Source organism: Hippopotamus amphibius, chromosome 17 (genome assembly GCF_030028045.1).
Source record: "Hippopotamus amphibius kiboko isolate mHipAmp2 chromosome 17, mHipAmp2.hap2, whole genome shotgun sequence".
NCBI classification, from domain to species: domain Eukaryota; kingdom Metazoa; phylum Chordata; class Mammalia; order Artiodactyla; family Hippopotamidae; genus Hippopotamus; species Hippopotamus amphibius.
In genome coordinates this window covers 44,432,482-44,550,738 of record NC_080202.1, presented here as the reverse complement: position 1 = coordinate 44,550,738, position 118,257 = coordinate 44,432,482, and the positions used below count along the sequence as shown (strand labels likewise).

Genomic DNA, 118,257 nt, shown 5'->3' with positions numbered 1-118,257 from the left:
TACATCTTGACTTTTCACTAACCTTTAAGTAACATTTATCTTTTCGTTATGAGTAGTGTTCGCAGTGGCGTGACTGTTATTAATTAAAAATCACAGACACTAGCATTTCAAGTTATCACCGATAGCTTGAAATACTGTGTACGCACCTCACTACTTGGAAAATCATTAGTTATTAGATCAGCCACTAGATTTGTTATTTAAAGTGCTAATAAAAAAAGCACATTTATTACAGTATTACACAGTTTTAAATATTTTGATAACCACTTCAATATTACTGGTTTCCTTTTAAGCATGTGTATTTTATTTTATATGTTTAAAAGCCCATTATCCTGAGACGTGGTGCATAAGCTTCACCAGACTGCCAAGTGGTCAATGGTATAGAGGTTAGGGGGCCCAGAGGCAGCGCCCACTGTCGTTCCTCCCCATCGCAGTACCGCCCTCGGCCACGGGGCGGCGGTGCAGGCCGGGGTGAGGGAAGCCGTCGGGCTAGCCTGAGCCGGGTACCTGGAGCCAACTGCAGGCCACGCAGGAAGGCAGGGCTCTTCTGGAGCGTGGAGTTGTCTTGGATTTTAAAAAGTCAATTAGCGGCTTCCCACCACTGAACCGAATCCTTCTCGAGAGGAACAAAACATACACGCACACTAGAGGGAGGCCTGACATATCGTTTTTCCAAAAGAGCTCTGTTGGTTGTTTTTTCTGATTGCAAAGGTCATATGGTTGCAAGCAAAATTTTACACAAAGCAGAAATGTTTAAAAAAAAAGTATGGTAACGTTTCCTGTTATTCTCCTTCTCTCTTAGAAAACCACTGTTAATATTTTGGCATATATACTTCCATATGTACAGGTGGAATTTTTACCCATTTGCTGGGCTAATATTTGAAGCATTAACTCAGTGGTTCTGGGAGGGGAGAGAGAGAGAGAGAGAGAGAGAGAGTGTGTGTGTGTGTGTGTGTGTGTGTGTGTGTGTGTGCGCGCGCGCGCGTGAGAGAGAGAGGTAGAGAGATGTGGGAGATACTTTTTTCTTAAACAAATGAATTTATTTATTTATTGGCTGTGTTGGGTCTTTGTTGCTGCAGCCGTACTTTCTCCAGTTGTGGAGAGCGGGGGCTGCTCTTCGTTGCTGTGCAAGAGCTTCTCATTGCAGTGGCTTCTTTTGTTGCGGAGCACAGGCTCTAGGCACACGGGCTCAGTAGTTGTGGCTCACGGGCTCTAGAGCACAGGCCGGTAGTTGTGACACTTGGGCTTAGTTGCTCCGCAGCATGTAGGATCTTCCCCGACCAGGGTTCGAACCACCTGTGTCCCCTGCATTGGCAGGCAGATTCTTAACCTCTGCACCAGCAGGGAAGCCCAGGAGATATGTCTTAATTTCACAATGCTGAGGGGCATTTAATGGGCGGGGACAGGGGTTCACATGGGTGAAAACTCTGCTATGATCTCAGATGACAAAAGGTAATCACAGTTTTAAAAACAGATTAAAATAATATTTACTTTAGTGTCTAGTAGTATATTTCTGCTCTTTTATTTTTTGGTCTTTATACAGAATCATTTCTGATCTTCTTGCTTTTTTAAAATCCTAACTTATTTGTTATAAGCAGGGGCAAGCACCTGACACTTCATTGTGTTTTCTAGTGTCATGGGGCCTCAGCATCGACACTTTGAAATATGTGTTATTTGGTTACAAATCGTTTTCCTTTGGTTTTTTTCCCTTCTATTACAGCTCAGGCTGTATATTGTGATTTTTAAAAATTAAGTGTGTGAGAAGGCATAGTATTTATGATTGCCATTTCGGGAGAGTAAAAGAAGTGTTACCAACCTTTTAATTGGTATGAAGAGGGAGTGGGGTCTCCTGTGCATCAGCCCTGTTCCCTTCATGTGTGCTGTGAGGTCCTTCTCCTCCACCCCACCAGCCCCACGCCTAGCCAGGAGCAAGGTTCGAAGACTCCGTTAGAAATAGATCCTCCAGGCCCAGAAGTGGTGGAAGAGCTGGGGAGGAAGCCCTGGAGTGAGGCACTGGTCTGAGCCCTGTACCTGGTCCTGCCCCATGGTGTATGGGGGACAATGGATAGAAACCCACCTGCCTCCCATACACGGTAGGTTTGGGGATCTGAGAGGAGAGGACACTTGTGTCCTGCTTCCTACCTGGAGCCCTGAGAGGTTCCCTGCCATGGTAGGATGGGCGAGTGGGGGGGGGGGTGCAAAAGGGTTCCTGGACCAGTGGGCTTGTGGCAGCCTCACTACATCCTCATGATGTCCATAAGCCCAAGAATGACTTGGCCGTGACTGATGGCACGATGGCTGGTGGCACCATGGCTGGGACGAGGGGATGGAGTAGCCGACATGGGGAGGAGGAACAGCCGTACTGGAGCCCACAGGAAATCGGAGAGTCCAGTGATGCTAGCTCGGGCAGACAATGAGGAAGGCTAGCCCCTAGGGCTCTAGGCCCTGATGGTGTAAGTAAAGACCTCCAGGACTTAGAGTCCCTTAGGGCAGGGCTGCCCAACCGTTTTGGCACCAGGGACCAGTTTGTGGAAGACAATTTCCATTTCCGTGGACGGGAATGGGGGTGGGGATGGTTCAGGTGGTAATGCAAGCAATGGCGAGCAATGGGGAGCGGCAGATAAAGCTTGGCTCGCTGGCACGTCACTCACCTCCTGCTGTGCGGCGGGGTTCCTAACAGACTGTAGATGGATAGCAGTCCACAGCCCTGGGCTTGGGGATCCCTGCCTTAGGGAGAAGGAGGGAGCAGAGAGAACCCTAAAGAGACTGAGTTTACCCTGAGTCAGCTGAGAAAACCTGGGTTGAAATGTAAGTCCCAGCTGCTGGGCAGGGTTTCGAAAGGCCTGTGGGCAGGGCAGACAAAAGCTAGGCTTGATGGGTGCCACTTTGTCACCCACATCCGTTCCCCTCTGGTTTGGACTTGCTTGGACTAAGTCACTTCTGCTGATCTAAGATGGTCATTTGTTCCACTTAGATCAGGGTTTCTCAATATCAGCACTACTGACATTTGGAGACAGATAATTCTTTGTTGTGGGGGCTTGTCCTGTGTGTAGCAGCATTTCTGGCCACTACCCACTAGATGCTGTCAGTCTCTTCCCTGTCCTCCAAGTACAGGCAATCAAACATCTCTCTAGACATTGTCAAATGTCTCCCTGGGAGGCAAAATTACTCTGGGTTGAGAAACACTGCCTTGCATGATGCATGAATGTTTGGGGGAAAAAATGTAGGTTGTGTTTACATAGGTGCAGTAACCAGGTTTTGGATGTAGGAGAGAGGGCTTTCTGCTCCTGAACCTCAGAGTTAGGCAGACTCTATGCAGTCACGTGCAGTGCAGAACACACACTCTCTGCAGGCGAGCCAGCTCCCAGGAGGAAGGGAAGAAAAGAGGGCTGGGTGACACATGCCTTGTTCCTCCTTCCAGTTCATCAATCAAATAAGCAAAGGTGTGGAGAGAGACCAAGGGCGTTACATCCAACAAAGATGGGTGAGCCACAGGCTGGAAAGAGCCTGGATCCCTGAGTCACCACTTGGAAGAGAGCTGACTCTCTTCCAAGCCAGCAGCAGACTTGGTGTGAGCAAGAGATAGACTTTTATGTGTTTAGCCATGAGATTTTGCAGTTTGTTTCTGGGGTGTAGGCTGAGCCAACACAAAGTTTTTTGTTTTCTCACATACGTTTCTTCCTCCATTCCACTTACAGCTCCCCCATCCGCAGCCAGTGGCAAACTCAATTTTTCAGCTTCCTCCACTATACAAATCTGAAAACTGCTTTTGAGATTTTTGTGTTGACTCCTTAAAGGATTTTTTAAAAAAAATTTCTAGGAATGCCAGTGAAACAATGGGGAAGGGCAGCAATGTAAAAGGAGGTAATTAGGATCAGCTCCCTCAGAAGCTGGATGAAATAGACATATATTTTAAAATGCTCTCAAAAGCATTGAAGGCTAACTGCCATGTGGTGTCTTGGATTGGATCCCGGAACAGAGAAAGGATATTAGAAAAACTAGCGAAATACTAAGAAAGTCTGGAGTTTAGTTAACAGTAATATACCAATGTTAATTTCTTAGATGTGACCAATGCACATGGTTATGTAAGATGTTAACATTAGGGGAAACAGACAGAGTGAAGGGTATTCAGGGACTTTCTGTCCTAACTTTGCAACTCTTCTGTAAATCTAAAACTATTCCCCAACATAAAGCTTAATTTTAAAAGAGCAGTGAAGGACTTCCCTGGTGGCGCAGTGGCTGGGAATCCGCCTGCCAATGCAGGGGACACGGGTTGGATCTCTGGTCTGGGAAGATCCCACATGCTGGGGAGTAACTAAGCCCATGTGCCATAACTACTGAGCCTGCACTCTAGAGCTGTGCACTGTAAGGAAGACTAGCCCTCACTCGCCACAACTAGAGAAAGCCCACACACAGCAACGAAGACCCAGTGCAGTCAAAAAATAATAAATAAATAAATAAATAAATAAAAGTTCTTTAACAAAAAATGAGCAGAAGACCTAAATAGACATTTCTCCAAAGAAGACCTACAGGTGGCCAGTAGGCACATGAAAAGATACTCAACATCTAATTATTAGAGAAATGCAAATCAAAACTACAGAGGTACCACCTCACACTGGTCAGAATGGCCATCCTTAAAAAGTCTGCAAATAACAAATGCTGGAGAGGGTGTGGAGAAAAGGAAACCCTCCTACATTGTTGGTGGGAATGCAAGTTGGTGCAGCCACTATGGAAAACAGTATAGAGGTTACTCAGAAAGCTAAAAATAGAATTATCATATGATCCAGCAGTCCCACTCCTGGGCATATACCTGGACAAAACTATAATTCAAAAAGATACATGCATCCCTATGTTCCTAGCAGCACTATCCACAATAGCCTAAACACAGAAACAACCTAAATGTCCATCAACAGATGAATCGCTAAAGAAGATGCAGTATGTACATACAATGGAATACTACTCAGCCATTAAAAAAGTACAAAATAATGCCACTTGCAGCAACATAGATGTAACTAGAGACTATCATACTAAGTGAAGTAAGTCAGAAAGAGAAAGACAAACACCATATGATATCACTTATATGTGGAATCTAAAATATGGCACAAATGAACCTGTCTACAAAACAGGAAGACTCACAGGCATAGAGATCAGACTTGTGGTTGCTAAGGGAAAGGGGGGAGGGGGAGGGATGAACTGGGAGCTTGGGGTTGGTAGAGGCAAAGTATTACATTTAGAATGGCTGAACAACAAGGTCCTACGGTTGCACAGGGAACTATATCCAATCTCCTGGAATAAACCATAATGGAAAAGAATATTAAAAAAGAATATATGTGCGTATAACTGAGTCACTGTTGTACAGCAAAAATTGGTACAACATTGTAAATCAACTATACTTCAATAGAAAATAAATTAATTAAAAAATAATAAAATGATCCTGGTCTGGTAACACTGTGCCGACCCCTACCTCCAGGTATCATAAAGATACCAATGAAAAATCTTTTCTGGAGGAAAGTAGGATCATATCTAAGCTTCCAATTCTTCTAAAAATTGTTTTTTTTCAAACAAAATCCAATATGCAATCAAAGATAACCAGATGTATAAGGAGACAAGACTCTACAGCAAGAGTGTGCAGAGACAGCTGACAACAGAAACAGACCTCTGGAGAGTCCAGATATTGAAACAGCAGGAACAGCCTTAACACAACTATTCTTACTATGTACAAGGAGGTAAAAGTCAGGCTGGAAAGTTTTGGCAGGGAACTGGAAAGTATAAAAACTGACATAGCAGATTTGAAAAAGAACAGCATAAAATCCTAGAACTGAAAAAATACATTCATTAAAACTAAGAATCCAACGGATGAGTTTCAGATTAGACACAGTTGAAACGATGAGTGAACTGAAAGATGTTTATCAGAAGAAGCCATTCAGGATGAAGCCCAGAGAAACAAAAGGATGAGAAATAGAGAAACGAGGGTGAGAGAAATGGGGAGTCAATATATTTTACTGGAGACACAGAATGAAAGGGAACAGAAGATGTGACACCAGCAGTAATGTTCCAAATGTGAAGAAACACACTCTGTGGTTTTTAACACATTTGTGTGTGTGTTTATAGTATGTGGGATGCTAAAGCCTATGGCCTGGACATGACCCATCTTCCTTGGGTCCCAGGGAGGTACAGTATGGACACTGGGTGGATGACAAAGGTGGCACAGGAGAGTAGTGGGGGAAAGGCGTTCATTTCAATAAGTAGTGTCGGGACGATTAGGTATCCACATAGAGAAAATACAAGACTTGTTCCCTGCCTCCCATCTTGCACAAACATCAATTTTAGGTAGATTACACAACTAAATGGAAAAGGCAAAATGATAAAACTTTTCAAAGATAAGAGAGCATATCTTTATGGCCTCGGGATAGGGGAAGAGTTCTAAAACCAGACACAGAAAGCACAGACCACAGAGGAAAAGACTGATAAATCAGACCATGTTAAAATGAAAAAGTGTTCATCAAAAGATGCTATGAAGAGTGAAGAGACACACCCACAGAGTGGGAGAAAATATCAGCAACGCATATAACAGACAACATGGATAAATCATAAAAAAAAGATAACGCTGAGTGAAAGGAGCCAGGCATATACAAGACTGATTCCATTTAGATGAAATTTAAAAACAGACCCTAGGAAATGCCACTGTATTGTGATATATTTACTTAGATGATAAAACCAGAAAGCAGAAGTGATTCCTATAAAAGTCAGGGTAGCGGTTGTCTTTGTGGGAAGATGTTGTTATTTTGGGGGTCACGTGGGGGCTTCGGGGGCTGGAGGGTTTATTTCTTCATTGGGGTGGTGGCTACTCAGGTGTTCATTTTTTATTAATTCGTGACGTTGTCTTGTTTATGCTCTTTCCTGTGAGCATATTTTATATCACAAATCTAAACTTTCTTTTTGAGATGGAGTAACAAAAACAACAAATAGGAAGTTATCAGAAATCTTCAAAACAAAGCAAAACAAAAACAAAAACCCAAGGTTACAGTACTTTCCCTAGTTTTCGCTGAGATATAAATAGGCTGAGCCCACCCTTTCTTCAGACCCTCTGACTCACTCTCTTGGTCTGGGAAAGAGCCCATTTCTCCTCTTGGAATTATTTCCTGTTCCCTTCAGTGTCTGGGCTGGATGGCAAACCAAACGATGCAGACCTGCAACCGGAAATAGATTTTTTCTGTCACCTCTGGAAGGATCAAGGGCCACCGACAGTCTATCCTTTCCAGAGCATGTTTCCTATACTTTCTCTCCCTGCAAAGATGGACCCCCAAGTCATTCATTCCTCTGGCATCAAGCTGATCTTCCTGTTCCATCTGTGGCTGCCCTGGCTGGAGCACCTTGACCAAGCCCTGGGTAGGTGAGGCGACCCTGCCTGGGCTTCCAGCCATCTTGGCCAACACTGCCCCGAGTCACCTTCTCTGTCCTGGGGTTGAGCCCTCTCCTCAGCTCTCCAGCTCTAAACTCTCATTCACCCAAACTTCTAACACTATGTTAATTTCAGGTGCCCAGCATAAGGATTCGATATTTCCATACATTGCAAAATGATCACCACCATGAGTCTAGTTACCATCTGTCACCATAGAAAGTTACTACAATATTATTAATGTTTTCCCCACGCTGCACATTTCATCTTCCTGACTCATTTATTTTTGTACCTGGAAGTTTGTACCTCTTAATCTCCCTCACCTATTTCATTCATTTCCCCACACTCTCCCCTCTGGTAAGCACCTGTTTGTTTTCTGTATCTATGAGTCTTTTTCTGTCTTAGATTTGTTTGTTTCTTTGGTTTTTTAGATTCCACATTCAAGTGAAATCATATAGTATTCGTCTTTGTCTGTCTGACTTATTTAACTTAGCATAATACCCCCTAGGTCTATCCGTATTGTTGCAAATAGCAAGATTTCATTGTCTTTTATGGCTGAGTAGTATTCCATTGTGTATATATGCCACATCTTCTTTATTCATTCATCTACCGATGGACACCTAGATTGCTTCTATATCTTGACTGTTGTAAATCATGTTGCATTGAATGTGTAGTGTTGCATTCAGTGAAGGTAATATCTTTTTGAATTAGTGTCTTCTTTCTTCTTCTTCTTCAGAAAAATACCCAGAAGTAGAGTTTCTGGATTGTATGGTAGTTCTATTTTTAATTTTTTGAGGAACCTCCATACTGTTTTCCATAGTGGCTGCACCAATTTTCATTCTCACTAACAGTGCATGAAGGTTCCCTTTTCTCTACATCCTTGCCAACACTTTTTATTTGTTGTATTTTTGATAATAGCCATTCTCACAGGTGTGAGGTGATATCTCACTGTGGTTTGATTTTCATTTCCCTGATGATCAGTGATGCTGAGCCTGTTTTCTTGTGCCTGTTGGTTGTCTATATGTCTTCTTTGGAAAAATGTCCATTCCAGTCCTCTGCCCATTTTTCAGTTGGGTTGTTTGTTTTTTTTGATGTTGAGTTGTATGAGTTTTTTGGTATATTTTGGATATTAACCCCTTATCAGATGTATCATTTGCAAATATTGTCTCCCGTTCAGTAGGCAGCCTTTTTATTAAAGGTAGTTTCTTCCACTGTGCAAAAGCTTTTTAGTTTGATGTAGTCCCATTTGTTTATTTTTGCCTTTGTTTCCCTTGCCTGGGGAGACATATCCAAAAAAGATTGCTAAGACCAATGTCAAAGAGTACGCTGCCTCTGTTTTCTCCTGGGAGTTTTATGGATTCATTCTGGTCTAACGTTTGTCTTTAATCCATTTTGAGTTAATTTTTGTATGTGGTGTGAAAAAGTAGTCCAGTTTGATTCTTTTGCATGTAGTCTCACTGTCTTTTTTTAGTAATGTCTCCCCCCAACTTATTTATAATGTCATCTTTCTTAAAAGTTAAATTACCATATACATGAGGAATATTTCTGTACTTTCTATTCTCTTCTATTTGTCTAGCCGTTGATGGTTTCTTCTGCACAAGACTTTTAAAAAATTGTTTTTGTATCAGAAATATTTTACATCTGATAAGGCTAATGCCTCCCCACCCCCCAATCTGGACCATAACTTTTTCAGAATTTTCCTGTTATTCACCAGTGCTTATTTTTCCTGATGAATTTTTGTACCATTTAATAATTGCCCTCTGCAAATCCTCTTTATATTTTAATCGGGATTGCACTGGGTTTGGGGATTACTTTTGAATGAATTCACATATTTACAGTATCAAACTGTCCTTTTCCCTGAGTTAGTTTGCTGTATATGTCCTTTACCAGTGTTTTAAAGGTTCCCCCTCCCCCAATACATCAATAGGTCCTTTACTTTTCCTTGGTATTTAATCTTTTGGTTGGTATTGTAGTTTGGAATTTTTTTCTTTCGTTATGCTTTATAACTATTTTTGTTCATAGGAAAGTCATTGAACTTTAATATCAGTTGGGTACTCTGCGAGCTTATTTAATTTTCTCATTTCTATTTCTATTTTTAGTCAATTCCCTTGGGTTTCTAGGTACACCATGTGTCATCTGGGCTGCCTCTATCTTTCTAGTATTTATACCTCTTATTTCTTTTTCTCATCTACCCATATTTGTCAACACACCCGGAGTAACGTTAAATGACTCTGGGGTTGGTAGGCACATTGAGATTTGATTATTACAATCATACACATTTAGGGGATATGTTTTCTTGATTAACTGGTCCCTCGTAATTATGAAATATCCCCCTTTATCCCTGGCAATAGTCCTTGTTTTGAGATCTACTTTCCCTTATATTAATGTAGTTGCTTCAGCTTTCTTAATTAGTATTTCCATGGTAAGTCTTTTATCATTCATTTTCTTTTAACATGTATGTCTCTGTGTTTAAAGTGAGTTTCTTCTAGCTAGCACATAGTTAAGTCTTTCTTTTTAAATCTGTCTATCCTGACAATCTTTTTTTTTTTTTTTTTGGAGGATTTAGACCATTTACTTTTTACAAAAAGAACTTTGAGATACAATTTACATATCATAAATTTCATGCATTTAAAGTGTACAATTCATTGGTTTTTAGGATATTCACAGAGTTGTAAAACCATCACTATAATCTAATTTTAGAACATTCTTATTATCTTAGTAAGAAATCTCATGCCCACTAGCAATGACTCCCAACCTCCATCCCCCACAGCTTAGGCAGCGACTCACTAATCTACTTTCTGCCTCCATAGATTTGCCCATTCTGGGTTTTTCATATTAATGAAATCATACAATATGTGGTCTTTTGTGACAGGCTTCTTTCACTTTGCATAATATTTTGAGGTTTTTCCACGTTGTGGCACATATCAGTACTTCATTTCTTTTTACTGCTAAATAATATTCCGTTGTAAGGTTATACCCCATTTTTTTTACCCCATTTTATTTATCCCTTTATCAATTGATGGACCTTTGGATTTTGTACACCTTTCACTATTATAAATAATACTGCTTCAACATTCTTCTATAAGTTTTTATGTTTTCATTTTCATTTCTACTAAATATATATATATGTGAGAGGATGTAAATGATAATTCTATGTTTTACCTTTTGTCCACCTTCATTTTTGAAAGATGTTTTTGAAAAATCATATATGAATGCCTTTTCAGCATATGTGGACACCAGAATATGAAAATTTCACTTTTTATTCTATTAATCGATTACCTTATATGTAGTTACAGTAACAGGTTTCCTGATATTAAACCATTTAATTTCCAAATATTAAAATTAGAATACACTCTACTTGATCATTTGTATTATTCTTCTGGTGTTCTGGTGACATTGTCAGTTAATATAGTTTTTAGGATTTTTTAATAAGTGAGATTGGTTTGTAGGGTTGGGGTGTGTGTGTGTGTGTGTGTGTGTTGCTTTCTTTGACAAGTTTTGTTATCAATGCTATATTCACTTCATGAGAATTTTGATGATTTCCTTCTATTTCTATGTTCTAGAAGAGTTCAAGATAACTGTTTCTTAAATGTTTGGTAGAATCTTCTGCAGAACTATCTGGTGCTTCTTGAAGGGAGCAATTCTTTGACATCTCTACGCTATTAAAATCAGTCTGCCACGACATGGAAGCAACCTAAATGTCCATCGACAGATGAATGGATAGAGAAGATATGGCACATATATACAATGGAATATTACTCAGCCATAAAAAGGAATGAAATTGAGTTATTTGTAGTGAGGTGGATGGCCCTAAAGTCTGTCATACAGAGTGAAGTAAGCCAGAAAGAGAAAAACAAATACTGTATGCTAATGCGTATATATGGAATCTAGAAAAATGGTACTGATGAACCTAGTGTCAGGGCAGGAATAGAGATCCAGATGTAGAGAACGGACTTGAGGACATGGGGTGGGGTGGTGGGGAGGCTGGGACAAAGTGATAGAGTAGCACTGACATATATACACTACCAAATGTAAAATAGATAGCTAGTGGGAAGCTGCTGCATAGCACATGGAGAATAGTTCGGTTCTTTGTGATGACCTAGAGGGGTGGGATAGGGAGGGTGTGAGAGAGGCTTAAGAGGTAGGGGTTATGGGGATATATGTATATATATAGCTGATTCACTTTGTTGTACAGCATAAACTAACACAACATTGTAAAGCGATTATAGTCCAATAAAGATGAAAAAAATAAAATCAGTCTGTTAATATTTCTCTTCTGGGATAACTTTGGTAATTTGTATAATAGTAATAAACTGGGTTTCTGGACCAGCCAAGTCAAGGCCTCTGGGTGCAGTGACAGCATCAAGATCACAAGCCCCCAAGAATCACACAGTATGTATTTTTCGTGTCTTCCTTCTTTCATTCAGTATAATATGTTTTGACATTCACCCATGTTATTGCACAGTGGGGATAATCTTTGAATAGTAGTTTTTTTTCACTGATGACTCAATGTACCACAATTTATTTATCCATTCACTTGCTGAGGGACATCTGGATTGTTTCCTTTCTTTGGCTATTATGAATAAAGAAGCACTGAATATTCTAGCACAGGTGTTGTGGACAGATGTTTATTTCTTTCAGATAAATGCCTCGAAGTGGAATTGCTGGAGCATAGGATAGATGTATGTTTAACTTTTAAAAGAATCTGCCAGTTTTCCGAGGTCATTATACCATGGCAGTTTGAGAGTTTTCAGTTTCAAATCCTCATGTGTTATTCATTCTAAGCCTCTAGTGTATGCAGATGGGTACCTGCTTGTGGATTTACTTTGCATTTCCCTGATGACAAATAATGTTGGATAAGCACTTTCTCATATGCTTGCTTATTGGCTATTTATGTATCATCTTTTGTGAAGCTTGTGTTTACATCTTTTGCTTGATTTTTGGTTGGATTGTTTGTCTTTTTATTACTGAGTTGCAGCCGTTCTTTATTCTGGATACAGATAAATCATATGTATATAAAAAGAACTGCTGCTTGCCTATTAATTTTCTCGACAGTGTTTTTTGATGAGTAGAAATTTTAAATTTTGATGAAATCAGTTTTCTTTTGGTTTTTGTTTTTTTAGAGTCCATGCTTTTTATATCTTTTCTAGGAAATCTTTGGCTTCCAAAAGATTGAGAAGATATTCTCCTATGTTTTCTTCTAGAAGCTCTCTCAATTTAGTTTATGTTTATGCCTATGGTCTCTCTTAAATTGAACTTTGTATGTGGTGTGAGGTAGGGATTGACTCCCCCACCCCAGAATATCTAGTTTTTTCCAGCATATTTGTTGGAGTCCTTGTCAAAGTCATCTGACCCTCTATCCGTTGGCTCTTGATACCACTCTAACTCTAAGCTCCCTTGGTAAAAATGTCTCATGAGTTCTTTGCCTACTCAAAGTGAGGTCCTAAGACAAGAAGCATCACATCACCTGGGAGCTTGTTAGAAATGCAGAATCTGGCACCACTCCAGCCCTATTCCCCGCCCCCCCCCCCCCCAGATGATTCATAATCACATTACATTTTGAGAAGCACTGGGGTAGATAATATTTGAGGAAGGAGGGGAAATGTGATCATCACATATTCAGCTGCTGACAGCCTCCCGATGCACTACAGGCTGTGGGGGCCTATGGATCCACTTCCTCTCCTTGACGCTAGACGTACTCCCATACTTAATCCCTGGGTCCGCGCTCCCGCTACGTGCTGTGTGCTGGGGGCGAGGGGAGGGGACTCACTGGCCCACTCCTCATCCTCGAATACCCACAACTACCCGCTCACTCATCCAGCGGCTCCTGCCCTCTCCTCCATACACATCCTTCCCCATGAGCCTCAGTTTCCTCTGTTACAGAGCAGAGATAATAATGGTCTCTATCTCAGGAGTTAATGCGATGCGAAGTGATCTGAGGAGTACCTCGGCATAGAAACAGCACAATAAAAGTCAGTGATCGTCACGGCTATTTCAGAGCCGGTCCCCCGGGAGAAGCCCCTGCACACAAGCCGCCGTTTCCCCGGGCAGATCCACCCCCGCCTGCTACTGCAGGGCAGAATTGAGCCTTGCATTCTTCGCGACTCGACTTCTCCTCTCTCCCTTCTCCGCTCCCCCAGGGCCCCGTGCACAGATAAATCTTTCCCAGCACCGTTGCATTGTTACAGCGAGTTGCCCTGGCGTCTGACCGGTCCCCCGGCCCAGCCTGGGACTCCCTCAAATCCAGGATCCCTGCGTTGGTGGTCTCAGAACCCCCAGCTCCTGGCACAATGCCTGGCACTTGGAGGGCAAGCAATATATGCTTGCAAAATCGAAATCTGTGTTAAGCAAGCGTCCACCTTTCAGCACGCGGTGGTGGTGGTAGTGGTGGTGGTGGTGGTGGGGGGTGGTCCGCGCGGGCGATGGGGACGGAGGGATGGCTGGCTGTGTGCCCGGCTGGGGGACACAAGGCAGGGAGCTCCTGGAGGCGGGGGTGGGAGGACACTGAAGAGGGGGTACGACGCAGGAGCGCGGAGCCCGGGCCGGCTGAGGGCTGGCGGTGCCAGATGCCGCGGGCGCCCTCCGCTCCTCCCCCTCCTCCCCGCGCGCCCCCTTCCCCCTCCTCCTCCCCGCGCCTCGCCTCCTCCCGTTCCGTCACCCCCGCCCGCGCGGCCGCGGCAGGGAGGGGCCGGGAAGGCGGAGCCAGCGGCGGCCGAGGCTCCCGGCACCCGCGCTGCTCCCGGTCTGGAGCTGAGATCCCGGCGCGCCCAGGTAGGAACCCGCGCGGGGGACGGACCCGGGACCCTGAGCCTCAGGGGCCCGGCAGGAGGGGAGGATGGGCTGAGATCCGCCTCTCTTGCACAGGCAGCCTCTCGGCCCTCGGAGCCCCCAGCTTCGGGGCGGGGGGGCCTCAGTCCCCGCCCCTCGGCCCCTGGCCTCCTCTCCGCACCCACCCCCTCCTCCGTGCGTCCCGCTCCTTTCCTGCAGCTCCGCATCCTCCCAGACCGCCCCAAGCGTCCCTCAGGTCTCGCCTCGCCTTCGCCCAGCCGCGCTCCTTTTCGGTCCCACAGGTTCCTTCCTAAAGCGATCTGGAGTCTGTGCTTGGCTGCCTGGAGGAGAGGGGGGCACAGCTGGAAGGAGCCAGAGGGTGAGTCTGGCGCAGGGGGGCGGGGCGGTGGCTGGAGGGCCGGGGACGATTCTTATGCATCTTGGTGTCGGCGGGGCTCGGGCGGTCGCTGTGGGGCTGGCTCCATGTTTGAGGAATGAATGAATCATTACTCTCCTTATCTGCTTCTGGAGGAGGACTTTTTGAGGTCCACGTGCTGCAGAACACGTTGGGGGCCCGCTGAGATAGGGCTCCCCCCGCCGGCATAGTAGACACCGACTCTCATCTCTCCACCTCCTCTCTATGCTCTGTTTTGCGGGCCGACTTCCTTTCAGCTTGGGCTTGGGGGTGGTGGGGAAGGAGGGGCTTGTAGGCCCAGCCAGGTACTTGTTGACAGTTGAGGGACTTGACCGAGGCCCCTTAGAAGGGAACAGGGGAGGGGGGGCGCTGTGGAGGCGAGCACCCACTGTCAGGCAGGGACCACTTGTCACCCCCGAGACCTGCCTGGAAGGGCCAATCAAGTATGGATTCTGACCTACAATTTACTGAATCCTCCAACCCTCTGTTTGTTCATCAGTAAAATGGGAATATTAATGTCCATTTCTCCGGGCTTTGAACAGATTAAGAAACATGTCATGAAATTGCCTAGGACAATGCTTGACACACTGGGAGCACTCAGCAAATCTTTGTTTTCTTTCCTTCCTCTCTGAAAAAACTGAGCAGAGCGTTATTTGTTTGCATCCTCTCTGTCCCCAAATTGGTCACAGACAGACACAGTACATGAGTAATCACTGTTTGTTGAATGAATATACCTGATAGAGTTTCATCCCCCCCACCTCCTGTTTTTCCTCCCAGAATCCACAGGCAGAGATCCGACCAGTACAGACATGCCGGTGCTGTCCGAGGACTCTGGTAAGTGTTTCCCGGGGCTGGACCTGCCACAGTCTTGAAGACAAGAGCCTGCCCAGCAGCCTGGGGCAGCAAAGAAAGCAGCTGCCTGAGCCCTGGGAATGAGAGCCGGGGGAGAAAATATGCACACAGCAGGGCTGAAGTGTTGTTGGAGGGTCCACTGGGGGTCCCACGGAGAAAAACTTACCCCCTGCATTGGCTATACTGTGTTTTTCTTACTCTCTCCTCAGGTTTGCATGAAACCCTGGCACTACTGACCTCTCAGCTCAGACCTGACTCCAACCACAAGGAGGAGATGGGCTTCCTGAGGGATGTGTTCAGTGAAAAAAGCCTCAGTTATTTAATGAAGGTAAAGTCCCCCCCCTGCCTCGAGAAGGTCTTCACTGACCCACTGTGCAGGGATTTCTCTTGTGCTGTGCCCTGAATGACCCAGTCTGCAGCCCCAGGCGTCCCCACAGCTGTGGGCGGGGTGTGTGCTATCCAGGGTAAACCTGGGCAGCTGGCTTGGGAGGCCCCAGCCTGGGACTGGCTGTCTTCGCAGATTCACGAGAAGCTTCGCTATTACGAGAGGCAAAGTCCAACCCCCGTCCTGCACAGCGCTGTGGCCCTCGCCGAGGATGTAAGCTCCAAGTGTCTCCTTACCTCCTCAGCCCCCCTCCCACCCGTAGCTCCTTCATGTGGCCTGCATGCCATTGCTTAGCAAGGGGACATCAGGACTTGAGAACCCCAAGGTGAAGAGCATCTTTTCCCCTCCTCCTCCCTAGGCCTCATAACAGGCAGGGAGAAACTGGTGAGCCTTGGACAGGATCAGGGGACATGGTGATGCCCACTTACTGTGTGTTCCCGAGAAAGTCTGTTTCCCCAGCTGTGAGATGAGAGCAGTTCCCAAATTGTTGAGAACTGGTGACAAGAACAGGTCAAACACGCACATTGCGTATCTGTGCTTTGCTGAGGCCCAGTGTGAAGTCCTGGTTCGAGCAACTTGCAGCCTCTTGTTTTGTTTTGTTTTGTCTTTTTTTTTTTTTTGGCTGCACCTGTGCAGCTTGCAAGATTGACCAGGGATTGAACTGGGTCCCCTGGCAGTGAAAGTGCTGAGTCCTAACCACTGTACCTCCAGGGAATTCCCAAGCTTCTTGTTCTTTAAAGGAATCCTTCCTCATTTCTTGTGGACCTGTCTGCTGTGTTGCATGGTTGGAAAAGCTGTCCAGGTTAATTACTAAGGCTGGCTTCTGAAGAAACTCACATCACCCCAGGAGATGGCCTAGTGAGGGACGGGGACAGACCCCCTGCCTTTCTTGGCTGTGGAATGCCATTAGGAGCGGGTTAGGTTTCCAGGCTCCCAGGCTCAGTGCTGCCTCTACTACTAGCTTTGTGACCTTAAACAAATCACTCAACCTCTCTGAGCCCCAATTTCCTCATCTGGAAAATGTGGTGAGGGCACAGACAATAGAGCCAGATAAGCCCAGGTTCAAGACCTGCCTGTGCCACTTGTCAGCTTTGCGACCTTGGGCAAGATATATAATCTCTCTCATTTACTTCTCACTTCTGAAATGCCAAAATAATAGTACCTGTGCCATCTAGTTTGTTGTGAGAGTTAATCCACATAAGGCAGACAGCACCCAGGAAGGGTTTAATAAATTAGCGCCATTAGGATTAGTCTGTAGAGGCTACTCAGGGTCTCCGATCGCTGGTGCGATTTCCCTGGGCGTGTCACTCCTGGCATGGCTGAGGGTCCGATGCCCCCTGGTGCTGTAGTAGTGGCTGGGAGGGCCTTGGGTCTGAGGCCCAGGGAGCAGGGTTTCCCCTGGGCGACTGCCAGCAAGCTCACAGTACCCACAGCCATCTGTGATCTCCTCTCTCCTTTCCCCCCAGGTGATGGAGGAGCTGCAGGCCACCTCCGTGCGCAGCGATGAGAGAGAGCTGCTTCAGCTGCTGTCCACTCCCCACCTCAGGGTAGTCACGCCGCAGTCCCTGGCCACCCATGCATCTGTATCTCCTGGGATGAGGGCAGGAGGGAAAGCTTGGCCATGAGACTGAGGAAAGGAGATTTCTGAGTGAGGGCCCCTCAAGGCCAGTGTCTGGGGTGGTTGTTTCTCTGGCATGAGATCCGAGACTCCCAAACCACTGCTCGGCCAGGTGCCCCAGACCCCTGTGAGCTCTGGGGCCAGCCCTTCTTTTCTCTTGCTCTCCTAATAGGCCATGCTCATGGTACATGACACGGTTGCCCAGAAGAATTTCGACCCTGTTCTCCCCCCTCTGCCTGATAATATCGACGAGGATTTTGATGAAGAATCAGTGAAGATTGTCCGCTTGGTGAAAAACAAGGAGCCCCTGGTATGTGGCCCCCACCTCTCTTCCCCACCCTCTCCCTGTTTCCCACCCCCACCCATCCAGAAACCCCCAAAGGGACCCTCCCGATGTCTTCGGAGTGAGTGATGGTAGCTTTGTCAGGGCCGCCACTAGTCCCTGTGATACCTTTGTGTACCCCTTTCTCTGGTGGATACAGCCTCCCTCCACTGTGGCCAAGCTCCTCTGTGCAGTCAAGAACGTGCACAGCTGTGCAGGGCAACCCTGATCATCAAGCCCTGAACCAGAGGTTGCCAAACTACCGTCCAAGGGCCAAACCCCACCCACTGTCAGTGTTTGTAAATAAAGTTTTATTGGCGCTTGGCCATCTCGTTCATTTACATATTGCCTAGGGCCCTGCCTTTACTTGGCAATGGCGGATTCAACTGAAACTGTGTTGCCTGCAAAGCCTAAAATATTTACATTTGGCCCTTTCCAGAAAAAGTTGGCCAACCCTTGTTCTGAATTCTGGGGAAGCAGAGGGCAGCAGCCATTCTTCTCCCCAGCTGACAGATTGGTATCACTTTGGTCCTTGTTCAGCACTGATTTACCGAGCAAAGGAACAGAGTTGTTTATTAGATGGAAAGAAACAGTGGCAGTCCAGAGAACTGAGGGCTTGCCCTGCAGAATACCACAGCTGGTCCTCTTCATCGTCAACTTTCACCAAGTGTCCTCAGATGAGGCACGTCTGCAAATGGACCAGGGTTCTCCTCTGCCTCTGTTTCCTTACCTTCAAAATGGGGGCAGTCAGCCATCTACTTGGCAAGCAAATCCTGACCCCCTTCTGTGTGCCAGGTGCTGTGTTAGGTGCGGGCAGGATTGAGACTTAGTCCTTGCCTTGTAGACGTTCACAGGAGGTAGTGACTGCAGGTTTCCTGGAAGAGGTGATGCTCATGCTGAATTAAACAAAAAAAAAGGGAACAAGAGTTTTCCAGAAGGAAGAGGGAGAAGAAGGGCATTCTATCTGTAGAACTACACAAGCAAAGCCATGGGAATGTAAACGGCCTGGTATATTCAGGGAGCTTGCCAAGTTGGAGGTAATGTGTGACAGAGGTGAGGCCAGATCAGCAGGAGAGCGTAAGGCCCAGATGGTCACACGTAGTTGCTTGGCTGGATCCTGAAGGCAGTGGGGAGCCGTTGAAGGGTTGTAAGTAAGAAATGAAATGGCCAGATTTGCAGTTAGAAAGACCATCTTGGCTACGAAGTCAAAAGTGGCCTGGAGGGTGAGCCCAGAAGCAGAGGGCCAATTTGAGGGTAGGAGCCAAATACATGAGGTTCAGAAACAAGGCTTGACCTCAGTTTGTGGGAAGAGGGAAGAGAAATCCGAGAAATAGTTCAGAAATAAAATTAATGTCACTTTGTGACTGCCCCAGTTTGGGCCTGAGTCTCGGAGGCATCTTGGATAAGGCCCAGGTGTCCCCCTGGGATAACTGGGTGGTTCATGGGGCCATGATTCAAGTGGGGGGGGGTGGTGGAATAAGGAGGAACTTAGGATCCATTGAATTCAAGAGGTCCATGTGCCGGCGAGTGGAAATTTCCAGGAGGTGAAAGCTTATGTGTGTGGAGATACAGACTTGACAGCTGCCAGAACCCAGGAGGGGTTACAACCCCATCTGAGAGGTTGAGACCACCTGGGTAAAGTGTATACAGAGTGAGACCAGAAGAGGACAAGGGCCAAACCCTGGCCCTTTAATCAACATTTAAAAGGCGGATAGAGGAGGACTCAGCAAAGGAGGACGGATTGTCACTGAGAAGCACTGGGAGAAAGGTGTCACCAGGGCCCAGGCTAAGAGATCATTCCATGGGGAGGGCGAATCAGACAGGAGATCAGAGAGAAAAGACAGGGTGGTGACTGAGCTGGCAGCTGGCAGGTCATCGGTGCTTTTGCTCGTGCATTTGAGGCAGGTGGGGAGTGAGTCAGAGGGCAGGAAGCAGAGAGAGCAGATGCACGCTGCCTCTTTGAGACTCTTGCTCCAAAGGAACGGAGACTGGTCACCGCTGGATGGGGTTGCTGGCTTTTTAATGATGGGAGAGACTGGATAATATTTTTAGGACCAGGAGAAGGAGCAGTGGGGAGGGGGCATTGAGAATGCAGGAGAGGGAGGGAGGGGATAGAGGGACCAGTCTAGCCAGGAGGAGCCCCTCCCCTGAAATGGGGGAAAGGATGAAAGGATGGACAGAGATGCTGGCGAGTTTGAAAGTCTAGGGGGCAGGAAGCCGTAGGGTTTTTAGCGGCTGGTCTCTCTTTCCAGCAATATTTATCTTACGGACTTCACATTAAGTTAACAGTAAGTGTGCCAGTGTGTTTGCACTTACAGCCAATAAGTGGTTAGCATTTATTGGGCGCTTACTGGGTGCTAAGTGTCTTGTATGCGTTACCTGATGTCAACCTTGCAACAACCCTGTGAATTAAATGCTTTCCCACATGCCAGAGGAAACAGTTGCAGAGAAGATAAGGGGCTTCCTTGCTAAGGCCACGTGCTCTTAGTACATGGCAGAGTGGATTCAAACCCAGGGCCATCCAGCTCCTGACTGCTACCCTGCCCCACCTAAGTCCAGCCTGCTAGCTCCTTTCTCATCCTAGACAGCATCTCTGCCATGCTTCGTGGGCCAAGTCCTGGACCCGAAGCTCTGGCTGGGGCGTAATTGGTTCCCGTTGGCAACAACAGAAGCCCCGGTAACCCTGTGACTGGTTAGAGGCAGGTTAAGAATTTGCTGACACATATTCCCCTCATTATCAAATGTCTTTGCAAGAGGCAAGGACTGTGACATGATAGAGAAAGCACTGGATTTGGCATCACAGAAAGCTGGGTGACCTTGAAGTTGCTTCCCTTCTCTGTGGCCCAGTCCCTCATCTCTCAAATGCGATTGTGACAGCGTTATTGTGCTTTGTTTAAACCCTAAGGTGCTGTGCTATGCTAAGTTGAGATGCTGGTTTTATTTCATCCTCAGCATTGGAAAGGTGTCTGCCGATCTGTCCCCTGGGGTGGCAGAGGGAGGAGCGGGGCCGCGGGGGAGGCTCTGCCGGGTCCAGAGAGTCGGGGTCTGAAGTTCAGGCTGCTTCTCAGGAGGCTGCCTGCTCTGTCTCTGATGCAGGGGGCCACCATCCGGCGGGATGAGCACTCAGGGGCAGTCGTGGTGGCCAGGATCATGCGCGGGGGCGCAGCAGACCGGAGTGGTGAGTGGCATCCGCGCTGGCCTGGCCAAAGTGGTGGCCGTGGTCCCCCAGCCTTCCCCCTTGGGCCACGGGTCTCCTTTCCCTCTCCTGTCTGCTCACCTGTTTGGGATATGCTTTGCTTTCTGGGAGTGGGGCTGGAATTCTCTTTTCCTTCCTAAGCCCAGTAGAATATTTAGTACTCTCAGGCATGGAGTACTTTGAGGGTGATCAGAAGGGTTTGTGCATTGGCTTAGCCTGGGGACTATGGTAGTTAAGCGTGGTGGGTAAATCCTAACTGGGAGGCAGGGACACCCTTCCCCGACACCCCAGTGGCCTTAGCAAGCCACAGTTACTGAGGGGAGGGTGTTCATGTCCCAGATTTGTTTGGGTGGAAAACAGGTTAAGAATCGTGGTGTGAAACAGACTTGCAGACTTAGAGAACGAACTTATGGTTACCAGAGGGGATGGGTGGGGGGAGGAATAGTTAGGAAGTTTGGGATTGACGTGTACACACTGCTATATTTCAAATGGATGACCAACAAGGACCTACTGTATAGCACAGGGAACTCTACTCAATACTCTGTAATAACCTAAATGGGAAAAGAATTTGAAAAAAATAGATACATGTGTATATATATAACTGAATCACTTTGCGGTACACCGGAAACTAACACAACATTGTTAATCAGCTATACTCCGATACAAAATTAAAAGTTAAGAAAAAAAAATATCGCTGGTGTGTGGAGGAACTAAATTGGGAGGCGTATCTCTTGATGGGGGAGTGTTGCCCCAGAAGTCTGGGGGTCATTGTGGTGGGACTCCTAGACCAGTTCTTCCCAATATTAACAAGCATGGAAATGGCCCGAGAGTCTTGTTAAAATGCAGATTCTGGTTCGGCAGGTCTTGGGTGGGCCCAAAACTCTGCACCCCTTACTGCCTCCTGGGTGATGCTGCTGCTTCTGGGCCAGTTTCCACACTGAATGGCACATAGGGCCCGATATGCAGAGACGCTTGTCATTAAAGCAGAGGCCAACAGACAGGTGTGTCTAACGCTCCTGATGTCACCATCCCTGGTTTTCTTAAGTTTTCGTGTCAAATTTGAGAAGGACATTCTTAGAGTTATGTCTGTACACCCAGGAAAGGGAAGAGTTCATGATATTTTTAAAGAAACAGAGGTAAAAGAAGAAAGAACACAGACTTTCCATGGCAAAGTAACTGCGTCTGCACGCTGGCTCCATTATTTCTTAGCAGTGTGGCCTTGGGCAAGCTGCATCGTTTTTCTGGATCTCGGCTGCCTGTTTGTAAACCAGGGATTACACCAGGTGGTTGTGAGGCTGTGATGCCCGGTGAGGCACCTGGCACCCCGTGGGGACTCAGTTCATCCCAGGCCCGTCCACTGTCTTTTAAACATTGCATCTCCCTTGCATTGGGTTCCGTAGGCGGGTACCAGGGATACCCAGAACTCCTCGCTCTGGGGATCTCGGCCCCCTTCCCGTGCTGACGGTCAGCCTCTGTCTCCTAGGCCTGGTCCACGTTGGAGACGAGCTCCGGGAAGTGAACGGGATCACAGTCCTGCACAAGCGGCCGGACGAGATTAGCCAGATTCTGGTCTGTGCTGTGTGGGTGCTGGGGGTGCAGTGGTTCTTCAGAGATCCAGAGCGGGATGCTTCCTGGAGCCAGGGCTGATCTGGCCCAGCCTCCCTGTTTTCACGAGAGGCCAAGTGGCCTTAACAGTGTGCACTGCACGGGGGGTGGGGAGGGACAGGAGGAGGGGAGCACCCAGACCACCTGCCTTTCTCAGACCCCCTTTGCAGCACAGCCATCCTCCCTACCCCCAACCTTCTTTCCTGAGGACCCTTATGGAAGACCCTCTCAAAAAGGTCCCCTCTTCCAAAGGGCTGAGGAATATGGAGTAAAAACCAGAAGCACGGGAGAGCAAGGGCTTTGGGGTCAACTGGTCCTGGGTTCGAATCTTGCCTCCATCACTTTCCAGCTGTGCAACCTTGAACAAGTCATCAAATCAGTCTTCCTGTACAACAGGGATAGGGCTGGTTTCTCAACCAACGCGTGGTTATGATTAGGATGTAAACATCTGGAAGAGGATATAGCACTTCACAACTGCAAGGAGATTCCAGGGGACCAAATGCTGGGATGGAAACAACCGTCTCAGTCCATTCTGGGAGCTCAAGTCAAAAGTGAAATTATAAAAAGCCCCATCATAGCTCTATCCTCTTTACTCTCAGGCATCCTCTGCTGACACGACACCCTTTGCTAACTTCTGATGGTTTGGAGGGGCAGAAGCGGGATGAGATCTGAAGCTCAGAGCCCTGCTCTTTAAGGCCCCTGCTGTATGGGGCCCTGGCTGTAGGCAGACCCTTCAGTCTTCCTGCCCCCACTCCCCTGTCCCTGGTTCTGGGCACTGACTTTTTCGTGTTCCAGAGTGATGCGGGGCCAGGGACAGCACTGGGCGAGATGTGCTCTCATGCGCTGACAGCGTGCTTCCTTGTGGGCCTCCCCCTCCCAAATGGGGTAGAGGGTCTCTCTTCCATAGAGGGGAGGGGAACCCCTGAGAAGGTAGGAGTAGCCTGAGATGGGGGAAGATGCAAGGAAAGAGGAAAGTACTGATTGGGAACCAGCCCCAAATCAGGCAGGGAGGAGGAAAATGAAACTGAATTGGTTATTAAAATAACCCAAGAGAAAAGAAAGAAGGGCAGCCCTTTGGGGCACTAGAGGTCAGGAGGGCCAGAGAGCTGTATTTGATGTGTGCATTGTCCTCAGGTTCTCATTGAAAATCTTCTGACCCTTTGTCCCATGAAAATGCTTTCGTTAATCCAGCCGGGTACCACCATAGAAAGGTGGGTCGTAGGGGAGGCAGTGCATCCCACTTTCTTTCTGAACATGAGTTTCCAGATCTGGGAAGTAAGACATGACGTCATGGAGGGTTAGACCTGGTAGATGATGTGGCTGTGTGCTCTCTCCTTTCAGGCGCAGTCCCAGGGATCCATCACCCTGAAAATCATCCCAGCCACCCAGGAGGAGGACCGTTTGAAGGACAGCAAGGTATCGGGGAGCTGGAGGCGGGGGTGGGGGGTGGGCTCCAGGCCAGCCTTTGAAACAGTCATCCGGGAAGAGATCATCCGTCTGGTCCTCAGAGCAAGTGCTCAGTAGAGACTGTAATTCAGTCACAAAGTGATTCATTTGTTTGTACCCGGCCTCTTCTAAACAGGATTTGACGTAGCTTGCTAATAAAAGACAAGGTTCTTCTAATTGAAGTCGAAAAGCAGGGCCGTGAAGAGGAGGAGAAGGTACCAAATGTTCCGGCTTCAGGACCAATTAAGTAACTGCCATTTGTTCAATTCCTTGTGGCGCCTACCTGTGGTGGGCCCCTCGTCTGTGCCAGGCGCTCTGCCAGGCGCTGGAGACAGGGATGATTAGTAGCTTCCAGGATTCCTGGGTCAGAAGGGGAGGCCGGGGAGCCAGTCTCTGCTTGCTATGTGATAAGTGCTGCGGAAAGATTCGGTACAGAGATGTAGGCACTTTGGAAGGTGTCATGTAATAGGAGTGTTGGAAGTGAGGCTTGAGGAAGATGGAGATGAGGAGGACTTCCCTGGTGAAGAGGAGGTGGAGGGAAGGGCGGGCGGAAGGGTCTGCACATGCGGGATCTCAAAGATGTGGCAGAGACGAGTATGGGGGTCCATGAGAAAGCGCACTGTGGTGGGGCTGCAGGGGGAGGGTGGGGAGTGTGCTGAGGAGGGGGGTTAAGGCTACCTCCTGAATGGCCTTGAATGCTTTGTTAAGGGTTTTGGCATAATCCCTGCTTAGTTTAGGGTCTCAGAAGCCAACTCCATTACAGGGATTCAAGTATAAATAGTTTATTTGGAGATGACCCCGGGAAACACCAGTACAGGAGTGGGGAAAGGAAGGCATTGCAACAAACGGTGTGTTCTCAGCAAGTTACCACCGGGGCAGCTGGAGCTTAATCCTGCTCCAGAGCTCAGCATCCCCTAGACCATCCCTCTGTCATCCCTCCCAAAAGCTGGGAGCTCTGGGCGGAATCTGTACACCAGCTCCTGCCAGGCTACACCGCAGGGGTTAATTCCCAACAATTCCTGCCTGCTGGATTAGGTGAGAGCAGATCCCAGTGGCTGGAGAAAGCCCTTAAGTAGTCAGCCTGGGGGCGGGGGTGGGGGGGTGGGTGATATGGGAGCAATCCCCCCCCCCCCCCACAGACAGTGAGAAGCTCTTAAAGATATCTTTTTTTTTTTAAAGAGGAAAATGATGCAACCACATTTGTGTTTTAGAGAGCTCCCTGGGGCAGTGAGTGGAAGAGGGTGTAGTAGATGGAGACTGGGGCCAGAGCATCTGGTAGGAGTCTATTGTGAAAGCCCAGGTGAGAGATTGTCAAGCCCTGAGCTGAAGTGGTAGGGAGGATGGAAGAGGGCATTACTTTGATTTCCCAGTAAATTTGAATCTGAACTTTCTGGCAGTCAAGGCAAAAAGGAGAACGTAATGAATTACAATAATGAACGTAATTCATCAGAGGATGGAAAGAAGCATGCCAATTTTTCAAGACAGCTAATTCCCAGCCCCCGCCTCCCAGGACTGGAAGCATGAAAGATGGGACATTACAGCACTTGGCACAGAGTAGCTGTCAATAAATGTTTTGATGAATGGCAATTAATAGTGGACAATGTCTTTGGCAGTTTTTTACAGCAAATGAAGAAATCAGCGTTATATGACTTTCTTATTTGCGCCTTCAGTTGAATCACAGAGCACACATAATACCCTATGGAAAGTGCTTCTTCCTGAGACAAGCTAATATGGTCTCCATCTGCAGCTTTTCCAGGTTCTAACTTGATACAGGGAGAGGACTTGGTTTTCCTGGAGGACAAAATGGATAGCCTGTCTCTTAGTCCATCCTTTCCAAATATTTTTCTTCAAGCTAGGTGCTTGATCAGGGCTGGCCATTTAAGATTATGCTGTCTTCTGAGTGCCTGGGACCCTGGTAACATCTGTGGCTAAATGAGGGTATCTGTCCTCATAATATATGGCCAGAAAGTTCTTATTGTTGTCTGACTGAATCTTTTCTGCTTGGCACAAAAGGAATATGATTTGAATTTGTCTAAGGAAACCCTCTGACCTTTTTTTTTTCCTATTTGCTGTTAAAGTAATTGGGCTGTAACAATCTGGAAATAGAAATAAATAAAATAAATAAATGCCACTGAATTATGGAAGAGAACGAAGAAGTGTGACAAAATGCTGTATCTTCCCATCCTCTTCTCTAGAGAGATGACTTCAGGGTAAAGGGGAGAATTGGGGGTTGGCCAAGTATGTGACAAATGAGACAGGATTGAGCCGTCAAAGATGTGGCTGTCAATTACCCACTGAAAAGTGATGATGAGGAATCGGTAACAGTAGCTTTGTTGATGTTTGTGTTCTTATCAAAACATCTAGATTACTTATTTGACAGATGACTGCTGACATCATTAGGGGCAGTTAGCACATCAGAAATAATTTTTGAGTTAAAAATTGTGCTTGCCTTTACTTTTTTGCTCTCAAGACTAATAGTTGCTTTGTTTAGGCTGAGAGGCTGTTGTAAGGACAGCAGGTCAGGTCAGTAAGGGAAAGGGAAATTCATGGCGCCCATCGATTCGTTTTCTGATTCTTGATGGATTTCCCAACTGGAATATATTTTTTTAATGTGTATGTATGTATGTATGTATTTACATACATTTATTTACATGCGTTGTATCTTTGTTGCTATGCGTGGACTTTCTCTAGTTGCAGCGAGCAGGGGCTGCTCTTCATTGCGGTGTGTGGGCTTCTCAGTGCGGTGGCTTCTTTTGTTGTGGAGCACGGGCTCTAGGCGCTCAGGCTTCAGTAATTGTGGTGCACAGGCATGTGGGATCTTCCCAGACCAGGGATCAAATCCATGTCCCCTACATTGGCAGGTGGTTTCTTAACCACTGCACCACCAGGGAAGCCCCCAGCTGGGATATTGAAAATGGTTGAAGAACAGTAAGAAAATTGGTGTGATGGGTTTCTGATTAGCTTTCTATTCTTGAGGCTGCCTGTTCTTCCTAAATGTGAATGGAGGTTGTCCTTTGGCTTTCCATGTGACATAGACACATCTGTGCTTACACGGTGAAGGGTCGTCTCACTGAGCCCCTCCCCTGCAGGTGTTCATGCGGGCCCTCTTCCACTACAACCCTCGGGAGGACCGGGCCATCCCCTGCCAGGAGGCAGGTCTGCCCTTCCAGCGCAGGCAGGTCCTGGAGGTGGTGAGCCAGGACGACCCCACGTGGTGGCAGGCCAAGCGAGTGGGGGACACCAACCTTCGAGCTGGCCTCATCCCCTCCAAACAGTTCCAGGAAAGGTGGGTCTGGGGTGTGTTGTAAGGGGGTGGTTCTGCTGTGGCCAGAGGCATAAATACATGACAAAGCCCCAAATCTCTGCCAGCACAGCCAGAGGGGCACACAGGGTGTCCTCCTCCAAGCAAAGTACCAGTTGTGCTTGTGTTGGCTCTTCTTCTCCCATCATCGGGGGTGATGGCTGTTTGAGATTTCAGTAAATATATGGAAATCTATGTTATTAAATTAATGTATATTTTATAATGCATACTTAGGGCAAGTTGAGAAATAAAATATAAACATACGGAAGAAGAAGATGAGGAAAAGAAAATTACCCAAAGTCTCACCACTGTCTAAACAACATAATTTATTTCCTTCCTGTGCCTGTTATGTGAGTGGTGCGTATAGAATTTGAGGTCTTGCTTTTTTTTTTTTTTGTAGCTTAACATTTCGAAATGAGCATTTCCAACATTACTATAGAATAATAGTATTCTATACTATTAATTAATGGTAATATATTAATTATAATATAATATTTCATCAGGATATGTACTGTTCATTCACAGGCAGTAACTATGGTTTCTTCCCTGAAAGAGCTTACAGTTTAGCTGAAAAGTCACACATGGTTCAGACAAACACTATATAAATGTGATGGGTGTGAAGGAGGAGGACACTGGGCCCTGTCAGGTCCTAGCTGAAGGATTGGCCCTCGTTTGGGCGGGCATGGAAGGCTTCATTGAGGAAGAGTTGTACCTAAGTGACATCACTTCTTCTCTGTGGCTGTGCTTTGACACTCTCTCTAATGTTTCACCACTACAAGGCTGCAATGGTTATCTTGCACATGGACTATTCCGCATATTTTGGGTTTCCTTAGGATGAATTTCCAGAAGTGTAAACCCTAGGTCAGAGGGTGTGGCACTTATGCCTGCAAGCCTCTCCTGGGGTTTGTAGCTCTCTTCCATCTTTTGGGGTATGGAATGATGCTATAGCGATAGACCTCAGGGTTCATCCATTTCAGTGGCCCTCCTGGTATAGTCCCCAGGCCAGGCATATCAGCATCCCTTAGGAACTTTTTAAAAAATATATTTATTTATTTATTTGGTTGCCCAGGGTGTTGGTTGCGGCAGGTGGGCTCCTTAGCTGTGGCGTGCATGTGGGATCCAGTTCCCTGAGAAGGGATCGCACCAGGGCCCCTGCATTGGGAGCTCTGAGTCTTAACCACTGTGCCACCAGGGACATCCCCAGCATCCTTTAGGAACTTGTTAGAAATGCCAGTCCCTGCCTGGGCCCTGCCCCAGGCCTGCTGAATCAGAGACTCCAGGGGCAGACCCTGAGCTCTGTGTTCTAGCAGATATTCCAGGTGATTCTGAGGAGCTGAAGTTTGAGAACTGCTGCTCTGTTTTCTCAGGAGAGCCTCAGACCCATCTGCATCTTTGGCTTCACAGGTCTTGGGGGAAGGCTCTTTAGCTGCATTTAAATGTGGAAATCTAGACACCTCTAGGAGCCCTGGGCATTTTCTCAGCTGAGAGAGAAGCCTTGGAGGCTGCTTCTCCATGGAGGGCCACATTGAATAATGTGCTAGGCTGAGCTTTCCGTTGGGCTGGGGCAGGGGTGGGGGTGGGGTGGGGGGGTGGGGAGGGCATTAAATAAAGGTCACTTTCACCCTTGGCTTCTCCTGTGAGTTGTTCTGCTGTTTCCAGCTTCCTCAGAGAGGGGGATGCAGGGTGACTATGGAGAAGGGGCCTTCTTTCCTTGAGAATCAGTCATGGGAAAGTAACGACCAACTGCTGACCACAGGCACTGGGCCCTGGGCTGTACCCCTGTGTGTGACCATCATGGGCTGGGCAAGCTTCTCCCAGAGCAAGAAACTCAGTTTCTGCCTCGTGAACCAGTGAGCACTCGTGAAAATGTCCTTCTTCACTGGAACTCAGGTGGAGCAGGAAGGCCCTTGGAGTGCCAGGCTGTCCCCACCTGTAGGATCCAGGCCTCGGTTTCCCTGAGTTTTCCAGAAGCTTCTCCCTGACTGGTTCTCTTGTCCAGCTCATGGGCCTGCCTGTCCCCTTGTGTCCCCACAGGCGACTAACCTACCGGAGAGCCACGGGCACCCTGCCGAGCCCCCAGAGCCTCAAGAAGCCTCCCTGTGAGTTGATGGGTGGGATGGCACTTCAGGGAAGCCGTTCAGGAAGGGGCTGGGATTAGGACTCGGGGACTTTGTGAGGGAAAGAAGCAAGCACTGGGCTGGAGGGGGCTCCAGGGGCCTGTCTGAGCTCTCAGGCCTCCTGAGGGAGGAGGGGATGGGGAGAGGGATGAGGAGGAGAAATGGGGGTAGGTTGCGGGGAGCTATTCCCTGGAGGGGAGCTACTGTATTTGGGGCCCATAGAGGACACTGAGGGGGCATGGTAACACCGCTCCCAAAATTGTGTGCAAACTCTGTGTGTGTGTGTGCCTGTGAATCTGTGTCTGGGAGAGATTCCATAGCTTTCCTTAGATCCCCAAGAGGCTCTCTGACCCTGACAATTTAAGAACCACTGATGCTGGAAGGGCATGGAGATGGCTGTGAGTGACCCCGTGCCTCTGTGTTAACAGCCAAATTTGGGCTAGTAAAAATAAAGGACTCCCAGTTAAATTCGAATTTCAGATAAACGATGAGTAGGTTTTTAGTATAAGTATATCCCATGCAATATTTGGGACATACTTATGCTAAAAAATTACTTGTTTATCTGAAATTCACATTTAACTGAGTGTCTTGTATTTTTTCCGGCAGCCCTACTCTGTGCAGCACTTACCTTTTAGAAAACACACTCATCCACCTTCTTGCCTTTAATCATCACGACAGCCTAGGGTAGTAGTGGAGTCACGGCATCGCTTTTCCCAAGATGGTTAAATAAAGGCTCATGAGGTCAAGGGAATGGGGCTGGGACCCGGTTTCCACAGGCCCTGTGATCAGAACCCCAGGTTAGAGCCCTGTGTGGTGAGGAAACTTCCAGGGTACAGCCTCTCTAGCCAGGGGGGCTTGGAACCAAGTGAGGGACCAGAACCACGCCAGGTGACCGGAGCACAGCTGGCCTGCAGCCCTGCTCTGTGCCACTCCATCATCTGGCATCTGTATTTGCACAGGCAAGTCTTAAACCCCAGAAAAAAAGAGAGCATGTCCTGGTCCTGCTGCAGGCATCCTGGGGCGAGCTGCTCCCTTGGCTGGGTGGCCACTGCTAATGGCCGCCTCTCCAGACTTGCTCTCAAGTCCGAGGGGCTGCGGAGTACATTGGCCCTGAGGCTGCTTATGCCAGTGATGAGCTTGCTTGCTTTCTTTGGGCCACTAATGAGACACACAGAGGAAGACTAATTAGAGCAAGTCTTGGTTTAATAATGCACCGCAGCTCAGATCACAGGTTTGTTGGAGGAAAGAAAGAGGGGACAGATGGAAGGCTCCTGAGGCACCCGAGGCTGCGGCTGCCTCTCAGCCGCAGGGCCTCCCGGCTCCCCTCCGCTAACGCTGTTCCATCTGTCTTTTGTGCAAACCGCAGATGATCAGCCTTGTGACAAAGGTAGGCCCAGTATTTGTCCCCTGTGCGCATGGACAGGCCCCTTTTCTGTAGACCGTCGGGCTGGAGGGGCTTGTTCTCCCCCTGCCCCCCCTCCCGGGGTGGCTGTGCCCCTCTGGCTCCTGGCACCCCTCTCCCTGCTCTGCCAGCCGGACTGATCTGTTCCTTGAGGCATGCAGAGCTGGTGGGGATGCGGCCCGGCCCTCCCAGGACTCTGGCTGGGCTGACCACGTGGCCAGGCTGGGTAGCGGGTAGGGCAGGGCGAGTGAATCTCCCCTCCTTATTCTCACTGATCCTAACTCAGGGGCTAGAACGAGGTCTGCTGGCCCAGAACCCCCGCCAGGCCTGGAAAGGCTGTTTGTGGCCTAAGCATGGAGAACCGGGTGAAACAGAGGAACTTGTTTACCTGGGGTGGCCGGGACATGGCATTTGTCCTGGGCCCCCCTGAGACTCCATCCCAGAGGGCTCTGCCTGGCCGTCAGGGGCCCGGGTACCTCTGGGCTGGGGCCTGTGTCCAGAATGGCTCACTGGCCTCCCTCTCTCTGCTTGGTTCCCAGAGACCTGTGACTGTGAGGGGTATTTCAAAGGATACTACGTGGGTGAGTAATGGGAGCTCTCCTCTGACACCCCCTCCCCTGCCCGTGCACAGCCCACCATGGGCTCCTGGGTCAGGTAGAGGTGATCCGAGCCCTAGGAGCTGCTCAAGAGAAGCTGAGCCTGTGGGATCCACATTTCCCTTCAGTCTGTGCCCGCCAGGGGCCCGGCTGAGCCTGCCCAGGCCTGGGGTCCCCCACCCCAACTTTCACCCAGCCACTGGGAGCAGCGCCCTGGCAGGAAAGGAACACAGACCCCTACGTCAATACTGATTTTCTTATTAGCGTAATCTCAGCTGTAGTTTATTCAATGTTTCTGCCACCCCCATACAGCAATGGAGGCTTTTGCCAATCTCCAAAGTACCTTCACTTCTTTTATTTTGTTATGTCTTTTCAAAGGCCTTAGAGACTGGTGAAGAGTTTTTAAACTTTTCGTTCAGAAGTCATTTCAGACTTACTAAAAAGTGAGAATTGCACAAAGAACTCCCATATACTCTACACCCTGATTCACTAGTTAACACTTTATCATGTTAGCTTTATCGTTCCCAGATTTTGCATACACACCTTTAACCCCTCCCCACCGAGTCACGGGAGAGGTGCAGACATCATGTCCCTTCACCACCTAAGTAGCTCAGCATGTGTTCCCTAAGGACAAGGACGTTTTCTTTTCTTTCTTTTTTTTTAATTTTTTTCTTTTCCCTCAGATCTCTTTTGGAGTATAATTGTTTTACAATGTTGTGTTAATTTCTGCTGTACAACAAAGTGAATCGGCTGTATTTACACATATATCCCCACATCCCCTCCCTCGTGAGCCTCCCTCCCCTCCTCCCCATCCCACCCCTCTAGGTCATCACCAAACATGAGTTGATCTCCCTGTGTTATGCAGCTGCTTCCCACTAGCTGTTTTACATTTGGTAGTGTATTACGTCAATGCTACCCTCTCACTTCCTCCCAGCTTCCCGTCCCCACCCATGTCCTCAAGACCATTCTCTACGTCTGCATCTTTATTCTTGAAGGACATTTTCTTATATAACCCAGGGCTATTATTGAATTCTGGGAATTTATTTTTTTACTTTTAAAAAAATCCTGGTAATTTAACATGCATACCTTTCTATTATTTAATATGCTCTTCATATCAAAATTTTGCCAGTTGTCCCAATAATGTCCTTTAGAGTATCTCTCCTGATCCAGAATCCAATCTAGAAGCACCCATTGCATTTGTAGATTTGCATCCCTTTTCATGCGTAAGGAAACTGAGGCTCAGAGGGTGATGATTTGCCTGAGGTCAGTCATATGCCAAGGAAAACAGTAGCCTTGAACCCTAATTTTTGGATGCCAGGTGGTCACCCTTTTGTCATATTACTGGGCATCCTGATCAACCCCTTCCTGTAGCAGGAGGTGGTTGGGAGAGGCCAGTGGGTCCCAGTCCCACCTCCAGGTCTGATCAGGTAGGGAAAGTCTATAAGGAGATGCTCGGATAAATGCCGAGGTGTCCCCCTGCCGTTCTCCCCAAGCTGGTCTTCGAAAGAGCTTCCGGCTGGGTCGCAGGGAGAGACTGGGAAGCCCGCAGGAAGGAAAGACGTCTGCAGTGGCTGAGCCTCCGGAACTGCTGACCTATGAGGAGGTGACCAGGTACCAGCACCAGCCTGGTGAGCGGCCCCGCCTGGTGGTTCTGATCGGTAGGTGATGTCTGCAGAGACTGGGCTGGTTTCCTCCCTGGAGGAGTGGGGAGGGAGCTCAGCAGGGACCCGACAGCCTTCCTTTGGTTTCCCAGGGTCTCTGGGAGCCCGACTGCATGAGCTGAAGCAGAAGGTGGTAGCAGAGAACCCACAGCACTTTGGTGTTGCCGTTCCACGTAAGAGGGCCTGAGTGTGTGTGTGTGTGTGTGTGTGTGTGTGTGCACGCACACATGCACGTGTCTGCACATGAATATTTCTTGGAACCTGAGTCCATGTATCCATCCTTATCCTTACTTTGGGTCTGAAGGACCGCCAGGCACTGCCTGCCGTAGGCAGATCATGGGACCTAGGCAGAATGGGAAGAGACCCTCTCTCAGTGGTCCACTAGGACCCTTGGAGGCAGTAACTGGAGGACCACTTGCCTGGGACGGGAGGTGAGTCTAGAGCACATTGCAGGCAAAATGACAGCCTCAACCCAACACCAAGGGGCCTCCAGCAGTGGGGGGATTCCAGCTTCCTCTTCGCAATGACTCTGACTCACGACCCCTGCTGTCTGCTTGGGCAAGAGAGTAGGTCAGGGAAATCAGAGAGCTTGTGAGCAGTGTTGCTTGGGCCCTCCCTTGTAGCTGCACCTAGCCTGGCAGGGTGGCTGGGTACACTCCTGAGTCCAGAGGCAGCCAGGGATGCTGAAATCCAGTAGGCAGAGGTCCTGGTTCTGAATGGGATAAGGAGGAGGAGGAAGAGACTGAAGAGTGCTAAAGCTCTACCAAGAGCTTTATGTGCAGCAGCTTGGTCAGCTTTCCCAGTACCCCGGAGAAGAGGATCATCATAATCCTGTACTACAGAGGAAGACACCGAGGCTCAGAGAGGTTAAGTAACTTGCCCAGTGTCACACAGTAGGTAGGCAGTGGAGCCAAGATTCAAGACCAGGCAGCTTGCTCCAGTCACATTCTGCTGGGGCACATTCCAGTTTTTGTTTGTTTTTTAAATTTTATTTATGTTTTGGCTGTGTTGGGTCTTTGTTGCTGTGCTCGGGCTTTCTCTAGTTGCAGCGCGTGGGGGCTATTATTCTTCATTGTGGTGTGTGGGCTTAGTGCGGTGGCTTCTCTTGTTGCAGAGCACGGGCTCTAGGGGCACGGGCTTCAGTAGTCGTGGCACAAGGCCTCAGTTGTTGTGGCTCCCGGGCTGTAGAGCGCAGGCTCTGTAGTTGTGGTGCCCGGGTTTAGCTGCTCCACAGCATGTGGAATCTTCCCGGACCAGGGATCCAACCCGTGTGCCCTGCATTGCAGGCAGATTCTTAACCACTGCGCCACCAGGGAAGTCCCCCCGCCAGCCACATTCTTAACGAGGCTGCCCCACAGCCTCTCACCTGCTGCCTGCCATTTGCTGTCCTTGGCTGTCCCTTTCCTTTCTGGGACTCTCAGTCCTCTTCCTCAGAGGGATGCAGTGTGGACACCTGGTGACCACTGAGAGGGGATGCTGTGGTGGCAGTAATGGGACCTTTCTAGAGTGTTCTGAGGAAGGGCAGCTGTGTTTCCTTTCTTTTACCTTATCACTCCCCCGGGCCTCAGGGCTCCTAGCTCAGCCTATGGGTTATCAGAATTGTCTTCCAGAGCCGGACCTGAGGTGGCGGGGATGTGGTGGGGATGTGGCGGGGATGTGGTGGGACGGGGGTGGGGGGGATGGGGAGGGTGGGGAGGCCATTCTGGCAGCACACCTGTGATGGACCTGGGAGGCTTCGGTGGGGGACTTGGCCTTGGCCTTTGGGCTGAAAGGATAGACTGAAATCGGATGTGTGGAAGTTGTTCACACATGGATCCTTCAGAAACTCCCAATTCCATCCCCTGGGGGAGGGGTTTCCTGGATGGTCAGACCTACCTGCCTCCAGACACTCCATAGATAGGAGACTTTGTCCCTGCTGTTAGGAACTGGGTGAGTCAGGGAAGCCTTCCCAGTGGCAGTGACATTTATGCTGGGATTTGAAGAGTAAATAGGAGTTTTCCAGGTAGAGAAGGAAGAGTTCTGTGGGGGTTTTTTTTGTTTCTGTTTGGGGTTTTTTTGGCTGTACCACACAGCTTGCAGGATCTTAGTTCCCCAACCAGGAACTGAACCCCAGTCCTCAGCAGTGAAAGCACAGAGTCCTAACCACTGGATGACCAGGGAATTCCCTGGAAGAGTTCTCTATACCAAGGGCACAGCATGTGCAAAGGGATGGAGGTATGACCCAGCTTAGCCATGTGAGGGACTGGGGAGGTGAGTGTGGGTGACGTGGGGGCAGATGAAGCTGAGGGGGAGGCTGGGTCGATCATGAGGGTTTCATATACTCGCCTGAGGTGTTTAGAATGTAATCAGTGGGTGAATAAAAGTTTTAAAGCAAGAACATGGTCAGAAAAGTGACCATGTTAGATCAAAGATGTCACACATTAGAGCACAGAAAACACTCTCCTCTGAGACCCCCTCTTTTCTTTTGGAATGCTCTGGGAAAAGCTGTCCGTTGCTTTCTGTGTGCTCTTGCTCTGCGGAGTATCTGATTTTCCCCAGAGGTGTGCACCTTGATTCTATTATGGAAATCAGAGGGAAAATATTATGTGTTTAAAAATTGTGTGAGAGCCAGCTCTGCGAAAACATCAAGTCCACAAGGGGAAGAATGAGAAATAATTGAATAAAGAATTAAAAGCATACAGCAGGGTCGTCGGAGTCTTTCCCCCCTTGGCCCTCAAACAGAAAAACAATTAGGAAATAAAAACTTAGAGGCCTAGGAATTCCTTCAGCAATTCTTTAAAAGCCACAGCATCAGTCAGGCAGTTTGGCAGAGTGTTTAAGGGCATACACTTGGCCCTGAGAGAGAGCGTTCAGACCCGGCTCTGCCACCTGCTATGGGACATCCGCACGGTGCTCAACCTCTGCACCTCTGTTTCCTCACCTGCAAAACGAGGGGCCTCCTTTTGTCTACATCACAGAGCTGTGTGAATCAGTCATGTGCCTGCACGCAGGGACCCGCCATGAAAGGAAGTGGGTGGTTTGTACACAAATCAGCGACGAACTCCTGAAAGCAGTGAGGGCACAGGCTTGCTGTGACGTGACCTCTCTGCCCAGCTGTCCTTCTTTCTTTCACAGATACCACCAGGCCCCGGAAGAGCCATGAGAAGGAGGGGGTGGAATATCACTTCATCTCTAAGCAAGCATTTGAGGCCGACTTGCATCACAACAAGTACATTTGCTTGATGGGCCAGGGGGGCCTCGGTGCAGCTGTGTGTCTGTGCGTCTGTCCAGTCTTCCACGCGACCTCCTTGGAGGGCTTCCGGAAAAGGCGGGGGAAGCAGAGGGTGGGAGGGGGAAGGAGGGGGGAGTCATGGTGGGCCGTTCACCTTCCGTGCTAATTTAGGCAAGCTCGGGAGCTGAGGGCCTTTTCCCCTGTGGTGCGTTTCTAGGTTCCTGGAACACGGTGAATATAAGGAAAACCTCTACGGAACCAGCCTGGAAGCCATTCAGGTTGTGATGGCCAAAAACAAAGTTTGTTTGGTGGACGTGGAGCCAGATGTGAGTTCCTGAGCCAGTTTTGCATTTCCTGTCAATGGAATTTATAAACTAGGGAGTTGTACATTTTATGGAACATTTGACCTCAGTCCAGGGACTTTTTATTCCAGAGAACTGGATGTTAACATCTCCTTGCGTCTCCCTGGGACTTCCCTGGTGGTCCAGTGGTAGGACTCCACGTTTTCACTGTAGGGGGTGCGCGTTCGATCCCTCGTCAGGGAACTAAGATCCCACGTGCTGCACGGCGTGGCCAAAAACAAACAAACAACAACAACAACAAAAACAGGGACTTCCCTGGTGGTCCAGTGGTTAAGACTTCACCTTCCAGTGCAGGGGATGTGGGTTCAATCCCTGGTCGGGTAGCTGAGATCCCACATGCCTTGTGGCCAATAAACCAGAACAAAACAGAAGCAATATTGTAACAAATAAAGACTTTTTAAAATGGTCTGCATCAAAAAAAAAAAATCTTAAAAAAACCATCGTGGATTTCCCTTTGAGAATCTAATGAAAGCTTTTGTACCCCAAAATGTGCACCTCTGTACACAAAAACTCCCTTAATTGGAGGGACCTTCTTGGTGGCCCAGAGACCTAGGATAGTAACCTTTGCATGGAGTAAATCATGCAGGAGATGGTGGTACTGACTGGTCCATTGTGATGTGATAGTCAGGGACTTAGATGTAAATGCACCACTGGAAGCTGGGCCACCTCCTCCCCAACCAGGACAAGTGAAATCAGTGGCTTAGAGAACTACTGAGGGAGGCTGTCAGGAGAGCAGTTCGAAAGGGAAAAAAGGGCAGACTTGACCCTGTGAAGTGCTTCAGAAACATTTTTAGTCCTGCACACCCCGCAGCGGCTTAACTGTCTTTTTAACCTTGTCTTTGAGGAAAACGTCTAAGCTTTGAATTCGATCAGGGTATCTTTTTTCCCTCTGTGGAAACAGAGCTCTGGTTTTATGACGTAAAGTGTAGGCTTTGTTTTACAGAAGTTGGCTTGAAATGGATTTCAAAAAGCACCTTAGGCCCAGAAAGGAAAATCCTCACTAATTTGGACTTACTGGGAGTTGGTAGTCGAAATTAAAAGTCTGAATTTCAAAAATTGTTTTGAAAAGTGATTTTATTGATTTGGGGGGATGCAAACTGTACATGTAGCCGTTTAATACCAGTGTTTAAAACAGAGGCCCTCACATCATAGATAAAATGCACTAATTAACAGGATGATTTGCATACTGAAAACCTTCTAAAGTCTTTACAATTTGCTTCAAAGGATCTCTTAGTCTCTTCATTTGCTTCGCAAACCTTTTCTTCTTTGAATATCATGAGAAGGCTTGTGTGATAGCACAAGTTTTGCATTAGTCCAAATTGATGACCTCTGACTAAATAGATACACACATTGAATCCTGCTGGTTCTTCCATCAGGACTAGGCAGGCAGAGGAGGGCATATGAAGGCTAATTAGAGCTTGGGGGAGGGCGGTCAGAGCTAAGAAAGATGGCAACTCTCCGTTCTCGGCGAATGAGCCTTCAGGGCCCAGCTGGGCCCAGCATCCTAGTGAAGGGCAGGAAACTGAAGTCCATTGTGAAATGACCATAGAATCAGGACCTTTGCCACTGGGATTATGTGATGAAGCACATCATTATTGAGCATTCAAGAAGTACATTTCACAACAAAATATTTTCTAAGTATATAATATTCCTGAACTTTCTTTCTCAGGCACTGCAACAGCTGAGGACCTCAGAGTTTAAACCCTACATTATATTTGTAAAGCCTGCAATTCAGGAAAAGAGGAAGACGCCACCCATGTCCCCAGCTTGTGAGGACACAGCAGCCCCACTTGTAAGTTTAAAGTTGATCATTTCTTTCCCCGAAGGCCTAAAAGGGCCTGTTACAGCTGCACGTGGGTGCCCACACCTTCTACACAAGACCGTCTTTCTGTTTTGCCTGTTGGCCAGACTCAGATGGTCATGTGATCTGAAGGCTCAGGGTGGGGCAGCCAGAAGTACCTCCCAGTTCACACAGGGGTGGGCTTTGCCTGGGTTCCCCACCCTCTGCTCCCTCATGTAAGCATCCACTCAGAAAATAAGGAACTGACATCTATCAGGCACCTGATCTGAGTGTGACAAACCACAATTGGTTGAACTCCTGAGCCGAACCCAAATAATTTGTAATTGAAACACCAACTTCAGAGCCAGCAAGCTAGTCCAAGATGGAGGCAAGGGGCGGCATGGGGAATCTTTCCTATGTGCTACTCAGGACTGTGACACTTGCTGAAGCTGCAGGTGGTTGAGTTCCACCTTTACAGGCCAGGAAGAGGGTTCACGGGATTGAAGGCTGCAAAACAAATGTCACATGTTCAACTCCATTACAGATTTACTTGAGTTCTCTCAAGAGGCAAATATTTATTAGGACGATTGAGGGATCTGGGGGGCAAAAGAACGTGCCTTGTATAATTTCTCAAATAGATAAATGCTTCCAAGCTGAACAATGAGGGTGCCTGGAGGAGGGGAGACTCCAGCAGTGGCAGACAGTCTCTAGGATATATGTGTGTAAGGGGGTGGGGGAATTGGGATGGAAGACCCAGGGGCAGCAGTGGGACACTGAAGGGTGCTTTTGAGTAGGAGAGGAGCCCATATGCAAGATACCATATAGAATTGGGGAGCTCTGCCCAACGTAATCTAGTTTTTTCCCTCCTGGGGGAGAGAAGGAAGGAGAAGTACTTTTCTCATGCTTCCCGTGAGTCTGCTGTTTTTGCAGTAGCATGCAAAATATGTGCTAGCCCTTTAGAACATATTTTCTGAAAGTACGGCTGCTCTCACTAACGTAGAGTCTGTTTTTGACTGGTGACCGAGAAAAGAGGAGGAGGGAATATTTTGGAATGTGGGTCGTTTTAGGGGAAGACAGCTCACCCCCTCCATGGCAGCATAAAAACAATGAGCCCCTAGAAGCAGAGGAGAGAAGGCAGCAGAGGCCTGGAAAGAGATAGAAAGGGAGGTGGGTAAATGCCAGCGACAAATTTCACTTGCAATTTGCAGCGTGGGTCCTGTCACTTTCCTTTCTTCCAAAACCCAAGCTAATTGTCAGTGAAGTACCTGCCTGAAAGTCTACTTATTTGAGTTTTTTGCCTTTTTTTTTTTTTTTTTTTGAATGAAGAAGCAAACATTTGCCTAGGTTGGATAAAGGAGGGATCGTTGGCTGTCTATACCTCAGTGTTAGGTATCAGGAAAGCAATCTGATGAAAGAAGTTGGGTATCCTAAGGAAATGGGGGATGGGGTTAGGGTTGTCCCAGCACTTTCTTAAATAACTCTGTCTCCTGGGCTCATGTTTGGCTCTGGTTTGAGGAAATGAAGGACTGAGTTCGACATGATGAATTGAGGAGTCTTCAGAGGGCATTCGAGTTACTTATTCTCTTCCTTTCTCTCCTAGTTGATTCCAGAAATGCTTGTTTTGCTTTTATATAGTGAATACTATTTATAGTTCTTTCCTGTAATTATTTATTCAAATGGCCATGCAACACAATAGTACTGCTACTTTGGATATACCTTCGGACAGGAAGTGTGACACTGACACATATAGACATGCAGATATAGAATCAGCGTCTGCCCAAAGCACTTCATATCATAGCTTGCAGTTAATAGGTCCTCAGTAGACACCCTGTGAGTGAATGACTGAACAATGATTATGGCTACAGCCCATGAACTTTCTTAGAAGTTTGATAGGCTAGCATCACTACGCTCTGTTCTTGAGTACCCACTTGGTTATTCATGGGCCATATTCATCTGCTCATCACCTAGAAATTAGAGGTTGGAACATGGTCCAAGACAAAGACTGAGGTTTCTTATTTGTTCCCTAACTGCCCCTTTCCTTGCAGGATGAGGAGCAGCAAGAGATGGCCGCCTCCGCCGCCTTCATAGACCAGCATTTCGGGCACCTGGTGGATGCTGTGCTGGTTAAGGAGGACCTCCAGAGTGCGTACAGCCAGCTCAGAGCGCTCTTAGAGAGGCTGAGCAAGGACTCTCACTGGGTACCTGTTAGTTGGGTCAGGTAACTGTATCCCAGAACATCCAGGTTGGAGGGGACCTGGAAGATGACCTGGTCCAGCCTCCACCGTGTTACCATCAAGGTATCTCAAGCAAGAGGGGCAGAATTTTCCATAAACTTCATCATCAAGAAGAATCTATGTGGGAAGTCTTGTTTGTTGGTGGTTTTTGTCCATTGCTTTTCACTGTACCCCTTTGGAGCCGAAAACACAAGTCGAAAGGGGGTATATCACAAAATAACACGTCATTCATTAAAGTATCACAGGCAAGTGGACCCTGATTCTCCTTACCAAAGTTGAGTAGCCACTGTCTTTTGTGGGGTGGTGGTGCTGAATGTATACAGTACCAGTTTGCAGAGGTGTTTAAGCTTTATAAACAGAACGACACTTCATTTATCCGGCTTTACTGGAAGTTGAGTTGTTTAACCCGAGAGGATTTTCCATGCAATTGAAGCTCCCCTGTCTTCAGGCACTAAAATGTTGATTTTAACCTTTTCGATAGTGTGTGTTTGCCTGGCAATGGAAAACATGGTTCTCTGCCTTCTTAAAGAGTGAGCATTCATCAACTTTTTTGGCAGACTAAGGCATGCTTCCCTGTCACTATGAGTTACTGTACTATTCTATGATACAGTGGTGTTTTCAGGGACTCTTGCGGAATGTAAGGCTGCTTGTGCCTTTTCTAAATATCCTCAGACTCTGAAAATTGACCCTTGCTGCTCTGATTTATTCTATTCCATCACTCATCTCTCTTGTTACGGGCAGTTGCCCTGGTTCTCACCTGTCCCTACCTTCAAATTATAGGGGCCCCTGTCCTTCTAGATCACGGGAAACCAGATGATTCCCCCCATCAAAACTATGTCTAAGCCACAGTAAATCAGTCCTCACAGTCAAAATCAAAGTATACAGACTCTGAGGGAGGGCCAAAATTATCTCTGACCAAAAGTGTTTCATGTCACAGAGGGTTTGTGATATATCTTAGCTTCAGAGAATTGTATTTCTTATTAATAGCCAATGTATATAGATCTTTATTCTGTGCCAGGAGCTATGCTCAGGCCTTTACGTACCTGACTTTGATAAATGCACAAAGCCTATGATGTAGGATTCTTTCTTTTGGGGGGTGGGGTGGAGGGCGCCACACCACACGGCTTGAACCCTGGCTACCGCAATGAGAGGGCCGAGTCCTAACCACTGCACTGCCAGGGAATCCCCTGATATAGAATTCTTATCACTCCTATTATACAAATGAGAAAAACAAGGCTAAAAAAGTTTAAATCATGTGTCCAAGCTCACACAACTTTAAAAAATTGGCAGAGCCATAGTATTTGAGTCCAAGTCTTCCTAATACCAGAGATAATCGTTAACCACTATACTCTACTGCTTCTTTCTTTTGTGGTCCCATAATTGAGGCTACCTGTTAAATCACTGACTTAGAAGTGAGGAATGTGTTCCCAGCTAGAAGTGACAATAACATGCAGTGTGGCTGCCACTTCTAAGACTGAAAAGAGGCTGCTTATACGTGTAAGTGTTCAAGCTCTTTTCCTCATGAGAAAAAAAAAAAAAAGGCCAGGTGAAGGGCGAAGCATCAGGGAAACAATCTGCTGCCTGTTTAGAAATTTCCATTTTGCCTTCTTACACAAGGATGCATCTGCCACCTTCTAGCTCATGAACCTGGTAGGTCCACCTAACAGGATCACATTCTTCAGACGTTTCTAGCAAAAGGATGAAGACCTCTTGGCACGTACAAAGTACTGGATTCTTATCAAGTAAAATTAGTTGCGAGCTGTTCCACAGAGAACCAGCACACGGAGGGCAGCTGCCCTTTGAGCTGACTGGCATATGCCAGTTGTGTGTAATTATTCAGGAGAGCTAGGATCTAAAATCAGCTCTTAGGCATAAAACACGTAAGTCAAAATTCTTCTCAAAAAATCCCTTAGGGAGACGCCTTGATTGAGATCCTAACCAACTCTTAGCAGGTTACGTCTGGGTGGTTTTACTCCCGTTGTAGGAGCATAGTGGTTGAATAACAGATGATTTTTTTTTTTTTGTATTTCATGCTACTCAACAGACATTTTCTGCTTCTTAATATTTTCACACAATTGTCAGATGAAATAGTAATCATTCTCTTCATGTGTATTGTGAAGCGAGGCATTAAAATGTGATGCCTGCTTTATTTCCTGTCAAAGTAGCCTCCTCATCCCTAAGGCAAGCTGTGTTGACAGCTGTTTGGCTGCTATGAACTCTGTGAGAGTAGAATGGATAGGGCCCCAGAGACAGGTCATTTGTAAAGAGTTTTTGCTGTGCGTAAAAAGAAAAGTCTTGTAAAAACAAAAAAGAAAAGCACCTATTTACAAATATATATTGGTGGAATGTGTGTAAATTCAATTCCCAGTCCCATTCCAGCCAGTAGCACACACGGTCTGAGCCATGGGGCAAAATTTTTGCAAAAGTCCATCACTCTGGGTCTCATACGAAGAAATCTGCTTACTTCATACCTCTCAAAATGTACCTTTTCTTCCCCCCTTGGGCCCTCAAATGCTGGTAAACTCTCTGCCTATGTCTACAACCAGAGAGAATGTGAGCTCTAGAGGGCTTTTCTAAGCCAAGGATGTTAGATGGGTGGGGCATGGATGCTGCCACCACCCGTTCTTACACCCCTGGTAGGCAGCACTCACTGATCACAGCACTCTCTTGCTGAATGTAGGCACTACTTTGGATCGTTCAGGATAGAGTATCCAGTCTCAGTTGAGCAGAACTGGCAAATGAGTTCATCCTGTTTGCCATCCTTGATCCAGCAATTTGTAACCTTCTCTACCATCCACTTGCAGGAAGTGAGTTTAAGAAAATTACAGCCGGACTTTCTAGGTGGCGCAGTGGGTAAGAATCCGCCTGCCAATGCAGGGGACACAGGTTCGATCCCTGCCCCAGGAAGATACCACATGCCGTGGAGCAACTAAGCCCGTGCGCCACAACTATTGAGCCTGTGCTCTAGAGCCCGTGAGCCACAACTATTGAGCCCATGTGCTGCAACTACTGAAGCCCACGTGCCTGGAGCCCGTGCTCTGCAACAAGACAGGCCACCACAATGAGAAGCCCGCGCACCACAAGGAAAAGTAGCCCCCACTCGCCGCAGCTAGAGAAAGCCCATGTGCAGCAACGAAGACCCAACGCAGCCAATAAAATAAATATATTAATTAATTAATTAATTAAATTAAAAAAAAAAAAGAAAATCACAGCCATCTGTCCTTCACAGGCAATGCTTAGCTATGTTAAACATTAGCCAATTGTGCTTTTCCCATTGTATGTTTGAATACATACATACTTTAAGACATGTGTCCCATCAAAGTTTTACATCCACTTGTTCAGGGTTACGTCATTTATGCCACCAATCACAGGATCACGCTTCCAAAAAATGATAGCATTTGGTGACTTATTTAATAACTACAGACCAGCATATGCACAAAGCCCATTCTTGAATCGTATAGTTTAGAACCAATAAGCAGCATTTCTCTATCTGGTGGCGTCAACGCTGATCTATTTTTTTCCCTGCCCTTTGAATGCATTCTCAAACCATTGCTTCCTTTAAAAGTCAGGCTTGTGGTTTGAGAACAAGATGATGTAGAATCATTTTTCCCTCCTCCTCAACTCTAAATACAACTTAAAACCTTGGAAATTCATTTAAAAGACAATAATAAAAGGACTCTGAAAGCTGGAAAGAAGATGGTGGGTTAACTAAGGAACCTCAAACTTGAGGAGCAAAAATGTGGTGACTTTCCTGGGTTTTCTTTTCATCTCCCATACCTGACTGGTCTCTGGAGAGGCCTGCAACCCAGAACCACCAATAGACAGAGCCAGGGAAGAAAAAAGGAAGGAACGAAGGAAGGAAAGGAGAGAGGGAGGGTGGGAGGGAGAAAAGGTTGCTTTCTCTGCTAAAGGACAGGGAAGGCGGAGCCCAGTAGAGACCTCCCAGGAAGCCTCAGCCCTATCTCCACACCAGGGTACCAGCAGGTGGCCAAATTCATTCATGGCGGGAGTGAAGCCCTGTGTCTCCCTGTCCTCCACCCAGTGACATAAGGAGACCCAGGCCTAGCAGTGTCTGCCCGCCCCTCTGCAGAAGGTGGCCCTGTAACACTGTGCAGCCTAGGGAAGCAACTTCCCACACTGCAGAACACACCAGCAGGGATCGAGTGGGAGTCCTGGCAGCACCCAAAGAACAAGCAGACCAGAATAGTATTGCAAAGGCTCAGAAAACCCTACTGTCATTGGAAATAAAACCCATAAAAGAAGCAGAAACTTATACACTACACCTAAACAAGACTCCTACCTGCTATAATAGAAGATGTTAATTGCATTAAGAGATCCCTGACATAATTAACCAAATATCCAGGATACAATAGAAAATCACTCATTGTATCCCAAACCAGGAAAACCCCAACCTAAATAAGAAAACAAAAAATCAACCGATACCAATATGATACGATTCAGATGTTGGAATTCATCTAATAAGGATTTTAAAGCAATTGTAATAAAAATGCTTCAATGATAACAAATTCTCTTAAAAATTTCTTTTAAATAGAAAATCTTAGCAAAGAAATAGAAGTTATGAAAAATAGCCAAATGGAAATTGTAGAAATGAAAAGTTATTGTAAAATTAAAAACTCAGATGAACTTGATAATAGCAATGACAGAAGATCAAATCAGGGTACTTGAGGGCAGATCAATAAAATTTACTTAATCTGAACAATAGACTGAAAAAAAGAGCCTCAAGGACCCATGAGATAATAATAACTGAGCTAACACTTGTATCATCAGAGTCCCAGAAGGAGAGGAGAAAGTGTGGGACCAAAAAGTACTCAAAAAATAAGAGCTGAAAATTCCCCTAATTAGGTGAGAGGTAGAAATCTACGGATTCAAGAAGCTGATAAACTCAAAATAGGATAAGCCCAAAGAAATCCATACTAAGATACATCATAATGAATCTTCTGAAATCTAAAGACTAAGGAAACAAAAATCTTACGAACAGCGTGAGGGACTTCTCTGGTGGCACAGTGGTTAAGAATCCACCTGCTAATGCAGAGGACACGGGTTCAATCCCTGGGCCGGGAAGGTCCCACATGCCGTGCAGCAACTAAGCCCACGTGCCACAGCTACTGAGCCTGTGCTCTAGAGCCTGTGAGCCACAACTACTGAGCCCAAGTGCCGCAACTACTGAGGCCTGAGCACCTAGAGTCTGTGCTCTGCAACAAGAGAAGCCACTGCAATGAGAAGCCTGCGCACCACAACGAAGAGTAGCCCCCATTCACCACAACTAGAGAAAGCCCGCAAGCAGCAACAAAAGACCCAACGCAGCCAATAAATAAATAAATAAATAAATAAATAAATAAATAAATTTATTAAATAAAATAAAATACATGAAGGAAGAACTGATAGAGCTAAAAGGAGAAACAGATAAATCTATGGTTATAATTGGGGAGTTCAACACCCTACTCTTAGCAATTGATAGAACCAGAACAGAAAGTTATCTAGGGTATAAAAGAACTGAACACCATCAACTAACACAATCTAATTGACATTTATAAGACACTCTCCCCAACAGCAGCACAATATACCTTGTTTTCAAATGCTTATGAATATTCACCTAGATAGGCCATATTGACAAATTTAAAAGAACTGGAAATATAGAGTATGTTCTCTGACTACAATGGATTCAAACTAGAAATCAATAACAGAAAGAAACAGGAAAATCTCCAAACATTTGAAAGAATACCTAATATAACCTTAGCGGTTCATGGAAACTTCCTAGAGAATGAACTCTCTTATATAAATAACGTATAGGTGTTGTCCAGGCAAAGACACAGAACTATGGATTTTCTAGCTAGAGGAGACAACAGATGAATAGGACGAGAAGAAAACATGTCTTCTATTAGTTGAAACAGGCAAGGAATGATGAGATATAAGGTTGCAGACATTTGCTGTTTTTGTGAAATTCTAGTATTTGAGCCTCATTGTAACTGGGGAGAAATTTCCTATTCTGGTGAGATTGAGAAGCAGAACCCATGTCCAGAATTGGAAAAAGGCAGATACTCATTCTCCCAACCTCTCTTGCAGATAAGGAATGGGCACATATGATCTAAGTTACACCAATCAGATACACCGTCACCGATTTGGACTTGGGAGCTAGTGACACAAATTGGTGGGGACAATGAAGGCTTTTCAAAGACATCACGAGCAGATCAGCAAGATCCAGTTCTAGAGAGAGCACGAACAGCTGTGTGAGCCACAGCGCTACAGACCAGTTAGACAGCAAGACTTGGGGCGTTGTTCCTCGATATGCCGCTTGAAGCTGGGTTCTGCAGTTTTCTAGTAAATACTGTTAACTATTTCATATTCTTTCAATAAATTATTTCACTCCTTAAAGCAGACAAAGTCAGTTTCTGTTGCTTGAACTAAGAATTCCTGTTGATAGAGGCTTCCAAGACAAGAGGAACAGGATCTTGGGGGGCCATATTGAAAAGTGTGGCTCATTCTGGAAGGAATGGCAAATCATTGAAGGTGTTAAGCTAGAAAGTGATATGGGCACATTTTTGCATTAATAATACCTGTTATAAACCACAAGTACCTGAAATGGGCAGTAGTATATACAAAGACTGAGAAGTAGGAATGGTACATTTAAAATATGCAGGGAGGAGGAAGGGATGAAAGAGAGGGAGCAAAGGATGACAGCCAGGCTTCTCACCCGGATGTCTAGAAGAATGGTTCCTCAAACTGAGATGAACTGGAACCAGTTTAAAAATGAATTTATATTTGGACATATCGGTTTTTTCTTTAAACTTTTTATTTTGAGATAATTGTAGATTATATGTGTGTAAGAAATAATAGAGAGACCCTGTTTACCCTTCACCCAGTTTCCCCAGGTGGTAGCACCTTGCAGAACTATACACGATATCACAGCCAGCATATTGATATGATAAGAGTCAGGATGCAGAACAGTTTCATCATTGATAAATTGGGTGTCATCAAAATTAACTCCTCTGCTCTGTGAAAGATGAAAAGACAAATTACAGAGAAAATATTTTGCAGGTCACGTATCCAACAAAGGACTTGGACCTAGACTATGTAAAGAACTCTCAAAATTCAATATAAAAAAATCCAATTAGAAAATGGGAAAATGTACCAATATTTCACCAGAGACATTATACAGATAGCAAGTGAGCATATGAAAGATATTCAGCTTCATTAATCATTAGAGAAATGCAGGTTAAAACCACATGAGATGTTATTGCACACGTTATAATGCCTAAAATTAAAAATAGTGATAACATCAAGTGAGGATGTAGAAAAACTGGCTCACTCATCCATTGCTGGTGGGAATGTAAATGGTACAGCCACTCTGGAAATAGCTTTGCTGTTTCTTTTAAAATGAACTTATCATACAACCCCACAAGTACACTCTTGGGCATTTATCCCAGAGAAATCAAACATTTTCATGCAGCAACTTGTGCACAAAAGTTTATAGCAGCTTTATTCAAAATGGTCAAAAAACTAGAAACGACACAAATGTCCTGCAATGGGTGAATGGTTAAATAAACTGCGGTACATTCATACCTGCTCAGCATAAAAGAGAATAAACTATTGGTACACAACTGGGATGAACCTCGAGGAAATTATATGGAGTGAAAAAAAGCCAATCTGAAAAGAATGGATACATACTGCATGATCTCATTTATGTAACACTCATGAAATAGCATAATTACAGAGATGGAAAACAGATTAGTGGTTGCCAGGGCTTAGGGCTGGGAGGAAGAGGGTGGTTGTGGCCAAAAGGGGTGGTACAGTAGGGTATTCCCGTAACGGTACAGTTAACTATCTCAAATGTGGTTGTACTTACACAAAACCAGACATGTGATAAAATTGCATAGAGCTACACACATACATACAAATGAGTGCATGTATAATTGGTGACATTTATATATGCTCTATAGATTATAGCAATGTCAACTTCCTGGATTGCTATTGTACTATATTTACACAAGATGTTAACATTAGGGGAAGCTGGGTGAACGGTGCAGAGGCCCCACCGTACATTTATTTGCAACTTCTTGTAAATCTAACTATTTTAAAATAAAACATTTATTTACTTGTGATAAGAGCATATAAGATCTACTCTCCTTCAAAATAAAAAGTTTAAAAAGGCTCAAAACCAGCATGACCAATCACAAAAACCATGCAACATTGTCTTGTCATGTGTTTTGAGATATTTTTGACATTTTCAATCTTGCTTCTCCCTATAAATGAACAGTCTGTGGAAACTTCACTGAAGCATTCTTTTCCAATCCTGTGTATTCACAGAGGAACTAATGGCATTTGTTCTCTGTGTTATCTGAAACTTAATTTCCTCACGTGCTTTTGTTTTCCATTTTGACAGAGCTGTACTTATGGCTGAATCCTCTCACCCCACCTATTCTTCCCCCCAGGGTGGTGGTGATGGTGTGTATTTTTAAAAGTTGTCCCTTTCTCTCTCTCATTAGAACTTTTCATAGCCCTCAATACAAATGCTTGTTGCATCTTTCCTTCTGCCTGCCCCATTCTGTCTCCATTTGGGGATGGGACTTAAAGCCTTTGGGTACTTTAAATGTAACTTACTCATTTCATGTTCCAGGCTTTATTGTAGCATCCTAAGATTGAGCATTCAGCCACTTAGGAGTGTCTTGAAATCCTAAGCAGCTAAGAAATCCTAGGGCCTTGTCTTTTCCATGGTGAGGAACCTTGTATTCAGGGAGCAGAGAGAGCGAGAAGGGGAGAGCAATCAGTTATACAGAACTATTCTTTAGAAAGCTTGAGTGTCCATTTATCCTTCTCGCCAGGGGCAGCAGGGGGCAGGGCAACTTAGTCATTACCAATAACATGAAATAATACAAAATGCCAACACAAGAGCACTTCTGAACAGTGACAGAGACCCATAATGTAACTTTAGCATAACATTTAAGCCATGAGACCTCCTGTTTATGTCTTATTGGAACAAATCACTTTCCCTTAGACTCACATAAAGCCTAAAAGCTGATGACAAAAGGCAGTCATATCCTACTTGTATGAGAGAGGAAACAAAGACAGAGCTCTAGTTCCCGAATGGATGGCCAGTCCATATTACAGAAGAGCAAAATCCACCCCAGAGTTGGGCCCCTTGTTCTCCATCTACACAGTTTTTAGGGCTTTTGGCATCAACTGTGATCACAGTGTTCTCTAATAAAGAGCAGCCGTGTAAAGACATACCTGCTCATCTCGGGAGAGAAGATATCTGGTTGTATTTCTGATATAGCGCCTTGAATTCTTGAAGGAAAAAAAATCAGAAAGATGTATGTCAATGCCAGGGTGCTGGTGCAAAAGTTGAAGTTCTAAATCCTATGGATGTCTTAGAAAAGGCTTTCAGACCAAAGCCAGGGAGTGGAAGTTTATAAAAACACTGCAGATGGCTTTTTTTTTTTCCTTCTTGAAGGGTCATCCCTAAATGAAACAAATCAACACATACCGAATTGTATACCCTTCATCCTCTTTGCTTGTCCATTCAGCCTGAATGAACTAAGGGACGAGGGAAGATGCTACCAGACACTCTTTGAAGCTGACACATAATGGCTTTGCTACCAAGGAGATGTCCTTAGCTGGTGGAGGGTTTGCTCCGGTTGCTAGCTTTGTAGGCTCTGAGCAGTTATTCTTTTAACGACTGTTGCATTTCTCATGATTTCACCCTCAGCTGCTTAGGGGTCTCTCCTGAGACTGACTCTACTCTGAACACAGACAAACTCTGTGCACGTATAGGAATATCACAGAGTACCCACGTGCCTGCCAGTCTAACTCCGACGACCTGCGGTCATAGTGGGGTTTGCGATCACCAAGCCTCTTCAGAATGCCCTGGTTTTCCACGGTGATTCTCACTAGCTCCCGGTTCCTTGTTTCTCTGTTTAAGCTGAAAAATACAAAACCGCAAGATGCGTGAAGAATAAAATTCTCCTTCCAGATGGGAGTAGGGGAGATGAAGTCATGATGTCATAAATCCAGGCTGCCTAAGTGCAGGGAGCCAGCTGTCCCGGGGAGCCCTGAGGCTCTGCACGCCTGTTGAACCAGACCATACTCTGGGAAACATGCAAAGCCTTTTCACATTAAGATCAGTGGTTGTCAGCCCCGCTGCCTACTAGAAGATTCTACTTTACTGGTCTGGGATGGAGCTTGGGCACTGGCATTTTGCAAAAGCTCCCCAGGCATTATTATGTGAAACGAGGATTGAGAATCTCTGCTTTAGATGATGAAGTTCTTGCCTATGGATAAATCACAAATGTCTGGTGACAAGTTTTGGTTCACCTCGCTCCCCTCAGCTTTCAACTCAACTTCAGATATACAAGAATTAGGAAAGACATCTTGACACTCCCCGCCCCTGCAGACACACACACACACACACACACACACGCACACACACACTCTTCTTTCCCTGCACACACTCCTTTTGTAGCCCTGGTCACACTGCATAATTATTTAAATATCCTGACCTTGAGTTCTTTGAGGTTAGGAAATATACATCTCATTTCACCTGTGTATTCCTGGTGCTCAGCACATAGTAGCTGCTCAGGAAATATTTGAGGAAACAATTTTAAGAATGTTGTAGTCCCAGCTATGGTCACCATTTTACAAACGTGCTTTCTTGGGACAAACTCTGAATAGGTCTCCAAAGAGTCTCTCAGAATAAAAGTTAGCTCTTTGACGTTAGAGAAAGGTCCATGTTTGGGGTGGTTTTCTTTCTTCTTAACATGGTCTCTTTGGTTTTCCCTCAAGAAAACTTCCCTTAAGTATTCCTCTGGCACTAAAACCCAACAAGGGGGAAGTCGGTTTTGACTTTTGGAAAATGAAATGAAGAAAAAGAACACTACCTCTTGGAAAAATATTCATTCCAGCAATCCACCTGGGCGGGGCCACGGTGGGCGTTGGCGATTTTCTGACACAGCTGCTTGTTTTCGTATTCGATTTTGTCAATTCTCTTTTGCTCACCCTGGTGAGAAACCCCACACCACCATGGTGATGTCATCGCCACATGGCGCTCCATCACACAACTGCTGAGCATCTCCCAAGCCTGGGATTGTGGGAAAGGGGCAAATTGGGGGCCATGGCAGAGACTGGGAGAAGAGTTGAGGAATCCAGGGGTGGTGTGTATGAGGAGGAGGAGGATGAATGAATGTCTGGTGAGGTGGGTATTTAGAAGGCTCTGGGACACTAGAACCTCTTTAGGATATAGACAAAAATCAGTAAGGTACATCAGCAGATGGCAAGAACAAATACCTGTAGTTTGCTCAATTTTAAAATGTGATGTGTGTGTGCCGCTGGAGGTTTGGTATCAACAGTAGGCTTCACTAGAGAGGAAAGAAAGAGAGCAATGTTACATCACAGATGTCCTCTTAGTAGCCTTAGAAAATCTGCTCACATTCTAGATAATGATCCCGATGAAAATGTGACAGTTTTAAATTCTGAACTAATCCAGTTCAGGAATTTTGGTTTAGTTGAATTTCCCAAACTGATATCTTTTGAAGAGTTTTGAGCAGAAATGAAAGAATGGTGAGGGCTGGGAAAAATAAAATTTATAGACATAAATCTCCTTTGAATCTAATGAAATAGCCTCTCTTCCCCCCTTTCCCAATATCACTAGCCTGTCTACTAGGTGCTGAAGTCCTATCCTCTGTCTAGCTTACTTTGGCTTTAAAGAGTTAAAGTGAGCATTTCCATCAAATGAACTCCCTGAAGCTAACACCCTCTTGACCAGACTATGCAAATAAGGCCATATCATTGCAAAGCAGTGTACTGGTCTGGCTTACCATCAATATTTCTAAGGTGGGCCCTTCCAGAACCCTAATCGCAGTGTCCAGATCAAATTGCCCCACGTACCTATTTGTATTCTATTCTTATGAAATACATAGTGGCCAAAGTCCAGTTTCTTCCTGAATGATGTGCTCTGTCTGTGATTAGAGACAATTACAGGGTAGGCTAGATAATCCAGGGAATTGTTCATCTTCCCTTCCTAGTCTCACTTCAGAAATGAGGCACCCAGACTCCTCTGTGAGGTACTTAGCTGTCCCCATGACAGGTTGTCATAGTTACCCAGTTATGGCATCAGGGACATGTCCCCGGGAAGAAGGAAGAGCCCCAGAGCATGCCTGCTGTCCCTGGGCTTCTCTGTAGTAACCGGGTGGGGGTGGGGGGATGGAGAAACCCAGCCTTGGTTACACACCTTGGGCTATAAGTTCAGTCTCCACTGCAATGGTTTCCCTGAAGGTGTGAGACTATAGCTGTTTGTGGAGATAAAAGATGACATTAATGATAATTTGATCCAATTTCTTTATCTTGCAGATGAGGAAACTGAAGTCCAGAGCAACAGCCAAACTGCTCTGGAACAAGTGGCAGAACTGGGCTCAGGGTGTGGGTTCCCTGAATTCCCAGCACCACAGTGCTTTTATTTGGGGGGGGGGGGGGATCTGACATTTTCAAGGCAGTGTAGGAGGACCGAGACCGTCTTTTGCTGGTAGTGGGACCTCAGTAAATGATGAGTTGCTGACATCGTGTGGCTTACAGTGGGCTGGCAGCTGCTCCAGGAAGGGCTACAAAGGAGCCGGATTCATCTCCACACTAGCACTGGGTGTAGCACCTAGTGGGTGCGCTACACGTTTGCTGATGAAGAGAGGGAGACCGCCTATCCAGTGCTCACTATGCAGAGCTGGGTGCTTTCATGGAATGTTAATCTTTCAAACAACCCTAGGAATTAGGTGCTGTTATTACCCCTTTTTTTTTTCAGCAAACGGGCTCAGAGAGGCTAAGTCATTGCCCAGGGCCAGAATGCCGTGCTTGCTTGCATAGAGCCCAGGCTTTAAGCACGATGCCGACTCTCACCGAAGGCTGGAAGAAATGTGCCCCAGAGTTGGGCTTCTCAAACTTGAACCGTCGTAGGAATGCCCAGCGGGGCCTGTGAAATGCACATTCTCAGTCAGCGGGTCTGAGGTGGGGCGGAGATTCTGCATTTCTGACCAGCTCCCGGGTGATGCCGAGGCTGCTGGTCCGCAGCAGGCAGAGCTCACAAGCAGAAGCCTGGTGTCCCTATAATCCTGAAAAAATTAAGCTACACTTGGGTGTACGCCGGTCAGGAGAAACTTTTTTATTGCGCCCTGCATTTAGTCCAGTGAAGTTAACTGCACTTCCCTGCCTTACCGCGCGGTGGGGAGAGGACCTCCCGAAACTCCAGAGCGGCGGCATCTGCGCCCCCGCACTCCGGCTCAGAGGTTTTCCCCCGCGTCCGCCCGGCGCCTGGCGGCGAGCAGACTTCCCGCGAGCCGAGCGCGCCTTGGCCGCCAGCGCTCCGACGCTTCCCGCTCCCGGCAGGCCCGCCTCCGGGGCGGGACGGGGCGGGTCCCGGCTCCCGAGCCCCCGCCCAGCTGACCCGGCCGCTCTCCCTTCGCTCGCGGCTGCCCCGGCGTGTAGGGCCCGGCCGCTGCCATGTCGGGCCCGTTTGAGCTCTCGGTGCAGGATCTCAACGACCTGCTCTCGGACGGCAGCGGCTGTTACAGCCTCCCGAGCCAGCCCTGCAACGAGGTCACCCCCAGGATCTACGTGGGCAACGCGTGAGTCGCCGCTCCGGGTCCCCGAGACGCCCCGCCGGCCCCTCCCCGGGGCGCCCCGCCCACCCGAGGGCTGGGGTGGGGGCGTCGGCGGGCGCGGGTAGGGGCAGCTGGGGCGGGGTCGCTCCTCCGGAAGCCACGGCGGGGGCTGGGCGGGGGCTGGGCGGGGGCTGGAGTCACCGCCTACCCGCGCCTGGGGCGGAGGGGCTGGACCCCGCCCCGGCGCAGCTGTGTCCTTCCTTCGCTGGGTGGCGGAGACCCGGGGGCTGCTCGGGCAGCTCAGCGTGCGGCCCGAAGCCACCACCCTCTAGGGGCTCGGCCTTGGGCGATGTCAGGGTTACCAGGTTCACTTAACAGGTGGCCCTCTGTCGCCCGGCCGGTCTCAGGCCCGCACGTCATGTGACAGCTGCCTGGTTCTGCAGTGAGGTCACCGCGGAATGTCTGCCTTCGCTGCCATGGCAACGGGCTGACGTCACAATTCGGGCGTGGAACTTTCCCGGCCGGGCAGGCCCAGATCTGGGAATTGAAATATCCCAAACTAGGGGGTCCAGAGACTTGGGCCCGGCCTTCCTCGCTCCTCCCCCTGCCTTCCAGTTAGGGTTTGATTTACCTAGAATTCTAGAACGATCCAATGATAAACACCCTAAGGACCTGAGCCATCGCTTAGAAAAGGCTGCTGACCTTCTCAGCACCAGGAAATGCATTTATTATTTATCACTTAGGAGTTCTTACCAAATTGATTTGCTCATTTTCTCATCATCAAACTACCAGTAAGAATTTCTCAGCAGCAGGAGAGAACCAGTGTTAACCATTCTGAGAGGTGCTAAAATACCAGCTAAAAGCAAAAAATAGATTCCTATGCCTGTGCAGCCTTGGGGAGGCACAGGTTGGATTTTTATGAGACCCTGAGGACCCAGTTACCAAGGCCTTAAGCTCCATGGGCCCAGGGACCCCATACTTAACCTGGTTCTCTCCTTTTACGCAGGAAGAAATGGTGGCCCAGAGCAGTTGAGGGATTGTGAGGTTGGGGTCAATGTCTTGTTCATGTCTGTATCTGAGGTCCTGGACTAGGACCTGATGCTTACTCTGCCAAGGACTGACACAAAAATGGGAGTCATCACAGAGCTAGGGGGTCTGGAAGGCAGGTGCCAGCCTCATGGGGGCTGGTCTTGTCCATCCATCACTCATTCACCATATGCAGCATCACTGTGTGTCAGGTGTTGAACAAGGTCCATTCACAGTAGTGATGGTAATGATAGAGGTAAAGTTGTTGAATGTTGACTTAGTATTAGAAAAGGAAGATGAGTGGTAGTGACTCTTCAGAGTTAGTTATTTTGGTGCCTTTTGAATGAGCCACTGCTTTACAATTGTGTGCTGTGTCGTGATTAGCTAAAGCAGGGTCCCAGAATCTCAGCCAAAGGCCTTGGTAATTGCTAAGTTCTGAGGATAAGCCCCTCTCCAGCCAATCAGCAAGTGGCCTTGGCAGTCTTGGAAACCTTGCTCTCTTGGGCAGTTTGGCACAGTCACCACTGTTACCGCTTACGGAGTGGAAACCACGGTTGTGAACATCTGGTGGTAGTCAAGGGTTGCAAGTGCTGATGGCCACTGTAGAAAACACATCCCTTGCCCTCAAGCAAATCTGACCTTGACATAGCCGGGGGCGTGGAGGGGTGCTCAGCTGGGAGGATTGACTGAGGACCTATTTCCCCCCCACCCCCACCCCCTGCAGCTGGGAGTGCCTTAACAAAATCAGGGTTCCTGATCAGGGCTCACAGGGCAGAGAGGAGCCTGGATGAGCCACGTTTTCTGCCTCTTGAGATCTGCAGTTGATGCGGGCATGAGAGGCAGGCTGAGGCGGAAGCCAGAGCAGGGCTGGTGTCAGGAGAAAGGAGGTCTCCTTCCCAGCCCTGCTGCGCCGCAGCCCATGTGAGCATGTGCACATCCTTCCACTGTCCTGTCAGGCCAGAGCTTCAGCTCTGTCATTCCTTCCTCCCAGGGCTGCCGTGACAGGCAAACAAGATCGTGCAGGAGGAGGCCTTCTGTAAAGTATAAACTGCTGTTTGAATTGGGATGTTGTTGTCACCATGAAATAAAGGAGCCCTTTGACTATTCAGATCGAATGTTTTGTAACCCCCAGAGTTCTGTTGGGGCCACTAGCTCCCCAGTGCTTACTCACCCAGGAGAGTTCAGAGACGTGGCTAGTGGACTATGGCAGGAAGGATCCGTCTGGGGGACGGGAGGAGGCTGCTGCCCTTTAGAATCCAAGGAAGAAGGCTGCGTGGGATGTGCTGATTTCACTCTTCACTGATTCACCACATATTCATCCAGCACCTACTGTGTGCCAGGTACCATAGCACGTGCTGGCCATACAGACATGAAGCAGGTATGGTTCCTCCCTCAAGGAACTCGCAGCCTGGACATCTAAGCACAATCAAGCATTAGGTTAGGGGCTTCCTAGGTGGCGCAGTGGTTGAGAATCCGCCTGCCAATGCAGGGGACACGGGTTCGATCCCTGCTCCGGGAAGATCCCACATACCACGGAGCAACTAAGCCCGTGCGCCACAACTATTGAGCCTGTGCTTTAGAGCCCGTGAGCCACAACTATTGAGCCCATGTGCTGCAACTGCTGAAGCCCACATGCCTAGAGCCCGTGCTCTGCAACAAGAGAAGCCATGGCAATGAGGAGCCTGCGCACCACAACAAAGAGTAGCCCCCCCACTCACCACAACTAAAGAAAGCCCGCGCACAGCAAAAAAAAAAAAAAAAAAAGACCCAATACAGCCAATTAAAAAAAAAAAAAAGCATTAGGTTAGTGACAGTGACCATAGCGTCAGGCGCTGTCTATAGAACAGTTCATTGGACACTGGTAACAGCCCCAGGGGTAGGTACTGTTATCATCCCCATTTTACAGACAGGGAAACTGAGGCACAGAAAGGTTAAGTGACTTGTTCAAGCCTGGGAAGTGACAGGGCTGTCTGGAATCTGGCTCCAGAGCCCATTTTTAGCCACGTGGCAATGCCACCACCACAGTATAGAGAGCACGATGCTGGATGGAGGAGAGATCAAGAAATGCTGCCGCGGGTGGTGAGAAACGGGAGGGTGCATGTCCATGAAGAAGGTGGCAAAGGGCATTCCAGTAGAGGGAAGAGCGAGGACGTGAAAGCGCCCAGGCTCTTTGGGGCAGGAACGAGATCTGACTGGACTGAGGGCTGAGGGTCAGGAGCTGGGGCTGAAGGAGTCAGCAGGGGCCAAAGCCTGGAGGGTCCCTTTCTGGGCCAGGAGGCTTAGGATCGTCTCCGTCTTTCTCCCTTGAGCGCTGCACGGGGTCAGTTGATCCTCCCCCACTGCTGTCTCCTGTCCAGGTCTGTGGCTCAAGACATCCCCAAGCTGCAGAAACTGGGCATCACCCACGTCCTGAACGCGGCTGAGGGCAGGTCCTTCATGCACGTCAACACCAATGCCAACTTCTACAAGGACTCCGGCATCACCTACCTGGGCATCAAGGCCAACGACACGCAGGAGTTCAACCTCAGCGCCTACTTTGAAAAGGCGGCGGACTTCATTGACCAGGCCCTGGCTCAGAAGAACGGTAAGGGACCTGCCACCCAGGAAACTCTGGGAGGCAGCTTCGACTGGACCTTTTCTAGAAAACAGGCCCACGACAGGCCTCTTCTTGGAAAACCTGTTGTTTCCTGTCTCTTGTATTGAATGACGGAGCGCTTTGGGTCTCTCTCTGCTCACCTGGCTGCCCATCACGTGACCCCACATGACACGAGATGTACAGACCTGTCACACAGTGGCAGCCCCGGGGTCCTTGTGTTTGACTTGACTTTGGCTGAGAGTTGATTGCCAGCCCCTCCCCCATTCGGATAGCTGCAATAATGAAGATTTATTATTTTCCCTGATAAGAAATCCTGAGGTGAAGGAGCTCCAGGGTGGGTCGATTCAGCAGCTCTACAGTGGCTTCAGGACCCCTCTGCCACCCTCAGGGTTGGGGACTCCCCTGATGGTCTCAGGATGGCTGCGGCAGATCTGGTACCACCTCCCAACAGGATAAAGTACAGCAAAAGATGAGGCTGCCATCTCTTCCTCATGTTTCTGTCTTTTCTTAAGAGCAAGTAAAACATTCCCTAGAAACCACCCCCTGCCCCTACTGGTGGAGTCTCCCTCACATCTCACTGGCTAGAGCTGGGTCCCACGGATACCTGGCAAGGGGAGGAGGACAGCCGTGATTGGCTTAGGCCCGGAGTTAGCACAATTTGGCCCAGTTTTTAAATGCTTCCTGCAGCTCCCAGATATAAGGTAAGAATGAAGCAGCACTGCTGAGGTGCTGGCAGTCGGGTGAGGCATGCCAGAGAGAAATCCTAGAAGGCCAGAGGGCAGACAGCAGCTGAGCAGGCTGGGCCACTTGCCCTTTCTGCTTTTAGCTTGTTTCTCTCAGCAACTGCCTTCACCTTCCTGCCGCTTCCGCCCCACCCCAAACCTTCCCAGGGGGAGTGACCCCCACCGAGGCGTGATCAGCCCTGTCTGCCTGATTCTAGCCTGTCTCTGCCACCCTGGTGCTTCTTGTCCCGGCAGCCTCCCCACTGGAATGATTTCCCGTGACCGGCGTTTACTAGCCGCTGGTTATCACATATCTGGGGCCCAGGAGGGAAGTTTTATCGCCTGGGGAATCTGCAGACGTTGTCATCAGGCCCTTCGTGGTCCACAGCCTCTTACGCATCACCCGCCTTTTCTCCGGCTGTACGGAGCTCCTGTGTAGATGAGAATGAGGGGCCCAGTTAAAGGGATGGATTTGGCTCTTCCTGTATACGGATTGGTTATCCATTCAGGGAACTTAGAGCCCTCTGATGGTTTCCTCTTTCCCTACAACTAGGAGCACACGCTGACTTTGTGTGACCTCCTGCCTTAGCCCATGTGGGTTGGGTCATTAATCTGGAAGGCTCTCTCAGCCTCTCCCTGCCCTGTCCTCTGGCAGACTCCTTCTCGTGCTTGCGTACGGGCGTAGTGTCCTCTTTTCCATGAAGCCGGCCCTGAGGCTGGGTCCGCTGTGTCCCTTGTCTGTCTCCCTAACACCTGACGTGGATAAGCACATAGCAGGTACACTGGATTCCTGAAGCAGTGACAAAAAGACATTCCGTGGGTTCTAACGCCCAGTGTAAATGCTTCTAGGATAGGTTGGCAGAGTGAGTCAACAGAAACGCACTGGCCTCCAACACTGCGGTACTCAGGGGAGCCAGGGGCCCATCACTTTGGAGAGGGGAGTGGGGAGTGGCCAGGGGCGCTCAGAGAAGAAAGCAGTTACTTCCAGCTAGGAAGATCAAGGGAGGCTTCCCGGAGGAGGTGGCGTGTGGGCGGGGCCTGGAAGGATGGGCTTTGAACCTTCCAGGCTGACTCTGTGAGCCCTGGGCACGCTGAGTGCATTCCTCCTTCCAGGTGGTGAGGCAGCTGCTCTGCAGAGGGACCCGTTGCCAGGGCTGGGGCAGGGAAAGCCCCATTCTGAATCCTTTGGGTCCACTGGCCAGAGAGTGAATGAGCAGGAAAGTGGAGGACCCCCCGTTCCTGCTCATCAGCATTGGGGAAATAGGGTTCTGTTTTGGGAATAGGGTAATGCGGACAGGAGACACTGTTTGATTCTGGGCCAGCAGATGTCCTTCAGCGTATTGCCCGTGTAGAGGTGTCAGTAGGTAATCATTCACTCGACTGGTCAGCAAATATTTATTGAGAACCTGGAGATTGTAGGGCATCTGAAATCGATACCCCACAGTCCTTGCCCTTAGGAACTCACGCTCTGGCAGAAGAGGCTTGGTCTTTGCGTGGCCGACAGTAACACAGGGCCTGGCTGCTGTAGAAGAGGATGTACAAGGTGCCAGCAGAGGACCCGTAAGGTTAGCTAATATTTATTTATTGAATGTTCACGTCTGCCAGGCACTAGCCTAAGGCTTTTATATGTCGCTTCCTTTAATCTTCCAACCACCTTGTGCCATGGGTACTATTAGCAAAGACGAGGAGACTGAGGCACAGTGGGCTTAGGTGGGTCATAGAGTAATAACCAGTATATTGGCCAGGGTTCTCCAGAAAAACAGAACCAACAGAATATATATATTCTTTATTTTAGGGAATTGGCTCATGTAATAGTAGGGGCTGGCAAATCTGAAATCTGTCAGGCAGACTGGCAGGCTGGAACTTGGGCGGATTTCTGGAGGCAGAATTCCTTCTTCTCCAGGAAACCTCAGTTTTTTGCTCTTAAGATCTTTAACTGATTGGATGAGGCCCACCCAGCTTATCAAGCGTAATCTCCTTTATTTAAAGTCAACTGATGGGAGGTGTTCATTACATCCACAAAATCTCTTTGAGACTAGTGTTTGACCAAGCAATTGGGCATCGTAGACAAGCCAAGTTGACATGTTTAACCATCACAACCAGCAAGTTAAAATGTAAACCCAGATCCACATGACTTCAAAGATTTGGGATCTAAGTCCGTATGCTGACAAAGGAGATACTTGAGCTGGGGTCTTAAGGGATGAGTAGGAGTTTGCCAGGTAGCCAAGAGGGAGAGGATGTTCCAGGTAGAAGGAACAACATGTGCAAAGGCACAGAGGTGAGAAAAAGCCTGGAAAGGTGTCGGGGCTGTGGACAGTTGGCCTGGTAAGTCACACCTTGAGGACTAAACTACCTGGCTAATGGTGACAGATCACATTGCTATTTTAGAAACCTTCCTCCAGCAGGAGTGTGGGTTGGTGGTGGTGAGGGTGGAGCAAGAACTCAGTTTGGAGGTGAGGGGGCAGAGGTGAGAGGTGATGAGGGCCTGAACTGAGCCCTCTGCGTGAGGAGGGGGTGGGGATAAGAGAAGCCGAGGCTTGTGGCTCAAGGGGTCTCCCCACTGCAGAAGGTGGGGGGACCTTGTTGACGATGCCTCTGGCCTCTCCTGACCATCCCTTCCTTCCTTCTCCCAATGCTGGGGATGCAGCGGGGAGCAAAAGGGATGGGCATCCCTGCCCTCATGGAGCTTCCATTTCAGGGGGAAGATGACAGCAAACACGTGAAAAAGATCTGTGGCCCATCAGCGGGTGGGGGAACTAAAGCAGGGAGAAGGGGGTGAGGGAGTATGGGGAGTGGGCTTGTGGCTTTAGAAGGTGGGCAGGAAAGGCCTTCCTCGGAAGGTGACATTGGAGCAAACACTTGGAGTGCAGGGAGGAGAGGGAAGAGGGGATAACATCAGCGGCAGGGGGAGGGGCAGATTTAGTGGGCCATTTGGGGGACCGCGAGAGGGTGTTTTTGTTTGTGTGTTTTTGATTTTTTCTGTTTGTGTTTGACATGCATGTTCCTTTTATTTTTTAAACGGCTTTGTTGAGGCATAATTGACATTCAGTAAACTATACATAGTGGACGTTGCTAAGTTTTGACATATGTGTACATCTGTGAAACCATGACCACAACCAACTTCGTAAGTGTATCCATCACCCTGCAGATTTCCCCCATGTCTCTTTGTGACCTCTCCCTTCCGCCCTTCTCTCCCCTCCGTTCCTAAGCAGCCACTGATCTGCTTTCTATCACTAGACATCAGTGTACATTTTGTAGAGTTTCATGTAAATGGAGTTGCACAGTGTGTATAATTATTTGGAGTTTCTTCTGTGCCGTTGCACGTATCAGGAATGCCCTTTTAACTCTGAGCAGTATTCTGTTGGATGGAGGTACCACGGTTTGTTTATTTGTTTACCTGTTGATAGACGTTTGGGTGATTTTCATATTTTGCTTTTGCTTGAAATAGAAAATTCACATAGAGAAGTACCCATATCACAGTGTGTATATCAGTGCACTACACACATCCGTGTACCAGCCCCCAGATCAGGAAACAAAGCATGACCAGCACCCCAGAAACCCCCCTACGTGTTCCCTCCCAGTGTCACATCCCCCACTTTGCATACCACTATCCAGACTTCTAACAGCATAGCTCAGTTTTGCTGGCCGTTCTTTTTTTTTTTCTTTTTAAGTTTTGTTTTTGTTTTTTAAATTTTTTATTTTTCTATTTTATTTTTTTTATTTTTGGCCACGTTGGGTCTTTGTTGCTGCACCAGCTTTCTCTAGTTGCGGCCAGTAGGGGCTACTCTTCATTGCAGTGCGTGAGCTTCTCAGTACGGTGGCTTCTCTTGTTGCAGAGCACAGGCTCTAGGCGCAAGGGCTTCAGTAGTTGCAGCACATGGGCTCAGTAGTTGTGGCTTGAGGGCTCTAGAGCGCAGTCTCAGTAGTTGTGGTGCACGGGCTTAGTTGCTCTGTGGCATGTGGGGTCTTCCCGGACCAGGGATCAAACCTGTGTCCCCTGCATTGGCAGGAGGATTCTTACCCACTGCACCACCAGGGAAGTCCCCTGTTTTTGTTTTTGGCTGCACCTCATGGCATATGGGAGCTTAGTTCCCCTGCATTGGAAGTGCAGAGTCCTAACCACTGCACCTCCAGGGAAGTCCCCCAGCTCTTCTGCTATGTGGGATCACACACATCCTGTTTGTGTGTTTCATCCATGTTGTACCTGGGAAATTGTAGATTGTTCATTGTTAGTATTTATCTACTTCCATTGACAGGCCTGTGGGAGTTTCCAGCTTGGGGCTGTTCTGAATAGTGCAGCCTGGGATCTCCTGGTGCGAGACTTTTTAGCAGATATGTGTGTGCATTCCTACCAGGCATGGGTCTGAGATGGAACTGCCAGGCCCTGGGGGGCGCATGGATTCAGCTTGAGTAGATCCTGCCGCCTGGTTTTCCGAAGCTGTGCTCCAGTTTACATCCCCCCACCCCCAGCCACAGATCAAAGTCCTAGCTGCTCCACATCCTCACCAATGCTTTGTGTTTTGTGTTTATCTTTTTCATCTTAGCCATTCTGGTGGGCGCACAATGGCCTTGCATTATAATTTTCTCTTGCCTTTCCTGGAAGAGTTTTGACTGGAGTCGAGGTGTGACGGGACAGCCCCAGCTCACTGTGTCCCCGTGTCTTACAGGCCGAGTGCTCGTCCACTGCCGTGAGGGTTACAGCCGCTCCCCGACTCTCGTCATCGCGTATCTCATGATGCGTCAGAAGATGGATGTCAAGTCTGCCCTGAGCATCGTCAGGCAGAACCGTGAGATCGGCCCCAACGATGGTTTCCTGGCCCAGCTCTGCCAGCTCAATGACAGACTAGTCAAGGAAGGGAAATTGAAACTCTAGGGCGCCCCCGCTGCCTCTTCTCTAGAGGTCCGATGGGGGGGGCCTTGGTTGTGGTGTCCCAAGCTGCCATGTTTAGGAAACACAGTGTACCCTGCTCCCAGCATCACCAGGCACTTGCCCACAAGTCTGTCCCAACACAGCCCTGGGCCACTTTCCCCCTGGGGAGCATATAAAGAAGCTCGCTGAGGAGGGCATTCCTGCTCCCTGGTGTGTCCTGTGCCTACAGTTTATGATGTCCTCACCCTGAGGTGGGGGCGCAGAGGGAGAAGGCCTGTGACGGCTGTGCTTCTCCTGGATGACCCAGGGCAAAAGCTCTGTGGAAGTGTAAGGCCTAAGACGCCCACGGGGGGCCCTCCTGACCTCCTCCAGCCCCCATCCCTGGGCCCTCTCCTGAGTGGGGACCCCAGCCCTGTAAAGGAACTATGCAAATGCGGGCCCCTCTCCCCCCACCGTGTCTGTCTCCCCCGTCTCCTCACAGCCATCCACACCCTGCTCGTAGGCAGAGGTGCGTCCTGAGGTCTGAAGCTGGGTCAGCTGTCCGTGGGTGGAAATTCCCATAAAGAGACTGCATGTTAATGATTTCCTTAGGATTAAAGATGCTGAAACAAAGAGGCCCTTGAGTGGGGAAATACAGCCCCTTGGAGGACTCTCCTAAATCCGTAGTTTGAAAAATGTGACTTCTTGGAAGGCTTGAGTTCAGAATCCGCCCCTTTGGGGTACCCGGCTCTCAGTCACTTGGTTGGTTAGAAGAGCGATACCTTGAGGCAGGGTTTTATTTTTCTTTTTTAGAAAACAGGGTGTTGAAGTCCAGCCTATTTAAAAACCCCACCATTTGGAGAATTACAAGGGTTTTGTCCTGAATTATAGCGTTGGTGAGCCCAAGCCACTCACGCTCACTGCTTTTTGTCTCGGTTGCTATTCCAGGAACAGGAGGAGGAAGTTGGCCCATTATAGCATGTGTGTGTGTGCGCGCGCACACATGTGAGCAACACAGCCAGTGGCTGGACAAGCAGGGGGATGAACAGGCCCAGGCTCACATCCTGCCCACTCACAGGTAGTTCTTGCAGCTCTCTGCTGCCAGAAAAGGTCCTGGAGCCTTGGCAGCAAAAATGACTCAGCCAGGCAGAAAAGAAACATGGCGGAACATCCAAACGGAGCCTTTAGTGGTAGAGCAAACAAACCAAAAGAAACAGCCTTTGTAAGGACTTTTTTAAGGATGATGTCGGAATGCACAAGCACTCACACTCACATGTGTGTGCACGTTTGTCAGAATATAGGAGTTTTGTTTTGAACCCAGGCTTGTTAGCACTTGGCATGATTGTCGTCAGGGCAAGCGATGCAGTGCTGTCATCTTCAGGTTCCCTAACGGCAGAGAAGTGGTCCTCAGCTCTGGCCCCAGCCCTTAGCACGTAGATATCTGATAAAAGTTTGTGGAATTAAACTTTTTTTTTTTTGAGCACCAAATATATGCAGGGCATTGTTGCAGTGGGTGTATCAAGCTCCCAGGAGCCTGACTTGGTGGTAGGATCACTTGCAAAGATTTGCAAAGGAGTCTTACCTGAAATGAAATATCAGGGACTTTTGTTGACTATTTAAAATTCAGTTTTAAGTTTCAATTCAGGCAGCGTTATGGAGGTGGGGAATGTGCCTTTTCCGGGGTTGACCAGAAGCTTCCAGCTAGGTTGAGGAGAAGCAGGTGTGCCTCAGGGCTTCACACCCAGGTGTAATGATCTCTATCTTGGCAGAAGCAGAAGCAGCACCTCGCAGCCTGGGTGTCCCCTTTGCTTTGTGACCTCAGCAGCCCCGAACAACCTGGAATCTGTCTTCTTTTTCAATACCAGGCTGCCTGATAGGCCCACTTAAGTGAAACGGCCATCCTCTCCACTGTGTCCCTCATAGTGCTCAGCTAACTCTCCCACTTAATCTATCTTGATCCTCACAATAACCCTATTAACTGGGTAGGGCTTATTCATGTACTGTTACCTTTAAGAAAAGGAACTGGGGTTCAGAGTACGTAGAGGTGTGGTGCTCAGGGCTGCCCAGCTCCCGAAGGCAGAGCTGAGGCCAGATTTCAGGTTGGCTGCTCTCTGAAGCTGAATTCTTTCTGTCATACTACACTCCTCAAGAAATGAGCCCCTGGGCAAGTCTAGGTGTGCTGCACCTGCTCTTGAACCCACCCGTGTGCACAAGAGCCCGTTAGCTTTATGGCCAAAGGACAGCAGTTCAAGCTGTGGTGCTGGGGGACTCTGCTCCAGGAAAAGGAAGTAAAAAGTGTGGGTCCCCAATTGGGTTGAATGTGTAGTTCTTCTTCTAGGAAACAGGTAGCATCCCTAAGTCAGAGCTTTCTGCTCCACTTCCGGTAGAGGCTCAGGAGCCGGGGCTGGGGTCCCCCTCATACCCAGGCCGTGGTCCCCACGCAGGACAGCCACAGCTACTTAGGCCAACTGACCAGAACCTCTTGAAAGCCTCTTTGTTAGGGGTATGTCGGAGAAAAGGCCATGGGGGAGAATTACTGCCTTCACTTTGGGGCTACTTTTATGCTGATAACTTGGGATTTCTTGACAGTCTTTAGTCCCAGAAACCCCATATTTACTTCACGAGCTGTAGCTCCTCAAAATCAAATTCTATTGTTTAAGAGCCAACACGTGCCCAGCTGTGAGTGGAAAGCTGTTTCTGGACAGCTTTCTACCCCTGGGAGGTGATGGGATAGGAACTCAGGGTGCCTCTACCCCCTCCTCTGACCCAGTCTCTCTCTTTGACTAGCAGACCCCTCTCTAGGCCAGCTGAGAGCACCAAACAGTTTTCTTCTAAATCCTAAAGCAGTACACCTTCCACAGGCTGGTCTGTTTCCCTGCCACTCTGTGTTATCTGGAGAGCAGAAGTCACCATCTGTCAAGCAAGGGGACTCAACTTGAAGACCTCTAAGGTCCCTTTTGGCTCTGACACCATAGGGTTCTTTAAGAATCCCCATTGACATTGACTGCCACCTGGAAATCATAGGGTGTGTAACAATATGATGACCAGCAGGTGGCGCCATGTTCCACCCGTGGGGATGAATGCTTGGAAAAGGAAAGTTGGTGCCTTTTGTGTCACAAGTTAATGTTAAGATGCTAATGTTTTAATCGAAATAAGCACTGATCTTAAAATATGAAGATATTAGCTTTTCTCGCAGGAAATTTTCTGTCATAAAACCTGCATCAAGAAGCACTGAAGAGCCAACACTGATGGTCCTTCCAAGTCAAGATTTTATCCTGATTGGAAAGAGAGGCCATCTCCGGTTGGGAGAGCAGATTGGTTGGAAGCTTAATTTACCTCCTGTCAGCTTTTAGGGTAATTTGATTGTGAAAGCGTGAATTTTCTGGACAGAAAAGGGGAAGGTATTAAATTGGTTTAAAAAAAAAAGTAAGTTTAATGTCTGTTATATCACAAACCAGTGTTAAAACACTAAAACTGTAACCAAAATAAATGTCTTACATTACAAAGAAATGGTCTTTTTTGTCCTTCTTATCATAGTTGTTTTTCTTTTATACTTTTATGCTTAGCTTTTATGTTTGCTTTTTCTAATGTTTTAAAATAATTCATCTAAAAATTAGCCCTCCTGATCTAGTTACAGATTCCATGATGATAATATTCATGCAGTAAATATTTATTGAACGTCTCTCCAGTACCAGAAATTTCCTGTGTTAGGAATAATCTATTTATGTAATTTTTAAAAATTTCAGCTTTATTGTGGTGTAATTGACTGGAATATTGTTGATTATAGAGTGGCCCACCACAAATGAGGGAGGTAAGATTTATGTTCCTAAGAAAGCAGGGGACAGGGGTGACAGCCTGAAGGTGGCCTCACATGAAGATGACTGGGTGGCATTTTAGGATTTGAGTGATTCTGTAAACAGGCAGTCCCCAAACATCCCCTCCCCCCAGATGTCTTATAAGTTCCTCCATTAGCACTAAGCTTCTTTATGATAAGCATTGCCTTTTCTTCCTGGGCAGAAAAAGAGCCTCTCTGGTCTCCAGCTCTCCATCTGCAGCAGGAGGCAGGTAGACTAGCTCAGTATTCGTCAAGCTTATTTGGCAACAGAATCTTTATATTTTCACACAAAATCTTAAGGTAGGCCACTGATATATAAAACTGGTAACATGTTTTTTTAAGTGTAATTTAACACTTAAAAAAATTTTATGTAATTTAACACTTAAAAAACATTTAAATTAAAAAGGCAATACCGTGTATATACATAGTAATAAATTCAAACAGTATAAAAGGCTTAGAATAAAAAGTGAGTCTCCTACCCCAAACCTTCAATGCCTCTCCCCGAGAGGAAGCCACTACTAAGTATGTCCTTCTAGAAAAGTGCTGTGCACATGTAAGTGCACAGTATGGATACTTGCATGTATGTAGATACCCTTTTCCCCATAAGTGGAAAATGTTCTGCACTTTGCTTTTTTTTTTTTGCTTAACGATATATTGTACCCTCTGTTTCTTACAGTCCCACTCATTTTATCAACTCTTTAGCATCCATTGTGTATGGACGTACTGTGATATCTGTATGCTCTTATTTTAAAGGTCCAGGCTGCTTTAATGAGCACCAAATGTAAAATGAGACTCATGAATGATAATCACAGTGTTTTATCTGCTTTGTCTCCAGTTAATTCTGTCGTCTGTTGGGGTGGTACAGTGTCAAGCACATCATGATACTCAGAGCTAACTAAGGAGGGAGGGCCTGTGCTCCTTTGTGTAATTTCTGTCCTGTGCTTCCTTGTGTAATTTCATGGGCATGGACGTGCCCAAGCCTAGTTTTTAAAATGAGTCTCTGAGCTATGGCCTTCTGAATTGATGATCCATTTATAAGAAGTTCAAATGCACAGAGAATCCATTTCTGAAGTCTACACCAAAATGAGTTAATTTGGAGGCAACGGCATGAGTGTGTCCCCTCCAGTTCATTCAAAGCAGATGCATACCACATTTAGGTAATGTGTGTGTTATTATATTTTTAAATAATTAAAATGTACATAATTTTTAAACCAGGAGACATCTCTGCTGAAACAGGGTTCTGAGGGGCCTAGTTTGAAAGCCCATGAACCAGAGGACCTTCTAGTTTAATGCCCCTGGCACATGGAGTACCTGGGGGGCCACCCTGAGGAGGAGGAGGAGGGCAGAAAGAAGAGGGAGGTGTGGAGCTGGTGCAGCTTGGTTCTGAGGCAGAAGACGTCTCCGAACACATAGGGTGACAGTCCTCTTTCAACTTTAGTCAGGCCCCTCTGAGCTCTTCTTCAACTGGGCCTTGACTTTTTGACTTCCGTGTTTGTCTCTGTCTTGTCTAATTTTAGCAAGAATCCTGCCAAGGCAGTTTAGTCAGAATCCCCCATCCTCCTTATCTGATCACCCTCAATACCTAATCGGGTTCCTTACCCCCCACCACCCTCCCAGGTGATGTCTGACCACCCTGGCCTGCCTTTAGCAAGAATCCTGTTAGGTCGGTTTTGCCAGAATCCTCCTCACCCCTAATGTTTTCTCTTAGTAATTTTCCATCCACTGAACCCCGCCCTGCTGCTTGGCTATAAATTCCCACTTTCCTTGTATTCGGAGTTGAGCCCAATCTCTCTCCCCAACGACAGTGACCCCACGGCAGGGGTCCCTATACCTGTCATGATGGTACCTCCTTGAATAAGACCTTCTTTACCATTTTATTTTTATTTTATTTATTTATTTTTAAAAATTGTTTATGTAGGCCGCATTGGGTCTTGGTTGCAGCACTTGGATCTTCGTTGAGGCATGTAGGATCCTTTGTTGCAGGTGCGTGGGCTTCTCTCTAGTTGTGGCGCATAGGCTCCAGGGTGCGTGGGCTCTGGAGTTTGCAGCATGCAGGCTCTCTGGTTGAGGTGCGGGAGCTCAGTGGTTGTGGCACGTGGGTTTAGTTGTTCTGTGGCATGTGGGACTCTTAGTTCCTTGACCAGGGATTGAACCCACGTCCCCTGCATTGGAAGGTGAATTCTTTACCACTGGACCACCAGGGAAGTCCCATTCTTTACCATATTAAACAAGAATTTGCAGGTGGGGGCCCTCCTGCAGGCAGAGGGTGGTAGTTTGGATGGCAGTTGAAGAAGTTCTGGGGATGTCAGGGCCCCACCTTAAAGGGCCTGGTCTGCCAGGCAGAAGGAAGCGGAGGTTTTATCGTGTTGGGGCTGGGGCAGCCATTAGCTTATTCGCAGCAGGAGGGTGAGTGACCCAGGCTTTTTGGGTCTGTCCCTCAGAAGCTGCTGAACCAACAACTAGATTTCCACCTGTGCTGAGACCCTGCCCTCTACAGAGAACAAGTTTTCAATAGTGAATAAGACGGTGATTTGGACTTAGCGCAGACAACTATCCATAAACAGAGATTGCCCTTCAAATCAGATCTTCCATTTTCACCACTGATCTGTGGCAGCAAAATCTGTTTAAAAAATGCAGCCAATAAGAGTCTTCAGTTTCCATGAATTAGAGCCAGAGGGCTTGGGAACCAAGTAGAGAGTGAAACTAACTTACCTTTGAGGTCCCTTTCAGAACAAACATTCTACAATCCCGAGAAGTCAGAGGAGCATAACTTACTTTCCAAATTTGGCCTGTCCTTCAGAGTCTGGTCCAAACGCCACATCTTCCCAGATCCACCCCAGGGGAAAGAGACCGTTCTCTTCTCTAAAGGCCCATAACACTCTGTCCTTTTAAAAGAATGTATCTGAACCTTTCCTTAGCAGCACCAATCACTTTCTACCCAGCATTAGAGTTATTTGGAGGAAGAATTTATTCCTTCCCTGGTACTGGAGCTCCTGGGTGGGGATCGTGTATGAGTTCATCATGCCCGATAGGAGGCTTTGCTTCATTCCATGTTTGACAAGTGGACTTATAAACAGACAGCTTGATAGAAACAAAAACCAGTAAATCATCACATGAAAAACAGCCTTGCCAGAAATTTAGGTGCAACTAGTAAATTATTAAATTTAATTTAAGGGAATTCCCTGGGAGTCCAGTGGTTAAGACTCCGCACTTCCACTGCCGGGGGCCTGGGTACCCCTAGTCAGGGAACTAAGGTTCTGCGTGCTGCCTAGTGTGGCCAAATCAATAAATAAATTCAATTAAAAAGATTAACAGCCCACACTCAGGGTTGGCAGCCTTGTGCAGAAACATGCTGTTATGAATTGAATTGTGTTCCTCCAAAATTCATATGTTGAATCCAGGGACCTCAGAATGTGACCATCTTTGGAAGTAGGGTCGTTGCAGATGTAATCCGTTGAGATGAGGTCATGAGGGTGGGCGCTAATCCAATATGACTGATGTCCTTATAAAAAGGGGGAATTAGGAGAGAGACACGCACACAGGGAGAACACCATGTGAAGATGAAGGCAGAGATGGGGGCGAAGTCTGCAAGCCAAAGAATGCCAAAGATTGCCAGCAAGCCCCCAGAAGCTAGGGGAGCAGCACAGAACAGACTCTTCCTCGCAGCCCTCAGAAGGAACCAACCCTGCCAACACTTTGATCTCAGACTTCAGTCTCCAGAAACTATGAGACAATAAATTTCTGTTGTTTAAGCCACCCAGTCTGTACTACTTTGTTTCAGCAGCCCTAGCAAACTAAGGCACATGCCCACTTGTATGTTGCTGATGGGACTGGGGACTGCTCAGTCTCTCAGACCCCGCATTCACTTCTGATATAACCCTACAGTTAAAATAAAATACTTTGTGGAACACGACTTGGCAATAAAAAGGAACAAATTGTTGATACAGGAAATAGCTCAGATGAATTTCCAGGGAATGATGCTGAGTGAAAAAAGCCAGTCCTAAAAGGTTACATCCTGTCTGATTCCATTTATATAACATATTTATTTGAAATGACAAAATTGTAGAAATGGAGAACAGATTAGTGGTACCATAGGTTATGAGTGAAGGGGGAGGGCATGGTTATAAAAGGGCAATGAGAGAGATCTTTGTAGTCAGAGCTGTTCTTTGTCTTGACTGTGATGGTGGTTTCTTGAACCAAGACGTGATAAAGTTGCATGGAACTAAACACACACACAGGTACAAATAAAACTGGGGAAATCTGACTAAGACTGGTGGATTGTATCAATGTCAGTATCCTGGTTTTTGCAAGATGTTACCACTGAGAGAAACTGGGCAAAGGGAACAGGGAATTCTCTCTGTATTAATTCTTACAAGTGCATGTGAATTTACAATGACCTCAAAATAAAAACTTCAATTCAAAAAATGACTTTGTCCAAGGATGTTCACAGCATACCTACTGAGGAGAGAAGAGCATCGGAAATAACCTAAACTATCCACAACAGAAGTCAGCTAAAGCCCTGAGGCTTTAACTCTGGGGAGTACTGTCTGTCTCTGAACAATGACGAGTTTGTGGACTGAATAAATATAAAATTGAATTGGTATTAAATGAAAAAAAAACAGATGGCATCACAGCAGGTTGTCTCTGAGCCATTCTGTGAAAAGCATGGCTATACCTTGGCAGAGAGTAATTCAAAAGGATGGAGATAATTTAAAAGTTCAAGTCCACTGGATCCTTCTTCTTCTCCTTCTTCTTCTCCTTCTTCTCTCTCCCTCTCGCTTTCACTCTAAACATTCTTCAGTTTCAATGAAATGATATCAATAAAATGAAATGAAATCCTGAGGCTGGCCATCCTCTGCTCGCTGGCTCCTCCTTCCATCTCCAGCAGGTGGCAGGAGTGTTCCAAGGATGGTCCCCACCATCTCCATTTCCTGTGGATGAGCGGTCAATCCCAACAGCAGATGGGGCTCCAGCATCAGTCCCACCAGCTCAAGGAAACCAGGCATCAGAACTGCCCTCTCCGAAATCCAGGGCAAGAAGGCAGTTGTCCAGCCACAATAGGGTTAATGGTCCACATTCCAGAGCAAGGGAAAGGGAGGCTGGAAGGTCACAGACAAGGGGAGAGGGTTTGGAGGGCCCCCTTCTCACAACACCGCCAGCTCTGTTGGGAGAGATAGATCACCCGCAACAATGGCCACAGCTGTTTTCGTCTGCCCTGAAGGAAACTGACTTAGGAAGCAGGTATCAGAGAGGGCCCTTCCTGCAGGGGCTTCTGTCTGGCTTGTAAAACTGTCAGAGCAGCTGCATTCATGTGTCGAGTGATGGATGATGGAAAGGAGGGACAGACGGCCGCAGATGGACACAGTGACTTACAAGTCGAGGCAGGTGGCAGAGGCTTTGCAGAGGCTCTGCAGGTGGGCTGCGACTGATTCATTGCCCAGTGAAAATACCAAGGGGACCTGGGCCACAGCCTGCTTCCCGGCCTCCTTTGGGGCCAGGAGTGGGTGCGCGTCCTCAAACAATCCGTCTGCAATGAAAGCTTCTACTGGTCCTCTTTTCCTGCACCTCAGGTGTGAACCTCCCTCCCTCAGGCCCCTCTTTCTTCTCCAGGGCCAAGGTAGCGATTCCTTTCGGATTCTCTGTGGCTAGCTGGACCTGGGATGGCTTCACGGAATGCACCCTGTGCTATGCACCAATAAGGTTTTCCATATAGGACTCAAAGCTGATTTTGAAAAATGTAATGGGCTGGGAGAAAAAAAAAATGTCAGCACTTAAAGTGCTGGCTTTCACTTTTGCTAGGAAGAGAGATTTTGTGCTCCCTACTCCTAACCACAGCCTGGCCCGGGAAATAACTGCCTTTGGCACGTCAGCCTGCAAAGAAGTGCCTGTCACCAAGCACAGGATCTCCAAGGAGCATACGCTGAGGTTTCCTCCTTGTCTCCATCACCAGAGCCTGTTGACTTCTCATCCTGGTCTTGAAACCAGAATCCCTGCCCCCTGGGCCAAGTGGAAGCTCTCACTGTGACCCTTCAGTTTTTCCTTTTGTCTTTCAGAGGGATGACAAGAGGGGCTTTCTTGGTCAGGATAATTGATGCTGAGCCGCATGGAGTTGGGACCAATGAGATTTCTTAAAAAGCAGCCTTCTGCCTCTGCCTGGGTCTGTGGGGGCCAAATAGACACCTCTAGGGCCGTTTAATTTTGGTGGGGTGACAAATGAACTTGGCCTGAGAAATGGGATCGGCTAGACTAAGACCTGCCGAGGACTCAGAGCTGCAGTTTTCTTTGTTAAGCTGGTCCAAAGTTTGTTTTGAGAAAGCCCGAGGGGCCCAGGGAAGTAGAGATTAGGAGCTGGAGCTCATTTTGATATCTGAAAACCGCAGCCGCCTGCACGTGGGAGGCGCTGAGAGAGCAGGCTTGCCCCACGCGCCCCCCTCGCTGTGGGTCACCTGGGAGCACCAGCAGCAATTTGGGAGATTTCTGAGCTCGAGGAGGAGTCTTTGGGGAGGGTTTGCTCCGAACACACCCCCGTTCCCTCCCCCTGGGCTGAGAGAAGCATGGGTCCAGCCCTGCCCCAGCCTGTCCTCATTGGCTGGCATGAGGCAGAGGGGGCTTTAAAAAGGCAAACGTGTCTGGGCTGGGGACCGGAGCCTGTGCTACTGGAAGGTCGGGTGCCCTCCTCCAGCTGGCACCATGCAGCTCTCTCTTGCCCTGTGTCTCGTCTGCCTGCTGATGCGTGCAGCCTTCCGCTGCCAGGGGTGGCAGGCCTTCAAGAATGATGCCACGGAAATCATCCCTGAGCTGGACGAGCACCCCGAGCCTCCACCAGAATTCAACAACAAGACCATGAACCGGGCGGAGAACGGAGGGAGGCCTCCCCACCACCCCTTTGAGACCAAAGGTATGGGATGGAGGAGAGCCTTTTCAGCATAAGGGTCCTGGGAGGGTTCTCTTTGGGAGGTGTTGAAGACTGAGATAGACTGGCAGCCACTGCCAGCACCAGTGGAGGGACAGTCTTGCCTGGAAGCAGGCGAAGGGTGGCATGGCACGCCAGTGTAGCCTTGGAATTCAAGTGCAAGGGCGTGGGGCTGGTAGGGGGCTGGCGGTGAGAGCCCAGAGAGGGAAGGAGGCTGAGGTGGCGAAGGACAGACTCAGGGGCTCAGAAAGGAGATTTCAAAGAATCCCCTCCCAAGAAGAGAGGAGCGGGGTCCAGCTGCTGACACCACTGGGGAGGGGCCAAGGCAAGGGAGCCTCACATCTATGAGCACCTGTGGGATGCAGACACTACATGGGCTGTGTCTGAACCGCACCCCGGGGAACTCCCAAGTTGAAGGTGAAGACATGGAGGCTTCAGAGATTAAGCAACTCGTTAGTGAGTAGAGAGCTGAGATTTGAAGCCAGTGTGATCCAGTTACAAGACAGCGCTGGTGGGGAACTCGCTGCGGGGCACCAGGGGCCGAAAGGCAGAGTGAGTCCGCGCAGAGGAGTGGGAAAGGGATGCCAGAGAGGCACTCGTTCAGCTCCCACCACCCACGGTCTGCCCAGTGAGCTAGTCTAACACTTGAGGGATGGGAGCTGCAGGCACAGTTTTAGCTTCTGATCTGCGTAGTAGCTGGGTCCAGGCCCTGGAAGGGAGGCAGCATCCTCTGTGTGGGGCGTGGACACAGGTGGCACCATCTGTCCTGAATCCTCACCCCAGACCCAGCCTTGCCTTCCTCCTGGGAGGGACCCTGACCCTAGTGGAAAGGCAGTGGCCCCAGTGGAGGGCACACCGGGGTTCCTGGTCAGGTCTGCACAGAGAAGTCTGGGGGGCAGTGTGCACAGCTGGCTCTGCAGCTGGCAGGAATGGCTGGGGGTGGGGGCTGGAATGATGCTTCGGAGGGAGGCCCTCTGGCTATGGTCCAGGTGGAAGAGGCGTCCACTGCCCAGGCCCCTGCATCCCATTCTGCCCTGCCTCACAACCAGCTGAGAATGGGGGTTCTTCAAAGGTCACCCCCGAAGAGGCCTCTACTGGGAAGGTGGGAGTGCCTATCCCCTGCTCCTGCTCAGGGAAGGTCAACTAAGCTCAAGCAATGGGTTGTAGGAGACCCAAGGACAAGATGCCCACCTCCCTGGGCTCCCATGAGAGCCACAGGCCTGGAGGAAGCCACGTGATCAAAACAAAGTCACCCTTTGCAGAAGAAGCGCCGGGCCTAGGGGTACTATTCATGGAAAGCCTCAAAGCCTCCTTCCCTGGGCAAACAAGCCATGCCCCGCCGCCCACCCCCCCCCCCCCCACCCCTGTGCAGCCTGGGAGCAGAGGTGAGAATGCCAGACCAACTCAGAAACCAGGAGCCCAGCCATGAGGGAGGCAACCCCCACATCTCCCCTGCTGTGCTTGCTCTGGGGGGGAAGAGGGGCTTGGCCTTCTCTGCCTCCTCTCTGGTTTTGGCCTTAGGACTATCTTTCATCCCTTTGTGTCACACTGGAACTGTCCCTATGAGACCCTTGGGGATGGACCAGTGCTCACATGAACACCAGCTGTTTAAAAAAGCTCCCACCCATCTAAACCCACAGTAGGAGACACAATCAAGATGTCTTTGGGGACCAAGCCAGGCCTTAGAGCCCAACCTTTCCCTGCCCAGGGAGCAAGCCTGTGCCACCATTGGGTGTCCATCGAATGGCACCTGGTACACAGCAGGCGCTTAATAAATATTTGTGGCAGCCGAAGCTGTAGGTTTTCAGTCAGAGCTTGGTCCCCCTCTGTTAGGGAAGTAACTATAGTGAAAACAGTAAAAAAGCAGCCCTTTGCCCCCACCCCCCACCCAGCATCCCTCGGTGCTCGGGCACACAGCTTCCACCCTTGTGGGAGCTGAGAAGTTCTGGGACCCCAGAAGAGCAGAGTCAGGAGACCCGCTCTGCCTATCCGGAAAGAGCTTTCCCCTCTCTGGACCTCAGTGTCCACAGTGATAATGAGGGGGTTGGACATGCTGCCATCGGCTTCTTTCAAGTCTAATGACTTCAGTCTCCTCTCCACCGCCCCTTCCATCCCTCTCCTCAGAAGCTGCCCTGATTTATTACCTTCAATTAACCCCTGCTCCTTTCTCCATCCGCCTACTCCCGGTCACCCCTCCTAACCAGCTGGAAAAGGAATTTGGAAGAAGCCAGAGCCATTCAGAGGGTGTGGCTAATACCTACCCTATTGAGGCCAGGAGCCCTGTGGCACAGATGTGACTTAAGTCTGGCAAAGAGGGCCCCCTTGGAGAGGAATAATAATAATAACATGGTAACAGTCAACACTTCCAGCTCTTACTATGTTCCAGGCAGTGTCGCCTGCATTATAGATGTAATGGATTAGCTCACTGAATCTTCAAGACAACTCATTTTACAGATGGGAAGCACAGAGAGGTTAAGTAACTAGTCCAAGGTCACACAGTCACGGAGCTCATATTTGAACTGAAGCAATCACTTGGCTCCAAAGGTTTAGGGGGAGAGGGTGGGTGGGAGATCTTTCCCCCAGCTCCAGGGTACCTGGGCCCTTCCCGTAATAGATCCCCAGGGGCAAAAGCGTCTGGGGAGAGGCAGGTTTGGAAAAGGCGGGGTGGTTTGTAGGGAGGCGGACCGGGTGGTCGCCCTGACGCGCGCCTCTCTCCGCAGACGCCTCGGAGTACAGCTGCCGCGAGCTGCACTTCACCCGCTACGTGACGGACGGGCCGTGCCGCAGCGCCAAGCCGGTCTCCGAGCTGGTGTGCTCGGGCCAGTGCGGCCCCGCGCGCCTGCTGCCCAACGCCATCGGCCGCGGCAAGTGGTGGCGCCCGAGCGGGCCCGAGTTCCGCTGCATCCCCGACCGCTACCGCGCGCAGCGGGTGCAGCTGCTGTGTCCCGGCGGCGCGGCGCCGCGCGCGCGCAAGGTGCGCCTGGTGGCCTCGTGCAAGTGCAAGCGCCTCACCCGCTTCCACAACCAGTCCGAGCTCAAGGACTTCGGGCCCGAGGCCGCCCGGCCACAGAAGGGCCGGAAGCAGCGGCCCCGCGCCCGGGGCGCCAAAGCCAACCGCGGCGAGCTGGAGAACGCCTATTAGAGCCCGCCCGCCGCGCCGCGCCCCCCGCGGGCGCCCCCCACCCAGGCACCCCGGGTTTCCGCCCCCTGCGCGCGGTTTGATCGTTTGTGTTTCCTTATCAATACCTGCAACCCAGGGCGGGGGGCTGAGACGTTCCCGGCTGCAGGCTCTGTGGATCCGGGTGGCAGCAAAGCCCCCCCCCACCTCCCCCCTGCCTAGGGGGCCCCGAGGGGCAGGGGAGGGAGCTGAGAGTCACAGACACTGAGCCACGCAGCCCCGCCCGCCGGGGCCGCCTACCTTTGCTGGTCCCACTTCAGAGGAGGCAGAAAAGGGAGCATTTCACTGCCCTGGAGTTTTAAGAAAGCAGTGGAGAAAAGTCCAGGGACTGGTTAAGAAAGTTCGATAAGATCCCCCTCCCCCCACCTCTCTGCCCCGGCAGAAAAGCCTTTAGTGCCATGCTGTGCCCAGAACACATGACTGGGGTCCGTAGATAGGGTTTCTAGTCCTGGCTGGGCCACTAACGTGCCGGGTGACCTCGGATTATTACACTCTTCTCTTTCTGGACCTCGATTTCCTCTTTGTAAAATGGAAGTGGGGGTGGGATTAGCATCTGGAGGAAACTACTGCCATGTGATTCCAAGGACTCGAGTGCCCTTTGAATGGGCAGAGGGGAGAGAGTTTGGATTGAATCACTGACGTGGTGGCTTCCAGAATTCGGGGTTGTAATCCTCTGATCTGACAGCCAAAGATGAAAAACAGCAGGAAAAAAGAAGAGAGTCTATTTACGGCTGCCAGCCTTGTGGAAGAAGCTGTGGTGTGTCACAGCCTGGCCTCCCAGATGTTTGGCTACCTCCACCCCTGCATCTCAAAGGACACAGAAACAACAGTATCAACTGGGGTAGAGGAGACGGTCCCAAGGGTGGTGGGAGGCACAGAAATCACCCCTTATTCCTAAAGAGCAGCACCCAACCCCCCCCCCCATGGCCATATTTTAACTTTACCTTCTGCAGAGAAGCTCAAGGTCCCAGCACACTGGGCTTGGGGGCCCAAGGGAGCAGCCACCACCCTTTCAAAGACCAGCGAGTCCCTTCCAAGGCGCCTCCTTCTGCCTACCACGCACGGACACATTTCTGTCTGGAAAAGAGCTTCTTACTGCTATTACGTGTGGTGGCATAGCTTACATTAAAATAATATTATTGAGGAAGAGATTACAAGTGCTGTGTATATGTTGAGAAACCACAGAGCTTAATGCTGCCATCCAAAAATCTTTTGGAAAATCATTTCCAGACACCGCTTACTTGCTGTGCAGTTTTTAATTGCTAAAAAAAAAAAAAAAAAAAAAAATTTTTTTTTTTTTTTTAAACAGAAGCACATGCCACGTGAAAGCCTGCCCAGCTGGTTGTTTCTGCGATCTTTTCATGTGGAATTTGTCCACAGGAATGAAAGTAGCAGTTTAAAAAAAAAAGTTAAGTTACATATTTATTTTCTCACTTAAGTTATTTATGCAAAAGTTTTTCTTGTAGAGAATGACAACGTTAATATTGCTTTATGAAATATCAGTCTGTTCTTTCCGAATCCAGAGGCATTGTTAATAAAGACATTGAATTGTTACGGAGAGGATGTGGTCTTGTTTTGTCAACCGCACGTGGTCATTTCTGTCAACGTTAACATCCTTCTCTTGGTGACTAGAACTTAAACCTGGGAGGCACCTTTGACTGTGTTATGGTGGCTCTTGTGGCAATTATGTCCTTCCTTTGAAAGGTCACGTTTGTCCCTTCCTTTCCAAACCTAGACCTCATCCCTTCACCTCGGCCATTGTATTAACCTCAGCCTGGCCTCCCTTTAGCAGCCTGCCCTCCACACTGTCTTCCAAAAACACCATTCTCACCATGTCATACCCCTGCTCAAAAATCCCTCAGCAACTCCTCCTTGTCCAGGATCAAGTTCAGGCTTCTCACTCTGGCATGGAAGTCCACTTGATTCCCATCACCCACTCTCCCAAGCTCCCTTAATGACTCCCAAGTGGCCACAGGCTGTCCTGATCCCTGCCTCCTTGGCTTACCGCCTTTGTTTACCACCCCCAACAACTCCTACCCTTTCTTTGGGGTGCATGTTCTTTGTCACCTCTACCCTGAACCTCCCAGAGATAACCCAGTCCCCACTGATCCCTCTCTCCTCAGATGTCCAGCCCCTTTGTCCTGCCACTCCTTTAGTTTCTGATTCTGTGTCTTCCATCGTGCATTCATTCATGGGTCACCTGTTTCTCCTGGCCAGGCTGTGCTTAGTACTGGGATAGGCACAGAGCCAAACACATGTTAGGACCAGCTCACAGGAGCTCAGTCAAGCTTTTCCCAAATGTGAATTTTACGCCTCCCCGATGAAAATGTGAACTCTTCACAAGCAGGGACAATGTCTTGTACTTCTCTCAAAACTCTTGCCTCCCCTTATAGCTCTGAACGCTAGCTGAGACTCAAGAAATATTCTTCCATTGCCGTAAGGAGGGATGATCAACTGCAAAGCTTTGAATCAAGGCCAGCCCATCTTGGGGTAACCCCACCCCCAAAGTAAGCTGAGGTCCTCCCCCTAATTTTTCCCTTTAACTCCCGACAAGTCTTTGTTACGTGTCAGTGGGTGTTGACGCCTCCAGGCCCCAAGGAGACCTCAGTGAGACCTTGCAGGGAATCCACACATCGTGAGGAGTGTCCCAGGGCCCAGAATTTGAGAGCACGTAGGAAGCGGCTGCATCGTCCAGCCCCCAGAGGCCGTGTGGCACAGGGAGACGGACTCTGGAGGCAGGTTTGTGTTTGAATATGAGGACACGGAAGCACCAAGGGGTTAAACGTCTTGCCCACAGCCAGCCGTGGGCTCAGTCCCCTCCCCTGACACTCGAGCTGCTCAGAGCCTGGGGGGCACGTGGGCAAATCAGGTCACATTGTTCTGTACAAAGTGTCACGGGGACCAAGGATGGCAGTAATTTACTCTGTGGTGGGTGGGGATGGGGGATTAAAGCTTAGGGAGGGTTTCCCGGAGGTGGGTGCTGCTTAGCGGTTCACTAGGTGAAGAGAACAGGGACCTTCTAAGCAGAGGGCACGGCCCAAGCTGAGGTGCTGAGGCTGAAGGTTCGTGGGCAGAGGAGCCCCAATTCCTTACCGTGTGCTGAGTCCTCGTGGTGTGCGAGGCAGCGTGGGGGAACTGGGGATTCAATCCAATGCCCCAACCCCGAGATACACCTGGGGTCTGCTTCTGGGACCCGGAGATCTAGGACAGATGAACCCAGGCTACAATCCCATCACCGCGAGGGGAAAAAAACCCAAATCTAAATTGTAGGTTGGGCTAGGAGTTATTTATGGAAAGTTATATTCTACCTACATGGGGTCTATGAGCCTGGCGCCAATCCGAAAAGGAACAGACAACAGGCTCAGCTGGGAGGGGCAGCGTTCTGCTGCGAGCATATGTTCTGGAGTTGCAGCCAGACGTGGGGCTTGTATTAATAGTCTGAGAGTTAGACAGACAGAGGGACAGAGGGAAATAGGTCTCTCTGTCTTTCTCTGTCTCTCTCTCTCACACACACACACAACTCCACAGGGCTCTACCTCTATTGCTAGTATAAGCCAGACCACCTTTGCACAAAGAGGTAGAGCAAAAGAAACTCAAAGAAGCCACAGGGACCCAAACGTCCCTGTTTTTCTTGAAGCAGGCAGGACTTGGGCAGCTGGGGCGGGTGGAGAGCCTGCCAAAGCCACCTGCGTGTGAGCCAAGCTCAAAGACACAGCAGCTGGAGGCTGGTACCATATCCCACACCCCTCCTACCTGATCCCAGACGAAGGCCTGCCCTAGTTCCTGATCACAGATTCTAGCTCTGGGGCCTGCGGTCCTTCCTGCCCTCCCCTCCCCCACCCATTCCTGGAGTGCATCCTCCGTCTTCTCCCTTGTTCAAGGGCAGGCAGAGGCTCCTGTCTGGCAGCTTAGACTAATAGCTGAAGTTCCTTTTGTGGCCAGAGGGGCAGGAGGCAGGGACTGGTGCTCTTAATTATGTGACATGAGCCTGGTTTGTCCAGAACACCAATTGGCTCAGTGTAATTATTAACAGCTCCCCCTTTTAGTTGCAAAAATGTCCTGGTTTGGACCATAAACTATATGGTCCCCCTGCTGTTAAGAGATGCAACTTTCTATGGAGTGGCTGGGGCCCAGTTACCGATTTCAAAATGCTGGTCCTCGGTCTGGGATGCTCCCTGCGTGCAGGGACTCTTGTCTGGCGCTGCTCCCAGGGTGCTCCCAGCACCCAGCAGGCAGTAGGCGCCTCATATGCACTGTGGATGCATAGTCATTGTTCAGTTTATTTACGATTTCTTCCCTCATGAGATTAGGTGGATGGAATGGACTGGGATGTATGGATGGTGGTAGGAGGAGGAAGGGGAAGATCTGACTTCTGTACAAAGAGGCTGCTTGCCCGGATTGTTTTATCTTAGGTTTCTGAGGATAAGACACAGCTCCTACCCTCAAGCAGTTTGTAATCTTGCTGGGGGTCAAGTGGGAAATGAGGGCACTAGGTACCAATATGGAGTATGTGACCATTTGCCACCAGAGTGGTAGAGTCAGGACAGGATGGGGAGCTTCAGGGAATAAGGCAGGGGTGGGGTCCAGCTGAGCTTTGAAGGTTGACAGGACTCAGTGGGGCAGAGAGGAGAGGCAACGGAAGGAAAAGGAGCAAGGGGTGCCCACGCCATTTGGGGTGGGGCGATGCCAGCATGGGACTTGGCGTGCAGCGGGCTCCCTCTATCTGCTTTTATTACACAAGGAAGCAGAAGCCAGGAAGGAGAGAAGTGTGGAGTGGGGGTAGATCCTGTCAATAGAGGCAGGAGAGAGGGGCATCCACTAGCAAGGAGGGAGGGGCTAAGTCCCCATAAGGTGGCACTGACTCCCATGGGAAAGGCAAGGTGCTGGGTCGCAGGTATCGAAGGGTGCCCAAATGAGGTTCCATCCTCCACCAGCCTGGCAGAGCTGCTTTGGAGACTAAGTCCTGCCTTTCTTACAACCTCCCCCTGCCCCAGATCCCAATTTCCCTCCAATCACCTGGGCTGCCTGAGCTTGGGTCCTGCCCACCAAGAAGGCCAGAGCTGACAGTGGGGAGCTGCAGGTAGGTGACGGGTACCCGTGAGGGAGAGCGAGAAAGGGAGATGGAAAAAGAGGAGCCCAGACCACAAACCTCACTTGCCTGACAACTTCCTGAGGGTTGATCCTGACAGCAGTTTGAAGGCGGAGGCAGGAGAGATGAGGACAGGAGAGGAAATAGGAGAAAGGAGAAGATGGACGTGTCGAGGAGAAGAGGAATAATCACTCATTTGTTCCGCTGAAATTGACTGGGTATTGGCAGGGTGCCTGGCACCGCCCTAGGCTCTGGGCACGTGGTCGCCATCACGGAACCTCTCGAAGCTCACGGTCTAGTGCTGGCAGGCGGATGGATGTCAGATAACAAGGAAATGCTTAGCATAATGCCCAGGAGTGAAAAGCTCTGTAAAGAAAAATAAAGCTGGTGAGCAGACAGAGAGACGCGGGGGTGGCCAGCCCAGGCCTCTCTAAGGAGGTGGTATTTGAGATGAAACCTAAGTACAGTGAGGGAGTGAGGCACACAAGGACGGGGGATGCGTGTGCCCGGAGGGTACGGCAAGTGCAAAGGCCCTGAAGGTATGGAGGGGGTGGAGAAGCGACACCACTAATTGCCTTGGGTGCCTTTCAGGCGTCTCCATGCCAAGACTCCTAACCCCTGATCTGGAAGCCAGTGCGGTGATTCTAATTATAGTGCGGAGGGGTGTGTGTGTGTGTGTGTGTGTGTGTGTGTGTGTGTGTGTGTGTAGGAGAAAGAGACTCTCTTTGCATGTTCTCCTGCCTCTGTATGTTAAAGACCAATTGGCCCCTGGAAAAGAGTAATTTGCATACTATTAATTATGTAGCTATGCATGCCTTTATTCTTTTTTTTTTCCAACACGCCTTTATTCTTAAAGCACAGGATAGGTTTTCTTAAATAAGGTCGCAGGCATCGGGCAGATGTCTTCTTTCTAGGACACACATATGTTATGAAATTCATACATAATAGCAGAAAAGTCTTCAGTTTTCCTTTAGTGGATGCCCACAAAATCCAGCCTGGGAGGGAAACAAGGATTAGCTGCGCTTGGGAAAATGCAAATGTGCACGTGTTGATTGCTCTTTCCGGCTGTAGTTCTAGCCCAGACATACACATATATGTAGAAGTATACATGTTTATACTAAGAGCCTGGATCAGGGGATGAAGATCTGAAGGGTAAGCAGGAGTCTAGAAATGAATTCCTTCTAGAAAGATACATTCTTACTTCTCGGAATTGGATAAGAATGTTCCCATCAAGGAGCTCACTCATGATAGCATCCACTGTAAACTCCCTCCTAGAAGACTGGCTTTCAGTCTACTCTTTGGTTTTGTACATGTGGTCACGCGTGGGTGCATGCGTGCACACACACCCACCATCTTTACTCTGAATATACAATGTCAAATGTTCCCAGATATTCTACAAGCCTCCTGTTTCTGCCCTTTGGTTAGCAGATGTCCAAGAACAATACTGGCATCTGGGGACTAAGAATGATGCTGAGATCCAGAAGTCACATCAGATCACAGCTGTGCCCAGTTCTGGACAAGACAGAGCCCCTTGTCTTCCAGGGACGCCAGACATGAGGCCAGGATTGCACCTCAGCTCTACCCAGAGGCCAACAGCCACCCAAGAAGGTGGGATGTTTTCTGTATGCATTGCTCTCTGGGGGTCCCCCAAGATCTGCCTCCAGCTCTCCTCTATCCAGAAGAAGATGTGTGGAGGCAAAGAGGCCAGCTTGCGGTCCATTCTCTCCCATCTCCCCCCTTCCACCCTCTATATCACTACCAGGTGGACCTTTTTCTGTTTTTTAAAAAACGAAGTTCACCTAAAAAAAAACCTTTGCTCCATTATTTCTTTTTTATATAAAAAACAAATAGAACATTATAGACAAAAGTTCTCTGTATTTCTCCCCTTCCCCATGCCTTTCTTTCACCCTCTAGAAGCAACAACCCATGTTTCTATGCTTTTCTACATGTATATTATTTATAACCATATACAAATATGCGTGGTTTTAAATTTTACATGCATTTTATCATACTATACTTGCTCTGAAGCTTACCTTTTTTTTTTTTAACTCAAAATTATGCTTTTAAGATCTAGCCATGTTGGATCATTTTTAACTGCTGAACTCTGTTACATTTTGTGACTATATCACTATTTGCTTATCCATTTTTCTTCTGGTGGACACTTATTTTGTTTCCAATGTTTTCACAAGCAATGCTATAATGCCTGCATTGTTTTCCTGTTATGGCATAGAGTTTGTTCAAGACAGAAAGGAGTGAGCGTTCTAACATAAAAAACTAATCTTGTTGCTTCCCTGCTCAGAGTTCCTCCATGTCTCTCTATTACCTAAACTCCAAACTCCTGAGCCTCTGGTTTCTGTCTACCTGTCCAGCCACACATTAGACCATCGGCCTCCTTCACACTTTATTCCCTGCAATATTGTATTTCTTTTAATTTCCAAAAAGTCCAGATAGTTTTAAACTTCTGTGCTCTTACACATGCTGTTAAGTCTGCCGAGGACACCCTCCTTCCACTTCTCTGACCTGGAAAGTTTTCTTCATCTTCGAGTCTCAAATGCTGCCTCCTCTGTGGGGGCAGACCACTGTGCCATGTACGTACTGCATCATAGGGCATCACATGGGCTGAACCTGGCTACCTTCCCTACAGATTGTGAATCTGTGGAAGGCAGAGTCCCAGCCTTTGCACATTTTTAGCCCCAGTGCCTTTGCACAGGCTTGGCCAGAGTCAGTGCTTAATAATTGTTTATTGAATTAATGGATGTTTGGACAGTAGGGCGTGATTTGAGCAGTAATGAAAACTCCAGCTTCCTTCCAGCTCAGCAGCAGGCAAGAGCATTTCTTTCATTCAAGTCCTTCTGTAGCTTTGCAATGTTGTTGGGGGCAGTGGGGCCCCTCCCAAGAAAACCAAGTCCATGGTTGTTTACCCAGGACATTATCAAGCGTGCAAATTACAGATACCTCTATCACTTGGCCAACAATTTGGTGTTGTGGTGTGAGGTTATTTCTATGTCTGAAGAAAACAGCTCAGCTCTGACTAAAGAAATAAATATCATTTTTCGTTCAGGCAACCAGATTCCTTGGTACAAAAGTCTCCCTGGGGAGGAGCGCCGGGACAGCTTGGCTCCTCTGAGGCTATTTACATCTGTCAGCTTCTCTAATCTCTGGCTTTCCTTCCTTTGCCTGTTTCCTTCCCTTCACACAGAGGTCCGTGTTGAGCCCCGTCCTTACAAGGAGGGTGCTGGAGCTACCGTCCTCACTCACGTATGCTCTGGGGGTGGGTTGGGGTGAGGTTTTGGCCTAGTGGCATTTGGGGCTCCCTCCTCTTTTCTTTTTTCTTAGAAACCAGCCTCAATTTAAGATAATGACTCTCTTTGCTGGCTGGTGATCGCTATTTGTGGGGACTTATTTTTCCCTGGTCAATTTGGCTAAGAGAAGCTGGATCTAAAAGGGAACATTTTCCAAAAATGTTGCTGGACAGTTTGTAGGGCACCCAGGGGCATCTTCCGGGTCACCTGTTCCATGAGAGCCCGGGTGCCCTTAAGACGAGCTGCAGATGGAAACAGACTCCCCAGCCTTTTACGACCCTCAGAGTCAGGATGGCTCTTTAAAGTGTCATTGAAACCTGGGGTAACGAAGGCCCTGAGGAGTCATTTGTCCTGACTTTGTGGAAATAGTCCAATTCCTGCACAGCCAGCCCCCACCTCCGCTCCAGCCCCGGCGGCGTCTGCTGTCAGTGCCCCTCACCCACACCCGGTCCTGGCTCCCCGCTCCACCCACTCTGCTCTCTGAGTTCCTCGAAAGCACTGGCTCGTAGCTTATGGCAATGCTGTTCCCTCGGCCTAGAATGCGCTTCCTGAATTCTCTGCCCTCCAACCTCAGCTCCACTGTCACCTCCTCCGAGGCCTTCCCTGACCTCCCCATCTGGAACAGGACTCTGCTGTTCTCTTTCCCAACCCTTGTTGCAATTCATCGCTTTGCATTAGTGTCACATCATGTCTGCTGCTGCTGCCCAGTCGTAAGCTCTATTACGCAGGGGCCAGCTGGTCTCCTCTCCACCCTGTGCCCTGTGCTGAGACCCAGGAGCCTGGCACACAGCAGGGCTCAGGAAATGTTTGTAAATGAATGAACTGGCAAGGGGTAAGGGGGCCGCCAGCACACGCCCTCTACTATTGATGTTAATAGGATCATTGCAGGTGTCATTTAAATACTGGATCACAAACACAGCCGAGCTGTGGTCGGCTCACACAGCCCTCCTTCTGGAGAGGGGGTAAGAGACCCCAGACCTGGAAAAAAGTTTTGAGCTTTTCTTTGTTTAGCACAAGATGCTTACCTCCCTTAATCACTGAATTTCCCTGTTTTCCCGCCCAGTACTCACACCTTCATCAGAGACTGCATTTTACTAACAGTACCGTTCCCAGAACCCATTTCCTGTTCTCCTGGTCCTGTCACGCTGTCTGGGGAGACCCAGGCACACCCTCTGAAGTCAGGATGGGGCTCATTCACTCCGCAGCTTCTGCTTGGTTGACTAGCTGGGTGCCTCCAACCCCTCAGGGGCTGAAGCCAGACACCCGGGATCCCCGCCTCCCCGCCCCCCGCCCCCTGACTTCCCCGCCCCCTCATTCCCTACATCCAACCCACCGACCACCATGTATGTGGTGTCTACCTTCTTCTATCTGCCAAATGTCCCTTGAATCCACTCATTTCTCTCCAGTGCTACCTGCTGATTCAGGCACCCTCTCCCCTGTCTCCACCTCCAAGGTTCTCCAGGTCTCTTGGACTCACCTCCTCCAAGCCAGTCTTCCCAAAGGAGTGGAATCTGATCCTGCCCCTCCTCTGCTTAGCACTGTGGCCTCAGGATGGTGACCCTCACCTCATCCAGGCCTTAGGCCAAACCTGATCAGACCTCCTAGTTCCAGCTCCTTCTCTTCCCACTGCATGGCAACCTCCCAGGTGCCTCGCTAGGCACCTCTCACATCCCCCAAGACCCACACTCTCTCACATCTCCAGCCTTCACGCAGTTGGTCCCTCACCTAAAAGCCTCTTCCTGCATCACCTGCTACTCTTGCCTCAGCTCACATCACTTCCTCCTGGAAGCCCCGCCGATCTTCCTGGCCTGGGCTGGGACCCTCCCCTGTATTCTCCTGGCAGATTGTACTTTCCCTTCTTTTGCCCTTGGCCTGGTGCCCTTTCATTGCCAATTTACTGTCTATGTTCTCTGTTAGACTGGAAGCTTCATGAGGACAGGGGCTGACTGTCCTGCTCAGGGCTTCAGAGAAGACCCTGATTTGAAAATTCTGTGACATGGATGTGCAGGAGCAGCCAAACTTGAAGGATATAAATTGACCCAGCTTTGCCTCAGGAGCCCAGCTAGGAGGATCTCATCTCTCTGGATTGGAGTTTGGAGACCCCTGGGATAGGAAGAGCCCCAGGCATCCAGTGGTGTGATCTCGTCTTTAAGCAGCATGACCGCGTTCCAGAAGGATAAACCATGGGACAGCCCTCCAAGACTTCTAGACAAGACCAGGAGCTGAAGGGCCAGACCCACCTCCCCCTCCTCCTGGCAGGTGGTCTGAAAGAGGACACAGCTTTCCTAGCATTTGAGTGTGAGAAGCCCTGCTTCTTCTCCAGCCCTGGATATTAAGAGGTCTACCCCGGGTGAGCCATGTGTGTGTGTGTGTGTGTGTGTGTGTGTGCACGCGCACGCACACACATGGGAACGTTTTAGGGGAGATGCTTATGGAGATTTTTTTTTTTTGCTCTTAAAAAGGGACTCATGATAAAGACTGTATTCATAAGGATCCAGCCAGGGAAGCAGGGTATGTGGGAATAAGGAATTTACTATAGGCCTTACCCCACAGTGGGAGGAGCTGGGGAAGTGATGTTCTGAAAGGGGATTTGGACCATCAGAGAAAGTATCACTCACCAGTCTTCCCACGGGTGACAAGTTTGAGCTTGCAGGGAAATCTGAGAAGCCAAGCACATCCAGCTGCCCAACGTGGGCCGTGAAGGGAGCTTGTGGAGACGTCTGCGGGAGTCCGTGGCTCCGCAAGGCCAGCAGGTGGACAGGGAGCGAAGGATACGAGGACAAGCAGAGCGGGGTGGGACAGCTCTGCCTCTGTCCCTCAGGGCATCTGACAGTCACAGTGCTCAGAGTCATCACGGCTTCACTTTACTTTTCCAAATCTTGTGGACGTTCCTCTTTTGACCAATTGTAACCCAGACCTATATGCAGAAAGCGATTCTGGGAAATGTCATTCCCAAACTAACCAAGTTACCATAATACAAACCAGCACGAGGACCTGCCCCTCATCTCCCCAGCCTCCCGTCCTCCACCTCCGCCCAGGCCCTGGCCCTGGCCCCTGTTTACCCTTCCCCATCACGTCCCGCCCATGCTGTGCCCTTGATCTGCAGTGCCCTTGCTCCCTTCTTTAGCCGGGTCAACTTTATTTAGATTTCAGGATCTGAAGTTCCCTGAGAAACCTTTCCTCTCTGAGAGCCCTGCTCCCCTCAGGGCTCCCAGAGGGCTTGGTACAAACCCATATTGCAGGTCCCGTCACCTGCCATGTCTTCCTCATGGAGTCACGGAGTATCTAAGGAACAAGGAGCCCGCAGTGCCAGCCAGTGCCCAGCACGGGTGGGGGCTCCAGGGAGGGAGACGGGCTCCCCGGCATGGAAGCCATTCAGCCACTGGTTTGGTTTGCTGTGCTTCAGAGCTTGTTCAAAATTCAGGTTCCCAGTCCTTATCTCCTACATTTCCTAAAAGGTTAAAGGGGTGGGAGCGCCAGGAGGAAGGCAGTGGGACAGGTATAGAGTTTAGGTGTGCAGCCCTGCAGGGGCCCAGCCTGAGTGCAGAGGCCCAGCAATGCCTTGGCCTCAAGAAAATCTCCTTGCCTGCTTGGGAACCCATGCTGAGATACCCGGAGAAGGCATCAGCTGGGAAAAGCTGAGGGGGGTGAGGGGGGCTCAGGCCCATGGGTGGGGCTCAGAGCACGGGCCACAGCCGCCCAGGCTCTGAGGACCTCCCCAGGGGGTCTCCCGAGGATCTGGAACAGGAAGTAGATTCTTTGCCCAACACATCAGTGAGGAAGATCTGGTGTCCTGGAGGTACCTTGGGCCCAGTTGGCTGGGGATGTGGGCATGTGCCAGGTGGGGCGGCCAGATGGGCAGTGAAGGAGCTGGCACCAGGGCAGGAGCCAGAGCATGTGGCTCCCACACAGCTGGGCCTTGCCAGCTTCAGCATCTGCCCCAATTCCTGCCTGGCCCTTCAAGGAAAGTGGCTCAGGGCCCCAGGAAAGGGCCAGGGAGACACTCAGCCTTTCCAGACCTTCCTGGCCAGGTGGTGGGAATTTGGCACACCCTCAGCTTCTCCCAGGGGGTCTGAGATGACTCAGTTATCTCCGGACTTGGGCTATTATTTTATTTAAAATACAGAGCAAATAAACCCACCCACAATCCCACCCGTCCCAGTCAACACAAGCACAGCTTGCATTTAAGTGTAATTCCTTAGTCTTGCTTCGTGTGTGTGTGTGTGTGTGTGTGTGTGTGTGTGTGTATGTGTTACAGGTCCATAAAGTTACGTATTCTGCATCATAACATAAGCATTTTCCATGTTGCTGCAGGGTCTTTATAACCATTATTCCTAATGGCTTCCCCAGGCCATTGGGATGATGGGCTGTGGTTTCCTTAAGGATTGGCTGTTATCCTCTGACCCACCCACTAGCCACTATGTCCTATCCTGTTCAAGCCCCAAATCCTGGCCCTCTCAATCCAGTCCCTTACTCACTGATATCTTTCTGAATTCTTCTCACTGCTCCAGACTTTTCACTTTGTCTCCCAGTTGGTATGTCACACTCAACCCTCAGAACTGACACCTCAAAGCCTGGATAAACCTGAATTCCCATCCATTTTTGAAGTTGCTAGTATATTATAAAATGAAGAAATGACAAAAGAGGGTAATAAAGATTGCCAGGTATTTTAATATTTACACTGAACAGATTAATTCAATACTCTTATCAGACAATAATATGGTGAAATATTGTCATGAAACTCACAAGAAAGTACAAATCCATAAGGCATCACAGGTGGTACTGACTGTCCAGAGGTGGGAGACAAGATCAAGGCCAAGTGACAAATGTCCTCTTTTGGTCTTGTCACAGTTGCTCTCTGGGACTAAGCATGCAACTGCATCTGGGAGTAATAGCAGAAATCTAAATTTGAGACCCACTGAGAATATTAGACCTGCAACAATGGCTCTCCAGACAGCCCCCATGCTTATACCCAGTTTTAAAAAAACCAAAGTAATTCAAAATGCTTCTCCAGGACTGGCCCTTGACCTACCTTCTCAGGCTGAGTCTGGCACCCATCCTCAGAGCGGATGCCTTTTTGCTTGGAGTACCTCTCCCACCAGGCCCAGCCCCTGGGATGATGCTACCCTGGGTCGTGACTTTGGCTGTGCCAGCAGGCATTTAGAACATCTGATGGTTTATAATTTTTTCATTATTGTAAACATGGTGGATGGGATTCTCTGGCCCTGTCAGCCTCTTTCCCCTCTCTGTCATCAACCCTAATGGAGAGGGAGTCTTTTAATATCATAAATCATTAGAGTGATACCTTGAGAATCCACCGTAACCAGAGAGGCTGATTATGTTCAGGGTCCTCCACTCAGAGGACAGAGGGGATGCAAGGCAGGTGGTTGTGTCCACCTTGGATATCAAACGTCTGTGCCCAGATGGATTTTTCCCTATTTAGGATTATTTATTTTTCCAGAAGGAGGACATTTCTGTGGCTCCTGACATATATTGCCTGATTGCTTTCCAGTTGATAGGTACGGGTTTACAATCCTATGACTCAAACAGGCCGAGAAAAGGTCCCCTTCCTGGCACATATCGATATGCAATAAATAAATGTTTAATAGTAAGCGGAATGGAAACTCCTGCAGGCGGTGGGGCAGTGGTGCTGTTGCTGGAGAGAGAACATCCAGATTTGTAACCCCTGGGGCCACTTCAAATACATTTGCACAGGATTTAAGGGTCATTAGTAGATGCTGCTAAACAGAATCAATAAAGAGATCCAGCACACTCTCCGCAGGTCTTAGAGCAGGGACAGCGGGGTGTGATTCTTGGAAATCCCACAAGGCCTTGAATTGCAGTGATCCTCGTGGCAGGAATTAATTCAGGGCCCTGTCATCACAAGCCTTCTGTGGCCACTGCTCTCCCCCACTGATGACTCCCTCCAGATTCAAATTCCTCGGGGACAACTTGATTGCTCCAGCTGGGGCAACAGTGTCAGGATTGCATGGAATGGGAGAGAGGTAATTGCTCAAATTAAAACTAAGATGAAAGCAAAAGCAATAGCTTGCCACTAGCCAAGCTACTAAAACATTGGAGGTTACCATATGCTAGGACAGGTTGGCAAAGTATGGTCACAGGCCAGATCTAAACCTTTGCCTGTTTTTTGTTTCGCTGTGTTTTGTTTTTTTTTAAGCAGCCTGTGAGCTAAGAATGGTTTTCACAGATGAACATTTGGAATTGATTTGATGAATTCCAAGTCAGTGAAATGTTATCCAAAAAAAATCCATTCCACTCATTAGTAAACCTGTATTACAAAAAAATTGTTCCTAAATATTATGATGATATTTAAAATTTTGTCAATAAAAATTCGTGGAAATTTGTTTACTCTCGTTTCAAAAGTACATACGTAACATTCTTGATTTTGCCTCTTGGCCCACAAAGCCCAAAATATTTGCTTTGACTCAATCAATGATCTCTCTGACTCTTTACAGGAATAGTTCACTGCTCCTTGCTCTAGGGCAGTGCTTCTCAAATTTTGGTGATCATAGAATCACCTGGAGAGTTGCTAAAACAGATTCCTGGACCTCAGCCCCAGAGATTCTGATTCAGTGGGTCAGGATTGGGGCCAAAAATTTTCTAACAAACTCCCAAGTGTCCAGAAACTACACTTTAAACAGCGAGGCTCCAACAGCTACACCTTGGGAAGGAGACAAGACAAGAATGTAATCCTGAAAGTGAAGTTCTGGAAAGTACCACCAGAGTTCTAGAACTTCACTTTAGATGGGTTCTTGTGATTTATTTTGAACTAAGCATAGCATTTTCTTTGTACATCTGAAAGATGTACTTAAAAGTATTTTTTCAAAGCTTCTATAAACTCATACATGTATGGTCAATTGATTTTTTAAAAGATTTTGATTGTAGTAAAATACCTATAACATAAAATTTACTATCTTAACCATTTTTAAGTGTACAGTTCTATGGCATTAAGTACATTCACATTGCTGTGCACCCATCACCACCATCCATCTCCAGAACACTTTTCATCTTGCAAAACTGAAACTCTATACCCATTAAACAATAACTTCCCATTTCCCTCCTTCCCCAAGTCCCTACTTTCTACCTCTATGAATTCGACTACTTCTAGGGACCTCATATAACTGAAATCATACAATATTTGTTCTTTCATGACTGGCTTATCTCACTTAACATAATATCCTCAAGGTTCATTCATGTTGTAGCATGTGACAATTTCCTTCCTTTTTAAGATGAGTAATATTCCATTGTATTCCACATTTGTTTATCCATTCATCTGTCATTCATTTTGTTTACCCATTAATTTTGTTTGCTCATTCTGTGGGTTGCCTTTTCACTCTGATTGTGTCCTTTGATTCACTGAAGTTTTTAATTTTGATGAGTCCAATTTGTCTATTTTTCTTTGTTACCTGTACTTTTGGTGTCACATTCAAAAAAATATTGTTGCCAAATCCAATGTCATGAAGCTTTTCCCCTGTCTTTTATTCTAAGAGTTTTATAGTTGTAATTCTTACGTTTAGGTCTTTGATCCATCTGAGTTAATTTTTGTATATGGTATAATGTAAGGGTTCAACTTCATTCTTTTGCATATGGATATCCAATTTTCCCAATACCATTTGTTGAAAAGATTATTCTTTCCCCATTGAATGGTCCTGGCTCCCTTGTCAAAAATCATTTTACCATATATATATAGGAGTTTATTTCTGGGCTGTCTATTCTATTCCATTGGTCTAAATGTCTATGCTATATGACTTTATGCCACTGTTGGATTACTGTAGCTTTGTAATAACTTCTGAAATCAGTGTGAGACTTCCAACTTTGTTCCTCTTTTTCAAAATTATTTTGGCTATTCAGGGTCTACTGAGATTCCACATGAATTTTAGGGTGGATTTTTTCATTTTTGAAAAACGAACCATTGGAATTTTGATAGTGACTGCATTCAATCTGTAGGTTGCTTTCAGCAGTATTGACATCTTAATAAAAGTAAGCTTTGCAATCTATGAACATGAGAATTTAAAAAAAATTATTGGTGTCTTCCTTAATTTCTTTCAGCAACGTTTTGTAGTTTTCAGCGTATGACTCTTTTACCTCCTGGGTTAAGTTTATTCCTAAGTATTTTATTCTTTTTGATGCTATTGTATTAACTGATTGAGAAGGATGTCAAGACTATTTAATAGGGAAAGAATAGTCTTTTCAACAAACGGTGCTGGGACAAATAGATAGCCACATGCAAAAGAATACATTTGGACTCATACCCATATCATATACAAAAATTAACCTAAAAAATGGATCAAAGACCCAAAGGTAAGAGCTAAAAGTATAAAATTCTTAGAAGAAAACATAGGTGTATAACTCCATGAACTATTAGAAAATAGTTTCTTAGATATGACACCAAAAGCACAAGGAACAAAATTAAAAAAAAATAGATAAATGGTACTTCACCAAAATTAAAAACGTCTGTGCATCAAAGAATACAACCAAGAAAGTGAAGAGACAAACTACAAACAATATTTGGAAGTCATATTTTTCATAAGGGTTAGCATCAAGAATATATAAGAAACTCTTATTTTAAATTTATTTTATTATTTATTTATTTTATTTTTGGCTGCATCGGGTCTTTGTTGCTGCGCGCGTGCGGGCTTTTCCTAGTTGTGGCGAGCAGGAGCTACTCTTCGCTGCGGTGTGTGGGTTTCTCATTGCGGTGGCTTCTCTTGTCACGGAGCACAGGCTCTAGGTGCACGGGTTTCAGTAGTTGCAGCGCATGGGCTCAGTCCTTGTGGCTCGTGGGCTCTACAGCGCAGGCTCAGTAGTTGTGGCGCACAGGCTTAGCTGCTCCACAGCATGTGAGATCTTCCTGCAGCAGAGATCAAACCCAAGTCCCCTGCATTGGCAGGCGGATTCTTAACCCCTGCGCCACCAGGGAAGCCCCAAGAAACTCTTAAAATTCAACAACAGAAAGACAAATAACCCAATTTAAAGATCAGCAAAAGAGTTTGAATAGACATTTTCTTACAAAGATACACGAATGGCCGATAAGCACATGAAAAGATGACCAACATCATTAGACATTAAGGGAATGTAATTCAAAACCACGAGATACCATTTCACCCATACTAGAAAGTCTATCATCCAAAAAAAAAAAAAAAAAAAGGACACTAGTAAGTGTTGTCAAGGATGTGGAGAAATTAAAAATCTCATACATTGCTGGCAGGAACTTGAAAGGGTGCCTGCAGCCACTATGGAAAGCAGTTTGGCAGCTCCTCAAAAAGTTAAACACAGTGTTATGGTATGACCCATCAATTTCACCCCTAAGTATACACCCAGAGATTTAAAAACACATGTTCCTGCAAACAATTCTGCACAAATATTTATGGCCTCATTATGCTTAATAGCCAAAAAATAGAGACAATCCAGTGTCTATTAATCGATAAATAGATGTACAAATATGGTCTATCCTTGCAATGGAATATTACACGGCCTTATAAAACAAAGTACTGATATATCCCACAATGTGGATGAAGCTTGAAAACGTTATGCTAGTGAAAGAAGCCAGACTCAAAAGGCCACATATCGTATAATTCCACTTACGTAAAAGGTCCAGAATAGGCAAATCCATAGAGACAAAAAGTAGATTAGTTACTGACACTAACTAGTTGGGACAGGAGGATGGGGAGTGTCTGTTGATGAGTATGGGGTGTCATTTTGGTGTGATGAAAATACTCTGGAATTAGATCGTGGTGATGGTTGCACACACTTGTGAGTATCCTAAAAACCGCCGAATTGCACACTTTAGAATGACAAATGTTGTGGTATATGAATTAGATCTTAATAAAATAAATAAATGCAATACATAACACGTGGCATCTGACATAATCTAGACCTAGTTCTCAGAAAATGATACTGACTTGATGTAGAATTTACTTTAAACACTGGATGTGAAAATGGATTGTGCACTATGAGAATCCAGCCCACTGGATATGACAGTGGTATAATTAGTGACTAGACGAGTACTAAGGTGAGCCTTGTGCTTCTGTGGAAGTGTTTGTAAAGCTTCCTAAGCTTCTATACTTTACTTTTTAGTTAAATTCTGCCCTTGTGTCAATGCTCTATTAAATTTCAGTTACGTAAAAGAAAAAAAAAGTCTACAAAATTTACAGCCATGTGTATCAAAAGTATGGAAAATGTTTGGGGATCAGTCAGGTTCTTAGTTTAAGCAGATAAAAAATTCATTAAGGATATGAAAAAGTTGGCAGACCACCCGTGCCACCCCCAACAAGGGCCAAGGACCAAGCCCACCATGGCAAGGCTCTAGGCGAAAGCCCACTCCTCCACCACTAGGCACAGGCATCAGATCATGCTGCAGACGGGTTCAGGACCCAGAAGATGCAACCTCGAAAGGCTGCAGCTGTCACCTGCTCTATCATGCTCTCCCCAGAGTGGACTCCGCCCAGCACCTCCCTCTGCTGTCACTCTCCTCTGAATCACTCTTGCACGGTGCACCTCACCGGTGGAGCTCAGATCACAGGTTCAACCCTTAGCTTTGAGGAAGGCTAAGAAAGTGAGTTTTGGTTTCTATCAAGGAGAGGTGGCTCCTGCATGTGGGAAATTGATCAAATACAGGAAGTGTATTTAAAAGGTGCTGAACAGCCAAAAAAGCATGAAAAACATTCTCTATACCATCAAGGCCTTTGACCATGTTATTTCTCTTCTAGGAATTTCTCCAATGAAATAATCAGAGCAAAGTAGATTCAAGGATGTGCACTGAAGTGTTACTTAAAATATGGAAAACAAGAGAAGAGGTAAGTGACTTGTGGTTCATACACATGATGGAATAGTATGCAATTAGAAATCATGCATTAGGAGATTTTTCAATGCCCTGTGGGAATACTTACAATATAATGCAGAGTGCGAAAAGCCATGCTACCTTTACTACACATATGAATTTCCGGGACATTGTTAAAATGCAGATTCTGCTTCAGTAGGTTTGGGGTTGGGCCTGAGAGTCTGCATTTTTGACAAGCTCCAGGTGGTGCTGTTGCAGAAATCTGTCTGTTGAAAAACCAAGCACCACACTCGGAGGGTTGGAGAACTCAGGTTTATTAAGCCAGCAGCCCCAGACGAGCTAACACTCCAAAGTTCTGGGCCCCCAGCTCAGGGTGAGCCTTACTTTTATAGTGCACATGTTTACAGCGCATGGAAGTTTCCAAACAGAAACTTACAAGAGCAGGTGCAGAACATTCCATTTTTTAGCAAAACATCTTAAAGTTACATTGGATTGTTAGGTCATCCTGTTTTTCTGTTTTTCTCAGGGCAGCAAGCATATTTCACAAAAGCAAAACAAGCATGGAGTTAATTTTAGCTGAGTGTAAGTTTCTAACTTTCCTCTTCAACGCCTCTGCTACTTGCTGGGACCAAGGGTGAAACCATACAATAGGTAATCCCAGTTAAGTTCAAGCATGTGTGGGTGCAGAGAAAAAAGCCTGGGAGAAAACACACCAACATCTTACGAAATTATGGGTACTTTGGTTTTCTCTAGTGCCCATCATTTAATTAAAATGTTAAATAAAAAAGAAAGACTGCTGCTTCTCTGAGTGCAATTAAACTTTTTCATTAGCATCTCTCTCAACTTTTTTCTCATCAAAGTCAATGAGAAAACAGTTTATGAAAACAAAAACAAAAAAAAACTGCTGCTAACAATTAAGACCTAACACCATCAGGACACTGTCAGGGACACCACGATGGGGCTCTCGGGATCAGTGACAAAACTGGACTGGCTGTTTGGACTGGCTGACTTATCAAGAAGTGAATAATGCCAGAAGCAATCAAATACCCCATGGAAAAGAATTTATAGTACCTTTTGTGTTTGTGGTTGGAATGACCGCGGATGTGGTGAAGTCAGAATGTGTATTGGCAGCCACAAAATAGATTTAGGTTTTTGTCTTGCAAAATGCATCTGAACTTCGTGGCTCCAGTCACTCAGACCAGGGATTAAGTCATCACCCTGGGTAGGGTTTCAGTGAAGGCTAAATCAGATCCAGAGAGAGAGAGCACACAATGCAGTGCCTAGCCTGCCGGGGATGTTCAAGAAATGTCGAAACTCAATTTCCCAGTGTTTAACTATTGCTGGAAAGAAGCAAGCTGAAGAGCACAGGAAGTTTAAGAAAAGGGGCTCCAGGTTCCTCAGTGTCTGCAGAGGGTGAACCAGGAAGAACCACTGACCGTTTGTTCCCAGGAGTGAACATTTTCTGCAGCTCTGTGGCTGCCTGCTTTGGGGATGGCTCCAATCCCACCGATATAGGAGGGATGCTTTATGGCGGCTCTTTCTCATCTTTGGTGCCCAACATCACAGGTCAAGGTTGAAACTGCATGACCCTGGGGCCCTTGGACTCAGGGAGAACTCTGGCCGGCCTCCATCTCTGCTGGATTAGTCTTCCAAAATCCCAGTTACTAATCCTGTCATTTAGCTTCTCATAAACCTTCTGTGACTTCCCTCCACCAACCAAATAAAGTCCAAGTCTCAAATCAGGCATTTGCGAATCTAGCGCTCTAATATTGCAATGCAATTCGACACTACCTGGAGTTAGTGCAGACTCTACAGGTTAAGGGCACTGTCCCCAGAAAGACTACCCTCACTTCAAAACTGAAATGAGGGACTTCCCTGGTAGTCCAGTGGGTAGGACTGCACTTTCACTGCTAAGGGCCCAGGTTCGATCCCTGGTTGAGGAACTAGGATCCCATAAGCCTCAAGGTGTGGCAAAAAAAAAACACAAAACCTGAAATGAAATAAAATATGTAATGTGCCTAGTACAGCATCTGGCAAATAGCAAGTACTCACCGCATGTTAGCAACTGATGGCTATTAACTGTCGTGATGAAGTCTTCCTAGGTATTTTGTGTACATTTTAGAGAATGTGCAGGTAAATGATGTCAGCTTTTAAATGAGATTTGAACCCTAGGCTTCCTACAGATATCTGGAAGACTAGGAGAAGCAAGTAGTAATAAAAAATACAAAAGGCTTATCATAAATCTTCCCCAGCAAATATTCTATATGAAGACACAGCACAGAGATTGATTTATTTCTACTCTCCCTTGAAAGGCATTATAACATGAACTCCTGAGAGCTGTTTGGAAGCCTCATTTTTTTTTCAGTCCTGGGGGAGACTGTCTCTCCCTCTTTCTACTCTAGAGCACCTTTTCCCTGTTTTCTCATCTATTTTCAGCCACTGTTGAAAGCAAAGTGAAAAATCTTTTTTTTTTAACTTTAAAAAAATTTTGTCTTAATTTATTTATTTTAAAATTCATTAATTTATTTGGCTGCCCTGAGTCTTAGTTGCAGCAGGCGGGTCCTCAGTTGTGGCTTTATAAAAAGCTGCAGCTCACCGGCTCCTTAGCTGTGGCACGCATGTGGGATCTAGTTCCCTAACCAGGGATTGGACCTGGCCCCCTGCACGGGGAGTGCAGAGTCTTAACCCCTGTACCACCAGGAAGTCCCCCCAAATCTCTTAACAGCTCCTTTTCTTCCTGTTATTAGTGACGTAAAACAAAGCAAATCTACAACCTTACTGTTCCGGAGGTCAGAAGTCCAAAATTGGTCTCACTGGGCTAACAGCAAGGTGCCAGCAGGGCTGTGTTCTTATCTGCAAGAGCATACATTTTCTTGCCTCCTGCAGCTTCTAGAGGTGGACTGCGTTCGTTGACTTGTGGCCCGTCGTGGCCGGGAATGGCTGTCTGAGATTTCTCACATCACTTTCCTTTGACTCTTACCCTTCTGCTTCCCTCTTCCGCATTTAAGGACACTTGTGATCTCATTGGGCCCCCCTGGATAACCCAGGACACTGTCCCTGTTTTAAGATCCTTCCTCACATCTGCAAAGTCCCTTTTGCTATGTAAGGTAACATATTCACAGGTTCCAGGGATTAGGATGTAGACCTTTGAGGGAGGGGTATTATTCTGCCGACCACATCTCTTGATCTTGAAATGCTCCCAATTTCTCTCCAGCCTCACAGTCTTCCTCTTCACCTAGCCCTCACCCTCTCACCCTCCTGCAGGGTCCAAATGGCCTTTCCTGAGATAGAGGCACTGACTCCTGAGTCAGGAAGAGCAGGGATTCTGGAGCCAGGCTGTTGGTGTCCAGCAGCCAGGGTAGCTGTGGGCCTTTGTATACACCACTCAACCTCTCTGTGCCTATTTCCTCATATGTAAAATGAGGACATGAAGAGCCCCTGCCTCGTGGGGCTGTGGTTCATAAACACGTAGAACAGTGTCCAGCACTCAGCACTGTCTGAGTTAGCCGTTACTGCTCTTAATGTGCTCAGAGGCCTGTCCTCCTTGGGAACGGGTCTTCTACCTCACAGCCTGCCTTCTTAAAGGATGCCTACTTGGTTTTTCACTTTGAATAGTTCAAAGACACCCAGCAACTTGGAACAACTTTCTAGCAACTTTATCAACCAGTGTTTCTCCAAGTATCTACTTGCATCAGAATCCCCTGGGGTGCTTTTAAAAATGTTCCCCCTGGTTGTCCAGTGGTTGGGACTCAGCGCTTTCACTGCCATGGCCCCGGGTTCAATCCTTGGTTGGGGAACTAAGATCCTGCAAGCCACGTTGGACAGCCAATAAATAAATAAATAAATAAGAAAAAAATAAAAACGCACTTGATTCTTCTGCACGCTGAAGTTGGAGAACCCTAGTGTGGAACTCCAAAATAGGAGTTTACAACTTGTAATCAGAACAAGCGGGGCAAACCCCGACATGCTACCCCATTCCACCCTCCACTGCTAAGGACAGCTTTGGCCACAGGGCCAGGAGCAAAAGTCCTCTGGAGAGGATGTTTAGCAAGGTTGGGACCTTCTCCAAGACCTGGCATTAAGTGCCAGGGATGGCCTTGTCCCAAGAACAACACTTGAGAGCAGGAAATAGGTAGAGGGAGGTAGACACTGACCATTTGGCTGATGGAATTTATCCTTCTGGAGGGCAGGCCTCTCGGAGAACCTGATAAGAGTCACAGGGCTTTTCTCACACATGGAGGTCATCTCCAGAAAGGGAGGAAGCTAGAACCTCCAGCCAAAGCAGAGGATGGGAAAGCCAGGAAGAAGCCCAGGTCATGTCAAGGTTCAGGCCACGAGAAATAGGGCTTGGTGTGAGCTCAGCCCTCCTCTTGGGATCCCTTAGCTGATGTCAGGGAAGCTTCCAGAATCTTCTAGAACCTGCAGAGACACCCCCCCCCAGGCCCTTCTATTTAATGAATAGAACCCCACCTCGAACCCCACCTTTGAGACATTCCAGGTCTTTCCAGAGCCCACCCAGAACTTAAATAAGCACCCCACTGGGATGGTGAGACTGCAGAACTAAAATAAACTTAAATAATATCCCAGAAAATTGTGTATTTAGGAATTGGAATGTATGAGGCAGGGTTTTCTTGCCCTCTATTACAGCTTTCATGAAAGGGAAACAAATAATAACGCTCCCCCAGGCTAAAGTTAGAGTCGACATATAGTTTACACCAGAAAACATACAGTTAGGTGTCGATGTGGAATGCATGTACTTCCAGTGTGAAATCCTCTCCGTGACCACAGGCTCCTTAAAGCCAAAGCCAAGAGTAGGGGAGGCCTCTGTGTGGTCCGAATGCTCAGGAAGGGAGGGAAGTCGAATTTATCGAATGTTTACCATCTCCCTGGCACGCAGCTCCCGCTGTCTTACAATGTCCTTACAACAACACTGTGAAATAGATTTTATTCACCTCATTTTCCAGGTGGGGAACTGAGGTTTGGAATAGGCAAGTAACTTGCACAATATCATGGATGGAGGGGGACCATTACCCTGAAAACCAATTTGTCTAATGATTTATTTGCCTAATCACCTGTTTGCATCTTTTGGCGTCCTAGTTTTCCCTGTTCTTTTGAGTATTCTAAGGGCTTTATAAAAAGTTCATCTAGGGGTATATTTTTGCAAATAGTCTGTTGAGGGAATTTCCTGGTGGTCCAGTGGTTAGGACTCAGCACTTCCACTACAGGGGGCATGGGTTCGATCCCTGGTCAGGGAACTGAGATCCCCGCATGCATGGCGTGGCCCAAAAAAAAAAAAAAAAAAAAAAAGTCTGCCAATTATTTTTCAACGCTGCTGTGTCCCGCGGCTAGTGAGTAGCAGAGCTAGGATTCATACCCAGCCTATCTGAGTCCCCTGCCCATGACTTTGAGCTCCCCCTTCAATAAGAGGAGGAAGACAGGATTTCCCCTGAAATCTGACAAAGCTGGAGTCTGGGGAGCAGAAGCAGAGGCTGAGTGTCCACGTTGGACCGCCCATCTGCCTCCTCCGGGGTAGGGAAGCCCTGAGCCTGTGCTGATGGGCCCCTTCCCTGGCTTCAGCTTTCTCTTCTGTCTGCCAAGGGCACAGGAGAGGATGCGCTAAGGATGTGGTCCCCAAACGCTGGGGTAGGGGTGCTGTGTATCAGGACACCAGGGGGAAATTTTATCTAGATGCCTGGGCTTCCCTTTAGACCAACCAAACCTGAATCTCTCAGGGTGGCAGCCAAGCCTGTGACCTGTTCTCCACATGCTTGTTCCACACCCCAAGGAATGGAACCCATTCCTCTATGGCGTCTCCAGGGGACTCTGGGTGCCCCATCTCAGCTCCTCTCCCTTGGCCCTTGGGTCTTGGAATGAAGGCGTGGCTAGGGGTCCCAGCTGTTGCCTCCGGGTGGTTATACCCCAGCTGGCTATTCCCGTTCCCATTTAACAAGTGATGAGTGTGGCTGCCCAGGGACTTGGAGGTGACTCAGGAGCCCCATCAGCCCTTCCCTGTTGAAGACCATCTCCTCTTGGGAAGATGGGGGTGGCCCTGCCAGATTCACAGTCACCCCTGCCTTCCCAGGAGTAGTGCGGGTCCTTCAGAGGTCGCCCGTCTGAGGGCACTGGCCCGCTCTCTCCCTCTTAGCCAGCTGCATTGGTCACTCATGCCTTGCTTTTCTGGTTGCACTTGAGGGCCCTGCTCAGGCTTCTCTTCAGTCTGATGTCTCTTTGCAGAGTGGTCTTGAGAAAGTCACTTAACCTCTCCGAGCCTCAGCCTCCCCCTGCGAAAAATAAATGATAACAGCCACCTTAGAAGAATGCTATGAGGGTGAAACAAGCCCCCACCCACCCTCAGGACACCCTACACTTTTCATTCAAAGATGTGCGTTAAATAATTGTTTACTGTTTGTCTCTTGGTGGACTATGAGAACTGTGTAGCTGCAGGCCTGTGTCCACGTCCCAGAGCCCAACAGGGCCTGGCCCTTAGCAGCTGCCCCAAGACCCCTTGCTGAATAAATGAAACGAGGCTGGGCAGGGTCGGGAATGGAGTTTGTTGTCAGTGAGTCATTATTCCCTTCCTTTACTTCCCTAAGATACTGCCAGGGCCACTTCTCCAGAATATATATTCCCTCTAGAGTATATATTCCTTTGTTACCAGCCATACACAATAACGACTTCATTCACCCAAGTTCCCTAGAACAAGGGTCACTACCGCACACTCATTGGCCTCATTGGTGGCCTCCTGGCGGGAGCAGGCCTGGCTTAATGGGTGGCAGAAGCACAGATATCAGAGGCTGGATGATCCTGGAAGACCAAGATGGCTCACTGTTCGAGTTATCTATGGTTACATAAAAATACACCTAACCTTGGTGGCATAAAACCATAGCCATTTTATGAGGCTCAGATTCAGAGGGTTAGGAACTGAATGGGGGGCCTAAGGGGTGGCTTGTCTTGGCTCTACAATGCCCATGGCCTTAGCTGGGAAGACTCAAATGGCTGGTTTGAAAGGCTGAGGTATGAAGTCATCTGGGGGCTTCTTCCCTCACATGCCTGGTGCCTGGGCTGGGCTGGCCCAGCCGTGACTGTCAGTCAGGGTGTCTACACACGGCCTCTTTATGGGGTTTATGCTTCCTCCCAGCACGGCGGCCTCAGGATAATTGAACTCGCACAAAGGCTCAGGGCTCCAAAGACAAGTGTCCCAGCTAACAAGGCAGAAGCTGATGGCGTGTGATGACCTACACTTGGGAGTCACATAGCATCACTTCTCTATACTCTATTGATTGAGGTAATCACAAGCTTGCCAATATTCAAGGAAAGGAGACATAGACCATACACCTCAAGAGGGAGAGTGTCAAAGAATTTGGGGCCATGTTTTAAGACCATTGTGCATACCCTGTCGGGTGCCGTAGCTTGTGATAGAACCTGGGGCAGGGCCTGGTTCAGGAGGAGGACTCAGGAGTGGTTTACCAAGTCCCAAGTTCTTGGCCTGAAGCTGCCACTCACTCACATTACATGGAATCAGTGAGTCTTTTCCCCTTTTATAAGCCTCCATTTCCCCACGTGACATTCAGGGTATAAAATGCTATAAGATCAAACTTGCCCTTCTTGTGGCTGGCGACCCTTCCTTTCATGTGCGTCTATAGCTCACAGCAGAGACAATGGGCAAAATGGAATGGGGATGCCCATAGAACCCCCCAACCAGTTTGGGAACTACCAGAGCAGAGGGGACTGTGCCCCCACTGTCCACGGGGAGCGCTGCTTTATCATGGTGTCCGGAGGCAGTGAGGGCCTCCCTGGGCCCCAGGGGTAGTAAGGGGTCACCTGGCTTTCCCAGGCTCTCAGGGAGGCCTTGGACGGTGCCTGGCAAGGACAGCGGTGTGCAGGATGAGGAGGCGGCAGAGGAGGTGGACTGATGGTCACTGAAAAAAAGGACATGGATTTAGCAGACACCGATGAAGTGGAGTGACCATGCCCCAGAGGCTGACAAAGACAGATACCAATGACCATGGCTCAATGTTCCCTGTCCTCTAGCTTGCCTCCTATGCCACAGAAGCCCTTGGAAATAAGGAGCTGCCCCAGGGAGGGAGATGAGAAAATCCTGAATAGGTTGAATTTAAAGCTGAAATTTCTGAGTTCAGCTGAAATTGATTAGATTAAGTTTGCTTTTACAGGGTTAGTTCATTTCTTCTTTCTGTTCAATCAAGGACTGGCTGAGATCTCGGGCCTTTCCAGCTGTGACATCCTCTATGGGTCTGATCCCTGGGCTTTTTGACCTTGTCACTGCTACTACTGCTGCTGCAGGTCAAGGAACTGCCTAAGGAGACACAGAGCATGTCCAGTGGGGCTCTGCTGGACCAGCCATGGAATGTGGTTTGCCCCTGAGGCCTTCAATCAACAGATACTGTTAAGAGAGCACTGCATGCAAGCCTTGGGCTGGGCACCGTGCCTGGTTCTGGGGGCAGTCAGTTGAATAAGACACTGGCCTCATCTTCAACATGTTTACAATCTTGTGGCATCAAACAGAAGCCACTGGCTCTAGGACCTGCATTAGGAATTGCTTCTGATTGTCGCTTTTGTTAAGAATTGGCATCCGCACATCTCCGGCTGATCAGTCAACAAGTATTTATTGAACACCTACTACATGCCAGGCTCTGTTTAGATGCTAGTGATAGATCAGTGAACAAACAATAGAAATATAGGGGCTTCCCTGGTGGCGCAGTGGTTAAGAATTTTCCTGCCAATGCAGGAGACACATGTTCGATCCCTGGGCCGAGACGATCCCACATGCCACGGAGCCACTAAGCCTGAGCACCACAATGACTGAGCCTGCACTCTAGAGCCAGCAAGCCGCAACTACTGAGCCCATATGGCACAACTACTGAAGCCCGCGTGCCTAGAGCCCACGCTCCTCAACAAGAGAAGCCATTGCAACGAGAAGCCTGCGAACTGCAACGAAGGGTAGCCCCTGCTTACCGCCAACTAGGGAAAGCGCATGTGCAGCAACAGACCCAACGCAGCCAAGGAAGGAAGGAAGGAAGGAAGGAAGGAAGAAATTTATAAAAAAACAAAACAAAGCAAAAAACAGTAGAAATATAAATAAACTGGCCTTGAAGTTCTCTTTTTATCTCTCTGGGCATCTTGTTCCGGGGAAGCAGGTATTGGTGCTTCGAGCTGAACAATCAGATGATACCTGTAATTGTAAGTCATTTCCCACCCCCACATTCACTCCCTGAACTCCCATCCCCTTTTGATCCCCAGTCAAGGCCAACTTCAAAAATCCCTTGGTAATCAGCTGGGAGCTTGCAGACCCCAGACAGTCCTTCAGTGGCCTGTGGGAATATTCCAAGACAAACATTTTTTTGTCAAAAGAATGCCATGAGTTTAATTACTGTGTGGCCTGTGTTGCTGATTTCCATATGACAGAGGGGACCCCAGGGAGTTCCTAGGAAGGCCCGTTATGAGAGGCTGCTGCCGCTGGGGCCTGCTCTAGCCAGGGCAGGAGCAAGCCTGTGCCCTGAGCAGGGGCAGCAGACATGCTTTGAATGCCTCCTCTGCATGCGGCCTTGGGCTTTACCCCTGGCTACTGGGGGCAGTTTAATTAATAATGTCCACTGCTTGTCATTTATCATTAGCCAAACAGGAGGGGTTGAGGGCGGGAGCAGCCAGGAGGGCAGGGGAGGCTCTCTCAAAACAAAGTGCATCAATAAATTACAGTTATACCCATCACTCTCAGGGGGTGGCCACTGCCGGGCAGCCCCATGTTGTTCTCCTCTTGTTCCGAGGTCAATTTCATCTGTCAGGGCTTTGCAGCAGCTCGTAGGGGGGTTACATCAATGACTGTGTTTTTCCCTGTCAGATCTCAGCAAAGAACTGTGTTGTGTGATACACATGGGAAGGAGAGGGAGTAGAACATATCCTGGGGATTGGTTCCCATCGGGGCTGCAAACTGGAACTCTAGAGTGGGTCTAGTATGATGTTGGATATTGTTTGGCCTCAGCAGTGTTTGATAAATTAGAAATTTTTACATGAAAATCTGGATTTCTTGAAAAAGCAAGATGTGACAAAAACCAAACTCTCTTCTCCAGCAGGGCAAGATGCAGCTGATGGCTAGCTTAGGACAGCCGTGTGAAGTTGTGCAGGTTGTGTACTGCACAAAGGCACCTAGCCGATGGGGTAAATGGAGGCTGAATCCAGCCCAGGCTGTCTGCCCAGCAGAGGCCATGTAGGCAGGATATGGGCCTTCCAGCTCACCACCTCCAACAATCCCTTCTTCCTTACTCCCACCTGTCCCCCTCCTGAGCTTGGTAAGCACTTGACATTTTGACTCTCAGCATATTCAGGACACTGTTCTGTCTTCTCTACAGGTGAAACTCCTCTTCATCCTTCAAGGCCCAACTCAACTCTAACTTCTTCCAGGTACCTTCCGGATTTCCCATGAAAGTTGGTAGTTCCCTCCTCTGTATTTTCTCAACAGCCTGTGGACATGGCTGTTACGGCACTCAGCACAGCACTGTGCTCTAATTTGTTAACAGGTCTTTGTTCCCCATAGACTTTGAACCCCTTGAAGACAGACTCTACTCATTTCTGCTTTCCCTCTGCCTGGGGCATAGCACTTAATTGGGGAGGGCTGAGTGGATGACTTGTGGCCAAACTTACATCAGGCAAAGAAGACCCCCAAGATGCTACCTAAATTCCCAAGCCGTGAAGGTCAGGAAGAGGTCAAAGATTTTAGCTTTGGGGTTTTGAAATGACCTTGAACTCCTAATTCCCTCTTTTGGATTCTCTATAGGGCATTTGAAATCTTAAAATATATATATACACACACATATACATATATGTATATGTGTATATATATATTCCATCTTTTTATCTCTCTTGAGATATAATTGACATATAACAATGTGATGATCTGATACACAGATATATTGCAAAATGATTACCACATAAAGTTAGTTAACACCAGGACTTCCCTGGTGGAACAGTGGGTAAGACTCCATGCTCCCAAAGCAGGAGGCCCAGGTTCAGTGCCTGGGCATGGAACTAGATCCTACATGTGTGCTGCAACTGAGAGTTTGCATGCTGCAATTAAGGAGCCCATGTGTCACAATTAAGGAGCAGGCGAGCTGCAAATAAAGAGCCCTGGAGCCACAACTAAAGAACCTACCTGCTGCAACTAAGGAACCCATGTGCTGCAACTAAGACCTGGTGCAACCAAACAAATAAATAAATATTTTTTAAAAAATTAGTTAACACCTGTATCACCCCACATAATTACCATTGTGTGTGTGTGGTAAGAACATTTAAGATAACTCTCTTAGCAACTTTCAAGTATATAATACAGCATTGTTGACTACAGTCACGATGCTTTACATTAGATCTCCAGACCTTATTCCTCTTATAATTGGAAGTTTGTACCCTTTGACCATCATCTCCCCATTTCCCCCACTCCCCAGCCCCTAACAACCATCATTCTACTCTCTGTTTCTATGAGTTCGCCTTTTTTAGATTCCACCTATAAGAGATCATACAGTATTTTTTTTTCTGACTTATTTCACTTAGCATAGTGCTCTCAAGGTCCATCTATGTTATTGCAAATGGCAGGATTTCTTCCTTTTTTATTGCTAAATAGTATTTCATTGTGTATATATATAACACATTTTCTTTATCGATTCATCCAGCAACGAACACTTAGGTTGTTTCCAAGTCTTGTGAATAATTCTGCAGTGAACATGGTGGTGCAGATACCTCTTCAAGATAGTGACTTCTTGGATATATACCCAGAAGTAGGATTCCTGGATTATATGGTAGCTCTATTTTTAATTTTTTGAGGAACTTCCATACTGCTTTCCATAGCAGCTGTGCCAATTAACATTCCCATCAAGAGTTTACAAGGATAACCTTCTCTCCACATCTTCACCAACACTTGCTATCTCTTGTCTTTTTGAAGGGCACTTTAAATCTTGAGCCATGCTGATTTGGCGGGGGGCGGGGGTGGTCTCTGACCAGAAAGTTGAGTGTCTGGAGTTTTTCACATTTTTTTATTCTGTTGTAAGGAGCTGGTAAGAGCCCAGCCAGCCTCTGCTGAGACCACCTGTCAAGAAGCAGAAGAGATGGTGTGGCCAACAAAGCCCGAAGCGGGGAGAGATGGCCACCTCTATCTGCGGAGCAATTTCAGGGTCATATCACCTGAAATACATCCCCTTTCCAGACCAGCCGCAGCCTGAAATGTCTTTAAGAACAAAAAGTGAGAGAATTCCCTGGTGGTCCAGTGGTAAAGAATCCACCTTCCAATGCAGGGGATGCGGGTTCAATCTGAACTGTAGCCCGCGCGCTACAACTACTGAGCTCTCACACCTCAACTAGAGAGCCTGTGTGCAACAAACTACAGAGCCCATGTGCCCTGGAGCCTGCACACCACAACTAGAGAAGAGAAAAAACCTGCATGCCACAACTAGAGAGAAGCCTGTGCGCTGCAGCAAAAGATCCTACATGCCTCAATGAAGATCCCACATGCCTCAACTAAGACCCAACACAGCCAAAAATAAATTAAAAACAAAACAAAACAAAATGAGAATCTTCCTTCTGACAATCAGAGAGAGGACTCAAAGAGAGGGCTGAATGTGTAACTGCTCTGGGAGAGGAGACACAGTGGTCTACATTATTTCTCACTAGGGTGTAAATGACTGATACAAGAGTCTTTCCTAAATGTTGGTTTGGTGAGAAGGTAAAAAAGAGCTAGAAGAGAGAACCTAATGATGGAAAGGGGCTCCATGAGAAGGAAAGAGGCACAGAAAGGAAAGTCTTTTTTTAAAAATAAATTTACTTATTTATTTATTTGTTTATTTCTTTATTTTTGGCTGCATTTGGGTCTTCGTTGCTGTGCACAGGCTCTCTCTAGTTGCGGCAAGGGGGGGCTATTCCTAGTTGCAGTGACTGAGCTTCTCATTACAGTGGCTTCTCTTGCGGAGCACAGGCTCTCGGCATGTGGGCTTCAACAGTTGTGGCACAGGTGCTCAATAGTTGTGGCTCACAGGCTCTAGAGTGCAGGCTCAGTAGCTGTGGTGCAAGGGCTTAGTTACTCCATGGCATATGGGATCTTCCCAGACCAGGGATCAAACCCACGTCCCCTACATTGGCAGGAGGATTCTTAACCACTGCGCTACCAGGGAAGTCCTGGAAAGTCTTGAGTTTAAAAAAAAACCAAAAGGCTCAGGATTTCACCCGGAGTCGGAGTCTGGACAGGGCAGGGGGCAGGGCTCCTACCTGTATTGAGATAAAGGAGCATTAGGCCTCATCTAGCTGGAGCTGACACTGGCACCTCTGAGTTGCAATTTCAAACAGGAGGAACAGGCAACACCCACTAGAGGTGTCAAAAACAGCCAAATTGGGTGTGCAGATGTGTGGTCCATGGCCTGGATGAGAAAGCAGGTGATGAAGAGGAGTGTTTCATTCCACACACATTTGCTATGGACTCGCTAGGTGCAGGGAACTGTGCCAGGTCCGGTACAGAGACTTGTTACAAAGCTTCATCACAGCCCTGCAGTGCACCAGATTTCTGCAAGTGTCAACAATATTTTAATGTGCAGAATCTTGGGCTCAAAGCTGCTTGCTGTGGCATAATTATGGAAGGAAAACATCTTCTTCTAGAACCTCCCAGGATCTGGGACAAATCTCTCCATGCCTTTTCCCTACAGGTGGTCTCAAAAAGGCTTGTAAGCTGGGAGTGCAGTCCCCTGTCTGCGGGAGAACACCGTGGCTGGGTATAGGTCCACCCACCCTTCTCAGGGTGGCCTCCCTGGACCTCTTATTTTAAAATGCAACCCCCAGCATTCCCAATCCCCCTTGCCCTGACTTATTTTTCTCAGCACCACTTACCTCTTTCTGACATATGTTTCATTTATCTGTGTGTTGTTGTCTATTTCCCCTCCTAGAATGTTTCTCTGTAAGAGCAAGGATTTTTAAAAAACCAACTTAATTGAGGTATCATTTACATGTAATAAAAGGCATCCATTTCAAGTGTACAATTCTGAGTCTTGTTGGATGTATATACAGTACTTGTGAAACCACCATCACTACCGAGGCACTAAACATTTTCTGTCATCCTCAAAAGCTGTGGTCATCCCCCCTTTTCCCACCCCACCCCTGCCCCAAGCAACCACTGATCTGCCTTTTGTCACTATAGGTTAGTTTAGTAGCAGAGATTTTTATCTGTTTTGTTTATTTCTGTGTCCGTGGCACATAAGATGGGGCCTGGCACATAGTAGGCACTCAGTTAAACCCCTGTGGAATGACTGAATGAATGGGTTCTCAGAGATGATTACCATCTCCCCTGTTGTCAGGTGGCTCCTAGCCCAGTGGAAGAGACAGATGGAAACAATACTTACAACCTGTCCATTGTTTTCCAAACTCCACAGTGCTCCTCAGGAAGATTTGGCAGAGTGAGAACACACGATTGAATGGCAGAAAGTTCAAGGTCTCTGGCATCAAAGGAATTTGAGCTCAAGAACCAGCTCCATCTATCTCAACTTTCTTGGGCAAGTCCCTAGATATCCCTGTGCCCTTTTCTGTTTTGCAAATTCTATATAAGAGTAGTTTCCACCACACAGTGCTATTGAAAGGATGAAATGGGGTGACACCTGGCAAGGGGACAGCACAGTGCCAAGCACACGATCAGTGCTCAGCAAACCTTACCTATTAATATCATCAGCCATTCAAAGAACATGGACTGAGGGCCCGCTCTGTAATATGAGTAAGATGAGATTCTTGATTTTGTGCTGGTAAAGCCGGGGAAGAGAGGCAGAGGCTGGAGAGGTCAAGATCAGCTGCTTTATGCTGCTGTGACACATGATTCTAGAGTCCCAGAGGCCTCAAGCACCATGGTCAAGTTCATTTCTCTCTCACACTTCCTGTGTGTCATGAGTCATTTCCTGGCCCCCTGGACACTTTCTTTACTCCAGTGCCAGGCTGGCAGCGTGGTTTCTACCTAGGGCATTTGCCATCCTTTGCAGCAGAGGGAAAAAGACACCATGGTGAACCACACTTGGCTTTGGAAGCTTCTGCTCTTCACTGACTCACGAGTTCCTCTTCACAGGCCAGTGCAAGTCACATGGCCAAGCCTGAGTGAGGCCAGTGAGTCAGGGGAGTCGTTTCCTTCTCCAGAGAGGAGGGAACATCTGTGAACAATGGAACAGTGGCGCTCAGGCCAGCAAGCAAATAATTACAGGCTGGGGAAAGTAGCCTATACTTCTGCACAGAGCTAGCAAGGGAAATGGGCTGCCTCTGCCTGGAGGAAGGCTTCCTGGAGGAGGTGACATATGAGTTGGATCTCAAAGAACATGCAAGAGTTCACCAGGCAGAGAAAAAAGGAAACATTTAGGCGGAGTGAAACAGCAAATGACAAGGCATGGAATTGTGAAAAAGCCTGGTGTGGTTGGTGGGTGTGGAGGTAGGGCTAACTGCACAGGTGAACTGGGCCAGAACAGGGGTGCTCTTTGACCATCAGGCTAGGGATTCGGGACTTTTCTCTAAGGTGACAGAGAGGTACTGGGCAAGGAGAAACGATTTTGAACCCTGGGGTGGCTGGATGGTGGGATGCTTTCATCCTAAGTGCAGAGACACAGCCTAATAAAAGGCAGCCCTAAATAATGGAGAACCTCCGGAAGAGGAGAGGTTTTCTGCACTGTAGCCCAGACAAGAAACATGCCCCTGGGTCTCCTTTCCAGCTGCCAGAGATTGGGCACAGCTCGCTGGCAAATGCTATAGGGGCGCAGCAGGGATGGAGGTCCAGGCGGGCTGAGCCCTGCGGACCCGCCTGACCTCGCACCACCCGACCTCGCACCACCTCCCCACCCCAGTCCCCGCGCTGGAAGAGGAGCCCCTCCCGGCCTCTGGAGGCCTGGCGTGGCGGATATTTGTCTGTGATATGATTGTAATTTGGGCCCCTTTTGGCCGCAGTAAATTGTCCTGTTTGCACTGCGCCAGGCTGAAATAGCCCGGCGCGCGCGCCCCAGGAAATGAGCTCAGGGCTCGGCCTCCGCGGAGAGCGCGCTGCAGCCTCCCCGGCGCTCCCAGCGCCCCCGCCGGCTCGCGTGCGGGCGGAGCGGCTATTTTTTCATTTGACCGACTTAAACAGGTAATTTGAATTATGATCATGAAAAAGTGTCCCGGGGCTCTGTCTGCCACGGAAAGCTCAGAGCAACGTGGGAGCCTCTCCAATGGGGACTAGAGGGGCTGCAGCATCTTCCTTTGGGGGCAGGGGTAGGGATGGGGGGGAAGGAAGAAGGACCGGGAACCAAGACTTGGTCTGAGATGAGCTTCTTCGGGCACCCCCCACGAGGCAATAAAGAAAGCCCCGTGCATATATACATTACTAATAAGAAAAAAAATATCAAATTGTACACTTTAAATATATGCAGTTCATTGTATGTCAAATAAGTAAATAAATAATAAACAAACAAACAAAAAAGAAAGCCCGGTGACGAATTACGATTTTACAAAAATGATTTCTCAATAGGACTACATCCAGGGAAGAGGAGAATCGAAGTACGACTACACCTACCTTTCCCATCCGCTATATGCAACACAACAGCTGTTTTAATCTCTCTAGCTTGGAGTCAATCTTCACCCCTACACATACACTTGTCAGTGTTGTAATAATCACGGCATACATACAAGTCTGTGCTCCTTTTTTCACATGCTTTTAATTTCTAAATACTGTTTCTTGTTGTTACACAATTTCCCAATGTACCATCCTTACTAGTAGCAGAGTATTTCATTGGATAGATGTGCTATCATGTATAGGACCACACCCCTATGTTGGCTCCAATTTTCCCTATCATAAATAACATCGTAGGAAATGTCTTTGTAGACATAAAATTGTTCTCTCTTCCTGATGAATTATTTCCTTAGAATTAATTCCCAGGAGGAAGATTATTGGGCCAAAGGCTATGAACATTTTTATGTCACTTGGCATTATTGCCAAACTGATTTCCAAAAGGGTTGTGTCTGATGATTTGCAGTTTCAAAAGGAGGAGCTCACCTACACTGTGCTTCCCTATCCACACACAAGAGGCACGACCTTAGGGATCACAGAGCAGGTCCCTAGGGGCAGCTCTAGGTGGGGGTGGGGTAAAGGTACAGACGAAAAGGGACCTGGAGGAGTGGGTGCTGGTAGAGCCCTCATCCCAGTGCCGGTAATTTCTGGAAGGGCAGGCTTCCTGGATTTTGAACTTCCTCCCCTGCCTTGTCTGTTCCCTCTGTCAGCTGTTCAGATCTGTCACTCCCAAGCCCCCACCTCAATGTCTACCCTCAGGGTTCCTCCTGCCAGGACCACCTGGGAATTGGCCCAGCGTAGGCCCTGAAATAGCACGATTTGCTGAGCCAGCTTTATTATGTATGATACGGGAGCTATTTGCACCTTTGGCTTCTTATCATCTTTGTTTTCTGTGCCACAGAGCTAACCCCTCGATGACAGGCGAAGGAGAGGCAGCCAGAGTTTGCCGTAGGAGAAGCCGTCTATCTCACAGTCCATCCAGGTCCTTGCCAGGTTCAGTGATGGTAGAATCTTCTGTATTTACAAAGACCAAGACTGGGAGATGAAGACAAAACTTTTCCTATCCGTACCCCAACTATCCAATTTGCTGAAGTCATTTCTCTCACAATCATTTTTGGTATCACCCCAGCTGACAGCCTGGACTGTTTTGTTACTTTTCTGGTATCACTGCAAGAAGAAAGCACTTGTGGGGACACTTGGACAAAGGGAAGACAGACTTGATGTCTTCTCCTCTGCAGTAACCCATGTGTTCTGGGGACAAGCCACTTGGAGAACGTGGGTCCCCACTGTGCTGACAAGACCACGTTCTGGATGGGCTGGCCACATCGTTGCTGTCCCTAAGACCCAGAAGCTCTTGGCAAAGTGTTGTTTATGCTCCCATGTCTTCCTCCCATGGCTGCACCATGGAGAAGCGGACAGAAGGTGGCCCTGGCAGGAGGGATTCTGAGGGGTGGACAAGAGATGGAGGTTGGGAGTGACACAGATCTGAACATCTGACATGGGAGGGAACGGGCAGGACAGGGAGTCAGAAAACTCCTGGGTTACACTGTTACCTGCCAAGGAGAGCCCAGACCCAGGTAACACTGTGCTTTGCTCCACCCACTCAGGTCCACAGCTCTTGTCTTCAGCGCCTACTTCTGGAGGGATCTCTGGAAAGTCACCACGCTATCCTGGAGGGTGTCAGGCTCAGAATCACTCCTCCACCCCAGGATCCCAGGATCCAGCTGTGCCCCTGACCCTCCATCTCCTCAGGTGAAGTTCATGGTCATTGGCTGCCCTGCCTGAGAGGACAGAGGGAAGCCATTATTACTCCAGCTGTCTGGAGATCATGGTGCGGGCACCTCATGAGATCCCAGCATGGCTCCTTCCCTGATGATCTTCAGCAAAGCAGAAGCCCACGGACAGGGGAGCTCTGTAGACTGGTAGTGGCGTACACTTAGTCCTTGCTGGCTGAAAATGGGTGTAAATTGGGGGACCTTTGCGTTCACTCTTAGGTTGGTCCTTTCCTGCTTTGGGCTGTGTTTTCCCACAAGCACTGCCTGCTAGCAGGCATCCCTTCCCCTCCACCCCACTCAGCCATTTTTCAGCCCCTTCAGCTCAAGTCCCTCATGTGGAACATTGTCCCAGTGCCTCCAGTTCTCATGGTCTATTTCATTTTGTACTTTGCGATGGCATCACCCAGTGCAGACTCGACGTCATCTCCCTCAAATGTCTGCAAGGCCCAGTGAAGCCCAACTTCACTTCATTGTCTTGTTCGTGGTTTCACACATAGTCTGTCTCTCCAGGGCATCAGGACCCCTGGGCGCGCTGCCCTTGTCTTACGCATCATTTGAACACAGTGGTCCCCAGCCCAGGGCCTGCTTCTCAGAGCATGCGCTAAAATGCATGTCAATCAATTTCAGTTGAGCATCCAACTCCTTCTGCCCCTGACCAGGCTCTTGGTTGCAAGTGATAGAGACTGATGCTGTCTAAGAAGCAGCAAAGGAATTGATTGGAAGGATATTAGTGAGCACAGGAGTCTGCAGGAAGGCTGGGCACCAGGATGGAATGGGCAAGGGAGGCTAGGTGACAGGAAACAAGCCAGCATCACACCTCAGGAACTTAGGTTAGGAGGGAACTGCCCAGGTACCACCCCTACTAGCCGCTCTGTCACAGCTATGGAAATCTCAAGTGTGAATTCTGGGCAAGATGGCAGGTAGGGGGGTGGGGTGGGGGCATTGGATTGGCCAAACCTGGGTCACACGTCCAGCCCCAGGCAGAAGTGAGAGGATGTGGCCTCCCCAGTTTCTGTGGTGGGATCCCTGGCTTCCGCCACCCAGCCTACTCCACGGGACATTCCACACCCCAATGTGGGGTGCTGAGCGGCGCCCCAAATGACACATGTCTAACAGTTACTGAGAATCCGCCAGGTGCTAGAATATGGACATGAGGAAGCCAGGTACCAGCCAGGCAGGGAGGCTGGTGGGAAAGCACTCCCAGCTCTGTTTGTCATTTGTGTGCACCCAGCCCACGCCAGGCCCTGTCCACGGGCTTTCCCAGACATCATCACATTTAATCCTTACTGTGGTCAGAGCTGAACTAAAGGGGCAAGGGGTCAAGGGAGCAGCAGACCGACCAAGCTTTTAGGACAGCATCACAGAGAAGCTACCATCTGGCTGGGTCTGAGAGATGGTAGATGGACTCAAGGGGGATGAAAAAAGAGAAAGGCATTTCAGGCGGAAGAAACAGCTTGTGTAAAAGCATGGAGGCGTGACAAAGTCAGAGTGTGCTCAGGCCGTGGTGGCTGCCTGGTGTGGAAGGAGTATAGGGCACGCAGGTGGGCTGGAAGCTATTGCAGAGGTCTGTGTCAGAGATGAGGAAGCCTTGAATACGTCTCGAACACTTGGGAAATGCCAACCCTTATAGGGAACCCTTCACATGTATTATCTCCTTGAATCTTCACAATTGCCTTATAAGGCAAGCACTCCTTTTATTTTGAGGATGAGAAACTGAGGATCAGAGAAGTTAAGTGACGTGTTCAAGGTCACACAGCTAGTAAATTGGTAGAGCCGGGACTTGAGCCAAAGCCCATGTGTCGACCACCAAAGGTGCCAGAAGCAGCATGCCATGCCCTGCCAGTGATTCTTATCTTCCCCAAAGACTGCTGCTTCTTGCAGGATTCCCTCTCTCCTCTGTCCTCCCACCCCATGGAGAGTGACCTCCATAGTTCAGGGGGTGTGGCTTGTCTTACCTTTTGCTCTATCAGGTCACGTCAAGGACGCCCCAGCAGAACTTGCTCCTTTGCACCATGGTATTAAAAAGCCAGTTTCCTATTACCACTTCTCGGTTCTGTATTCAGGGGAGAGGAACTGCTCACAGAATCCTTTGTGGGGAGGGGGAGTTCTTGAAATGAGAAAATACAGTCTCCTGCTTCGATTGGGTGCTTTCAAGTCACTTCCAGATGGAAGGACAGAGGCAGAGGGCATCTATCATGGTGGTTTCGTGCTTGGGTTTGAATCCCAGCCACCCCATTTCATAGCAGTGTGACTGTGGGCAAGTGGACTTAACCTCTGTGCCCCAGTTTCCTCATTTATAAGACAGAGGATTACCCCTCACAGGAGTTGGGAGGATTAGAGAAGATGGTTTAGAAAGTATCTGGCATTTTTAATAGTAAATACTAAAAAAGAAAAGAAAAGGAAAAAAACTATTTGTTAAGCGGGGAGAAAAGCAGTTTTGTTCCATTTAACACACATCCAGTGATTGTCTCCTGGATCCAACTCTGTGCAGAGCATGGCCAGGGTCATGACAGCAAATCCTGTAAGGGCCAGAGGCAGGACAGCTCTGCCCTGGTTGAAGAATCAGGAAAGCTTATTTGATAAAGTGGAATTTGGGTCCAGCTTTCAAGAACATGTAAGATCGTAAAATCTTAATGGGGAAACACCATTCCAGGTGGAAGAAACAGCAGACGCCAAGGTCTGGAGGTAAGAGAGGGCACTCACTGGGTCCTGTCTGCTTGGAGCCCTTTCTCCAATCTTCTTCTCCATCCTCTGAGTTCTCCCTTGCCCTTCCAATAAGTTCCCAGTTTGCTTAAGTTCGCTGGAATTGAGGTTTATGACTTGCAATCAAATGATCCTCCCAACACAGCACTTTTATCCAGCTCATAGGGTTAGAGATTAAAGATGAATGCACGTGGCTGGCACATCATAAGGGGACCAGAAATGATTGTCGGCAGCATGATATTCTCAGTTAACCTCCATGATAACCTATGCATGAGGCGGGGGGTATACCCATTTGACAGATGAAGAAACAGAGGCTCAAAGAGACAAAGTGGTCCTCCTGAGTGTCCTCCCTAATTGGCAGAGCAAGGACTCAATTCCAGAGTATCCGACTGCAATGTCCCTAAGCCATGCGTGTCCCCCGCTGCCCTGGGGCTCCTTCTGTGCTGGTACACCTCGTCAAAGTGTACCCTGTCAGCTGCAACCACATTGCCTTCCAGAATGCTTACTCCAGCTCAGGTATTGGCCCCACAAAGCAGGGCCGGATCCTAGAACATCACTCTGGGGGGTGGCCAAGCCCTCCACGTGAGCGTCCTGCAGCCCCAGGCTTGTCCCTGCTGTCTCAGGTAAAACTTTGGAAACCTCAACCCCTAA

General features: G+C 48.0%; 4 protein-coding genes across 4 annotated transcripts; 3 read left to right on the top strand and 1 right to left on the bottom strand.

Annotated features, from left to right (window-relative positions):
- Positions 1-14,083: 14,083 nt before the first annotated feature.
- On the top strand, positions 14,084-41,580 carry MPP3 (MAGUK p55 scaffold protein 3). Its single transcript, XM_057715531.1, has 20 exons — positions 14,084-14,167; positions 14,467-14,543; positions 15,357-15,413; positions 15,641-15,759; positions 15,952-16,029; positions 17,283-17,363; positions 17,607-17,744; positions 20,853-20,934; positions 22,436-22,521; positions 23,899-23,973; positions 27,093-27,289; positions 29,339-29,403; positions 30,788-30,808; positions 31,363-31,404; positions 32,913-33,077; positions 33,173-33,253; positions 36,195-36,288; positions 36,509-36,617; positions 38,323-38,445; positions 40,479-41,580. Exons 3-20 carry the CDS (start codon positions 15,389-15,391, stop codon positions 40,653-40,655), a joined length of 1,758 nt encoding a protein of 585 aa, XP_057571514.1. The 5' UTR covers positions 14,084-14,167; positions 14,467-14,543; positions 15,357-15,388; the 3' UTR covers positions 40,656-41,580.
- Positions 38,760-52,755, bottom strand: CFAP97D1 (CFAP97 domain containing 1). Its single transcript, XM_057715532.1, has 6 exons — positions 52,566-52,755; positions 51,966-52,036; positions 51,560-51,678; positions 50,481-50,604; positions 49,914-49,970; positions 38,760-38,940 (listed from the first exon to the last, which is right to left on the bottom strand). Exons 1-6 carry the CDS (start codon positions 52,687-52,689, stop codon positions 38,926-38,928), a joined length of 510 nt encoding a protein of 169 aa, XP_057571515.1. The 5' UTR covers positions 52,690-52,755; the 3' UTR covers positions 38,760-38,925.
- Positions 52,756-54,132: 1,377 nt separating this feature from the next.
- DUSP3 (dual specificity phosphatase 3) lies at positions 54,133-66,961 on the top strand. Its single transcript, XM_057716465.1, has 3 exons — positions 54,133-54,289; positions 57,649-57,875; positions 63,277-66,961. The coding sequence occupies exons 1-3, from the start codon at positions 54,165-54,167 to the stop codon at positions 63,480-63,482; spliced, it is 558 nt and encodes a 185-aa protein (XP_057572448.1). The 5' UTR covers positions 54,133-54,164; the 3' UTR covers positions 63,483-66,961.
- Positions 66,962-73,949: 6,988 nt separating this feature from the next.
- SOST (sclerostin) lies at positions 73,950-78,927 on the top strand. Its single transcript, XM_057716939.1, has 2 exons — positions 73,950-74,191; positions 76,927-78,927. Exons 1-2 carry the CDS (start codon positions 73,984-73,986, stop codon positions 77,346-77,348), a joined length of 630 nt encoding a protein of 209 aa, XP_057572922.1. The 5' UTR covers positions 73,950-73,983; the 3' UTR covers positions 77,349-78,927.
- The last annotated feature ends 39,330 nt before the right edge of the window (positions 78,928-118,257 follow it).

Coding starts and splice junctions, on each gene's coding strand:
- MPP3 (XM_057715531.1), top strand. CDS start 15,389: ATGCCGGTGCTGTCCGAGGACTCTG. Junction 15,414..15,640: donor GGTGCTGTCCGAGGACTCTG/GTAAGTGTTTCC, acceptor CTCTCTCCTCAG/GTTTGCATGAAACCCTGGCA. Junction 23,974..27,092: donor ACCGTTTGAAGGACAGCAAG/GTATCGGGGAGC, acceptor CCTCCCCTGCAG/GTGTTCATGCGGGCCCTCTT.
- CFAP97D1 (XM_057715532.1), bottom strand. CDS start 52,689: ATGAACAATTCCCTGGATTATCTAGCCTACCCTGTAATTGTCTCTAAT. Junction 50,605..51,559: donor AATGAATATTTTTCCAAGAG/GTAGTGTTCTTT, acceptor TGTATTTTTCAG/CTTAAACAGAGAAACAAGGA. Junction 49,971..50,480: donor CGTCGGAGTTAGACTGGCAG/GCACGTGGGTAC, acceptor TTTTCCTTCAAG/AATTCAAGGCGCTATATCAG.
- DUSP3 (XM_057716465.1), top strand. CDS start 54,165: ATGTCGGGCCCGTTTGAGCTCTCGGTGCAGGATCTCAACGACCTGCTC. Junction 54,290..57,648: donor AGGATCTACGTGGGCAACGC/GTGAGTCGCCGC, acceptor TCTCCTGTCCAG/GTCTGTGGCTCAAGACATCC. Junction 57,876..63,276: donor GGCCCTGGCTCAGAAGAACG/GTAAGGGACCTG, acceptor CGTGTCTTACAG/GCCGAGTGCTCGTCCACTGC.
- SOST (XM_057716939.1), top strand. CDS start 73,984: ATGCAGCTCTCTCTTGCCCTGTGTCTCGTCTGCCTGCTGATGCGTGCA. Junction 74,192..76,926: donor CCACCCCTTTGAGACCAAAG/GTATGGGATGGA, acceptor CTCTCTCCGCAG/ACGCCTCGGAGTACAGCTGC.